Here is a 144,179-nt window from a genome sequence, read left to right as displayed (position 1 = left end):
TGCCTTCTCTGGCCGTTAGAACTGAGGCTTACACGCGGCGCAGATTTGGCAGTGTCCGGTCGTGGACCGGACATCCTCAACAGAGTAGGGGAGGTTCCTTGACCTAATAAAGTGATAGATCCTTGTGACTCCGGGGTGGCACAGACTGTTGTGCAGGACCTAGATATGGTCAAGATGCACACTGACACACGTCCCTTGGGATAGGGTATCCGGGGGATCATGAGCTTACCTGGCCGGTATAAGATGCCATAATTTTAGGTGGATAATGCAATCCTTCACCTAAGAATCTTGTCGTCCTTGATTTTACCCCATTGTTTGGCATGGAACATGAAGGCCACTGCCCTCTGATCAGTCAAAAGGGTAAATCTCTTACCGGCTAGGTAGTTCTGCCAGTGGCACACTGCCTCAACGATCGCCTGCTCCTCCTTCTCGATGGAGGTGTGCCGGAGTTCGGGGCCGTGAAGGGTACGGGAAAAAAATGTTACCGGCCTGCCTGCCTGGTTTAATGTGGCAGCCAGTGCGAAGTCAGAGGCATCGCTTTCCACCTGGAAGGGGATGGACTCATCCACAGCATGCATTGTGGCCTTAGCGAAGTCTCCAAGGATCTGATTAAAAGCAGCTTGGGCCTCCGCTGATAGTGGAAACGTGGTTGACCGAATTAGGGGATGGGCCTTATCGGCGTAGTTGGGCACCCACTGCTCATAGTATGAGAACAGCCCAAGGCAACCATTTCAGCACCTTTAGGATGTTCAGGACAGGGAGTTCTAGAAATGGTCACATGCAGTCAGGGTCAGGAGCAATGACACCATGTGCCACAACGCATGCAAGAAGAGCCAGGCACTCCGTATTGAACACACACTTGTCCTTGTTGTATGTCAAGTTAAGTAACTCGGCCATATGCAAGAACTTTGCAAGGTTTACATCGTGGTCCTGCTGATCATGGCCACAGATGGTGACATTGTCAAGGTCGGGGAACGTTGCCATCAGCCCATGTTCCTCTACCATCCGGTCCATTACTCTCTGGAAAGCAAAAACACTGTTAGTAAAGACGAAGGGTACCCACAGGAAGTGGAAAAGTTTCCTGTCGGCTTTGAATCCGGTATAGATTCAATCGCTCGGACAGAGGGGAAGTTGATAGTAAGCCGACTTGAGGTCAATGGTCAAATGGTCAAAAAAAATGCTATATTTGGTGACCTTATTGACCAAGTCGGCTATACGGGGGAAGCAGGTACGCATCCAGCTGGGTGAAGCGGTTGATGGTTTGACTATAGTCAATGACCATCCGGGGCTTGCCTGCCCCTCTGAGCATGAGGACCTGTGCTCTCCAGGGGCTAGTGCAAGGGGCTATGATCTCCTCTGCCAAGAGTCGCTGAACCTCAGTGCTGACTCTTGGTGGCGATGGGTTTGCAATCCAGGGTGAGATTCGCGTACAGTGACGGAGGGGACACCCTTAAGGTGGTGAGGCCACAGGTTGTAGCCGGGACCGCTGGACATTGCCGAGGACCGAGTGCCCATACCACTGGATGTTGCTGGGGATTGGGTGTTAGGGCCACAGGAAGGTAATGGGAGCCGGCCATTTGGTCTGGGATGGTCACCTGAAAGCCGAGGTCTTCAAACGGTCAACGGTGGTTGGGGGCCTCCGATTGTCATCGTTACGCTCCTAAACTGACTTTGTAAGTCAAGGCCTAGGAGGATCGGCATGACAGAGGCAGGGCATGACTAGTAAAACAAAGTCGTTATAGCATTCACCCCCCCCCCCCCCCCCCACTGTCAGCAATACTACATAATACCCCTGAATACTCATCTACTGGTCCCTGGCCGCCATTGAAACCATCCCGGTCATGAGTTGGAACGGGAGGGAGAGTCTCTGGACCACATCAGGGTGTTCGAAGCTTTCCGTACTGCCGCTATCAAAAAGACAGTTAATTTTATGTCCATTCACCTCGATCTGCATCATTGAGTTTGAGACTGGGTGAGGTCCGGCTTGGTTCAGTCTCACTGAAGTAAGGAGTGGTGTTCCTTCATCGTTGTCGTCAGTGGGGAGGCCCGCCCAAGATGGCGACCTCCATGTTGACCACGCAGCATTGGATGAAGAAGAAGCCGGAAGTGGAGTTGAGGCGGCCAGAAGTGACATCACTATTGCGGTAGGCTGCAGTACCGAGGCTGGGAGCGGTGGCCTGTAAGATGGCGCACCCCTCACCGGGCATGTGGTCAACGCCGGAAACTCTTCGGGAATACACACTGCACTGCTCACTGGCTGCAATTGGGACCTGCAGACCCTTTGATAGTGGCCCCTCTTTCCACAGCCCAAGGACATCACTCCTTTCGTGGAGCAGAGGCGCCTCCTGTGCCTAACCTGCCCGCAGAAGTTGCATCTTGACGATGCGGTCGGCGTGATTGTGGCCGCGGTCAGGTCGCTGATGCCTGACACTGAGTCCCAGACCGATGGCCCTCATGGTGGAATATACATGGATGGCCCGCTTCTGCCCGCGATCAACACCGCCTGGCGCTGAGCCAAGTCCAGAGTTCTGACCAGTTCGATGGCCTTTTGAATGGGAGCCGGATGTAGTCCAACCTCAACCCTGACACATAGGCATCTCTGATCAGCTCTTCCTCGCACTGGTTCAGTGATATCGTGCCCAGGCCCGTGAGATCCCCACACACTGCCAGTGTGACCAGAGATCGGACGAACTCTTCAGCAGACTCACCAGGCTGTTGTTTCCAGGACGCCAGCAAGTAACGAGTAACGAGTAAATCGAGTTCACCTTGGGTTTATAGAGTGCCCGCAGCTCAGCCATCACTTCGGTGTAAGTCGTGCAGCCTAGGATGGTCAGGTAGGCCTCCTGGCCAACTCGTGCTCAAAGGATCTTGAGCTTCTTCTCGTCTGAGTCGACTACCTTCACAGCGGTGTCGAGGAAATTATTAAAACAGTTCACCCACTGCTCGAAGAGTACCAATGCACCCGGGACTTGAGGGTCTACCTCCAGCCTTTCGGGGCGCAGATAGAGTGGGCAGCCAGCACCTTTTTCCCAGGGCTGGAATAGTAAACACCAGGGGACAGCTCTGCAAAGAGAAGGGAGAGAAGTTTAGGGGAGAATTAGGGGTAAGTTTTTTACAGAGAGTTGTGGCTGCCTGGAATGCCTTGCCAATGTTGGTGGTGGAGCTTGAAACATTAGGGACATTTAAGAGACACATGGATGGAAGAAAAATAGAAGGTTTCGAGTTAGGAAGGGTATAGTATCTTTTTAAATTGGTAGGAGTATATGGGTTGGCTCAACATCGAGGGCTGAAGGGCCTGTACTGTGCTGTAATGTACTAGGTCAATGTCTATATCTATCATAATTTTAAATACCTCTATCAAATCTCCCCTCATTCTTCAATGCTCCAGGAAATAAAGTCCTAACCGGTTTAACCTTTCCCTCTAACTCAGTTCCTCAATGCTCGGCAACATCCTAGTTAATCTTCTCTGCACTCTTTCTATCTTATTGATCTCTTTCCTGTAGTTAGGTGACCAAAACTGCACATAATACTCTAAATTTGGCCTCACCAACATCTTATACAAGTTTACCATAACATTCTGACTTGTATGCTCATTACTTTGATTTATGAAGCCAATATACAAGAGGCTCTCTTTACAAACCTATCCACCTGTGATGCCATTTTCAGACAATTATGTATCTGCAATCCCAGATCCCTCTGTTCTACCGCATGACTCAGTGCCCTACCATTTACCATGTATGTCCTATCTTGGTTTATCCCTCCAAAATGCAACACCTCATACTTGTCTCCATTAAATTTCATCTGCCATTTTTCAGCCCATTTTTCCAGCTGGTCCGGATCCCTCTGCAAGCTTTGAAAGCCTTCCTCGTTGTCTACAATGCTACTTGCTGATCCAATTTACCACATTATCATCCAGATCATTGATATAGATGACAAACAACAATGGTCCCAGCACCAATCCCTGAGGCTCACCATGGGTCACAGACTTCGAGTCAGAGAGACACTCCTTGGCTTCTCTGATAAAGCCAATGTCGACTCCAATTCACTATCTCACCATGAATACTGAGCGAATAAACCTTCCTGACTAACCTCCCATGTGGGACCTTGTCAAATGTCTTACTAAAGTCCATGTAGGCAATATCCACAGACTTTCCAGCATCAACTTTCCCGGTAACCTTCTCAAAAAACTCTACAAGTTTTGTTAACATGACTCACCACACACAAACCCACACTGACTATTCCTTATCAGTCTCTGAATATACAAATATTTGTTTATCCGATATCTTAGAAGCCTTCCAATAATTTACCTGCTATTGATATCAGGTTCACTGGCTTCTAATTTCCTGGGTTATATTTGGAGCTTTTTAAAAAAAAACAGATATGAGCTACCCTCCAATCCTCTGGCAAGGACACCTATGGCTAAGGACATTTTAAATATCTGCCTGCAATAGTCTCCCTCAAAGTCTGAGATAATGCCTTGTCAGGCCCTGAGATTTATCCACCTTTATTCGCTTAAAGACAGCCCTTTCGAATCTCTATAGGTTCCATCACCTTACTGCTTGTTTGCCTCACTTCCCTGGTCTCTGTGCCAGTTTCCTGAGTAGATAGAGCTCCAAAATAAAAAAAAATTAAGATCTCCCCCATTTTTTTCTGGCTCCATACATAGCCGACCACTCTGATCTTCAAGTAGACCAATTTTGTCCTTTACTATCCTTTTGCTCCTAAGATACCTGAAGAAACTCTTAGGATTTTCCTTCACCTTGTCCACCAAAGTAACCTCGTGTCTTCTTTTAGCCCAGCTGATTTCCCCATGGTTTTTTCCTGCATTTCTTAACTCATACCTAAGTGAAGATCTGGACCCACTGCCATTCTCCTACCACCACAATCGCTCCACAGTAGAAGCAATCTCCCTGGCTCTCCACTCAGCCCTGGATCACCCAGACAACTGTAACACGTATATGAAGCTACTTTTCATGAAGTACAACTCAGCTTTCAACACCATCATCCCCTCATTGATTGGTTCGTCGAGAGGTCGCCTGCATGCACCATGTGTTTACAAAAAAGATCCCTCGATAACAGGCCTAGTCCCTGCAGGCTGCAACATTGTGCAGATCTCAGACATGCTCCATTTCTCTTGGTGACTAGTGATCACCTGCCCCAACATTCATAACATCCAGCTGTCGTGCTTCCACTGTGTATATTGTATACATCTACTGTATGAGCTGGCCCGCCCCCTGAACCTGTGACTCCTCCCTCCCAGATATCCCCTTACCCAAATCCCTCCCTCAGTACCTGTCTTGGAACCAGGCCAGCAACATGTAAGATATGCTGACATCTAAAGGTAATTAAAGCCTGTTAATTACAGGTCCCTGTCTAATGTGGTTGATTGGTAGCACAATTTAATCCCCTTTAAGTTTTGGGCCATGGACTAGGTAATATGGGCAGATAATCTCAACACCAACCTTGAGGATCTGGACGCCTTGGTCAAATTCGACCAGTGGGTGCACTGCCTCAACACGTTTATCCGGTGCAATGATGTGCGAAGCGAAGAAGACAAATGGGATCTGCTCTTCGCTCAGGTCGGCCACCAGGTCATTCAAACAATAAGAGACAGTCCTACTTACACTAGGCCCTTTCAGGTGGGCCCTCTGCCTTGAGGCTAGTGACAGGAGTGGATTTAAAACTGCTAACTCACCTTTCAGTTTGCAGCCCTAAAAGGCTGCTGCAGTGTTACCTGGTTCTCCTAAAAGGGCCTAAGGCACCTCATAGCACCCTCCAGATCTGAAGGAGGTGGGGCAACTGGCATCATAGCGTCACCCTTCATATTTATGCGGCATAGCAATGGCCATCTTCCTTACCCATAATCCCCCACGTAGGTGGAACCGTTTTGTTTCCCACAACAGTTCCAGCTCTGTGGGGGATTATGGATAGAGAAGACTGCCATGTTTTGAGTCGCAGACAGTGGCTCCAGTGCAGGATCAGCCAGCTGGGCTGCCAGCCGCTGCTGACCCCCGCTGCTATCCCGATGGCCCCCGCAGACTTCCCTGCCCCAACGTCCCCCACCAGCTACCCCTGCCCGACATCCCCCGTTGGCTGCCCCTGCCATGATGTCGCCCAACAGCCACCCCTGCCCCGATGGTCCCCACAAACCTCCCCTCCCAAGTGGGATGGGGGTTGTCAGGTAGCTGGTTGGGGGGCTGTCAGGTAGCAGGGCAAGCATGGGGGCTGTCAGATAGTGGGGCGGGGCTGTCAGGTAGCAGAGAGTTGGGTCGCCAGCTAATAGAGTCATCAGCCTTCCCACAGGCAGCCACTTACAGCAGTTACAGATTCAGGAGCATTGGAGGAGTGCTGCGCTCCACCGATTATCCCTCCCGGAGGAGGGTTGGCATCAGTGCTTCAGAGGCGCTTTGGGTGCATTCAGGTGAGTAGGAATTGAGCCGCAGTGGGGATATTCTGCAGCTTTACACTGGGGTCTTCAAGCCACCTGAAAGGGCCTACTGCTGCGATGGACTTCTGCAGAAACAGTACTAGACCCCAACAAACGCTATCTAAGCCCAATTTCTCCTGGGCAGTCGTAAACAAGCACCCGGTGAGTCCGTTGATGAATACATGTGGGCACTGTGGGACCTGGGGCGAGCCTGCAACTGCCGAGAAATCTCGGCAGCTGCCCACCTCGAAGGCCTGATATGCGACGCATTTATGGCTGGATTCAGGTCTGATTCCATCAGACAGAGACTGCTTGAAAAGGGCAATCGAAGCCTGCAGGAGGTTGTGGAATTGGTGAAATTGCTCACGACAGCACAAAGGAATGCCAAAGTATTCTCCTTGGACAAAGCAGCCGCCACATGGGGAACGCGGGTGCCATCATCTTGGGACATAGGGTTTCATGTCACCGCCACCACCATTGAGCACCCAAAGTGCTACTTCTGCGGACATGGGAAACATCCCTGGAAGAGCTGTCCAGCCCAAAACGCAAGATCCTGAGGTGGAGAATTGAGCTATCCACCTACAACTACGAGACCTTGTACCAGCCCGGGAAGCTCAATGAGCCTCCCAATGCCCTGTCCCAAGGGGACATGTGCCAACGCACAGTTGGACCGCCTCCAAGCCCTTCACATCAACCTCTGCCACCCCGGCATCACCAGGCTCTTCCACTTCGTTAGAGCCTGTAACCTCCCCTACTCTGTCAAATACATCAGGGAGTTGACATGGAGCAGCCCGGTCTGTGCCAAGGGCAAACCCCAGTTCTACGGGCCAGACAAAACCCACCTCCTCAAAGCCATCCGCCCCTTTAACCAGATGAGTATGGATTTTAAGGGACCCCTCCCATCCACAAACAACAATGTGTATTTCCTCAACATCGACCACTGTTGCATCTTCACTCTGTATGGATACCCCTGCTACATTCATAGTGGCCAGGGATCCTCATTCATGAGCGAGGAGCTGCGTCAGTACCTCCAGACCACAATCAATGAAGATTGGCAAGAACATCTCCTCCACAATCTCCATCAGTACCAGAGCTCCACAGAGCTGCGTCCTTAGAGCCACTGTACTTGCTTTACATCTATGACTGTGTGGTTCGGTATGAGAATCACACCATCAACAAATTTGCTGACAATACCACTTTAGGATGTTGTATAAAAAGGGGTGATGACTCCGTATATATGAGGGAGATTGATAACATGGCTGGATACTAACAACAACCTCTCACTCAATCTTACCAAATGGGCAGCATAGCTAGTATAGTGGTTAGCGCAACGCTGTTACAGCACTGGTGACCAGGATGGGGTTCTAATCCCACACTGTCTTTAAGGAGTTTGTTCGTTCTCCCCGTGTCTATATGGGTTTCCTCCAGGTTCTCTGGTTTTCTTCCACTGTTCAAAACGAACTGCGGGTTATAGGTCCATTGGGTATAATTGGGCACCATGGGCTCATGGGCTGAAAGAGCCTGTTACCCTGCTGTATATCTGTATGTATGCTTAAAACCATGGAGATGATTGTGGACTTTCGGAGGAGAAAACCAGAGGTGTACAATCCAGTGATCATTTGGGGACCAAAGGTATAGAGGATGCGCAAATTTAAATTCTTGGGAGACATCATTTTGGAGGACCCCAACACACTAATGTCATTCTCACAAGATCACAAGATAAAGGAACAGAAGTAGGCCATTCATCCCATCGAATCTGCTCCACAAATCCACCCCGAGTTAAACTGTTCTAATTGCTGGCCTTTTCCTCATATCCCTTGATACCCTGACTAATTAGATACCTGTCAATCTCCCCCTTAAACTTCCCCAATGATCTGGCCTCCACAGCTGTATGTGGGAATGAGTCCCACAAATCCACAGCCCTCTGGCTAAAGAAATTTCTCCACATCTCTATTTTAAATGGGTACCTTCTAATTCTAAGACCGTGCCCTTTTGTCCTGGATTCACCCACCAAAAGAAACATCTTATTCATATCTACTCTGTCCATCCTTTCAACATTCAAAATGTTTCTATGAGATTCTCTCTCATTCTACTATACTCCAATGAATACAGTCCAGGAGCTGATAAACGTTCCTCATATGTTACCCTTGTATTCCAGGAACCGTCTTGGTAAATCTTCTCTGTACTCTCTCCCACATCAGTACATCCTGTCAAAGAAAATGGGTCCAAAACTGCCCACAGTACTGCAAATTAGGTCTCACTGGTGCCCCATAGAGCCTCTTTACTCTTATTCACTATTCCTCTTGAAACAAATATCAACATTGCATTCACTTTCTTTACTGCCATTCCAACCTGGCAGTGAACCTTTAGGGTATCCAGCACGAGGACGCCCCCCCCCCCCACCCCCAGTCCCTTTGCACTTCTGAATTTTGAATTTCCCTCCCCCATCCAAATAATAATCTGCCTGTTTATTTCCTCTTCCAAAATGTACATCTGTACATTTCTCAACATTGGATCTCATCTGCCATTTCTTTGCCCTTTCTCCTAAACTGTCCAAGTCTCTCTTTGCAACCTTTTGGTTTCTTCAACACTTTCTACTCCATAACCTATCTTGGTGTCATTTGTAAACATGGCCACAAAACCATTCACTCCATAATCTAAATCATTGATATACATTGTAAAAAGAAGTGGCCCCAACACCGACCCCTGCGGAACACCACTAGTAACCAACAACCAAATAGAACAGGATCCCTTTAAACCCATCCTTTTCTTCCTGCCCATCAACCAATGGTCCACCCAATCTAATATCTTTCCAGAAAATTCCATGGACTCTCATCTTATGAAGGCCTTTTGAAAATCCAAATACACAACATCCACAACCCCTCCCTTGCCCATCCTACTTGCGATTTCCTCAAAATATTCCAGTAGGCTGGTCAGGCAGGATCTTTGCTTCATGAAATCATGTTAGCTTGGACCAATCATTCCATGCACCTCGAAGTATTTCATAACCTTGTCCTTGAGAATTGACTCCAATAACTTTCCAACCACTGACATCAGACGAATGGGTCTATAATTTCATTTTTTTCTGCCCCCCTACTTTCTTAGACAGCAGAACTACATTTGTAACCTTCCAATCCTCCGGAACCAAGTCCCCAGAGTCTATTGATTTCTGGAAAATCCATTCCAATGCCTCCACAATCTCCAGAGTCACCTCCTTCAGAACCAGCATCTTATCCGGTCTATTTTTAGTCCATTCAGTTTACCAAGCACTAGTAATCCTGACTGTATTTACTTCTATTCCCTGATGAAAGCAAATCAGTGTCTCTGCTTTCTCAGGAGTTTGCGGAGGTTTGGTAAAAAATTGAAAATTTCTACAGACGTGCACTGGAAAATGGGTTGACTTGCTGCAACATGGCCTAGTATGGGGCACCTATACCTCTGAGCATAAAGCCCTGCAAGAGATAGTAAATAGAGTCTAGGATTTTCTTTGGCTTGGCTTCGCGGACGAAGATTTATGGAGGGGGTAAAAAGTCCACGTCAGCTGCAGGCTCGTTTGTGGCTGACCAGTCCGATGCGGGACAGGCAGACACGATTGCAGCGGTTGCAAGGGAAAATTGGTTGGTTGGGGTTGGGTGTTGGGTTTTTCCTCCTTTGCCTTTTGTCAGTGAGGTGGGCTCTGCGGTCTTCTTCAAAGGAGGCTGCTGCCCGCCAAACTGTGAGGCGCCAAGATGCACGGTTTGAGGCGTTATCAGCCCACTGGCGGTGGTCAATGTGGCAGGCACCAAGAGATTTCTTTAGGCAGTCCTTGTACCTTTTCTTTGGTGCACCTCTGTCACGGTGGCCAGTGGAGAGCTCGCCATATAATACGATCTTGGGAAGGCGATGGTCCTCCATTCTGGAGACGTGACCCATCCAGCGCAGCTGGATCTTCAGCAGCGTGGACTCGATGCTGTCGACCTCTGCCATCTCGAGTACCTCGACGTTAGGGGTGTGAGCGCTCCAATGGATGTTGAGGATGGAGCGGAGACAACGCTGGTGGAAGCGTTCTAGGAGCCGTAGGTGGTGCCGGTAGAGGACCCATGATTCGGAGCCGAACAGGAGTGTGGGTATGACAGCGGCTCTGTATACGCTTATCTTTGTGAGGTTTTTCAGTTGGTTGTTTTTCCAGACTCTTTTGTGTAGTCTTCCAAAGGCGCTATTTGCCTTGGCGAGTCTGTTGTCTATCTCATTGTCGATCCTTGCATCTGATGAAATGGTGCAGCCGAGATAGGTAAACTGGTTGACCGTTTTGAGTTTTGTGTGCCCGATGGAGATGTGGGGGGGATGGTAGTCATGGTGGGGAGCTGGCTGATGGAGGACCTCAGTTTTCTTCAGGCTGACTTCCAGGCCAAACATTTTGGCAGTTTCCGCAAAGCAGGACGTCAAGCGCTGAAGAGCTGGCTCTGAATGGGCAACTAAAGCGGCATCATCTGCAAAGAGTATCGGATGTCCCCCAAAGTTCCTCAACATGATTATCCAACTGCACGAAAACCAACAAGGTCGGGTCAGATACAGCAATGAGCTCTCTGAACCCTTCTCCATTAACAATGGCGTGAAGCAAGGCTGTGTTCTCGCACCAACCCTCTTTTCAATCTTCTTCAGCATGATGCTGAACCAAGCCATGAAAGACCCCAACAATGAAGACGCTGTTTACATCCGGTACCGCACGGATGGCAGTCTCTTCAATCTGAGGCGCCTGCAAGCTCACACCAAGACACAAGAGAAACTTGTCCGTGAACTACTCTTTGCAGATGAGAGTCTAGGATACCACAGGCAAAACTCTCCCCATCATTATGAACATCTACGTCGGAGAGCAGCAGCAATCATCAAAGACCCACACCACCCAGCACATGCTCTGTTCTTGCTGCTGCCATCAGAAAAGAGGTATCGGTGTCACAAGACATGCACCACCAGGTTCAGGAATAGCTTCTACCCTTTCACTATCAGACTCCTCAATCAGGCACTCATTTTAGGGCTCCTACTTGTTCATTATTTATTGCTCAATATTTATTTGCAGTTAGTATATTTCCATTTCCATTTTGTATACATATCTTTTCCTGAGTACAGCTTTTTAAAAATCTGATCATTCAAAATTGTGCCTGCTCCACAGGAAAAAGAATCTCAAGGATGTATGCAATGTCATGTATATTCGCTGACAATTAATCGGAACTGAATTTTGAAGTGGTGAGTATACATGATGTTGTAGCCTTAGATTACACTGTGTAATATTTATGGGAAGGAGAATTGTGGATGATGAAGGATTCATGGACTCAATGAATGAATGACAGACTCATTCATGGAGTAAAGGTAAAGGTTCCATTATTGTCACATAATACTACATTTAGAATGTAACATACATGAAATTTTTAAACTTTTGTCCACTGTCAGGCAGACAGAGAGCCACCACTTTGTCCAGCACCCCTCATAGAAACCTGGTGTGAAACATGTGTATTTCAGTGTGTGTGTGTATTGGTGAGGGGGTTTGTATGTGTGTGGGTGGGTGGGTGTGTGTGTATATGTATTGGTGTGGGGTGTGTATGTGTGTATGGGTGTTTGTGTGTGGGTGTCTGTGGGGGTGTGTGTGGGGTTGTGTATGTGTGTGTGTATGGGTGTTTGTGTGTGTATGGATGTTTGTGTGTAGGTGTCTGTGGGTGTGTGAGTGTGTGTGGGTGTGTGTATTGGTTTGGGAGTATGTATGTGTGTGTATTGGTGTGGGGATGTGTCTGGGTGTGTGTATTGGTGCGGGATGTGTATGCATTGGTGTGGGAGTGTGTATGTGTGTGGGTGTGTGTGTATTGATGTGGGGGTGTGTAGGTGTGTGTCAACCTTACTTTATTAGAACTGCAGCAGTGCTGGGTCATCTCTGCAGCATTCACCCCACTGGGGAGCAGAGTTATCAGTAAAAACATGGGAACATGCACTACAGGATTTGAATGGCTCACCATCTAACATGCCACTTCAGCAAAGAACTAGGAGGGAAATCTGGCATGTCGTAGCAGAACACTCCAAACATCAAAATTGTGCATTTATTCGAAAGGGGAGTGCCAGCCAGGAAGTGCCCCAACCCCTCCTTAGTTTTCCAACCCACTTACTCATTGATACCCCATTCCTGGTCGTAGTCAATGAAAATCCCCATGAGTTTCTCCTCCAGTAGCCCACTATTGTTACCTAGGTATGTAGTCCTACCCTGGCACCAGTGTGTCTTTCAGTTCAATCACCAGGAAGTCCATTCTAATCTGTCAAAAGCCTTTTCAGCCTCTAACGATAAAACTAATGCTAAATCCGATTGTCTCTGAGAACTATTAATTAGACTAATTAATTTAGCTATATTATCAGCAGAATATCTTTTCTTAATAAATCCAGATTGATCTAAATGAACCAATTCAGGTAAATATTCATTCACTCTATTAGCCAAAACTTTAGCAACAATCTTATAATCAACATTTAATCAACAAAATGGGCCTATAAGACTCAGTTTTTAATAAATCTTTTTCTTTCTTAGACATTACTGTTATTACAGCATTTGAAAAGGTTTCTGGTAATGAACAGGTTACAATCACTTGTTTTATTACTTCCATTAATAAAGGCATCAATGTCTTTAATTTTTTTAAATAAAATTCAGACGTAAACCCATCTTCACCAGGAGATTTACCATTTTGCATAGAATTTAAAGCCTTAATAACTTCTTTCAACATAAATCCTTCCAAGCTTGGCAATTCAAAGATGGAAGTTGAAGCTTCTGTACAAAAATCATTAATTTCTTCCTCATTGTTCAATGATTAAGATGTATATAATTGTATAATACTCTTTAAAAGAATCAATTATATCCTGTAATTTATAAGTAATTTTTGAATTCATCTTGACAGCATTAATAATCCTCGATGCTTGCTCCATTTTCAATTGCCTTATGTGCTTGTTCTCCTAATTCATAATATTTTTGTTTAGTTCTATCAATTAATTTCTCAATCCTATAAGTCTGAATTGAATTATAATGCATTTTTAAAATTTATCCTTTTTTTAACCTTTTTTTCAGATGGTTTTTTTGTAATTTTTATTCCAAAATTACAATTCCCTACTCTAATTTATCTACTTCCTTAAGATACTTTTTCTTAAATTTTAGTCAAATATCTTATTATTTGGCCTCTTAAATAAGCTTTTAATGTATCCCATAAAACAAATTTATTATTATCTGAATTAACATTTGTATCTTAATACATCTGTATTTGACTTCTCTTAAAACCACAACATTCTACATTTTTTAATAATGACGAATTAAATCTCTATCTATAAATTGGTTCATTTCTATCCAAATTTAAGCATGACATCAATAATGGTATATGATCTGATACAATTCTAGGTTTATGTTGTATATACTCAATCCTTCCTTGGAGATGAGCCGAAATTTTAAAAAAAATCTATGCTAGAAAAGGAATCAAACCGATAAGAATAAAATGAATAATCTCTCTCTTTAGGATTCAATTTCCTCCAAGTATCCACCAAATTTAAACCTTCCATTAATGCCAATATTCTTTTACTCAATACTTTCATTTTAATTAAAGATTTTGTAGATTTATCTAAATTTGGGTCCAAACAGCAATTAAAATCTCCACTAATTATTATATTTCTATTTATTTGTGCCAAATTAAGAAAAACATCTTGAATAAATTTTTCATCATCTATATTAGAAGCATACACATTCATAAGAATCCAGGATTCTGAATAAATTTGACAATTTACCAACACAAATCTACCAACAGGATCAATAACTGTTGATTGTAATTTAAATGACAAGTTATTAATTAAAATAGTTACTCATTGTGCTTTAGAATTAAAAACGAAGCTATAATGATCAACCCATTCTCTCTTTAACTTTTGGTGTTCTTTCTCAGTGAGATGAGTTTCCTGCAAAAAAGCAATATCTACTTTCAACTTCTTAAATGAGCTAAAACTCTCTTCCTTTTAATTGGATTATTGAGCTCATTCACGTTAAATGTTGCATAATTCAAACCATATGTTACCATAATATAATTTAGAAAATGCTCAACTCTCCCCTCCACCCTGGCCCAGCTCCACAGCCAATTTTCAAAACATACCATCTCCAAAGATAGAAAGTAAGAAACCCCAAATAATAATAAAATAATAAAAGAAAAAGAAAAAAAACACAACAAGTGCTGATTAGGTCAGCACTAACTCCCTTAATTATGAGAAGTGGCTCTCGCCACTAGTGGTACGAGGCCTCGGAAGAGGAAAGCGGGAAAAAAAAAGAATCTTCCTCCCCCAGACAGAATATCACAATTTAATTTCAATCAGTCAAGTATGATAAGCTTCTTCAAGGTCTCTATTAACTTGACATCAATTTCAACTTGAACCTCAGTTGGCTTTCATCTTCCTGGTGAAGTCCCTCCCTTTGATTTTTCTTGATCCCCTTCCATTTGTTGAAATGAATAACATTGTCTTCCATTCTGCTTAATATTAGGCAACAAATTGGCAAATTCCAAAACTTCAGACTTAGTGCAAAAAAATTGTGCTTGAAATTGTCCATAAAAAACTTTAAGAACTGCTGGGTATCAAAAAGCAAATCTATACCCCTTCTTCCACAAAACTGACTTTGTTGGGTTAAATTCTTTTCTTCTTTTAACTATTTCATTACTCAAATCTGCATAGAAGAATACTCTATCATTCTGAATCATTAAAAGGGCTTTGTTGTTCCCTGGCTTTTTGAACTGCCATTTTCAAAATCATTTCTCTATCTTGGTAACATAAACATTTAATCAAAATAGAGCGTGGAGGTTGTCCCAGATATGGTTTTTTTCTTAGAGCTCTATGTGCTCTATCAAGTTCCAAACCATTTGGAAAATTCTCTGATCCCAAAATTTCAGGGAGCCAATTTTGAAAAAAAAATGTACTGGATTTATGCCCTCAAGAAAGAAATATCCTTCTCCAGGATTGGGAGAAGTGCGGCTGGTGTCCTGCATCTATACCTTTGAGGGATAGTTGAATAGGTCTCAGCTGTGCTGCTGAGTACCAACAGATGCTTACATTTCAATGGGAGCCTTTGACTAACACCCACGGTTTGGAAATTGTGTAATAAAGTGGTGAGATTTCACAAAAACTTTTGAAGGAGAGTTCAGGAGACAAACAATAGTGTTGTAACACCAGAAGGGAGAAACATGATTTTTAAGATGATGCTTTTGTGCGTATTATCTCTCAGGTTATCATAATGAATAAGACACTTGTATTCGCAGCCTTGCATTAGAGAAGACGAACCAACTTTGGTTCCATTGACTTTTCACAGGATAACTACTTAATGGAATAAATACATGAACATCAGCCTGGAAATAAGTGAAGCAGCCCTGTGGGAGAAGGTGCCAGAGTTTGTGTGAGGCCTTCCAGCAGTGGTACCACTGTTATACTGTGATTGGCTACTGCCGGCTAGACACACCTCCCGAGATCGATCCTACCCACAACCCCTTGCATGCTCGCTATTCATTCTGCCAGGATCAGTAGAAGAGGCTGGCTGCTGCTCCAGTTTATAGTTAATAAAAGCCTATCAGTTTCACAATCTCAGTCTTTTGTGCATCAATTTTATTGACTATAGTTTTCAAAGAAAATGGAGCAATACACTTTCACACTCTGTCTACACTGCTTTGAGGACTTCCTGACAGCAACTGCGAATGTTGTTAACACAGACGAGGACAGACTGAAAATCCTCTTCTCATGAATTGGGCCCCTGGTCTTCCCAATGATCAATGGTGCCGAATCATATGCAGAGGCCATGGATACAGTGAAAGTCCAGTATCACAGAAGGGTGAATGAGGTCAATACACGACACCTCCTGGCCACCAGGAAGCAGCAATCCGGTGAGTCGAGCCCCGAGTACCTAAGGACCCTTCGGGCCCTCTGCAGGGCACGCAACTGCAAAGCTGTGACGGCGCCCAGATTCCATAGGACCTTATCCAGGACACCTCTATGACCAGCATCCAGTCTGGATATATAAGATAGCGACTCCTGAACACAAGGTACTCAAGGGGTGGTTGAATTAACAGAGACACTGGAGGTGGCCCTCCAAAACTCGGATGACGACTCGGCCGCCACAGGCACTGCTATCTTGGGATGGGGGACTGATTCGCGTCGTGAGCAAATGGTCACAGACATCATCGCACTCCTCAAGTGACCTGACCTTGGCTGCAGGCAATCCCCCCCCAAATGCTACTTCTGCAGCAAGGCAAGCACCCAAGGAAACACTGCCCTGCCAAGGAGGTGGTATACTCTAGATGCAGGAAAAGAGGACATTACACATGCGGACAGCCATCACTCCAGACAGTGCAATCGGCACCATCTCCTCTGTGGAACAGTGATGCCATGTCCAAGCCACGGGGGCTGCCATTATGGATCGCACAGCTGGCACCATCATCTCGGGCATGCAGCACCACAGGGGAACAACGAAGGCGGCCATCTTGGGAACTCGGGCCCTCATTGGACTCGGACAGTCAGTACATATTGGCCTCCATCACCCTGAACCAAGAGGGGCCACACGAACTTGCCAGCTCCATGATGGACGTCCAGGTAAATGGGTGCGTAAAGAACTGTTTGTTTGATAGCTGGAGTACAGAAATGTTTATTCGCCCCGATACCGCTTAACACCCATCCCTCGAAGTGCAGCAATCAGCCATTAGATCTCACTCACATCCAAATCCCATACAGCAGACGTCCACAGGTCCAGTGTAGTGACTTTGACTGTTGGAAGCACAGTCTACAAACACTTCAGGCTCCTCGCCATGCCGCAGCTCTGCATCCCCTTGTTGCTGGGGCTGGACTTCCACCAGTGACAACAAGAGCGTTACATTGCAGTTCGATAGGCCTTACCACCCCCCCCCCACCCCCTTCACTGTCTGCAATGAATAATGCCTAAATGTCCCTCCACAAATGACCTGTGGGGTCTTGGTCCTCAGGGTCACCCCTTCATTGCCGTTCACGAACCTCACTCCGAGTGCAAGCCTGTGGGCACCAGCAGCAGGTGATACTATGCCACACACAAAGTGTTTATCAAGTCGGAGGTTCAGCGTTTTTTGGGTTAGGGCATCATTGAGGCCAGCAATAGCCATTGGAGGGCCTAAGTGGTCCTAGTGAAAAATGGGGAAAAGAACAGAATTGTTATAGACACACAGCTCAATGCATACCCCCTCCCCCGCATATCCAATATGGTTAACCAGATTGCACAATATTGGCTATTTTCCACAATCGACCTGAAATTGGCCTATCATGAGCTCCCGATCCACCTGGAGGACCATCAGAATACTGCATTCGAGGTGGATGGTCACCTCTACCACTTCTTCCGGGTACCGTTAGGCATCACCAATAGGGTCTCCATTTTCCAGCAGGAGATGGACCACATGGTGGACCACTATAAACTGCAGGCCACCTTCCCATACCTCAATAATGTGACCATCTATGGCCACGACCTGCAGGACCATGATGCCAACCTTCGAAAATTCCTCTGGGCCATGAAACTCTGAACCTTACAAGGAGAAATGTGTGTTCCGGACAACTCGACCAGCCATTCTCAGCTGCGTCATTGGCCCTGACCCTGACCGCTACTGGAGCTACCCTTTCTCCATACCCTCAGAGCCTTGAAGAGATATTTGGGTTTCTTTCTCATACTGCACTCAAAAGGTCCCCAAATATGCGGACAAGACTCGACTACTGGTCAAAGCCACTTCTTACCCCCGTCAGCAGAGGCCCGCGCAGCTTTCGTCCATACCAAGACAACATTGCCAAGGTGGCAATGCATGCTATAGGTGAACTCACACCATTCCAGGTGGAGAGCGATGCATCCGACTTCGCTCTGGTTGCCACACTAAACCAAACAGGCAGATCTCCAGTACACCTGCATAGCCTTCCCCGATGGCTCAGATAGGAGAAAAAAACAATGCTATTTCATGTGTGAGTTCCCACACTGATACTTTTGAGCTGGAGAAGGCCAGTGGAGTTGAAGAAACTTTTTAATGTGAAAATGTCTTCTCACATGTGAGGGTTGGGTTAGGCTCAATGTCCATGGATGAAGACTTGGCCATGGTAAGGGTTGCCTGGCAGTTTTGTGATACAAATGTTACTTGCCATTTATCAACAAGTGTTTGATGTTGTCCGGATCAGCACAGATTAATTCATTATCTGAGGAGTTACAAACAGAATTTGAATTTGTGCTATCATCAGCTAACATTTTCACTTCTGGAAGGGAAGTGTTTGATGAAGTGACTGAAGATAATTGGGCCTCAGACATTACTTTCTTTCATGTTATATATTGTTATTGCTTATACATATCTATAAGTTTTACTTATACATATAATAAGAAATCCTGATAGCAAGATTTTAATCATACTCATGTACTTGGAAAGGACATTGAAAGGTTCAGAACGTCACCCAGTCCTAGCTAAAACGGAAAGAGATTTTGGTGACTCCTATGTAAGATCCAGCACAATATATATTATCTTATCTCTATGAACTACACCAGTGATTCTCAACCTTTATCTTTCCACTCACATGCCACTTTAAGTATTCCCTGTGCCATCGGTCCTCTGTGATTAGTAAGGGATTGCTTAAGATGGGATGTGGGTGGAAAGAAAAAGTTTGAAAACCACTGTTTTGATCGTACCCATTGACTCGTTATGTGCATGGTTTCATAACTCCAAAGGAAATGAGCCAATGACAATTTTTCTCAAGCAAACTATTTCAGTGATTCTCAACCTTCCCTTCCCACTCACATATCAGCTTTCCACCTCCAAATTTTGAATTTTCTCCACATCTAAATAATAGTTCAGATTGTTCAGACACTAGGTATCCATGGAGAGGTTGTACACAACATCCACTGCTCTCCCTGTCTATCCTGATTGTTATCGCCTCAAAAAATTGTAGTAGGTTTGCCAGTGTCTTGGGTAAACTTGTACCTCTCACTTTGTTCGTTTTAGATTGGTCACAGTGTTCAAGCTACCGAAAGAAAATAGACACACACACTGAGAGCAGTTCAGTTTATACAAGTCTTTATTACAAAATCTAAAGCTGAATTCACACTACAATATGCAAGCTCTTCCCAATTATACTTATCAATGCCTGGACTGGTCCCAACTGCCAAAGCGAGGCGATGACTGCACACTTGTAGTAGGTTGTCTGGGCGCCGGTAGCAGCTTCTCCACCTCCCCGGACCGGGATGTCGGTTTGGAATCTTGAAGTTCTTCTTCTTGCTGAGAGATGTTGCCACCTCTTGGAGAGTCTCAAACTTCAGCAGTGGGACCATGGCTTATATTACCAAAAGTTGTTTACTTCAGATCTTATCTCTTTGAACAAATGATTTAGTTATCTTCAAGGTCTCCTGACAGTTTGCGACCAACAAAAGACAACTGCATCTCTTGGCCTCATGGTGGAATTTGGATAATGTCTACTGATTCATATGCATTCCTGGGCCCCATGGTGCAATTTAGATTATATCTTCTGATGCAACTGAATTTCTTGCATAAGCTGGTCTAAATCCTCCATTGCAGCCAGCCTTGATTTTCCTTTAAGGAAACCATGCTGACTTGGACCTATCTTGTGAGGCTCCTTAACCTTATCTTTGATAATTGATTCCAACATCTTCCCAACCACCGACATCAGACTAATTGGTCTATAGTTTCCTTTCTGTTGCCTCCTTCCCTTCTTAAACGGTAGAGCAACGTTCCCAATTCTCAAGTCCTCTGGAACCATGTCAGAATCCATTGATTCCTGGAAGATCATTATCAACACCTCCCCCAATCTCTGCAGCAACCTCTTTCAGAACTAAAGGGTGCACTCCGTTCTGTCCGGAAGACTTATCTACCCTTAGACCATTTTGCTTCCCAAGTACCTTCTCTCTCATGATCTGCTCCATACTCACTTCATCTCCCAGAGACCCTTGAAAGTGTGATAAGCTACTAATGTCTTCTACCATAAAGACTGATCCAAAATATTCATTCAGTTCTTCTGCTATCTCCTTGTCTCCCATTACAAGTTCTCCAGTGTCATTTTCTTATCTTCTTCCACTTTCTATACTTAAAGCTTTTAGAATTCTCTTTGATATTACTTGCTAACCTTTCATAATTTATCATTTCCTTCCTAATCACTTTCTTTGTTGCTTTCTCCAAGTGTTTAAAAGTTCCCTAATCCTCGATCTTTTCACTAATTTTTGCTTGCTCTTTTGTTTTTAGTTTTTAACTTCCCTCATCGACCACAATTGTCTCGTTTTTCCAGTCACAACTTTCTTTCCTTTTGGTCTGTGCCTGTCCTGCACTGTCCTAATTTCTCGCAGAAACTCCAGCCATTGCTGATCTGCTGTCTTCCCCGTTAGTGTGTTTTTCCAAGAGACTTTGGCCAGATCATCTCTTGTGTGAATGTAATTTCCTTGTCACACATTGGACTTTAGCCTCTCCTTTTAAAAATTCACAGTGAACTCTGTCACATTGTGATCACTGCCTCCTAAGGGTCCCTTTACCTTAAGCTCTCGACTTACCTCTGGTGCATGTGATAGTGCCCAATCCAGAACAGCCGATCTCCTGGTGGGCTCATCAACAAGAAGCTCCAAAAAGCCACCCTGTAGGCATTCCTCAAACTCTCCTTCCTGAGATCCTGGACAAACCTGACTTTCCTGATCTTCGTCCATGTTAAAATCCTAGATGATTATTGTAACGTTGTCCTTCTGACATGACTTTTTTAAAATTTCCTGAGACAATTTGTAGTCCACATCCCAGCTGCTGTTAGGGTCCTTTCACTTTTAACATCCCTTGACTCAACCCATGTCACTTCTTTCCAATGATTTGACATGTTGTTTACCAGCAGAGCAACACCACCTCTCTACCTCCTTGCCTATCCTCCGATACACCATACATCCTTGGTCGTGCAGCTCCCAATGACACCCATTCTTTAGCCATGACTCAGTATTGGCCACAACATCGCACCCTCCAATTTGTAGCTGCACTGCAAGATCATCCACCTTGTTTCTAATGCTGCGGGCATTTAAGCAGAATACCTTTAGATCAGGTTTTGAATGCACTGTGTCTCTGTCATGCCTCCAGTGGCAATTTTGTCCCATCACCTGCTTCTCATCCTTGCACACTATCCTTGGTTGATTTCTATTTTGCCCTTCATTAGCCCTGACGCTTTGGGTCCCATCTCCCTGCAAAATTAGTTCAAATTTTCTTTAACAGCCATATTAAAGCTGTCTGCCCCTTTGGGTTCAGGTGTATTCCATCCTTTTTGATTTACTTCACTTGGAAAAGCATGACCTCTTTGAGAAAGGCATCAGATCTTTGTGCAGTGGAAGCCCTCTCTTACAAATTTGAATGATTTTTTTTAAGGATGTGTCAAAGATGAGGAGGGCAGTGAATGGTGTCTGTGGGGTTTAGTAAAGCATTTGTCAATGTTCCTTTTGATAGGCTGATCGAGAAGATAAATTCACATGGGATCCGCCATAACTTATGGTTCAAGGTTCCTTTAATTGTCACACTGTAGTGTTCTCGCTACACAGGCATGGAGAAGAATGACACGCCCGGCAAAGCCTTGAAGTCGAGACTGGTTTATTGCTCTGCCCATTGCGCTTATATGGGCCCCAGGCACTCACATCAGGGACCCCCATTATCGGAGTGCCAGCCTGGGATTAGCTGGCATTCCTGCCGGATTCCCAATTTCCCACCATGCAGGAGGTCACCTGGGATGACAGCAGGTTTCACCCCCAGGTCCGCGCAGTCGCCACGTTCATCAGTCATTTTGTGGGCCACTCCACATCTCCATGTGCGGGTTGCTACAACGTAATCTAATATACAGTTCAATTCCAATTATCCAAAATCAGATTCTCTGAAATCCTCATTTATCTGAAATATTTTCAGAGCCAAACTGACCGCACGTGTATGTAATGTGTGTGTAAGTTCAGAAAAGTTCTTTGCTTCACAGTCCAATTTCACTTCTCACTCCTCCAAGTTCATTGGTTGCAGGTAATTCTTATACTGTGCACAGAATTTAACTTCACCAGCCTTTGGTGCTTAAAAGGTAAATGTTTACCGCTTAGGAAGATATTTGTCGGTTTTCAGAAAGATTCGTTGTTCGCTGACACTTACTTATTTACTTCCATCAGCCACTCCAGTGTCTTGCAGAAGAAACTTTCCCCCTTAGGATTTTCCAGATGATAACCTTTCTTTCAGGTCACCAGAGTGCCTTTTTGTTTCTCTTATTTCAAGTGAAACATAAGATAGCCAGTCCTCTCCCCTTGTATAAACCACAAGGGCTTTGACTAGGCTGAACTAAGAACTCACAACACGTCTGCAAAATGGGGTTTCCACAAGCTTGCTAGCTTGTCCTGTTCCAGTCCCAGTTGCTGCTGCTTACTAAAACTGTAGAACTTATCTCTGTGTCTCTTTCACACAAAGAGAAAAAAAAAACCTGTTTCACTCTCTCTGCTTGCAAAACCACAGGACACTCCTAGAACAGCAAGTTCCACTCCAGATAGAATGCAGCTCCGACAAGCTCTTTCATCTGTTACCTTTTTGTAAACAACAATCCATTAGTGAAGTCTCTTGGGCACTCTCCAAAGCTTTTGCAAAGACTGTTGCCCCCAACATCTTTAGCATGAGGGGAGTTCCGATATTTTAAATAAGATCTGTTTTAAAGTGTTTGTATGTGACCTACACTAAAACCCTTCCCCAATTTATCTCCCGAAACATATCTATATTCTGTCACACCATGTGGCCCTTCTCTTAGGACAACAAACTTCAACCAGACATTTAAAACTCTGGCACCAGTTTAAAAGCAAAAGAGTTCTCAGTTCTTGAGCACTGTTCAAACATGCTGGTCCATTAACATCTACTTGTGAAACTCTGACAAGTAATTCCCATTGACTCTGCAAAACCAACTGTAAACACAAAGTCTACCTTTTGCTATCTCTTGTATGTAAAATGAGATGTTTCTTTGTGAAATATGACCTAATAACTAAACCTCACAATTTTACCATTTTAAGATATATTTTATAATTTTATCAACTTTTCCGTAACACTCTCCCCGACAAAGGAATTTATGCTCTTGAGTTAAAATTCTTTAAAAACCTAATTTCTATCACTACAGTGATAACAATATATAACATGTTACAGAAAAGTATCCTAATAGTGGAAGTTTTTCTTTTACATGGTCATTTTATTATCTACACAAGTAATCTTCTATCACATTATTTGTTCCTTTGATATGATTAATTTGCAGATTATATTCTTACAGGATCAAACTCCAGTTTCATAATCTTCTATATTTATTCTTCATTTTATTAAAAAACACCAGAGGATTGTGGTTAGTAAATATCATTACTTGTTCATGGGTTGTACCCAGATACACATCAAAATTCTGCAGAGTGAGTATTAGAGACAACAGTTCCTGCTCAATAGTGGAATAGTTCCTTTGATGAACATTGAATTTTTTTGAAAAATAGGCAATTGGATGGTCAATTCCATCATCATGTTTTTAATAACAAAACTGCATCCATTTCCTCCACTGGTATCTGCTGCTAAATAAAATATTTGTCAAAATCAGGAGATTTTAAAACAGGGTTATGGCACAGCATCTCCTTTAAATTCTCTAAAGCTCTGACAAGATTTTGTCCACACAAATTTCTCTCCCTTCTTCAAAAGATAGGTAAAAGGAAGAGCAATTTCTGCAAAATTCTTGCAAAACATCCTATATTTTCCTGTCATTCCTAAAAACCTTCTCTCTGCTTCCTTGCCATTGGGAATAGGGAATTGAGAAATTGTCTGCTCTTTTGCTTGAATAGGCACAACTTTGCCCTGACCAACCACGTCCTAAAAATGTCACAGTGGCATGTCCAAATTCACTTTCAGCTAAATTGACAGTTAAGTTTGCTTTGGATAATCTTGCAAATAGTTTTTCCAATTCCATCCGGTCTTCTTCCCATGTGTCACCTGTTTTTGTGATCAAGTCATCAATATAAACATTTGTATGTTTTAAACCTTGGATTTCAGAATTTATCATCCTTTGGAATGTTGCAGAGACATTTTTCATGCCAAAAGGTAGCACATGATATTCGTACAATCCTGATGGTATCTCAAATGCAGAAATATCCCTTCCTCTGTCTGTTAGTGATACGCACTAGTAATCCTTAAACAGATCCACCTTAATAAGAAATTTAGCTTTCCCAAATTTATCAATATAATCATCTATTCTCAGAATAGGATAAGCATCTGTTTTACTGCATTAACCTTCCTGTAATCAGTACAGAATTTAACAGTTTCATCTGTTTTAGGCACCAGAACACAAGGAGAACTTCAATCTAAGTTTGAAAGTCTAATAATATCATTTTCCAACATATTCCACCTCCTGGTCCATTATTTTACTTTTTACAATGTTTATTCAATAAGGGTATTGTTTTATGGGACTCGCTTCTACCACATCCACATCAAGAGAAATTACTGACTTTCTCTTTGGCACATCAGGAAACAAATTTGCATATATCAAATCAGCTGTTTCAACCACTTTTCTCATTGTAGTTTAAGTTGGGCTAACTTTTCCTCCAGATTTTTCAAAATTGTTGAGTTAGACAGGCACATGGGAACTATGATTTTTTTTAAAGGTAACCCTCACAAGATTCTGTTTCCAATACTTATGATCTATAACTCTCTCAGCCTTGTCAACAACTGACACCTCTGATACCGACTGTTCCCCACTACCATTTTTTCATATTAAGGTTTCAACATGGTTGATATGACAAACCTGGGTTTTATTCCTATGATCTGCAGTGTTTATCACAGAATTAACATCATTCAGTTTAGAACAAAATTAACTCTTTACTTCCTGGCATATATCCCTTCCTTTAAAAAAAAGTATTAAACCCTCCCTACCCCATAACCCTGTATTTTTCTTTCATCCATGTGTCTGTCTGAGTCTCTTAAATGCCCTCAATGTTTCAGCTTCCACCACTATCCCTAGCAAGGCATTCCAGGCACCAACAAATCTCTGTGTAAAAAAAAATGTATCCTTGATGTCTCTCCTAAACTTCCCTTCCTTCACTTTGTACATATGTCCTCTGGTGTTTGCTGATCCTGGCCTAGGAAACAGGTGGTGGCTGTCCACCCTATCATTGCACCTCATTATCTTGCAGACCTCGATCAAGTCTCCTCTCATCCTTCTATACTCCAAAGTGAAAAGTCCCAGCTCTGCTAATCTTGCCTCATAAGACTTGTTTCCCAATCCAGCCAACATCCTGGTAAATCTCCTCTGCACCCTCTCTCTAGCATCCACATCATTCCTATAATGAGGTGACCAGAATGGAACACAATATTCTAAATGTGGTCTTACCAGAGATATTTTGAGTTGTAATGTGACCTCTCTACTCCTGAATTCAATCCCTTATTAATGAATCCCAGCATCCCATAGGCCTTCCTAATTAACTATCCTATCAACTTCTGCAACGACCTTGAGGGATGTATTGATTTGCACCTCAAGGTCCCTCTGTTCATCCACTTTTAATTAACCGACCATTAACTGTGTACTCATCCTTCTGGTTTGTCCTTCCAAAATACATCGCCTCACACTTATCTGGATTGTAATCCATCTGCCACTGTCATATGATTTGCTCTTGCACTTACTGTATGTATTTATCCATCATTTATATTTATTATCCCATAATGAATCAACTTAATGAATCCTACTGTGGTTGGTATATCTTGAGTACCTGTTTGACTGCAGCAACTAAAAATTTTGGTGCATTGTACCTAAGTGCATGCCAATAATAAAATTATACTGTATATTTAATGCTATCAGTGGAAACAAGCTTCTTGTGCCAAAATATTGTTTTTAATTCTGTGGTGCAGTGCACAAAAAAATATGCTATGCAATAGAATTTCTGGCATCTATATTTGCTACAAAAGGTGCCTGGGAGCAAGTCAGTGCATCTGGCCCACATGTGACAGCTCTTTGGGTCAGAGGAAATTTGCACCACTATTTTAGCCCCAACGACCCGGGTTTAAATCTGCCGTTGACTGTAGAGATTTTGTACCTTCTTCCTGTAACCGCACAGGTCTTCTCTAGGTGTTCCTGTTTCATTTCATGTTCCAAAGATCCATATGTTAATACTGTAATACTGGGTGTATTTAGGCAGCTAATCTCATGGGCCAGAAGGGCCTGTAACAGTGCTATATGTTAAAACAAATATAAATTTTTTGAAATTAAATTCAAAGATCACTACCTGAATATTTGAAATGTGGAATAAAATTCACTCATGGAAGCATGACTATCACTGATAGAGACTGCTGAAAACAAAAGAAAACATCCTCATTGATCTCACAGGCCTGAGCAAATAGCCATACTCAAAAATGATATTATTTCCAGCGTTCAACATTGCTTATGAAATTAGTCAATGTTAGGAAGTAGTAATGAAAAAATCCACATAGAACAAGTGTGGAGAGATGTTGCTCTTTACCATGGTGAATGAAATGAATTATCAATATTCGAAGTGCATATCTCCTCATTTACCACTGCCTTTACATGACCATAAAACTCCATATTTACTTCAATTGAGGTTACCTGTAAATCCATTCGTTTATTAATTTTTAGCTTGAAATTCCATGAACATTTAAAGTCCACAAAAAGGGCTATTTTGACACCTTAATTCAACTAGCAATGAAAATGATATTTGGTTCTCAACACAATATAACAAAAGTGGCGAGAAAATAAAATTACAATGACTCCAGGAAGTGAATTCTAGAGAAGGATTTCTGTATTAATAGCTTGAAATCCATATATATCAAATACAAGTTTATACCTTCATGTAAAACTGTCAATATTCTGTAACACTGAAAAATATCAGAGTACAGCTTCAGAAGATAATATCAAGACTATATGCTGTTTAATCTTCTTTGAGTTGTGTTATGATTTTTGTTGCATCTTCTGAATCAAATTTATCCTTTCTAAATCTGGCAACGATAAATTCAAGATAACATAATAGTTAGAATATTAATGCGTGGCAAAATGCAGTCATTTAGCCTGAATCATTTGAGGGGTACATTCTGGTTTAACAGTATTCAGTTCAAGTGCTACCAAATATTCAGTAAATAGTGAAGAGTTTAGGAAAAAATTGAGCAGTAAAGATGTCAAGAAATGATAAGGTCATAGCATTGCTGCATAACTTGATAGCAGCACTTCATTTCATTTCAGCATTTATTATGTGATGAAACTTCACAGCTATTACAACTGTACATCTTGTTCATGTAAGAGAGTCCAACTGTGCTTGAATGGTTTCCAACTAAAAGATACAAAAAATACATTTTAGATAAATCTTGAATGCAACAAATGTGGAACAGTGCAAACAAAAAATTTATTTACTTCAATTTGTTCAAGGTCTCCTCAGGAAGGATTTATTATGTTGCTTCAAATTCTAAACCTGAGTTATTTACAGGCTATTTCAAACACAGGTGCAAACAGATTCAATGCCTTGGAACTTAGAAATTAAAGCAAATGATCATTGTTATAATGGAAGAGACCAGACACCAATTTTTGGATTTTGTAAATTTGCAGTCAAATACAGAAATCTAGATTTCCTGTTTAACTCATAAGTTTTCAACCATCTCCATTGTAATCCGCTTTTAACTATTTAACAAAACCACCACTTATCAAACTACCTGACCCCCAAAATTTGCACAGATTGTCGTAATATCAGATAAATCTTTTAGTGATGAAATGTAATTCATTTTTGAAGTTGATGGGATTAATGTAAAATTCAGTGAACATTCCAACTATTATTTTGTTATCTATAGGATATCTAATTAGAAAAACTTAAAAAAAAATCTCTTTGGCCTGTTTAGCAATGACTACACTACTGCTACTGGAGGCCACAGATAACTAAGGACTGATGTCTAACATCAACTGGAATCATGGAAGAGGAGGATATTGCCACAGAAATACTGCAAAATCAACAGTGGGGCCCATCACTTCACCTTAATGTCAAAATGTGATTAGTGCCTCAGATCTTCCACTGAAGAGTACATTCAGCAATCAGGCACATTTACTGTATGTCCTGGGGCCCCAGCCATTTGTAATTTTCATGGACCAAAGCAGCACTTCAGATATCCACTCATTTCTCAGCTCCGGGTAAATCCAGAATCCGAATCAGATATTTTATTGCCATTTGACCTGAGTGGAGGGCTGTCGTTTGGAGAGAAAGTTAATCTCATGAATGGAATTTAATTTTTATGATTGAAAAAAAAGGGACTGACTGTGCAGGCGTGTGACATCAGCGAGGAGAGAGGGAAAACATTTTAGTGGATTAGTGGGGTACTTGAGGTAATTGGCAATTAATTAGAGGGGCAGAGGATGAGCAGCCAATGAGTGAGTGGCCCAGTGAAGGAGTAGGGAGTTCAGGCTTTGGCTCGGGTGGCTTCGGCAAGCAGAGGATAAGGTAGTGCTTCTAGTGAGGCAAGGTTGGTAAGTTCATTTTTATTTAATCTAATTGAAGACTGGGTAATAGAGGCAGTTGGGGTTGTCCAGTGCTCCGACTGCAGGATGTGGGAGGTCAGGGGCAGCACAAATGTTTCTGATGACTACACCTGCAAAAGGTGTAGCCAGATGCACCTCCTGGGAGACCAAGTTAGGGAAGAGGAGTTGCAGTTGGATGAGCTTGGGATCATGAGGGAGACAAGAGGCAATCATAGATAGGAGTTACAGGGAGACAGTCACCTCAAGCAGACAGGAATCAGTTAACTGGGTGACTATGGGGAAAGGGGAGGGGGGGGGTGGTGGAGGCAGACAGTGTAGAGTACCCCTGCGGCCATTCCCCATAATATTAAGTATACTGATTTAGATACTGTTGGGGAAGGAAAACAACCTACTAGGGACAAGTTGAGGTGGTTAGGTCTCTGGCATGGAGACTGGCCCCTCAGCACAGAAGGGAAGGGGGGAAAAGAGGAATGCTCTTGTAATTGGGGACTCATTGGTTAGTGGAGTAAATAGGTTTGCCAGACGAGATCATGGCTCCCGGATGGTAGGCTGCCTCCCGGGTGCCAGGACCAGGAATGTCTCTGATCGAGAATACGGCATATTCTGGAGGGGGAGGGTGAGCAGCCAGATGTTGTGGTCTACGTGGGGATCAATGACTTAGATAGGAGTGGGGATAAGGTCCTGAAGAAAGAACATAGGGAGTTAAGAAAGAAGTTCAAGGGTGATAATCTCAGGATTGCAGCCTGTGCCACATGCAAGAGTGGGTAGGATTAGGAAGATCTGGCAGATGAATGTATGGCTAAAGAGTTGGTGCAGGGGGCAGGGGTTCAGATTTATGCATCATTGTGATCTGATCTGGGGAAGGTCTGACCTGTACGAAAAGGACGGACTGCACCTGAACTAGAAAGGGACCAGTATCCTGGTGGGCAGGTTTGCTAGATCTGCTGAGGAGGGTTTAAACTCGTTTGGCAGGGGGGTGGGAATCAGAATGAGAGTGCGGAAATTAGGTTAGAAGGACAACTAGATTTGAAGGGAGAAAGGACCCAGATTGTTAAAATGAATGAAGGAGAAGGGGTAGAAAAAGTAGATGGTAATCAAAGGCATGTATGTGGGGAACATTCTCTCAAGTGTATATATTTCAATGCAAAATGTAAGTAAGGAGGAAGGTACAGGAGCCTGAAGACACCCATTAAATGTTACAAAAACAGCTTCTTCCCCTCTGCCATCAGATTCCTGAATGGACAATGAACCTATGGACGCTACCTCACTTTTTCTCTTTTTTGCACTCATTTTTTAAAAAAATCTTGTATTTTATAGCAAGTTTTGCACCTTGTTCTGCACCATACTACTGCTGCAAAACAAAAAATTGAATGCCACCTGCTCATGACAATAGCCCTGGTTCTGAATACTGGCCTGTCCAATCAAAATGATAGCAGGACTTTTATCGCCGCATTGGCCAAGATCATGGGCTCAAGTAACAATGACCTATCTTAAGTACAGTGCTCAACTAAGAGTTTCTGAGTAAAATGAAGAGATTTTCAAAGGCAAAGAAAAAATTCTTGCAAATAACTTGAATCCTCAAATAAAATGTAAAATATTTCATAGTAAAAATGGCAAATTTGTTTGCTGCAAAGTCAGAATTAACAAGTGAGCCTTGTCAACTCTGAAATGCCATAAAATGAAAACAAAACACTCACCTTATTGTAAAAATCCAAAAGTTCTCCGTGGTTAAACTCCACAAAAATATTTTCTGTATTCTGTATTAAAAAACAAAAGGATTTTTTTTTCCATTTGGGAAGTGAATGGATTTTATTAGCCACAAAATTGTAACTCATTTTATTACATAAGATAAAAAACATTTGAGTATACATGAAGAACCAATGGAATTAAAGACAAGAATATTCTGACCAAGAAAATCAAATTGCATTCATGAAACTCCCCACATCACTCAGTGCAGAAAAATCAATTATCTTTTCCAGACATCTTTAAACTTTGAAACAGTTGTAATGAATGCCAGTTGCTAAAATCTAAATGATCAAATATCCACGGGATCAACGAATGGAACATCAAATGTTGTGTAAATCTGTTTTGCAGAAAACTAAATCAATTCAGTTACAACTGATCCTTCATCTAAAGATAATAAATGTACTGTGTGCAACTGTCCAGTTCTCAATTACAAAGTAGTTTCCAGTTAAACAAGAAATGCTGGAGATTCTGGGTCTAGGGCAGTGCTAATAAAGTGCTGGAGAGACTCAGCAGGTGTGTTTTTCCAGATTCCTGACAAAGGGCTCAGGCCAGAAAAAAATTAACATAATTACTGCCCATGTGCTTGTTCACACTGGGTGCCTTTTCAGACCGCAAGTACCTGAGTGCAATAGTCCCAGTGGTTGGATGTGCAGTAGAGTGGATGACTGTCAACGAATTTTTCTGGTACAATTTACGCTGTGGGCTTCCTCCAAAAGGTTGCAGGGATCCTGCGGATAAATTCCGGTGTAGGAATTGACTAAAAATGCCTGCACATTCCTTTTAAGACTGCCTGTGTAGAGGCAAAATTCCTTAATTGCGCTGTTACATGCCTGCAGTCTAAAAACCATAAATGATTGACTTTTATTTCCTATGGATGCTGTGTGCCCTGCTGAGTTTCTCTAGCACTTTTGTGCACTGCATAATAGTTTATTTTAGTGATAAAACAGAGCAATGTGTTTGAAAACAAACTAATATCTCAGTTTTACCTTTAATGCAAATAAGAAGCTACACAAAGAATATATTTATACACACATGGAGTGTAACCAGGCATCTTGTTACAGAGAAGATGGAAAATAAAGGTTATAAATTCAAATCATGAAATCTCAGTGTGCACAGCTTTAAAAGACATTCAGCTTTCTCCAATCATCCACTCTCCAGGCAATTTTGGATGTGTAATGCGTTGATTTAAAGTTTTGGAAAACTGCAGTAAAAACATTTATTAGAAATATTTTACAACTATAATGGGAGACAATTAGGTAACCTTTTCCTTAATTGCACAATGATTTAACTGCAAACAGTTGACACTTTTACAGACAGGCAGACTAACCATTTAATCTCTTCTGATGACTTTGCCATCTGCCTAGTCTCAGATGTATGCATAATTCCCATTGTTTCTTATTGCCAGAAGAATCTATATTTTTTATGTGGGGAAACCCTGACCTTCTCCTCCATTCTTACAAACTTGAAGGTATCACTATTTTTTAATAATAAAAGAAGAAAACCTCCCTCTGACAATCTAATTTTGGATTATTTCCTTGATTTAGCTGATGAGAAATTTTTAACATGATCTCATCTGCTTTTTCCTGCACAGAAAGCAAACAGAACAATTTGAATATCTCGCCATCATTGATTGCAATTAAAATACAACTCCGATTATCCAAAATTGGATTCTCCAAAATCCTCAGTTATCCAAAGTTTTTTGTATCCGGAAGTGAAGTCTGTTTGGCTCCGAAATTTTTTTCAAATGATTGAGGATTTCAGAAAAATCAGAAATCCTCATTTATACAAAAAATGTTGAAGCCGAAAGACATCAGTTCACCTCCAAAAAATTTTGGATAAATGAGGATACCTGAAACAATCAGAAATCCTGAGTTATCTGAAATTTTTTGGAGCCGCACTGTCGTCACAGGTTGAAAGATTTTTTGGAATTTTGGAAAAACCTCCAAGTAGAATTTTGAGTTTTCGGTGTTGGATTTATCTTATTTTGTTCAGGTTGTTTTTTGGTGAGAATTAAACTTTATTTTATGCTTTAAAAGCCTTCCCCTGTTGTTTGTTGTTAAACACTGTTTACAGTGATTTGCTGTTGCTACTGGGCGGTTTTTTAAAAATGACCAGTTTTTCGAAAATATCATTAATCAGAAATAGGCCTGGTCCCAACCATTTCAGATAATCGGAGTTGTACTGTAGTTCTTTTTGAATTTGAAGAGAGAAAGACCTGGAATGACAAGGATAATCAGATTAATTTGCGGTGAAACCTGTCCAACCAGAAAATAACCTCATAAACAAACATCAAGAAAGAAGATTAATTACTTCATTCTTGCAGACCTGGGTTTTATTCTAAGATGAAGAGTATAAGCTCTCCATAGTAGAGTATTCCCATGATGTGGTAAGTGAAAGGTTCACCAGTATAATATACAGCACCATTGTGAATAATTAACAATGGGTATAGGGATATTTTATTATTAAGCTGTTCTGCAGAAACAGTTAGACATGCGTCAGTCTCATTCTATCCACTGAGAAATCGGTAAGAGAACACATCAAAAACATAAAATTATAAATTACATTTGTTATAAATTTTAAAACATTGTGAATTTGAATCCAAGATCTACTAGGTACCAACAGGACTTATTTTAATGATTAACTTATTTTTTTGTTCAAATCTACCAATTGTAAAATATTTCTAACCTGATCATTCAAACACCAGTTCATTACCTTCATTACTTTAATCTAAATCTGTGATGTATCTTAATATTCCTGAATCTTGTATCTTGTTCAAGTTCCCTACAACTTTGTTATGGCATGAAAGAATGGGCTGTAATCATCATGGGGAACAGACACAGGGGTGCTCTTTAGTGTTTGCTTTTTCCCCTTCCCTCTCCTATCAGTCACCCAATTACCTGCCTCCTGATTTGTCAGGGAGTCCGTCTCCCTGAAGCTCTTCTCTATCACTGCCTGTGCCTCCTGAATGATCCAGAGTCCATCCAGCTCCAGTTCCCTAACTTGGTTTCCCAGGAGCTGCAGCTGGATGCACCTCTTGCAGGTGTAGACATCAGGAACAATCGTGGTGTACCAGATTTCCCACATCCCGCAATTGGAGCATTCCACTGCCCTAGTGGTCTCCATTAACTCTTCTTAATTTAAATAAATATCTTATCCAGCCTTACCTCACTGGCCTTGCTCGCTGAAGCCTTGTAAACCAAAGCCTTTAAGTTCCACTCCTACACTGGGTCACTCACACACTGTCCACTCTCCACTGGCTGCTCCAGTCACCCCTTATTTTTATTACTCCTCCCACCAGTCACCATTCTGTTTAACCCATTAACGCCCTCCGCTCCCTTTTAAACTGCACTCACTTCCAGCTAGTTCCCGACACTCACAGGTCTCCTGAGTCCTACGCTCCTCCTCTATTAGCAGCGGTCCCAAAATTACAAGCTACAATAGTAGTGGTTAAGAGGTTTCTACATAGATGCATGTATATGCAGAAAATGAGCATGCACAGGCAGCAGGGTTTTAGTTTACAGCACAAAGGTGCTGGAGAACCGCAAGTCATGCAGCAAAAAAAGGAAAGCAAATGGAAGTTAACCCTTTAGACCTGAGACCTTCTTCAGGTCATCTTATGGACTTCCTCAGCAATTTTGTGTGCTGCACTAAACCCCCGGCATCTGCAGACTTCTTGTTTATGAGAGTTTTAGCTTAATTTGGCATCTTGTTTGGCATAGACATCAAGGCTAAAGGGTCTATTCCTGTGCTCTGATGTTCTGTGTTGTAGTAGCTGGCCACTGGAATGTGCGGAAAGAGTAGGTGTTACATGACCTATCTCTGAATGCTGTTACACACTAGTTCTGCCCTGAGATCATGCCTGATACATTTAAACATGGGGATGCTTCCAGTACCATTAGGCTTGCCTGAAAGATAATCCAAAACATCACAGTACAAAGGCAGCCTGGCTACAAATCTGTACATGGAAACATACAGCTCATGTTCAGCGTGATACATCAACCATACAGATGCAACCATGGTGCAGCATATAAAATCAGATATAGCTTTCCCAATGAAAGTTGCACCTTCTCCCTCACCATTACTCGAGCCCCAAACAGACCTTCCAAATGGAGCAATACTTCAATTGTGAATCTGTAGGGGTCATCTACTACATTCAGTGCTCCCAATGTGGCTTCCTCTACATCTGAGAGACTGGATGCAGACTGGGAGATCGTTTTGTTGACCTCCCAGTGGCCAACCATTTTAATTCCACCCACAACTGCCACTCCAACATGTCTGTCCACGGTCTCACGCAATACCAAACTGAACCCAACTGCAAATTGGAGGAACAGCACCTTCTATTCCATCTGAGCCGTCTCCAACCAAATGTCATTAACATTGACTTCTCCAATTTCCATTAACTCTCTCCCTAGTTTCTCTCTTTTCCTACCCCTCTGTTTCCTTTGCTACAGCTCCCCAATCCCTTCCATTCATTCTCGTATCAAAAAGCTACCCTTCTTAGCCCTCTGCCCTCTCACCTTACCACTTCTCAACTTTTTTCTTTTCTACCCTCCCACCTGTTTCCACCTATGACCACTTACTTGTTAGCCTGCCCTTCCTCCCTCCCCACTTTATTCACAGGTGTTTTTTTTTCAAAGGGCTCAAGCCCAAAACGTTTGTGAGCTCTTATTTCCTCTGTATGTTGAGTGGCCTATTGAGTTTCTCCAGCATTGTTCTAGTTTTTCACTGCAATATGGGGAGAAGGCATCCAAATAATGAGTGGACGATCCGAGCTTAGAAACTCAGACAGTGGCCTTCATTGCCCTGGATTTGTGTTGATTCTAAGAGGATGATGCGGTATTGTTATGTGATTCATGTGCCAGCAGATCATTAAAAGTCTGCGTGAAATAGCCCAGAAGTGAGTATGAACCAATTAACATTTTTTCACAATCACAACATTTGTGGTCTTATGGCTGTCATCTGTACAGTACTCCTCCTATTGCCTGGAAGGCAGCTCACCCACACAGCTCCCCACTCCAGGTGAAACAGTCCAAATCTAAACTTGGTGATGGAATAGAGCACAGCTGCCTGCAGATTCCACACTCTACTTGGCAGCTTTCCTCGTCTAACCAGAACATTTAGTTGAGTCGATCAACAATAAACTATTATATCGGTACGCAGTGCCTGCAAAATTAATTAAAATAAATTGCCAATACTTCCTCAACAACACCTGGAAAAGCTGTAACCTCTATCAGCTACAAAGACCAGGTTGCAGAGGAAAAGGGTGACAAATGAAGGCATGCAGGAGAGATGTGCAGAGTGAATGGCTGAGGATGATTTCAGATGTATTGTCAGAGCACATACATGACATCACGTACAACCCTGAGATTCTTTTTCCTGTGGACGAGGCAGAATTACCACTTGTTGGTAGTGCAACAAAAACTGTACACATGTAAACAATTAAAGAACTATAAGCAAATTGGCTGTGCAAATGCAGAGAGAAATAAACAATGAAGAGCAAAAGTAGGAGTCCTTAAATGAATCCCTGATTGAGATTGTTGTTGAGAAGTCCGATGATGGAGGTATTGCAGCTGTTCCTGAACCTGGTGGTGCGAGTCTTGTGGCACTTTTACCTCTTTCTCGATGGCAGCTGTGAGAACAGAGCATTTCCTGATGATACGGATCCTTGATGATCGCTGCTTCACTCTGACGGAGGGTTTTGCCTGTGATGTCCTGGGTTGTGTCCACTACCTTTTGCAGGGCTTTATGATGGCATCCTCATACCAAACCATGATGCAGCCACCAGCACACTTTCAACCACACGTCTGTAGAAATTTGCCAGGCTTTCTGATGTCGTAACAAGCCTCCACAAATTTCTGAGTAAGGAGAGCTGCTGATGTGCTTTAGTCACAATCCCACTATTGTGTTGGGTTCAGGATTGTGACTCCCAAGAACTTAAATTTGCTCACCCTCTCCACCTCTGATTCTCCAGTGAAAAGTGGATCATCCATCTTTGGTTCTCTCTCTTTGTTCATGACATGCTTGAGATAGCCTGGTGTTTCTGGGAATAGGGAAAGGTAACATGGCAAATGTTAAAGCTATTGCTCTTGCTCTTTTTTTTAATTCCTACATGGATTGAAAAGTTGTTGGTAGTGATTATGTGATCATCAGCCCTTCAGAAAGTGTACACCTTGAATCACTGCAGTTCTACTTAGAAGGAACTTCCACAGTGCTGTTGGCTGGGTGCTTCTCCAACAGCAGTATATTCCCAAATAGATAGGACAGATAATTTCAAAACCACACTACTGGTAGTAGAGATATTAAACTACTGCACCCCTTTGTCCTTTCAGCTAATGTAGGTTGCAGTTTCTCCACTGAGGAAGTCTCAGCAAGTTGGTGCAATTCATTCTCAAATTAATTATTGTGAAATTGACGAATCCAATCTGGCTGAGTTATGTTGGCTGCAAAAAAAATTGCTAAAACTAACAAATGTTACTCAATTATTTTTTTTTCCTCTGTAGATTAGCTATCAGGGTAATTATAAAAAATTAATGGTACAGGAAGCAGCCCCATGTCAGTGCTGGCCGAGAAATTTAATTTTGATTATTCCCACTTCCCACATCTCCCTTCACAGCCTTGTAGATTATGGCCCCACATGGGCTCCTCAGTTAATTTTTAAGGACTATATAAACAGAATGTAAGGACCACTGGTACCAAGTAGTCATTCCTCTGTAATATGAAACCTATAAAGTAAATTCTTCACAGCTGCAAAGATATTAGATTTGTTTAGTCTACTTCAAGACATTTAGTCTTCAAAGTACCAGAGATGAAACAGCAATAAATTCATAACCTAAAGCCACAGTCACTCTTTTATTTAAAAAATCTGCAATTTTAGAGGGGACTTATAAAGATGCTGCAAGTTTTAGAACACTGCATTACTGTGATCTAAAGCAGCACTAATTTGGATACGATTCATTTTGTCAGTAGAGCAGGATTCCTGGTGTCGTGCTCCAATACCAAGGAGCCATATTGTCACAGCCACGTTTACAGTCAATTTTAAATCAACTAAATTTATACACAAATGTATGAAATGAATGCAAATTAAGAATCTGGTCTATTTGCAAGCAGGTCTCCAAATTATAATTTAAAAAAGCTTAATTAGGTGAATTATTTACCTAAAATAATCACAAGACCATATATTATTTGCACCTGACATCACAATGCAATCATGTATCAATGTCTGACATTTATCCTGAGTCAAGGGAGATGATATGAATAGGTTAAAAGTTCCCAAAAAGTTATCTCTTGATAGTAAGCAGAAATAAATTTTATGGTGGTGCATTTCAATTTATTTTGGTGTAATATAGGGCACTTAACTGAAAGTTGCCATCTAACCAGGGTACCAGGTCTCACTGCCTGAAGATTTCTGGCCTCCTACAAGTGTTGAGGCCAAGTGCTGGGCTCCTTAAAATCTACCTGGATTCGATGGATACAGCAAGCCATCCAATATTCTGAAGTTTGCTTGGCAAGTCCCTTCTGTTCCTTCAAGTGCTCATGGGTAGTCCATAAGCCGAAGGTACCAGGTATTAAGACAGCCCATCCTTGCTGCATTCACACTACAGGCCCTTTCCCATTTCCATCTCTACAGAATGCAACGTGCGCTATCCACAGAGAAGGGATGCTGCATCCAAGTCTGCAAGGTCTATCGGCCATGAAATCTTGTTGAAAACTGAAATGATCTAGGTTTGTCATCATTTCTGTGCCATAGATCCTCCTCTCCAAATTATGGTGATTGGAGTACACAAACCACTGGTAAATCTGAAAGCAGATATGCAATATATGGATAGGCTACAATAGGATGCCACTTTAAACAATCAAAATGTCTGTTCATAGTTACACTTCAGATGTCTTGATTCCAAGCCTTGAATTCCTTCCCTATTCCCTTTAATTTTGACTCTTTGAAGCATGTTTTTTTTTAAATTTGGAGATACAGCATGGTAACAGGCCCTTCTGGCCCTCCAGCCCATGCCACTCAAATATGCCAATTAACCTACAAACCCTGTGCATTTTTAGAATTTATCTGATCTAATTTTTAACCTTGTGTGACATGGTGCCAAGTTTTATTCCTGTGAAAAGCCCTGGAAGGTTTTATTCTGTCAGAGAAGTTCTATCAATTCAAATTATTGTTGTTTATGAAAGACGTGTAGCAACTGTGTCACAGTGTGAAATGAAGAACGAGAAAATGATCAGACGTAGTCAAGACGAAGTTCAGCAAAAGTCATTCTACTCAAACTGTCACCTGTAGTTTTTTAAAACCCTGCACGCTGCAAATGACATCATCGCATTGTAACATCATGTCATCACTCAGAACCTCCCAAGCCAGTTCGATTAAGCCTCCGGTGAGCTGCTACATGGCCATCCCCCCCTCAGAACTGGCGATAGGAGACTAGACCTCTGGTGCTAGTACTGTCCACTGCTCTTGGGCGGTCATCTGCGCCTTCGCGTCGGGGGTCGTGGCAAGGGCAGATCAAGCTCGAGATGAGCAGGCTTTAGTCGGTCAATCGTAAATGTCTCTGGATGCCCCTCATGTCCAGTACACAAGTGATATGATTCTTTCGTAGCACTCTGAAGGGGCCCTCATATGGCCTCTGTGTACCTCTACGCACAAACACAAACTCACAGTCCCAGGGAGTTCCTTTGGAATGAAAGGTGTCATTGTTTCACACCTTGACATTGGAACTGGAGTCAATTTTCCAACACATTCCCATAGTCTGCCCGACTTCAGTTGGTGGCACCTCCTCTTCATGTGCTGCGGGCACAAACTCCCCAGGTACAATGAGTGGGGCTCCATAAATCAACTCTGCTGAGGAGTTTAGATCCTCCTTGGGTGCTGTTCTTATTCCCAGGAGAATCCAGGGCAGCTCATCTGCCCAATCAGGACCCTGGAGGAGGACTATTAGTGCAGCCTTCATGTGCCTATGGAACCACTCCACCAGGCCATTCGACTCTGGGTGGTAGGCTGTTGTGTGGTGGAGCTGCATTCCCAGCACTGTGTCACAGTGCAAAATGAAGAGAAAATGATCAGACATCAGTAAAAGTTCAGTAAAAGTAGTTTTTAAAACCCTGCACGTTCCAAATGACGTCATCACCTTGTGACGTCACGACGTCGCTCAGAACCTCCCGAGCAGGTTTGATTAAGCCTCCGGTGAGCCGCTATGGACGCAATGATTACTTGAGACAGACAATGAACTGATGCATTGTTAAAACATTTTCCAATCCTATGACCAAGAAAGAAGCAGAATAAATAAGGAAAGCAAATGACAAGAAAGAAATAATAGACATTTTGAATTATGCAGGGCCTAGGGTGATCGTTGCAGATACCATCTATTTTAATTTTACTTTTAATTTAGAGATACAAACAAACCCAGTCCATGAACCCACACTCCCTAAATACTCCCATGTGTCCAATTAACCTAATAAGACAGTATGTCTTTGGAATGTGGGATGAATCCAGAGCACCTGGTGGAATCCCATATAGGCATGAGTAGAATGAACTTACAGACTATGCTGGATTCGATCTTGGGTCGCTGGTGCGAACCATTACTCTAACCGTGTCACCCTATCTTGATTGCAACTTTTATGTCTAAAATCAATACTTTTGAATAGATTGGAAACTATATAAAACAGTGCAAGGAGCAGCTCTTGTGACGAAACAATCAAAATTAGAGTGGAGGCAGATGCAGTGAAGGGCGAATTATAAAAGCAACAATTATACTCAATTTAAATAAATGAGGAAAGATGAAACAGTCCACGATAAAAAATATGGTTACTGTTAATCCACACCAAAAGGTGATTGTTCTCTTGCAAACTAGTTTTGTGGGTTTGTTCCACGAATAATTCACCAATTCAAGTCAAAGGGCCCCGAAGAAGAGCAGTGTGTGGTCCACATAACCGCTAGTGTGAAGCTAGGGAGACTGCATGTTTTAATGCAATCTTCACATACTATAGATAGATTGTCTGCATATCTTTCCAACACTAGCGACAATACTTGTTCATACATGATCACTTTACTGCAAAAGGAACCTGTACACATTTCTGAATTGTATTCATTGGCAACTTAAAAAAACATGAGGGATTCTCCGATCCGAAGTGGTCTTGTATCAAAATATTCCTGTGTGCTTCTTCTCTACAATTGAAAAAATTAAATGGAGGCTGAAAGCACCATGGAGTACAGCAACTATGGAGTCATTTTGCAAACAAGTACTTGTCTAATTCATAACTTAGTAAATATGTCACTCCTTTTAGTAATAAATAACAGCAGTTTCTGGAATCAATCATTTGCAGCATTTCCCTCTGTCAAGGAACTGATGCAAACCAACTTGGGGAGGAAAATATTCTCCCTTTGCAAAGCAATTTTTAAGCAGATAGTTCCTTTTTGTGTAGGTATTCCTTTGATTTATGAGAGGTAACAACCCATCGCATTACAGCTTTTAGGAGAACTTTGGGAATGATGGTTACCTAGACTTTAAATCCCAAATAGCCAGGGTCACCTTTACAGTAAAAACACAATGCTGGAGAAACTCAAAGTACTTAAAGTATGCTGTTTGACCTGCTGAGTTTCTTCAGCATTGTGTTTTTACTTCAATCAAGGCATCTGCAGACTTTAAAACAAATTGTTTTACTCCTCTCGCCTTTGCAGTATTTCTTCCACTCCAGAAATTGGAACATTTCCCTTCCTTTCCACCAACTTTCAAACACCTCTTACGTTAAAACCAAGGGGAAACTTCATTCTTATCGTAAACAGAATTTTACCAGTATCCAAAAAAAAATGCAGATCATGGCAATCTCAAGTAAAAACAGAACTAGAGTTGCAATGGAAGATCATCAACCAGAAATATTTACTGTTTCCACTGTTGTCATATGATCCATTGGGTATTTTGAGTATTATCTAATTTATGTAAGAGATATTATTTGGCCAACATGTAATCCAAAGTTGAAGGTCACAAAATTATAACAATTAAAACCCCTCATTATCCAGTGAGCCCTGATTCCAGAAATCAGTTTAACATATTCAGCTTTAGAGAGCAAAAAAAAACTGAAATGCTGGGTAAAATAGTTCCTGTGATAATTTTAATGACAAGACACAACTTGGAAATAAAAAAAATGCCAAAATCAGTCGGAGGAATGTCAAAACTTTTAAAGTAGCAATAGAAGAGTAATGGAGGCAGATGGTAGGGTGGGAAATGGGAGGACAAATATGCTAAAAGAGGGAAGAGAAGAGGATGGAAATCAGGGAGACGATCAAAAACTGAGACTATACGGGGAAAAAGCAAATGATAGGATAAACACAAAACCTTTTCAAGTCAAAAATATCCATTTTACAGATAAATTTGAAGATGAAGTACAAGCCACTCTGACATCTGAGAATAATATTTCCAAGTGTTTTAGTTTAACAATGATGGGTCTATTGGAAACATTTTTTACTCCAGATCAGTGCTATGATCCACAAGTATTCATCAAGATCAACATTTCTGAAGAAAATACAGTACAACTCCGATTATCCAGGCCCACTTCGGATAAACTTTTTTGTTCGGAGAACCGGTCATTTTTTAAAAACAGCCCAATGGCAACGGCATATCACGCGTAACAGTGTTTAAACAACAACAAACAACAAGGGAAGCCTTTTAAGCATTAAAATAATACTTAATTCTCACCAAAAACAAATGCTGGCCACCACCGATCACTGATACCTCCCCACCAAGGCCCCACTCATGCTGGGAGCCCGAGGGCCCTGCTCCTGTCCGGGAGATTGAGGCTCCCACTGCCTCCAGGAACCTGACGTCCGCTGCTGCCGGAAACCCAAGGTACACTGCTGCCGGGACCCTGAGGTCCACTGCTGCTGGTGCTGGGAACCCAAGGTACCTGGTCATTTAGGCTCTGAGAACATTTTGGATAATTGAGGATTTCAGACAATCCGACTTCAGATAATCAGAGTTGAACTGTAGTTTTTCACTTTTTATCAAACTTATATCCTCTCACAAAGGCTCAAAACAAGTCTCTTTCATGATCCATCAAGTTTAACAACTCAAAAAATGGTTACTGGTAATTTAGGAGAAAGAAAAAAAGGTGATGCCCTCTAGGCTGTCAATTATAAAATGATTTGGGAAACATTTGAAATTTCAGCAGAGCTGAGACCAGTAAAAGTCACTAATAAAATGCTGAAGATACATATTTTTAACAGCTGAAAGCTTTTTACCACCTCATTGCCTACCTATATTCAACAACATTACAATGTACCAGTAACGATACTTCAGTTGTACTGTTACAGATGTACTGGGTACATCAAAGCTAATTCCAATGCCTGAGACTGCTGGTAATATCTTAAAACATTAAATGAGAAGATGTGATTTAACTTAATCACACACTCAAGTTTATATTTTCCATTGCTGATAACTGCAAAAACCATCTGTTCCCTTGAAAATCAAGATTCTCATGATGCACATACATCTACACAAAAAGTAGTTAAGAAAAATAGCAATTTATTCAAAATAATATTTTGGTCTAGAAATTAATCTGCTCAAAAATGAGAGCTGTTGCAGGATTGTACTGGCATTGCTTTTAAACAACTGCAAAAGGATTTTGTTTAATTACGACCCTTTTCCATCAGCAGTTGTGTGACTTCTACCACACCACCCTTCCCCAACCGAAGATACATAACCAGCAAGAAAATAAGCTATGTATCTTCTGAACCAGCCTGATTGTCCAGCTGCAACCATGTATCTAGAGAACTGATGGAACTGCCTCAATCCTTGTCACACCACTGCTGTCACATCTTGTCATTCAAACGGTTGAGAAAAAGGAGAGAAAAGTTGAGAAAAACACTTTCAGACTTGGTCAAATAAATACATGTGAACAAGGATTCCAAAGAAGTCCTTTCTGAGAGGGAGTTGTAGGAATCCATTCAGGGTATCAGCCTATGCAAAACCACAAGGAACAGAGAGATCCCTGTACTGTTGTTACTACTGACGTATTCAGTAGCCAAATGCCATTGATCAAGGGGTGGCACTGTTGGCTTAAGTGTTTAGCGCAATGCCTTTACAGAGCCAGCAATCAGGACTGGATTTCGAATCCCGCGCTGTCTGTAAGGAGTTCGTACATTCTCCCTGTATCTGTGTGGGTTTTCTCCAGGGGTTCTGGTTTCCTCCCACCCTTCAAAACATACCAGGGGTTGTTGGTTAATTGAGATTCATGCCTTATTACTGTGCTGTATGTCTAAATTTCATTTTTAAAAAAAATGATGATCAATGAAGCTTAAAGGCTATGATAAAACCATGATTAATTATTCAGCCAGGACCTCTCCCATACCACAATCGTGATCCAACTACATTCCTCCATTCTACTCACTCAGCCCCAATCACAGACAGAGAAAACATGATCAAGCAAGATAATCATGGGGAGTCTATTTCATTAACCGGCCCCCCAACAAAAGAAAGTAGTCTTCTTCCCCTTCCCACCTGGTTCCTACTGCTCATCATCCACACACCTCGGTTTCTTATCCCTTGACCTACCTTTCTCTCTGCCCGCTGCCTGGTCCAGTTTCACCTGGTTCCACCTATCACCTACCATCCCATCTCACCCTCCCCCTCACCTCTTTATACACGCCAAATTCTCCTGCAAGGTCTTGCCTTCACAGATGCCATTCAATCAAGTTCCTCCAGCAGGTTGCTTTTGGCTAATTGAAAACATTTTTACATAGCAATGGATTGTAAGACCCTGCACCAAGTCAGCAGGGACAAGCAAGGGTAAGCATTTTATAATTTTCCATACTTATTTTAACCCCTTTTGAAATTATTATATTTTATTGTTGTAGTTAGTGGCGTCTGGTTTTTGGTCGCAGAAAGTTAGAATTTCAGTGCATTTGTAGTTTATTTGTAATATATATTAAAATAAACTCTCATTAAACATTTATTCTGAGTCACTTTTCAATGTGTGTTGTACTAATGTTACCGGTTTTGTCCCTATCAATGCAGAAATGAAAAGGAAGACAGGAAGAGCGAGAAAAATACCCTCTGCCCAGCACCAGCTCAGATATAGCCATGGTGAGGGCAGATTTCACAAAAGGAGGACAACACCTGAAATTCAGGCAAGAGATCCACCGTGTCAGCTTGCCATAATGTCTACATAATAGTATTGCACCAGATGAATCAGAGGTTTAAGAGGGAATTTTTAACCTGTCATTCCAAATGCGTGACATGACACCAGCAAAGTTAACATCTCACAGCAGGTGGAGTGAAACAGGAAAGTCTGTAGACACTGTGATTGGAGTAAATACACAAAAATGCTAGAGGCAGTTCCATCAATGCTGTCGATACATGGTTGCAGCTGGACAATCAGGCTGGTTCAGAAGATACATAGCTTATTTTCTTGCTGGTTATGTATCTTCGGTTGGGGAAGGGTGGTGTGGTAGAAGTCACACAACTGCTGATGGAAAAGGGTCGTAATTAAACAAAATCCTTTTGCAGTTGTTTAAAAGCAATGCCAGTACAATCCTGCAACAGCTCTCATTTTTGAGCAGATTAATTTCAGCAGGGCTCACAGAGTCCATAGGAGGGAAAGATACATAACCAATGTTCTGCTCAGGCCTGGAATGTTGGTTATACATCTTTGCTTTCTGTGGACACTGCAGGACCTGCTGAGATTTTCCAGCATTTCTATATATTTATATCACGGGTCATCTGCTCCACCATTTTGAATCTTAAGTTGCTGAAACAAAAAAAGTATCATATTGTCAAACACCACAGCCTGCTTCAACAGATTTGCCTACAGCATATATTGACAGGACATAGAAATCAGCCCACTGAAGTTACTAATGTGGAAGGGTGGAAATGTAAATTCAACAAACCTTAGGTAGAGAAAAAGGAACCCAAACAAAGCAACTTAGATGTGCAAGAGAAGCAAAGGATTTACTTATCAAATATCTTTACAGCACAAGGATGAGGTTATGGTACATCAAATTAGTTTCAAGTCTTCTGTTGATGTCAACAATTGATATTCAACCGATTTCACCCAATTCATAAAGATACCCTTATCTCTTTAAAAGCAATTAGGCGCATCTAAATCATATCCCCGTCGCAAATGTATAATAAATATCATAGCATGCAATATTGCCTTCATGAATTCTATTTTGTGTGCTAGCTGTTGCTAATAAAGTATTTAACACAATTTTCACCACTTAACACTGAAAACTATTTGCTTGTATTGGAGGCAGGTGGGACTACCTCAATTAAAGGATAATTTAAATTTATGCACGATGCAGCATTAAATCAAATTATACAGTGTCCACAGTTATTCAGAATTGGTCAAGGAAATTAATTTTCTCAAAGTATTCAAAGAAGAATGTCAGGAAAAACATTTGGATAAGAGAAAGTCAGCAGAATTTTACCATGGCTTTGATAATTAAATTTGAGTGTGGAAATTAATTGATGCACACAAAATAATTTTCATAGACAGGTTAAACAAGAAACCATTAATCATACCAATAAGTTTTTTTATTCATTCAAGGAATATTGGCCACAGGATGAGCCAGCATACAATTGCTCCTATGTAATTATCCTTCAAAAGTTGGCAGTGAGTCCTAAACCACTGCAGTCCTCAAAGCTTGGATTTACCACAATGCTAAGGATAGAGTTCCAGGATTTTGACCCTGCAGTGGTAAAGGAACAAGAATTTATTTCCAAGTCAGGCTTGGAGGGGAATTTCCAGATGGTGGAGTTTGCATGCACCCCATCACAACACCCCCCCCCAAAAAAACAAGAATTAAATTTAAAAAAATTACTGCCATATATTTGCTTTCTCCTCATTCCTCTTATATATTCCAATAATTTGGTTAATTGCTCCTGATACGGGGTATATTTTATTTTATATTGTATATAAATATATTTTTTAAAAAGATAGATTGTGGAGGCTTAGTGTAGGTCACTTCACAAACAGAGTAACACTTCACAAAACACATCTCATTTAAAATGCAAGAGCTTTGCTGAAAGAAAGACTTCATGTCCACAGAAACTTTGAAGAATGCCTATGGAGACCTCACAAGTTGGCGTTAATTGAACTAATGCTGTGGAGTAAATGCACTATTGTCTTTAAACAACAGATGCCCAGGCAGAAACTGATTCTGGTGCCAAAAATCTGTCTGGTTGCAGTTTGCTGTTCTCAGAGGGGTCATGTGGTTTTGCAAGTAAAGAGAGAAAAAAAGTCCAAACAGGATTTCTCTTAGAGAGAGAGGTCCGAGTTCTTCAATGGCTTTTGGAGGCTTCAAAATGGCAGGCTGGCAAGCTTGTTAAAAACCGCATTTTGAAAATGGGTTGTCAGATCTGAGTTCAGCCTGTTGAAAACCATTGTGGTCCTTACAAGAGGAAATGGCTGGCTAAAGTGTTTCTCATGAAATAAGGGAAACAAGAGGAACTCTGTGGTGGAAGAAGAGGTTATCATTTGAAAAACCCATGATGGGGCAAGTTTCTTCGATAAGACACTAAAGTGACTGATCGTGGGAGATCAGTTTGTGTGTGTCCAAGGAGCAACAAATCTCTAAAACCAACTAGAACCTTCCTGAATGGTAACTAGTGACCTTTAAGCACCAAAGCCTGGTGAAACTTCATAAATGTTAAATTCTGTGCACAGTACAAGAATTGCCTGATCCTGATACCAGTGAACATGGAGGAGTGAGAAGTGAGATTGGACTGTGATTCAAAGAATTTTCCTGAACCTATACACATTACATACACGTTAGAATTAGAAGGGGGTAGGTTAGGTTAATAGTAATATGTTAAAGTTTGATCCTGTCTTTATGTTTAAAGATAATTAAAAGCAACTTTTGTTTAATTAACCATTTGTCTTAGTGAATTTCTATTGCTGTTGGGTTTTGGGGTCCTCTGGACACATAACACTCCAAAGCTAGGCGTGACTGGCATAGCTTTAGTGGATAGATTTTCCAAAATAATTCAGGAAGTTTGTTAAGAAAATTGACCATTGATTGGATCTTTTACTTCTTCATCAGAAGACCACAGTCAGCACAAATCAGAAACAACATCTCCTTCTCACTGACAACACAGGGACACATCAAGGATCCGTTCTTAGCCCACTGTTCTATACGATGTGTGGCTAAGCACAATTCAAATGCCATTTACAAATGTGCTGATGACACCACGATTGTTGGCAGGATCATAGGCAGAAATGAGAAATAAAATGGCGGCACTTCTAGAGCTGCTGTAGCAGCAGCATTGCTGCTGGTGTGGACCCGTGGAGAATGGGGAAGAGATACAGCATTCCCTGCGGGTTTCAACCGCCCAATCCAGTTGCCATCGGAGCTGATGGTCGTTTATTTGAAAATCCTGCAACCGCGGATTCTGGCCCGAAGATGGTAGTGCCAATGATGGGCAGAGTGGACTCGAACCGTTGCAGACTATGGGGAAGCAGAGGACCATAAAATGACGTGACCACACCCTATTTGAGGAGAAGAAGAGGAGATGACCCATGGGATGTGACCACAGCAAACCAGTGAGGATCACCTAAGAACCAGCAGAAGAAGATGCAGGTGGCTGAGTGTTAGTGATTTGAGGTGAGGAACCCAAGCAGGCTGGTGACTGGCTCAACACTGGCTGAAGGAGTACCAGGTATCGGAACCAAAATGAGAGAGAATGCCAAGGGTGCTGAAGGCTTTCTGATCGTGTCAGAGATTTAGATCTGGAACTCTAGTTGCTGATGGTTGGACTGAAGTCTGTGTGGCTGCAGAGGCTGTGGGAGATCTGGAAAAGAATCCATGGACACTCAGTGACTCTGGTAGGACTCGCTTTTGCTTCTCTTTCTGTCTGTAAGGGGCGCTGGGCAATTTCTGCTGATAGCAAATCACATACGGCAGACTAAAGGAAATTTTGTGTAATATTACATTCTCTGTTTTATTAAATGATGATAAAAGAATCTTGAATCTTGGAGTAAGATATATCAGCTGGTTGAGTGGTGTCAACAAACGGACTCAATGTTAGCAAAACTCAGCAACTGAATGTGGACTTCAGCAGGGGGAAATCAGGAGAACACAAACCAATCCTGACTGAGGGGGTCAGCAGTGGAAAGGGTCATGAACCTCAAGTTTCTGGATGTCAACATCTCTGAAGATCTATCCTTGGGCTTCCATGCCAACACAATCACCAAAAAGGCTTGGCAGCATTATACTGAGTGAGGAGATTTGGTATGTCATCAAAGGCTCTTGCAAATTTCTACAGGTTTACTGTGGAGAGCATCCTGACCGTTTGCATCACTGTCTGGTATGGAGGTGCCAATGCACAGGACAGTAAAAAAAAACTACAGAGAGTTGTGAACTCAGCCAATGCCATCATGGGCATTAGCCTTCACTCCATTGAGGACATCTACAAGAGGCAGTGTCTCTGGAAAGCAGACTCCATCTTCAAGGAGCCTTACCGTCCAGGCTATCCCCTCTTCTCATTGCTACCATCAGGAAGTCATGAAGGAGGCACAGAAGATGAACATGCAATGTATTAACAGCTCCCATTTAATTTATTGTGACTAATCACCAGTTGCAACCATTCACAGCTGTGGAGGAACTTGGTGGCAATATCTAGTATAGACTATACCCAAAGTTGATGCTTTGGAGGAAGAGAAAGAACATTTGTTGCTTTATCCAGGAACATAGGTGGTAAGAAAGTCATGCGGGTGAAACACTGGGTGAAGCTGCATTTATTATTGATCACCAGCCATCTCATGGAACACTGAGGTACAGCGACTTTGTGTGACATGGACAATTCAGCTGATTCTCCCTGTCAGTGGAATTATTGAAGCCCACCATAGCCAAAGTAAAGGTCACTTTGACTGACCCGTACCTGGGTTGTGGAAGTATCATGGAAGTCACACATTTCGTTTCCCTTACACAAGGAAAGGGGGAGTTGTGACAAGCGTTCGTCCTAAAGAATAGTTCTCAGCAAGAAACTCGACAAGTTTTTACAAGTTCTCAGCAGTCCAGTCACTCAGTCTCTCCTACCTCCTTTGTGATTACTTTTGGGTATCAGTTTAAGAGTCTGTGATTTGGCACAGGATTTCTAAGACTGAACTTTGGAATGACTTTCCAGAATTGTACCCAAGCTGTAATGGCTTAGGTATGTATATCTCTCTCTCTCACACACACACACAAAGTATATTTGTGCATAGCTGGGGTTAATTTAATTAATGTGTTATATTCTTAGTAGTTATGAATAAATATATTGTTTTAAAACAATAAGATTGCCTTGGTGAATTTCTATTCCTGCTGGTCTGCGATGTAACAAATGGTACAAAAGCAGCTTCTTCTCCTCTGCTGTAAGATTTCTGAATGGACAATAAACCACTGACACCACCTCACTTTTTCTTCTTTTTGTTCTAATTCATTTATTTTAAAATGTCATTTATAGCAATTTTGTACCTACAATTCCACTGCAAAACAATGAATTTCATGACATGTTCAGGACATAAATTCTGATTCTAAATCTGAAATTAATCTATATTCTGTTAAAATGGGCAAGACAGGCCACAAATGCAGAGCTGCATGAGTTTGCTGTTAAAATTAGATATTTGTGTGTTTTTTTAGGTCCCTGTTATCAAGTTAATACAAACAGCTGATGTATTATGTTTGCTGCTGATAAAGGAATTGTCATTTATTGGACGTGAACAATTGTTGCCATTTATTGCCCATTTGTAACTGCCCTTAAAACTGAACAATACACATTTAATCTAGTGACCACAAAGAAACAGGGATACATTTCCAAGTCAGGGCAGTGTGCAACTTGCAGGGGAAACTGCAAGTGGTGACATACCTTGTCCTTCATGAGCAAAGATATTATGCATTTGGGAGCACTGCCGAAAGAGCCTTGGCATTTAGTAGCTACAAAAACGTGTTAAAATGCGCCAGTCATGAAGGGGGTCAACGTTTAGTGTTCTGTAGGTTATCAATTAAGTGGATACATTGTTGTGGATGAAGTCAAATCTTTTAAACAATCTTGGCCAGGCAATTGAAAAATATTCCATCATAGTTTTGACATTTACTCTCAAACTGGTGGAATGATTTGGAGGGGAGAGGTGGATATGGTAATAGTGACTTTGACAGTTTGTCATATTTTAAAGTGTAATGTACAGATGCACCAAAATTTGTATTGCTGAAGGAACTCACAGTAAGGAAACTAGACTACGTTTCAAACCATGCCAGTTATGCTACATAAAAACCCCTTTCACACTTGCGCCCCACTAAATTGGTTGTTCAGTGTCCTGGGATAGGAATGGGGGTTTGGCTTTTCACACTTGACCACTCCTAACTGGGACACTGAACGCTTTCACACTTGCAAGGAGCTGTCCACGGGGTTAGGACTGTTCTACCTTCTACCGGTGACGTCATGACACATTGAGCAAAGGTGGATCTGCACTAAATCCTGATCAATTTGTATTATGATCTTATATTTGAACAATGTTATAATCATGCCTAATTATAACACAATTAAGTTTTATGTACAACACAGAATGAGCCCTTCAGCCCCTGTTGTTGTTTTACTAACCTGTATAAACCTTTATAAGGGACTGTGGGAAATTGCTAGCAATAAATAGCAATAGTGGACAATTTTTAAACAGGGTGGGAAAGATGGTAATGCTCTAGCGCACAATTTATATAGCGTGGGAAAGTTTGTGGCACTATAGCGTACAATTAATAAATACCATGGGAAAAAGTGATGTCAGACCTGCCCTCCCAGAATGTTGTGCAGCAGAGAAAGGACTGTAAGCATGGTCGCATGCATGGAGGGATTTCTCTGTCGCACAGCATTCTGGGAAGTCAGGCCCACCATTGTTTTTCCCCCCAGTCTTTATAAATTGTGCGCCATAGCGCTACCAGCATTCCCATGCACTTTAAAAAATGTCCGCTATTGCTATTTATTCCCCCCCTCCCCCACTGCAACTTTCCCATGGCAAAGTTTATACCTTCATCTCAATATTTTCTTCCTTCACATTCCTACACTCCAGCAAAATCTTGGGTCATTTCACACTTGCATGATTGCAACGCCGGCCGGTGTCTGCAGACATTGGTGATTGTACTAGGGGTCGAGGCTGTCAATCCCCAGCATGAGATGTCATCATCTGACACCGGTGCTGAGGTGATTTTCCTTTCACACTAGACACTTTAGAGAGTGATTGGCTGTTAAATCCTGGGATTACTTGCAAGTGTGAAAGGGGCTAAAGAATGTTTTTTTAAATTTTTTTATTTTTTACACAATAAACCATATTGACCAAAATACATACAGACATTTTTCTCTTGAATATATAGTGTCATTTTCTCCCCTTTTTCCCCCCTCCTTTCCTCTCCCCCCCTTTCCATTTATCCAAAGTTCAATCTATAAGATACATTAAATCCGTTAAACAATGTTGTCACTTAATAAAATAAACAAGAAATTTTTATTTTTTACTTTTATATACTGAGTCAGTTCATTTTGTCATTTTAGGTGGTGGAGGTTCATGGTAGGATTGTTGATGGCAGGTGAATTTGGTGATTGGAATGAGCTGAGAGATTGATGGTTAGGCTTGTTAAAGATGGTTATTCTTTTTCTTAACCAGTCCCCTTAGATCAAGGATGATCTTCTGTTCTGACTTAGTGGGTTTTGATGAGGCACGTTGGGACCAACAGGGCAGGTAGTTTGTTGGGTGTTATAAAAATGATCATCCTGAAGTCCTCTGAAGAAGTCCTAGGTTTTCCACAAAGAAGAACAAAGACTGTTTTGATGAAAACAACCAGGAGATCCAAGAATTGCTGGCAAAGAAGAGATCTGCCCACCAGGCACACCATGCTTAGCTGTCTTGTCTTGATAAGAAAGCAGCCTTCCTCCTTGAATGCAGCAATCTCCAGTGCAAGTTTCGAGAGATTCAGAGCATGTGGTGGACCAACCTTGCAGAGAAAACTCGGCTTTGCGCAAACAACAGTGACTACAGAGGGTTGATGAAGCCCTGAAGATGGTATAAGACACTTAACAACATGTCCAGAATTCCTTGTGCAGTGCAGATGGCCAGGCGCTCTACACAGACAAGTATCATCTTGAACCTATGGTCGGAACATTTCCAGCCTCTTTTTGGTGCTAATTGGATGGTCCAAGAGTCAGCAATTCATCGTATTCCACAACAGCCAGAGAAATCAGAAATGGACAAGATTCCAATCCAAGAAGAGACTATTAAGGCCATACACCAGGTGAAAAGTGGTAAGGCAACAGGAGTCAATAGAATCCCACCAGAGGTTTGCAAACATGGGGGACCAGAGTTACACACCAAATTCCATGAGTTCTTTGTCAGAACAAGGCAAACTACAACAGGACCTCTACGATGCAGTCATCATCACCCTGTTCAAGAACAAGGGAGAAATGTGTGACCGCTCCAATTACCAGGGGATAACTCAGCTCTCCGTCACAGGAAAAAGCCTCGCAAGAGTACTCCTGAACAGACTGGTGCCCATTATTGCAGAAGAACACCTCCCAAAGAGTCAGTGTGGCTTCAGAACCAACAGAAGCACCAATGACATGGTATTAGTTCTCAGGCAGCTCCAAGAAAAGTGTAGGGAATAGAATAAGGGAATGTACATGATGTTTATCAACCTCACTGAAGCGTTTGACACTGAGCAGGAAAGGTTTGTGGCATAACATGGAATGACTGGGTTGCCCCCAAAAGTCATCCAGCTACATGAAGATCAGTGTGGCCAGTCAGACACAACAACAACTTCTCAGAGCCCTTCTCAATAGGCAAAGGTGTAAAGCAAGTCTGTGCCCTCGCCCCAACTCTCTTCACCACCTTCTTCAGCATGATGCTCCAAAGGGTCACAGAAGACCTTGATGACGAGGATGGTGTCTACATCCGATACTGCATTGATGGCAGCCTGTTCAACCTGAGGTGACTACAGTCCCACACCAAGACATTGGAGGCAACTCATTCAAGAACTACTCTTCGACGACGATGCTGCCCTTGTTGCCTATACAGACAGCCTTGCAACGTATAACATCCTGCTTTGCGAAGGCTGCCAAGCTCTTCAGACTGGAAATCAGCTTGAAGAAGTCAGAAGTTCTCCATCAGTCTGCATCTCAGGAAGAGTAGCATCCTCCCGCATTACCATTGATTAGATTGAGCTGAAGACAGTCCACCACTTCAGCTACCTGGGGTTCACCATCTTGTCGGATGCCAAGATCCAAAAAGAAGTTGACAACGGACTGGCAAAGGCAAACAGCACATTCGGCAGGCTGTTCAAAAGTCTGGAACAACAAGCATCTAAAAAAGGCCCAAAGATCAATGTGTATAGAGCCGCTGTACTGACCACCCTCCTGTCACCTATTGTCGCCACTTACAACTCCTTGAGCATTTCCACTAAAGCTGCCTCTTCACCATCCTTAATGTCCACTGGAGAGATTTCATCACCAACATTGAGGTCCTTGAACAGGCGGAGGTTACCAACATCAAGACCCTGATGTTGAAGACACAGCTACGCTGAGCAGGGCACGTCTCTAGGATGGAGGATCATCGCCTACCCAAGATTATGCTGTATGGCGAACTCTCCACTGGCCACCATGACAGAGGGGCTCTGAAAAAGAGGTACAAGGACTCTCTGAAGAAATCCCTTGGTGCCTGTCACATTGACCATTGCTCTGGCCTCCAATCGCATGGCTTGGTGACACACCTGTCTGTCTCCTCCTTCAAGAATTCAAGCAGGGTTGGCCTTGAGGACGAAAGGAGATGGAGGAAGAATCCTGGCACAGCACCATTAAAGCCAGAACAGAATTTTCCTGCACCCGCTGTGACCGGGCCATGTCTATCCCGCATTGGCCTTGTCAGCCACCAGCGAGCTTGCAGCAGTTGTGGACAGCCCCTTTCCTAAATCTTCGTTCGTGAATCCCAGCCATGATGATGATACATTTCCCACATTCTGTGTGTACTGAAGTACTGAGGTTCTCAATCCATTTGAAATGCTCCTTCTCCACTTTGAGCAATCATGGGCCAGTTTCTCCTACCTCAATGGTGACACTTCCAGAAGTCAGTTGCAGGAGTCTTGCACTCAGCATTATGCAAACTAATGATTATTTGGTGCAAGATAGTGATTACTTGGCACTTGAGTGGCATAAAAGTAGCCAAGAGCTGCTTAAAATTTTAGGAGTTGCATGTACAAATGAACATTGTATTATCTTCTACAAACATTCCTACTTTAGACTTTACCATGGACAAATGATTATTTGATGTTTACTGGTTCTTTCCCGAGACGGCATTTTGGCAAGTGGGTTCACCTGGCTATGCTCCTTCTGCCTTCATACAAATAGATTAAAAAGAGAGGCTCAAGAGGTCATGAGAGTCCTAAGGTGTTCACAGGAGACTGAAGAATTGTTACAGGACCTCCTGTGTCAGTGCATTGGGCAGTATTAAAGAACTCATCTGAGGATCTGTATGATTACACTAGGGTTGTTGCAGACTTTATCAGAACAGTTGTGGATGAGTATGTCCCCATCAAATCATTCATGGTTTTCCCCAAAGAGAAGCCCCAGATGAACTATAAAATCCAAAACCTGCTGAAAGCCAGATCACAGGTCTTTAAGTCTAGAGATCCAGAACACTACACAAGGAGCAGGTATGACCTATGAAAAGTCATAACCTGGGCAAAGTGGAGATAACAGACGACAATGGGAACAACGAAGGACACCCAACAGTAGGGGCAGGGCCTAAATGACAGTACCTGCTACAAAACCAAATCTGGTGCAGCCAGAGACCCCAAGCATCACTCAGGGATGAACTCAATGCCTTCTATAGCTGATTTGACCACCAGAACAAAGAGCCACTGCCCTCTCCCCCCATGTCCACTAATGATCCTCTACTGTCAGTATCTGAGGATGGCATGCAGGCTGCCTTAACGAGAGTGACCCAAGGAAAGCATCCAGTAAGGATGCAGTACCTGGCCAAGTACTGAAAAACCTGGGGTAACCAATTTGCCTACGTATTCACAATATCTTCAACATCTTACTCTAGTAGGGCGTGGTACCCACCTGTTTCAAACAGACCTCGAGTAGCGAAACTCTGACCAGTGACACTCACATCCACAGTGATTAAGTGTTTTGAAAGGCTGTTGTTGATGCATATCAGCTCTTATTTGACATGAAGCCATTCCAATTTGCCTACCGCAGCAACAGGTTTATGGCAGATGCCTTCTCAGTGACTCCACACAAAGCCCTGGAATGCTTGGACAACAAAGATCCATATATCAGGATGCTTTTTATCGAATACAGTTCAGCATTCAACACCATTATACTGTTACGGGGTATATTTTATATTATATATTAATATGTCTTTAAAAGAGATAGATTGTGGGGGTTTTGTGTATGTCATTTCACTAACAGAGACTTACAAAACACATCTTACTTAAAAATGCCAGAGCTTTTCTCAAGCCAGACATCCAGGCTCTGAGGGCCTTTGCAGAGACAATTAAATTGTTTTGGAAGGAATTTCAAAGAGCAGGTGCAAATGGAAGATCCAAGCTCAAGTGCTGATAAAGATCTTTCAAGGATTGGGTTAACCCCACAAGTTCTGGTTTTTACAAGCTGACAGAAGGGGGAAAAAACAGTATTTCTCTTAGAGAACTGAATTCTGCATTGGCTGTTGGAGGCTGCAGCATGGCAGGCTTGTTTAAAACCCTATTTTGAAGGCGGGTTGTGAGCTCTGAGTTCAGCCTGTTGGAAAAATCTTTGTACTCCTTACAAGAGGAAATGGCTGGTTAGAATGTTTCTCCTGAAATAAGGGAAACAAGAGGAACTCTGTGGTGGCCTGGAAGAAGAGGGTATCATTTAGAAAATCCTGATGGGGCAAGTTTCTTCAGCAAGATATTGAAGTGACTGATTGCGGGAGATTAGTTTGCATGTGTCCAACGAGCGACAATTCTCTCTCTGAAACCAACTAGAACCTTCCAGAGCGGTAACCTTTAAACATCAAAAAGCCTGGTGAAAATTTATAAATGTTCAATTCTGTGCACAGTCTAAGAATTGCCTGATACCAGTGAACTTGGAGGAGTGAGAAGTGAGATTGGACTGTGAATCAAAGAACTTTCCTGAACATGTGCACATTACATACATGTGCACTTAGAAATAGAAGGGAGTTAAGTTGAGTTAATAGTAATGTTAAAGTTTGATCCTGTTTTTATGTTTAAAGAAAATTCAAAACAACTTTTAAGTACCATTTGTCTTGGTGGGTTTTGGAGTCCTCTGGGCTAGTAACAATACCCTCAAAACTGATCAAAAAACTAAGACCTGGGCCTCAATACCCCGCTGTGTAACTGGATCCTGGATTTCCTCACCACCAGAGCACAATCAGTGAGGAATGGTAAGAACTCTCCTCCACAATCTCCATCAGTACCAGAACACCACAGGACTGCATTCTTAGCCCCCTGCTCTACTCACTTAACATTTATATCTGGTGGCTCGGTATGACTATAACATCATCTACAAATTTGCTGACAATAACATGGTAGTGGGTTGTATAAAAGGGTGCGATGAGTCAGCATGCAGGAGTGAGATTGGGCTGAATACTGTAGTAACAAAAATCTTGCACTCATTGTCACCAAAACCAAGTGGTGGATTTTAGGAGGGGAAAACCAAAGGTGCACAATCCAGTGATTATTGGGGAATCAGAGTTGGAGAGAGTGAGCAAATTAAGTTCTTGGGAGTCACCATCTCAGAGGAACTTTTCTGGACCTAACACATGAATGTCATCGGGAAGAAAGCACGTCAGCACCTCTACTTTCTCAGGAGTTTGCGAAGGTTTGATATGACATCAGAAGTTTTGGCAAAGTCCTAAAGATGTGTCGTTGAAAGTGTGCTGACTGGCTGCATTATGGACTGGTACGAGGGCACCAATACTTCTGAACTGAAAGCTCTGCAAAAAATAGTGGATACAGCCCAGGACATCACAGGCAAACGTCTCCCCACCATTGAGAAAATCTACATGGAACGCTGCTGTCGGAGAGCAGCAGCAATCATCTCAGATTCACAACATCTAGGACATGCTCTGTTCTGGCTGCTGCCATCAGGAAAAAGGTACACGTGTCACAAGAACAGCTTCTACCCCTCCACCATCAGACTCCCAGAATCAGTCAGAGTCATTTAAGGACTCTTTCTCTGTACATTATCTATTATTGAATATTTATTTTCTTAATTGCACAGTTTGCACTTTTCTTTGTTTACCTTGCTCTCTTTTATTTATCTTTTCTTGAGTACAGTTTTTTTCATTACCGATAGTAGAAATTCTCATTGGCCCACAGGAAGAAGAATCTTGGGATTGTGTTCAGTCTGGCAATGTCAGACGTGCCATCTTCAGGATGAGATATTAAACAAAGATCCCATTTGCTGCTTCAAGACAGAAAAATTCACGTGGATCTATTTTGAAAAGCTGAGGTGTTATCCCCATAATGCTTGCCAACAAACGTCTCTCAATTATCACTAAAACAGATTACCCTGTCATTATTGCATTAATGTTATTGAGAGCTTGCTTTATGACTTGGTTCAACACTGACTACAATTCATAAAGCACTTTGCAACAACTTAGCTCTAACCCTAAAGCTGAAGTACAGGTGTTATTGCATTGTGGCCGCTCAGGTAACAGAAATTCGCCATCACAGAATTCACAAATCACTATCCAAAAATTGAGATGTAAAAATTTGCTCTTACAGAATTTTTGTAAATAAATAAATATATATTTTTTTTCCCAACATTCTTGATGCTGGGACTGATCACAAAAAATTCATGTTTCAGAAAAATGAAAATGGACTATTTTCCAGGATGCAACCAACCCACCTCCAACACTGGGGTAACCCGCAGATCAGTATGGTGAAAACACACGGGGCAGATAAAGTTGAAGTGTAGAGGGGCAGTTTCTTTAATGTTGCAAGGTGAGAATGTTTTGTATTAGGTGTGCCCCTGCCTTTAGCATTCCCGAGAGCCAAACAATCTTTGCACATTTGTGTAAGACCTACAAAAGAAATTTATCCTATGAAATTCCACTATTTCTACTGTATTATACTCCAGAAACAACTTTGTACCAAACAAAAGTAAAACAAAGATAAAGAAATATGAGCTTTAAAAATAACTGTACCCATACAGCTGCAGGATGTGAAGATATACCATCCTTCAACTCCCATCCGCATAAATTTTCAGATGGAAACAGCTGGTGACAAACGCCTGCCTTTACAAGATATTGAAATTAGGAATTTAAATACTGTACAAATTTGCACCTGTTTCCTTGTAACTCCACTCAGAACACAATAGAGAGGATAAACATTTCCGTTCGAATTTCCTGTACCTACAGGCATATTAGCATCAATATTAATTTCTTAGTACACTTAAAAGAAAAAAAAGGACCAATTCTACATGGAACACCATGTACTAAAAACAAAAAAAAATTAAAAAGTGTATCTTATACCTTTGAGAAATTTCAGATAATTATACACAAATTGAAACTTTTGTGGCAGGTAATGATGTGCAGTCTACTGTTAATGCATCTGTTATGAAGGTGTTGAAGTATGATCTGCTTTCTGAATCAGTAAAGTACAGGGAGATAACTGGAATTAGCAAAATCCCCCACTAGTGGTAAAGGATGACAGATGCATCTGCCAAACAATTAAGATTCACATTGGTTAAAATCTGGAGCAGCTATGGCATGAGTTTTCTAGTCAGAAAACCCTCTACCAACCAAAACTACATACTCAAATAGATTACTTGGGAATTTAATTTAATTTAGAGATGCAGCATGGTAACAATTCTGTCTGGCTGGCACCACACAAATATACCTATGACCATATAAAAAATATAGCCTAATGACTAATTAACTTGCAAACCCTCGACATCTTTGGAACGTGGGTAGAAACCAGAGCACCCAGAAGAAATCCATGCAGACATTGGGAGTATATACAAACTTTATTTCAAATTAGTACTCTTTGAACATACATTTCAAACCACATTTTCTTTGTCTCTAAATCCACTCACTTGTGTCTAATTTGAGAAGGCCTAGGAATTAATTCAATAAATCTTGATAGCTGCACATTTTGTCATTTTTAAATACAGTTGACAAGATAAAATATAAAACATGTTCTTTGCCAAAAGTACCTGACAACATCTCAAATACATAGGCAAATAACTAAACAAAGAAATTTTAGCCAAAGAATTAATTCCCCATATTTGACAGTAGAACTGGAAAGGTAATTAATTGTTCAAATAAATGAGAGATGGAATACAAACCACAAACTTCGAAAACTGAATGCCTCTTGTGCAGATCTGTATCCAGTACAAGTATACAATACTTTCTATACACATTGAAAATGATATTAGTCAATATTTGATTGTAGGACAGATTTTACAATACTTGTGAAAATAGGAGATCCCATCTCTGGTTATAAATTGTTGCCATTTGTACTTTGACCTGTTCTACTCAATTCAATTTTTTTCTCCAGTTAAGAAGTAGCACTAATGTAATGTCTTATTATTGCCTGGACACCACAACTACCCTTCTGGTATGCAGCTCCTACTAATTCGCACTGAAATACAAGATCAACTGTACAATATTACTGTGGGAACAGAAGTCCAGCAACACAAATATTCACAAAATAGATGATTTAACTCTGAACACAAAGCAGCCAAGAATTCACTACTTTCTGAGCATTATCAATAGGGCAAAGGCTGAGAGATAAATGCTGAACAAGCTCCTTGTGTTCGCGCATTGGACTTCCGTGCATGGCAAAATTCCATGGCTTAATTCAATATTTTAAAAAAATGTATAAACAGCAAAATAACCCTGTGATGAAATGAGTATTCTAGTATTGAGTGCCTTAATAGCTTTACTTCCAGTGTGTGGCTTAAAAACAGGTTTGTGAGCCATACAATGAAAAAAAAACAGACACAGTACTTGCCACAGGCTGTTAATTTCTTTTTTTGGAGCCACCATTAAAAGTTCTGAAACTACACAGCTTCATCTATCATCACTTTCCAATATCTCTCATGAAGAAACACACACAAAAGAAGTGCCAGGAGCCAAGGCTAGGCAGATTTCAAAACCTTTCCTGAACTATGAAGATAACTGTCCTAATTTGAAGCCTTTTAACTTACAGTAAACTACAATCTTTTCAAAAATGTTATAGAATTCCTCAATAATGTAGGCTATGTTTTAATATAGTTTAACAATATAATAGTGGACACATCCAAGGTGTTCTCAGCATAAATGGCCAATATTATGCTTATTGCTTGTGCTTTAATGGCCAGTCTGGGACAGAGCAATGGTTGCACAAATTGAGCAAAGATTAATCCATGGGCTGTGAAAAGCTTCAAGTCAGCTGAAGCCATGAGAATGTTCTATGATTCTATATGTTCGATGGTTCTATATGTTCAATGGTTCTGTTCAGTGGGACAAGGAAGAATAGTTCAGCACAAACCAGAAGGGTCAAAGGGTCTGTTTCTGTGCCGTGGCGTTTATGGTTCCAATGTCATACAAGAGTTACAATTAGCAGAGCCTAGCAATATTTGGATCGCTTCTTCAATGTTCATTTCATTCCATGGAAAACAGGAGGGTATAAAAAAGAAATTAGTTTAGGCCTTTAGCTTCTTGATCGATTGTGATTATTACCACTCTCAGTCTTAAACAATAGGAATCAAACATAACCCTGGTCGATAATATACTGATTAAGCTATTTTAAGCTAAAGCCAAGAAGTGATAACATTTTACTGACATTTAATGAGAGCATATTTGGACTTCCTGGAGAAGTGTACACCCTGCATTACCCGCAGCACAGTGGTAGCTATCTTACTGCTTTGGTGACCTAGGTTTTATTCCCTCATGTGGAGTCTGTGTGGGGTTTTCACCTTCTCTCTATGATCATATAGATCTCCTCTGATCCTCTAGTTTCCTTCCACATCCAAAACATGTGCTGATTGTGTTAATCATGCCTGACAAACCTATTGCAATTTTTTAAAGAGATTACAAGTAGGATAGACAGGGGAGATGTAGTGGATGTTGTGTATAGAACAACTACGATCATCCAGAATCAGATTCTCCGAAATCCTCATTTATCCAAAATTTTTTTGGAGCTGAACTGACTGGGGTCCTCGGTGAGAAGGTGTCAGTGATCAGTGTCGGCCAGCATTTTTTTTGGGGTGAGAGTTAAACATTATTTTCATGCTTAAAAAGTCTTCCCATGTTGTTTGTTGTATTTTAAACACTGTTACAAATGATTTGCTGTAACTACTGGGCTGTTTTTAAAAAAATGATCAGTTCTCCGAAAAAAAAAATGTATATCCGACATAGGCCTGGTCCCAACCATTTTGGATAATCGGAGTTGTACTGTATTTAGGCCTTTCAAAAGGCCTTCATAAATAGGTGCAAGATGAGAGCACATTGAATTACTGGAAGGATACCAGCAGGGTTAGAGCATTGACTGGTCGGCAGGGAACAGAGAGTAGGAATAAAGGGATTCTATTCTGTGGTGTTCCGCAGTGGTCAAGATTGAGGCCACTTCTTTTTACATTGTATTAAAATTATTTGGATTATAGAATAGATGCCTTTGTGCCTTAATTTGCAGATGATATTAAAATAGTTGGAAGGGGAAGTGGTGCTGAGGATACTGAAAGGCTGGATAGATCAGGAAAATGGGCAACGAGGTGGAAGATGAAATACAATGTTGGAAAGTGTATGGTCATGTACTTTGGTAGAAAAAATATACAGGAAGACTATATTTTAGATGGGGAGAAAATTCAAACTTCCGAGTTGCAAAGGGACCTGGGAGTCTTCATGCAGAATACCCTAAAGGTTGACCTCCAGGCTGAATCTGTGGTGAAGAAGGCAAATTTAATGTTGGCATTCATTTCGAGAGGGATAGCATACAAGACCAGCGATGTAATATTGAAACTCTATAAAGTACTTGGAGTACTGTGTACAGTTTTGGGTGTTGTGTTTGGAAAAGACGTGCTGGTGTTGGCGAGAGTTCAGAGAAGGTTTACTGGAATGAAAGGGTTAGTATATGAGGAAAAATTATCAGCTTTTGGAGTACAAAAGGATGAGGGGTTTTCAGAGGCATTTTGAATGCTGAAAGGCCTGGACAGAATAGATGTGGCAACAATGTTTCCCATGGTAGGGGATTCTAGGACAAGAGGGCATCATTTCAGGATAAAACGGCGTCAATGCAGAAAATGTTCTTTAGTCAGAAGGTTATAAGTTTGTGAAACTTGTTGCCACAGGCGGCTGTGGAGGGAGCTCATTGGGTGTATTCAAGGCAGAGATTGACAGGTATTTGATTAGTCAGGGCATCAAGGGTTACAGGGAGAAAGATGGGGAGTGGAGCTGAGTGAGAGGATGGATCAGCTCAATTAGAATGGCGGGGCAGACTTAATGGGCCAATGGGCCCACTCTGATCCTATAATTTGTGATCTTTGTGTTGGTGCCTGGTGGGAGAGAGATTGTGGGATGTGTTTGGGGAGTGAGTTGTGAGATTGTAAGAGAATGGAGTTGACAGGATTGAAATAAGTCAGCATGGACTCAGCAGGCTGAATGTCCCTCTTTTGTGCCACAAGGACATGTGAAAAATCCCAATTTAGTCAATTCATGTTTATAATCATCTGATTGCAAATACAACCTGATGAAGCAGTGTTCTCCAGTCCTCAGAGCAAAACATACAGACACACAACCAGACATAACACACATACAGACAAACAATATAAATGTAGGACAAGTATTCATCATTACAAATAAAATACAGTTTAATGAATATGAGGGTCTTAGATGGTTAGTGTGAGCAGTTCCTTTGGTAGTTCAGCATCTCACTGCCTGTGGAAAGAAGCTGTTCCTCAGCCTGGTGGTGCTGGCTCTAATACTCCTCTATCTCTTTCCTGATGGTAGCAGCTGAAAGATGCTGTGTGCAGGGTGGAAGGGGTCCTCAATAATTTTGCACGCCCTACTCATACCACGATCCCGGTAGATCAGGTCAATGACGGGGAGGGAGACTCCAGTGATCCTCTGCCACTCTTATGGTCCTGTGGATTGAGCTCTGAACCATTTCTCTGCAGCAACTGCACCAAACTGTGATGCAACTGGCCAGAACACTCTCGATCGAACTCCTGACATGACAGTGGCCAGTAGCCTTGCCCACTTCAGTCTTCTCAGGAAATGCAGTCACTATTAAGCATTCCTGACAAGTAAGGAGATGTGTGTCCAGGATAGGTTACTAGTTAAGTGAACTCTCCCTCTCTCTACTACAGAGTGGTTGACATGTCATAGGTGGTCATTCCTGCTCCTCCTGAAGTCTACGATCATCCCCTTCATCTTGCCCACGTGGAGTCTCAGATTGTTTCCTCTCGCACCATATCACAAGACTTTCCAACTCTTCTCTGTAGTGCGACTCATCGTTGCCTGCTGACTGTGGTGTCATCTGGAAACTCGATGACACTGGTAGAGATGGATTTGGTGATACAGTAGACAGTCAAAGTTGAGGATGGAGCAGAGACAACGCTGGTGGAATCGTTCTAGGAGCCGTAGGTGATGCCGGTAGAGGACCCATGATTCGGAGCCAAACAGGAGTGTGGGTATGACAACGGCTCTGTATACGCTAATCTTTGTGAGGTTTTTCAGTTGGTTGTTTTTCCAGACTCTTTTGTGTAGTCTTCCAAAGGCGCTATTTGCCTTGACGAGTCTGTTGTCTAACTCGTTGTCGATCCTTGCATCCGATGAAATGGAGCAGCTGAGATAGGTAAACTGGTTGACCGTTTTGAGTTTTGTGTGCCCGACATTACCCCTCCATAAATCTTCGTCCGCGAAGCCAAGCCAAAGAAGACAGTCAAAAGCATGAATAAGCATGAATAAGTGCAGGCTGAGCACACAGCCCTGAGGTCTGCTAGTGCTCAGTGTGACAAGTACTTGATGTTCTGCTACTGACCCGGACTGACTGTTGTCTTTCCATTAGGAAGTCAAAAATCTAGTTAAAGAGAGGGGTGTTGAGTCCCAGCAACGACAGCTTTTCCATCAGCCTCTGGGAAATTATCATATTAAAAGCCAAGATGAAGACAATGAACAGCACCCTAGTGTATGAGACATCATTCTCCATGTGAGTCAGGACAGAGTTTCTTCTATAGATGAATTGAAATGGGAGGTGTGCTTTGATGCATTCCATCACCAGACACATGAAGTATTTCATAATGGTGGAGGTCAGTGCAACAGGGTGGTAGTCATTGAAGCCTGTTATTGTTGCCCTCTTAGGTACTGAAATGATGAACAATGGACTGCTGCAGTGAGGTGAAGATCTCCGTGAAAACCTCAGTACTCACATTGGGCTTTCAATATTACAAAGACATTATTATACAATAGCAATACATTGCGTGAGTTGATGGAATTTTGTAGATCTTCTAGCCACAAAATTCAAGTGGGAAAGCAAGAAAACCAGCTCTTAATTTTTAGAGGATTATCTCTCTTTGGAACAGCATTCCAGATTTGATCAGGAGGGCCAGTTTTGTGCTTTTCTTTAAAATAGTGACCGGTTTAATTGAGGCAGAAGGAAAGAAAATATGCTGGTAATATCAAATAGGCTTATATCAACATTTCTTTTTCTTTCAAAATGTGAAAGTGTAATATTTGAAAGGATTCATGAATTAATTATATGCTTCTTTCATAGACGAAAATCAAGGATCTGTCTCTCGAGAGATGAGAAGAGACAAGGAAGTGCACTAGTGGAAGTGAAAAGCATGGTGATATTCTTTCCTCATTCTGAATAGATAGAATTCAATAAAGAACCCATCCATTGGGGAGAAAGTTCAAGAGTGTGAAATCGTGCACCAGCAGGCTTCAAGACAGTCTCTTCCCTGCAGCCATCAGGCTTCCAAACAAACCATTCTAATGCTGCCCTTACTATGTATGAAGTGATCTTTATTGATTTTTCTCATTGTAACCCAAGACTCTATTTCTGTTCTCTTGCCCTGCTACTTTGAAGTCAAGATGCCTTCCACACCCAATCTGACCACAAGAACAAGTTAAAACCACCACTACACAACCCCATATCAGAGGATGATGTTCGGACTGCCTTCAGGAGGGGGAATCCATGGAAAGCATCTGGTCTGAACATAGTATCAGGCCAATGTATTCACAGATATCTTCAATATCTCTCTCTGGCACAACATGGTACCCACCTGTTTCAAACAAGTGTCAATCGAGCAGTGTCCAAGAAGAGTGTAGTAACCTGCCTAAATAACTATTGACCAGTGGCACTCACATTAACAGTGATGAAGTGTTTTGAAAGGCTGGTGTTAAAACATAACAGCTCCAGTCTGAACAGAAACATGGATCTGTTCCAATTTGCCTACTATAGCAACATGTCTACAGTGGATGCCATTTCATCATAAAGCATTCAACACCATCATCCTCTCAAAATTAATCAGCAAGCTCCAAGACCTGGGACTCCAATACCCCACTATGTAATTGGATCCTGGATTTCCTCACCTCCAGACCACAATCAGTGAGGATTTGTAAGAGCATCTCCTCCACAGTACCAGAGCACCACAGGACTGCATTCTTAGCCCCTGCTCTCCTTCCTATACAACTATATGGCTATGTGACTTGGTAAGATAAAAATTAGCTGGCATTGCCATGGTGGTGGGTTGTATAAAAGGGGGTGATGAGTCAGCATACTGAAAGGGAGATTGAAAACTTGGCTGAATGGTGCACCAACAAAAACCTCATACTCAATGTCACCACAACCAAGAAGCTGATTGTTGACGAGGAAGGGATAACCAGAAGTGAATAATCCTCTGATCATTGGGGGTATCAGAGGTGGAGAAGGTGAACAAATTTAAGTTTTTGAGAGTCACCAAATTTGAGTCTTTCCTGGACCCAACACACCTATGGCATCATGAAGAAAGCACGTCAGAGCCTCTACTTCCTCAGGAATTTGTGGAGGTTTTGTATGACTGTGGAAACCCTGGCAGATTTCAACAGGTGAGTGCAGGAAAGTGTGCCAACAGGCTGACAAGGTCGGGAACGTGGACACCAATACCCCGAGCATAAAGCACTGCAAAAGGTCGTGGATGGACACAGCCCAGGACATAACTTCCCACCATCGATAACATCTACAGGGAATGCTGCTCTCAGAGACCAACAGCAATCATCAAGGATCCACATTACCCAGCACACGCTCTGTTCTTGCTGCCATCAGGAGAGAGGTCTAGGTGTCACAAGACTCTCCACCACCAGATTCAGGAACAGCTGCTCCCCCTCCACCATCAGACTCCTCAACAACAAACTCAATCAGGGACATATTTAAGGACTCTTACTTGTGCACTTTATTGATTTTTATTTCATTGCTTTATTTGCTTACATGTGTACATTGAGTACAGGTTTTTTTTTGCATTGCCAGTAAGCGATAATTCTGACACGCCCGCAGGAAAAAGAATCTTAGGGTTGTATGTGATTTCTTACATGTACTCTGACAATAAATCTGAAATCTGCACAGCTGCATGAATCTTTGAATTGATCTGATAGGTTCTTCTATGAGCAATCTTTCTCAGTGCATTAGGTATAATGTAACAGTAAACTTGAAACTTAAAAAAACAAAGCAATTTACTCTATTGAATTTTCAGGTTCTAGAAAAATGCTGTATGCTATTGAACAGACATCATTTAGATGAGTAGTATCAAACACAAGCTGATAGTACAATATAGCAAATTAAATGGGAGGATTCCTGAATAATTTTCCTTTTCCAATTCATGCTAGTTTACCAAAGCAAGAAACTGAAAGGCCGTCCGATGTGCCGCCAATACTTTTGGCCGTTAATTACATTTAAAATAAAATGCTCTCAGAAAAATGTATTCTCTCTTTAAAAACTATATTTTCTACCCCATTAGAGTATTTTAATATTAGGTTGGAGGGAAACTGCTCAAGATCACTAACAAGTTGCTCAGGTGGAAGGTCAGATTATTTCATGGGCTCCAGTATTGAACTCTTTTAACTGCGAAGAAGAGTTTAGCCATGATGTTGATTTCAGAAATCCAATATAACCATCTATGCAAAGAAACATTTTGAGGGCTTTACTACAGTCTTATTTGCAAATGTTCTCTTGCCTAATTCTCTTGCGCCAGTTTCAGCGCCATTACAACTATATCTCAGTAGTAAAACCCAATATTCTAAATAACAAATTAAATCATTGACCAATCCCTCTTTTCAAAAATTTCAGCAGATGGGCCTTAAACTGTTAATAATCTGCATAAATTATTATGAAGTCAGATTATTTCTGAGCAACCCAAGACTGCCTTTATGGAAATCTATAATTAGAGGTAGAGTACAGAACTCAGGAGAATTTCAAGTCTCAATGAAAAAAACATTAGAGAAATGCAAAGGGACGAGTTAAGATGAGATTCATTTTCTTCATTAACTGTTCTTTATAAAATGCTTTTCCCCAAAGATAAATGAATGAAATTAAATAAACTTGAACTACTGTCTTTTTACTCATATCGCGTGCACATGCATACAATATGCTGAAAATCTGAAATTATGTAAAAAGGTTCTTGTACACTGTGCACATACATATCACATTCATATAGTATTAGTCAGTCCAGTCTAGCATCTTCATAATATGACCAAAAAAAGATACATGTGCTTATAGCATTATCAGCCTTTAATAGCTATCACCAGTATTCGATCTTGCCTAATCAGCCAAAATTCCTATAAAAGGCCCTCGCATTTTGCACATTTTGAGATCTAGAGTAGTTTTGACAATGCGAGGAACCAAATGCAAATCTCACACTGTTAACTTCAAACTGAATGTAGTTTCGAGAGCAGAAGAAACTGGCAACAGACCAGTAGCAAGAGAGATCAAGGTTGGAGAATCATCCATTTACGAATGGAAGAAAGATAAAGATGAGCTTTAGAATATGAATCCATGAAACCGCACATGTCGTGGCCCCAGTTAGAGTCTGACTTGAAGGAGTGGTTCTTAGTCGAAGAGAACAAAATCAGGCTGCATCTACAGTTGCCATTAAAATTAAAGTGAGGCTATTGGGACATAAAAGAGGCATCCTGGATTTCAAGGCAGGGTTCCCCATGGATATCAAAATTTATGAAGTGAAATGGATGGTAAGAACTAGAACAACTGTTAAGTCAGTGACTTCCAGCCAATTGGGAACAAAAATCCATCGATTTTTGCTGCTTTGTCGCCAATGAAATTTATGAACTTAGAATAACGCCTGCAGACATCATTAACATGGAGTGTTACGGCCCCAGAGGACCCCAAAACCCAGCAGAAATAGTAATTCACCAAGACAAATAGTTACTTAAACAAAAGTTACTTTTAATTTTCTTCAAACATAAAAACAGGATCAAACTTTAACTTATTACTATTAATTTAACTTAACCCCTTTCTAATTCTAAGTGCACGTGTATGTAATGTGTGCATGTTCAGAAAAGTTATTTGATTCACAGTCCAGTCTCACTTCTCACTCCTCCAAGTTCACTGGTATCAGGCAATTCTTATATTGTGCACAGAATTCAACATTTATGAATTTTCACCAGGCTCTGGTGGAAACAGTTAAATGGTTACCACTCAGGAAGGTTCTTGTCAGTTCTCAGAGAAATTTGTTGCTTGTTGGACACACATAAACTGATTTACTTCCATCAGTGTCTTGAAGAAACTTGCCCCATTAGGACTTTCCAAATGATAACCTCTTCTTCCAGGTCACCAGGTTTCCCTTATTTCAGGTGAAACACTCTAGCCAGCCATTTCCTCTTGTATGGACTACAAGGGTTTTCAACAGGCTGAACTCAGAACTCACAACACATCTTCAAAATGGGGTTTTAAACAATCTTCAAGAAGCCACTGCAGAAGTTAGTCTCTCTCTCAGAGAAAGCATGTTCGATCTTTACTCTTTCTCTGCTTGCAAAACCACATGACCTTCCTGCTGGGCTCCAGACCCAGTCTTTTAAAAAATCTTTAGCAGCCCTTGAGCCCTTTTAAGTTCTTTCCCAAAGCAGTTTTTATTGTCTTTTCAAAAGCACTCGGAGCCTGGACTGTCTGGCTTGAACAAAGCGCTTGCATTTTAAATTAGATCTGTTTTGTGAAATGTTTGTTTGTTTATGACCTACACTAAACCCCCACAATCTATCTCCTTTAAAAACACACACACACACACATATACATATATATATATATATATATAATATAAAATATAATATACCTGTCAGAGGAGGAAGTCACAATGGCCTTTGACACCCCCGCCACAAGAATTGAGATTGTTCACTGTTACAAGAAAAGATTGGATGTATGCCAATGTTATGAAACTGTGGGTGAAAAGGTATTACAGAGCAAGACCAGGGTGCTTTTTCTCAAATAAATTGTTACTCATATTTGATTCAATGGCAGCCCTCAAAGAGCATTCAACACAAAAGACTATAAATTCTGTTGGCGTCCACATTGCAGTAATTCTGGGTGGGCTGACATATAAACTGCAGCTACTTGATATTGCCATTAAAAATCCATTCAAAACGTTCATCAGACCAGAACAGCACTCATGAATTCACCCCATCCAGAGGCTTGAAGAAGAACCAGTACTGAAGTTTGCGAATGGATTCCCAGAGCATGGGATAACACCAGAAACTATATGCAGTGGATTCAAAAAGCTAGCATAGTACATACTGATAATGGGATTCCACCACTGATGACGAAAGCAGTAATAGCATTGATGTGTCAATACCGACTACAGTAACGGAAGAACAGTTGCAGGGTATCCTAACATATTTTAATGAAGACAGTGAACAATCTGACTTTCAAGTATTCAAAGGGTTTATGGATGATAATGAAGAAGACAAATAAACGACATCATTATTTTACTTGTTATTTCAGATGTTACATGGCTTTTGACCAGCATTTTTTTTTGATAATTCCATTCAAGCAATTAAAAATAAATTCAACATGTAAAAAAAGGTTTTGGTATAGCGTATTTACGGAGATAAAGCACGGTGAGTTTCCCGGTTTGTAAATAAGCATATAATTCACGTGTTCTACGTGTAAAAATACCATTTCAATGATCCTAACATGAAAAACTCACAACATACTTCCTAAAGTCAATTCCAAAATTGTGATAGTGAAACAATGGCACTATTAATATTTGAATAAGTATTTACAGACAGAGAATGTGCATATGTACAATGTTTACCATAACCTGAGACTGGTTGCTGTTGTAAGTCAGTAAAACTCCATTTCAGATACATACCCTTAAATGTACCCAATCCAAAGGAAGTTGTCTTATGCCATGACAATAGGAATCGCAACAAGTAAATCACAATAATCCTCCCCATTGAGAATAGCTTTCAAAAGCTCTCTAGAGATGTGTTCCTCAATCAAACAGCAATCTATAATGTGGCCTATCATATTTCCCTCTGACAAATTAGCAAGATCATCATCTTGTGCCACCTACTTGGTTGAAACATGGCCAAAGGTCTGAACCCAGACTACTGCCATGACCCTGTTCACAGATTGACCTGAATCAGATGCAGTCAATACTGATACGAATTCTTTAATAAAAATAACAATTTAGGAATAATTCATTAAACCACATTAAAACTTTTATAAATAAATAAAATACACGAGTAATTTCACTCTAACTTTAGAATTCTCATTGAAATGAATGGGACTTCTAATCCTATGCATAATGCTGGGGAATCCTTACAAGACTTGATTGTAAGTAGACCTCATATTGAATCCAATGGCAGAGCAGCAGATGCAGTGACATCTGTAGCTCAGCAAGTAAAGTATGGTGTTCCACATTGCACCAGACATTACTTGAACTGGAATGGCTAAGTGTCTATGGTTCTACCTCATTGTTTGGCAGTGATGAGCGCAATATTTAAAGTGCATATTAACCACAACACCAGCTCCCGATGAGACCAAATCATTAACAAGGGCTGTATCCACTATTGCAAGTCACTTTTTTGTACTAGGAATATTTATTATCTATCGATGTTATGTCTTTGTCTTTTTAAATTTAATTCAAAGTTTACTGTTATGATTTTTCTTTCCAAGTACCTGTTTGGCTGCAGCAAGTACAAATTTTGTTACACTGCACAATTTGTAAGACAATAAACTAATTATTATTATCACATTCCTTGGATATCAATCAGAGTACATTGTTCTTCAAAATTCCACAAGCCATATAATTTAAAATATAAATGATATATTTTTCAAATTTGGCACCCGTATTTACAAATTTCACGGATAAATGTGGAGGTGTCTTCCTCACCCTAGGGACTTGTGTTAACCTTCTGCAAAGAATTAAATTGAATATATATTGGAGATCCATGTAGTGAGTGGCACATTCTTGCCAATCCTTTTTTGCTTTCCTTTCTTCTTCTATTTCCTTTTTTCTGTTCTTGTCTTTTTCTTCTTCTCTTGAGGATTCTAGGGTGGGAGTGGGTTGAGGGGAGTGGGGGATTTGACCATCATGAAGTGTATATTTTTCTAGTTGTATCTTTTCAATTTTGTAACTGAACAAAAATTTTAAATATCCAAAAAAAATTGCAGAAGCCATTTTCTCATCTGTTTCCAAATTGAACAAGAATGGTTCCTTTCAAATCTGAACAGATTGAACCTTCAAGATGGCATTAAACTTTATGAAATGGCAATTCTTTAAAGGGGGTTGGCATTATGTGCACAGCTAAATTACCAGTAATATAGTTCAAAGTAGAAATGGTCTAGATTTTTCTGGCAGCTATTAACGACATTTGCACTGTTCTTGAGCTGATCTTAAAGTGCAGTTTTCTGACAGGAGGTAGCTCCTACATGTCAACAATGCCATACACAGTGTAGTGCCTGTTGGCCATGAATGGTATCAAATGGCAGGGCCTGAAAATGTCACCTTTCACCAGCACTGGGCAAGCCCACATTTTGCCTCTCATTGTTTCTCTCATTGACTGGACTCCATGATGTGGCATTACCTAGCAGCAATGCCTTTTATGTGTAAACACCATCGTACAGGGAGAGGCCACACCACTGAGAAAGGCCGGACAGCCAATGAAGACATGCCCATAGGTTTAACTGGCTGTCAGAACAACGAAAGAGTGTTTGCAAATGTCCATTCCATAATCAAATATTTTGAAAATACTGAAAATGTGAGAAATTGCCAGCCAACATTTGGGATTCCCACATTTGCTCATTTTGGAGGTGGGAGCATAGAGTAATGAGCTTACTGACATACATATTGCGAACTGGAAGGTTTGGCCAAATATGTTAGTGATCTTAAAGAGCTTCATTAAACACAAAACATCACAGTGATACTGGCTAAAATCTAATTTTATTCCATTCCTTACGAAAACTGCCAGCTTAACGAACACAATGAAGCGGAGTTCACAATGCCAGTTATTCTCAGAAAGAAAGGACAGGTACATTTTTAAATTTTATTTGACCTAACCTAAATACTCAGATGTTAAATAATTTACTTAAATGTTGATGACAGAATCTCAAATGTGATAATTCATTCAATTAAAGTAATTAACTGCACCTAATGGTGATGTCAGGGATGAAATGTCAACATAAGCCCCTTTCACACTTTCCAGTGATCCCAGGAATCAAACGCCAATCAGCCTTTAAAGTGGCAAGTGTGAAAGCAAAATCTGCTCAATGCCAGCGTCAGCTGACGTCCTCTCACCCCGGGGATTGACAGCCTCGACTCCCAATATAATCCCTGGCGTCAGGCAAGTGTGAAACGGGCAATTGCATTGCAGGCACTTCCTATTAAAGGTAGAACAGACCAAAAGCCTTGCAAGTGTGAAAGCATTCAATGTCCCGGTTAGGAGTAGTCAAGTGTGAAAAGCCAAACCCCCATTCTTATCCCCGGGATACTGAACTGCCGATTTAGTGGGATACAAGTGCCAACTCCAGCAGTGGAAATAAATCAGCAGAAAATCTAATTTTATGACTGATGTGTTGTAACAGTGAAAATCATTAACTAATTTGAATAAAGTCATAATATAGCTAGACTTTGTTCAATTTAGAAATAAGGTCATTCAAAATCAACATGCTTTAACAGAAAAAAATTCATGTGAAGGTTTAACAATTTTAACACTTAACAGCAAAATTATCAATAATTTATAATAACAGTGGGGTCACAATGAAGAATGTTACATCATTATTCTAATTCAACTAATAATGAAAGGTTTTTATTGATATATACTTTCAAGTACTAAAAATACAAGGACTCCTTGGCTTTTGACCATAATTGGGCCCGAAGGATCGGTCATATCTTGAAATGGTCGTAAGTCAGAATTTTACCTGTGCACGTGGAAAACCGAAGTCTTAAAGCAAAATTTTAATCATTGTAGATTTGACGATAACAACTTAAAGCTTCTTGAATTTCTCGATCAACCTTCCACATCCTTCCGCATTCTAGTCCATCCTTCCCTTCTTAGCCAGCATTGCAGGGTACAGGGGCTGGGCACAGCGATCTTGAATCCTATACACATACGCAAGTCTTCAGTTGGCGTAAGCACAGTGGGTTCGCATATTGGGAATTCAGTTGGTGCACGCGCAAGAGTTAAATGCCCTAACGATACTTAATTTGCTCCTTTAACTCTTGCATATGCACTAACCAAACTCCATACACAAACCCACTGTGGATGCGGCAACCAAAGACTTGTGCATGTGCACAGGAATCAAGATGGCTGTGCCCAGCCTATAGACCCCGGGATACCAAGTAACAAGGTAAGTATGAACATTTTGGCTCTTACATGCCCTGTATCCCTGTTATAGTTTGTCAAATATAACAAACTGCATTAACTGTTCTATCTTTTAAATATATTTTTTAAAATGTTGGTCGTATGTTTGGCTGGTCGCATAGGTCGCAAGTCAGGGAGCCCCTGTAATAGAACATTTATGCACAACTGAGATCCAAGATTGAGGCGGCACGGTTGGCATAGTGGGTAGGGCAATGCCTTTACAGTGCCAGCGATCGGGATCGGAATTCGAATCCCGCATTGTCTGTGAGGAGTTTGTACATTCTCCCTGAGTCTCTGGGGATCTGGTTTCCTCCCACCGTTCGAAATGTATGGGGGTTGTAAGTCAATCTGATATAATTGGGCAGCACGGAAATGGTCTGTTACTGTGCCGTGTGTCTAAATTTAAAAATTTTTAAAAATAATTTAGGTCACAGATGAAAAAGAAATAACATTATAATTCAGATCCTGACCCTACAGAACTCCTTACAAATTCCAGTGGAAGCAAGTGGAATATTCTGGAGATTAAGAAACAAAAATAAACTTCTGCATAAACCCTAAAACATTAGGACCTCCTGAAGTCATGAAACATCCAACAGAAATGCAAATTCAACTTTATTTCATCATCAGCTGGGTGAATTAATTCAATCAAGCTGCTAAGCCGCAGACACTAAGCCAATATGTAAAAAAAAGTCAGGGGCCGAGTTTAATGGCATGCAGAGTGCACAGAGCTCCACTTTAACTCCAGGGACTGCATTATTTGAACTGAATACAGCTGTAAATTATGATGATCTTATAGCAGTGAAATAAGTCTTTGAGTCTCAGTGATGACAAATAAACATGCTCAGGCTCAGGTGTAATCTGATTACAATCTAGAGAAACAGTTTAGTTACTAAACACTTGTGTCTTAAGATTACACAAAGCTATTCACAGCCAGAATGTGCTAATGTTTCTGATTCTTTAAGAGATTATACTTGTGTTACTTCCAATTGCTCACATATTCCATCAACTGTTAATAGAAATCTAAGTTTTCTTTTTTGTTACTTGTCTATCTGGCTGGAATTGAGAGGAAAATATCTAAGATCAGTTGTTCATGTCATTGAAACCTTACAGATCTTGTGCATTTATCATGATTGTAAAGCTACAATGCTTTTCCCACCAAATACCAGTTTAACCCTATTTTAAATTCCAGGTTAAAGTTGTAAATGGACAAATGTGATATTTCCAGTAATCCATTTTCATTCATGACAGAATGCTACAAATGTCAGAAAATGCAAGATATGTACCATTTTACTATTGATTAGTTAATGAGCATTTGTTCTGATTGCATTTTTAAATATTAATTTTTAAAACAAATTTAGATATTTCTCCCCGAGTCCGTGCCGCCAATTTACACAACTTAACCTACATTCCCAGTACGTTTCAAACAGTGGGAGAAAACCGAAGCCCATGGGGACAACCCACGCAGACAAGGGAGAACGTACAAACTCCTTACAGACAGCATGGGATTTGAAATCAATTGCTGGCACTGTAAAGAAGTTGCACTTTTATGCAGACCCACAAGGAGTCACAAAGCCAAATACATTTTGCATTATCTCCTTTCAATGTCAATAAGAATGAGAAAAGCTTATAATTTCCACATCTTCAAAAAGATGGGATTTGTAAAAAGTGCACATAAAAATCTAAAGCATGTATGAAAAGGAGCTTGGAAATTCAGAGAAGTACTGGAAAATATTTATTCTTAAACCAACCTCATTGCTTGCTGATTTCTCTCACTGTGGAACAATATTTGCTAAAGGCAGCATCACATATTCCCAAGTGGAAAAAATGAAATATATGGAAGAAAATATTTGTTGAAAATTAAAAATGCTGAATAGGTTGCAATACCGCATTTTATTATGTATGGGGGAAAAAATCAAAAAATGTCAAAATAAACTTCATAATTGTCAACTATTACACGTGGTTTTCAATACAGAATTAAATTTTTGAATAACGCAGTTTGCATAATTACAGTTTAAAGTAAATTGTTAATATATGGTTAAAAACTTTCAGGCTTCATCCGCAAGTGGCACGGGGTGTGTACATTTTTCTGTCAAAAATTAGGTAAATAATGCTCAAGTCATCAAGATTCAACTACTCTCCAAAATGTCTAACCATGGAGAAAAGTTGCTATACCACTTTATGTCCAGATCCACTTTAACTTGGGTCCTCCATTAAAAATTCACGTTTTTTACAGATAATTGCGTGTTTCATGGTATCACTCACTTTCAGCATCTAAATTTTAAAAGAGTTGATTTGCCTTTTTTATATCCACGAGCACAGCAGCACTACTCAGATACAAGAAACCTTCTTGTGATCTGGAATGCATATTTGTGCCCATTATGTTTCTTTAATTTCTTTCAGAACAATATACTAGATGAAACCACATCGGGTACAAATTAATGCATTGCTTTATTTCACACAATATAAAGAACTGCTTTGTTCCAATTAGTCTACTTCAATTTGAATAATTTATCATAGAAGAATACTGCAAAATAAACCATTTGGTTTAAATAAATAGATTCAACGACTCTCCAACCAAAGAGCAGGATCAGCCTCAGTGAGTAAAAGTGCGGATACTTCAACTTTTGTCAGCCACTAGAAACAAAGAATTGCTATGAGCATTGCCTAGTGCCCCCAACAATAGGAGAAAGACAAGCTAAAAGTGTCCCTTCAGAGACAGAAGGCTCTTCTAAGCTGCAGCACCTGGGTAGCCCTCCTGGGACCCAGGTGCGGTTACTGGGGCGAAGGTGCTTCCAGCAATTTTTAAACTGCAGGGGGAATCTACCCATTAAATTGCCAACCCGACGATTTAAGGGGGAATCCAACACGGCGATTTAAGGGGGATCCCACCCGCGCGATGACATGGTAAGTGACGCATCACGCAAACTATCAGTGGTCAATCTCCCCCGTCCTCCCCACCAGCTATCAGTCTCCCTCCCACCATAATCACATTCCCCCCCCACCCCACGGCAGCCAAACCCTCTGCCTCCGCTAATCATGGCACCTCCCCCTCTGCTCCGGCGATTGTGGCATTCCCCTCTGCCCCCACCATGCCAGCAGCCTCTTCCCCATGTCAGTGACCTCACATCGCCCAATTGTGCGCCCCCCCCCACCGTGGTAGTGACCCCTCTCTCCCCCCAATCACAGCAGACACTTCAACCGGCGTCACAGGAGTAAATGGGTCAGCCATTTTTGTTTTCAAGCCACCAGTGGATGCGACCTAGGTAAGTTTAACTGGCTTTCCTGACTACTTCCGAGGTAGGGCAGGGACCCGGTTGATTTTACAAGGCAGCTTGAAAGTGCCTCGAGTGTCGTGGATTTGCCTCAGCACTCCTGCAGCCTCTGCAATCAACACATACTCCAGTTCAAATCATTGTCAACTTGAGCTCTAGATCAAAACCTGTTACGATCAGGAAGCCTTCAGTGCCTGAGGCACTATGGGAGCACTTATTGCCCTCAGCACCCTCTTGAATCCTAATTCTGATAGGTGGTTCCCATGAGCCTGTCTCCAGCAGACAGCAGCCCCCTGCGTGAGTCCTTCAACCGCGTCGCCAGCGGCCTGCGGCCTGTGTGAGTCCTTCAACCGTTTAGCCCCTTGCTGGTCTTCCGGATGGCCACTGTCCTGTAGAATCGTCTCCTATGCTTCTTCTACTTGGCGGGGGGATGTTCTTCCTGTATCTGGCGCCCTGTACCAGTTCATTGCTCACCCTTGTAGTACGCAGCCCAACACAGGCACTGCCATCTTGGGCACAGATCCAGAAGCTGCAGATTTTTTTTTAAAGTCAACTCCTTTACCAGGCTGCACAGAACAGTTGGCATTACGACAGATGTTAGGATGCTATGGAGTCAATGCTATGTCTCTGCTCCCCACACTCCCGAGTCTGCACCAATGGTAGTGCTCCGTACAGCACCTCTGCCAGCCCTGGAGTTTTTTTTTTAAAAACTGTCATAACTTAGCACAGTCATACTTTGAGATCAGCAAAAAACATGATGGAATGGGAGAGTAAAAAAATGACACAGAATCATCTTTCAGGAGTTAAGCATGACATTTTTTGTGTGTGATGGTGTATTTAAAAATTTGACATCTGGAAAAGCAATACTGTAAGAGATATTTGATCTAATCTTATTCATTCACATTTAAACATTACTATGTACTTTGAGAGTTTTAAGCTGTCAGAAAATATTCTTCAGATCTTCAAAGTTACTTACCCATTCAGTAATTAATAACAGTAAACCTCAACAAGAGTCAAAAGACAGATTTTTTTTAGTTCTTCTGTATCTCCAAGCCACATAAAATGTGACTTAAACTCAATTCAAAGAATTTGAAAATCAAGCCTATATTTCAGCTGTACAATTGTCTAAGTATTTAGCTTTGTGGGAAATCATGGTATCAATCTCCATTTCTTTTTGAACATAGTCTTTGAACAAATCTGAGGGAAAAATTTGTACTTGAGCTTGCGCATTTATATACAAAAATGAAAAGCAAAGTAATTCATCTGTGTGTGTGTGTGTGTGTGTGTGTGTGTGTGTGTGTGTGTGTGTGTGTGTGTGTGTGTGTGTGTTCGTTCAAGGAAGAGAGAGAGAGAAAGGGAACAAAGGGACATGTAAATTTAAATGAGCAGTTTTGTGCAAGCAAGCTACTTCCATTTAATTAAATGGAGCCCTTTATATAAATGTATATAATAAACATTTATATTAGCACAACATTCAAAAGAGAATTGTCAGTAGTTATTTTTGATCACCACACATGGCAGGACTATTCTAATAAAACTAATATTATTTCAATGCAACAGGCCATAAACAAAAAAAATCTTATATATTGCCCAAATCTTTTGTTATCCTTTCTTCAGCACCAACAAATATTGCTTATTTACATTTAATTTCCTTTTTGAATAAAATGCGATTATGCAAAAGAAAACTCAATTTAGCAAAACACAACAATAAACTCAAACATGTACAGATGGGTATTAGCATCAATGATTTCAATTTTGACACCTTCCATTAACATCACAGATTTGAATTTAAATTCAAGCTCTAGAATAAAATATATTTTTCTCTGGAGAGGCCAAGCAAAATTGATGTAAAAACATGTCATTCAGTATCAACATACAAATGCACCATTCTGTATGAAAAAACCTCAAACATGGCAGTCTTACAGAAACTATTAGCCAGCAAAATCAATTCTACACCATGGCTCATTCTGGCACTAGTTGTTTGCTTTTGGAAAAAAAGTGAAATACACGTCTAACAAAAGCTGAAATATTTTATTCAGTTCCAGCTGTCATCAAGTATTTAAAATACATTCAAGGTCAAATGCTACAACAGATACCAAAAATATAGAAGTTACGCTTTAATTCAGTTCTTGAAATTAAGGTAAACACTCAACTCTTGTTTCAGAAACAGAATGGGTCAGATTGGATTTGACTTTCATTATCCTTTTGTGGGAAATCCTCACAGCGACATGAATCTTTTTTGGCCACAATTGCTAATACTGCCACCCAATGGAGCAGGCAGTGAGTAGGCCTCAATCAGTGAATTCCTGTGCTGTCAGAAGAACCTTTTCCATCTTTTTTCAGTATCTTCAAAGAACATTTAAGTAATGAAAATTATAAGATTGGAAAAAAAATATTATTTTTCTACAAATACCAGAGGACACCTGTAATAAGATGAGGGGAGGAAAGTTTAGGGGAGAAGTCAGGGGTAATTTTAATTTTTACACACATAAAGAGTGGTGGGTAACTGGAATGCATTGCCAGTGGTGGTCGTGGTACAATAGGGACTTTAGAAGACTCTTAGACAGGCACATGGATGCAAGAGGTGTGAGGTAGAGAAGGTTCAGATTTTTATATAGGTCGGCGCAAAATTATGGGACGAAGGGCCAAAACGAAGCTGTAATGATCTGTTTATGCAAATTAGTGATATCAATAATCAGAATAAAGGGGGTAAAACAAATACTTTGTCTCACCTTTCCCCTCCAAACAAAGAGAGTCGACATCATCAACTACACCAACACTGACTAACTGACAAACCCAGAAGCCAGATGCAAAGATTATCTGGTCCCCTTCACCACAGTCTGAGTGGGTACAACAACTCAATTCAGGGCAGAATCTGTTGCAGATCAAATTCTGAACTTTTGTGGTACTGTGATGTAGATGCGGACACCTGGTATAGACATAGTCTATATCAGTCTTTTTTTTTTGCAAATATAAACAGTTTATTTAATTACATATTTAATCCTGCCATCTGATTCCACCATCACAGTTAATTGTAGCTGTCACCAATTACAAGGATAATTGACAAGATTCAGTTCTGGTAATGAAGGGCCTGTCTAATCCTAAAATCTTAAGAACTGAAATAGAAAAAGCAGATATCCAAATACAATCAACTTGTTGGACAACATGGATCACTTGTATCTTGTTTACCGTTGTTTATTATCTGTAATTTTAATTTACTGTTACCTGAACTTTATATCATATGTATCTATGTATTTGATATTATTTTCTCAAAAACCCTTAAAAAGATTGAAAAAGAACTTGTTGGGAAATTACAAGTTTAGTCCATGATTGGCACAATGAGGAAGTGAACATGAATATAAAAGAGCATCAGAGGTATATTAGCATGCAAAACACTACCATTAGAATAATGTCTCAGGAGTTGTTTTCCAATAAACGATATTCAAGTAACAAAACTATGAGCACCTAACATTAAGACAATTTTAAGTGAAACATAATAATGAAGTAAATATGCTAAATGAATCATTGGGCTGAATTTACCCCAAACCCTGCTGGTGATTATACCATAATTGCTGGAACTAATCGGCCTCCTTTTCGACAAAGTTGATACACCAACTTTAAGTTAATTTGCCCATTTTCATATTTCACCATCCAGCAGGAACCTTGTCACAAAACAGAGGTCTCCACAAACCTCAGCATCCAGGTGGATATTTTTTCTTTTCAGCTCTGTCGGAGGACTCTTGCTCTAGGCAGTTCAGACTTGGGTCAGTAAACCTGGTCTGCAGAAATGGCAAGTGGTACATCCATACCAATAATGTTAGTTCTCAGACAGGTCAAACTCTAAGCCCATGACCAGCGACGTGCCACAGGAGTTATTGCAGTCCTCAGGTGTTACCTATATTAATGATTCAGATTATAATGTAGTTAATGTGATTAGTAAATCTGGAGGTAAGCACCATAATTGGTGGTGTAGTGGACAGTGAGGAAGGATTCTCAAATTTTCAATAGGATCAGAATCAAGATTGTCATGAACATGCCGCAAAATTTCTTGTTCTGCGGCAGCATCACAGTGCAAACATTAAAATAAATCACCATACAATATAAATAATAGTGCAAGAAAAGTTGAAGTAAACCAGTGTCTTTGGGTCATTCAGGAATCTGATGGCAAAGGGGAAGCTGTCCTTGTGCCGCTGAATGCTTTCTTTAGGCTCCTGTTCCTTTATCCCCCGATTGTAGCAGAGTGAAGAGGAAATGGCCTGGGTGGTGGGGGTCTTTGACGATAGAGGCTGCTTTCTTAAGACACCGCTGCAAGTAGATGTCCTCGATAGAGAGATGTCTGGTATCCATGATGTCGCAGGCTGAGTTAATAACCCTCTGGAGTTTATTCTTGTCTTGAGTGTCAGTACCAGTGATGCAAACAGTCAGAATGTTTTCCACGGTCCACCTGTAGAGGTTCTCGAGAGTCTTCAGTGACATACCGAATCTCTTCAAATGCCTCACAAAGGCTGGCGAGCCTTCTTTGTGATTGCTTTGATATGGAGGCTTCAGGATAGATCCTCAGATATGATGACATCCAGGAATTTGAAGTTTTAGATCCTTTCCACTGCTGAGCCCTTAATGAGGACTGGTTTGTGATCTCCTGACTTCCCCCTGAAGTCTACAATTTATGAACATGATAAAAGCTAAAACTTTCTCCTGGGATGAAGACAGAGGTATATTCAGTTCATGAGAAAAACCAAACAAGGCAATTATATGTTTTGGGAGTGCCCTAATATAGGAAGATTTTGGAAAATATTTTCCAAACTTTAACAATGATTTTTAAGACTGGATGTATTAAAAATCAGTACTCTCATTTCAATATACACTGTTTACTAAATATTACATGCTCTCCTTTCAAGAAGGTTTTGGAATGTGTGATATCTCTAGATGCAGCGAAGGCATTTGATCAGGTAGAATGTAATTATTTATTTAAGACTTTAGAAAAATGTAATTTTGGGGTCGACTTTATTCATTGGATTAAGTTACTATATCTATTTCCTTCAGCCTGTATTCTTAGAATTCTAAACCATTTAAACTTTGGCGTGGAACCAGACAAGGATGCCCTTTAAGTCTTTGCCTTTTGACCTGGCTTTAGAATCCTTAACTAGCTCTTTTCGAGAATCTAATGATATTACTGGTATTTTAAGGAAGGCCACAGCCCACAAAGTTTCACTTTATGCTGATTATATAGTGCTATTTATTTTGAATCTTGAGACTTCATTGCCTTCTATACTTTATTTAGTTTTTCATTTTAGCCAATTTTCAGGTTACAAGTTAAATCTACATAGGAGTAATTTTTTTTCCCTTTTAACTAAACTTCCCTTTAAAATTGTAAGAAATCAATTTACCTATTTGGGTGTAACATTACTAAAAACTATAAAAACTTATTCAAATAAACTTTTCTCACGTTAATCAAACACAGGAGAGGGGCATTATTAAATTGGTCACCCCTTTCTTTATCATTGGTTGGTCGAATCAACTCTATAAGATGGCGGAGCTGCTGTAACGGCAGCGCTGCTGCGGACCTGTGGGGAGCGAGGGAGCAGAGATGTAGTGCTCCCGGGGGTCCAGCCACCCAGTCAACTTTCATTGGCAGTGAACAGGCTTTGAACGGCCTGTTGATGGAGCCAATGGGGGTTTTTATTTGAAATCCCGCAACCATGGGTTGGTGGTGCCTACTAATCGGCGGCAGCCACGAGGGGCTGTAGACTCCAGGGAAGCGGAGGACTTGAGCAGGGCACCAGAGGATGGGAAGACCACCCCACATCCCGTCTGAGAAGGAGAAACTGAGGAGATGACCCATGGGGATGAGGACCAGTGAGGGGCCTCTGTGGCTGAGGGACCAGTGCATACAGCAGGCTGCTGGAGAGTCAAGGCGAGGAACCCGTGGAGGCTGTAGGCTGCTGTCGGGAGACTCATACTAGGCTGCGGACTCCTGAAGACTGGCTCAAACTGGCTGGAGGAGTAACAGGTATAGAATCCGGGATGCGAGGATGTGCCGAGGGCACTAAAGAGTTCCTGACTGTTTCAGAGGTTTGGGTCTAAAGCTCGGGTTGACGATGGTTTGGAATGGACTCTGTGTGACTGCGGGAGCTGCGTGAGTCTGAGGGGGACTCTCTTTTGCGAACCATAAGAGGCGCTTAGACAATTCCTGACGGTGGTGAATCTGTCTGCCTTGCAAGGGGCAAAAAGAAATTTCATGTAATATGACACTGTTTTATTACTATGATAATAAATTAAATCTTGATCTTGAACCTTAAAATGAATATATTACTTAAATTTATATACAGTACTTTTTTCAGGCTTTGGCTGTTTTTATTCCAAAGTCTTTTTTTTTAATTTCCTTGACACAATCTTCTTATGTATGGAAGAATAAACATCCTCACCTAAACATAGTCCCACAATCTATTCTCCCTCCTGCCATCTGGGAATAGGTACCGAAATGTTCGGGGCCCTCACGACCAGATTGCAAAGCAGTTTTTTCCCCAAGCCATAAGGCTTCTGAACTCCAGGAACACAGGGCCAGCATATGTAACATGATATTTATAAGTGATATGTTATTTCAAAAAATGTTTCTAATGTAATTTAGTCATGTAAATAACCAGCTCCATGGTCCGGAGAAATGTTATCTCGTTTCACTGTATGGTATAACGACAAATAAACTTGACTTTACATTTACAAAAACTTAAAAGAATGGAGGTTTAACCTCACCAAACTTTTAGGTTCTATTACTGGTCAGTTAATATACAAAATCATATATTTTGGACATATTATTGGTATATTAACTGTGAAGACTGTCTAATATAGGTCTCTTTGGAATCTAATTCTGTTACAAAATTTTCTATTATTTCCCTTTTCAGATCTTCACTTCCTATATCCTGAAATAAATTCATTAATAATCTGGTGGTTAAAAATACTTTGAGGATATGGATACAATTTAGAAAGCATTTTGGTTAAAGAGATTTTCTCTTTCTAGTCCTATTTTCTTTTAATAATTATTTCTTTAAACCTTCCATAATTGCTTTAACTTTTAAAGAATGGTATAGATTAGGCATTAAATGTTTTAAAGACTTATTTGTCAAGGGAAATCTTGTTTCTTTAGAACAACTTTCAGTTAATTATGGATTACCAAATACTCATTTTTTGTTTTCTACAGATGAGAGATTTTTTGCGATCTCAATAAATTCTGATTCAGTCTTTGCTTTTATTTATGATAGGGCATCATTCAAGTTTGGATTGATAAATGACCAATGTAATCCTGACACTGCTGCTGAACTCATCAGCCATGATCCAGGCATTTCAATCACTTTCCTTTCATTACAAATTCAGAAGCATGGATGTTCACAGTGACTGCATAATATTCAATTCCATTCACAAGTCTTCGGCAGTAAGACAGATCATTCTTGCATGCAGCAAGTCCCAGACAATGCACAGCCATGGGCTGAGAGGCAAGCATCAATCACACCATAAAAATGGCCATTTTCAACAAGAGAAAATCTAATCACCTATCTCTGAAAAATGGCATCATCATCACTGAGTCCCTCACCATCAACATCCTGGTAGGGAGAGGTGATTAGAAACTCAACTAAACTAGGTAGTCAAGTACCGTGGCTACAACAGCTGGGCTCCTTGCAACAATTGACTTCATAAAATCTTTCCACCATTGACACTCCACAAGTCAAGATATCAACAGCAGCATGGTTAGCGCAAAGCTATTACTGAGCCAGAGACCCAGGTTCGAATCTAGCGCTATCTGTAATAAGTTTGCATCTTCTTCCTATGACCTGCATGGGTTTTTCCTGGGTACTCCAGTTTCCTCCCACCCACCAAAACCTATAGGATTGGTCGGTTAATTGAGTGTAATTCGATGGAATGGACGGAATCAGTTTCTACTGTACTGTACTGTTAAATTTAAGTTTAATTTGCCTGGGTGAATGTAGTTCTAACAATAGTCAGGAAGCTCCATGCCCCACGAGATAAAGCAAGCTGCTTATTGGAATCCTATTCACCACACTGAACATTTACTCCCTCTACCACCATGGGAGTGCAGTTTCTTTTACATATAGGGTAGGCAGGTGGGTGGCCAGAAAATTCCTTCAAGTGCTTAGACAATGCTTATACACATTCCCAATGCAGAGACTCGAGGTCCTCAATACCACTTTGAATGCTTCTTGCCAATTTGACCTGTCAAGGACCAGGGACTCCCAGGAGCCTGAATCAAAAAATTTACTCATCATGTACCACGCCTGCTTGCAGTTTGATGTATGGGACCTGTAACTTCAAAGGTACCTCCTGGAACAGAATGCTGGAAGAACTCAGCATGTAAATGAGAAAGGTATTCATCGACATTTAGGGTCATCAGAAATTTTAAAGGTAGCACTGGAGGGAGGTGAATTCTTCAGATACTCTTTCCACAAACCAGAAAGACACCTTTTTAAAAACATCAAAACAGACCTGAGTCCTCTTCTGAGGAGTTGTTTCAATAGTTGGACTATACATCAGTGCCACAAGTGTTAACAATGGGCATTATACACCATCTAGTGGTGCTAAGTGGTTTAGCAGTCTTCATGTAAGAGTGCAAACAACAGTACTGGTCACTGACTTTCAATTCCAATCTGAAAATGGCCCTCTAAGCCCAGATGTTTGAACAACCTTCATTCTAATAAATGAAAAAAACACAGGAAGATTCACAGCCTGCTGAGAGCTAGATCAAGTCCAGTGATCAATAACTCTATAACAGTAAAGAAGCAAATTCTGAGAGAATCAGAATCAGATACATGGCAGCTATGGCAGAACTTGAAGGCCATTTCATTACTCAAGGTGAAACCTAACATCACAAATGGCTATGATGCTTCCCTCACCGGTGAGCTGAACACATTTTATGTTTGCTTTGATAAGAATTCAACTTACCTGTGAGAATGCCGGCAGAAGCTGGCGACCCTGTGATAGAAGTTTCAGAGCCCACTGTCACAACACCTTTCAAGAGGGTGAACCCTTGCAAGGCATCAGACCCTGACAGGGTACTAAAAATCTGTTCCAACCAACTGGCTGGAGTGTTCATGGACATTTTCAATTTCATTGCTGCAGTTGGAGGTTCTCACCTGCCTCAAAGGAGCATCAATCACACTGGTGTCCAAGAAGAGCAGGGTGAGCTGCCTCAATGGTTTTGCCCAATAGCTCTCACATCTACTGTAATGAAAAGCTTGAAGAGGTTAGTCATGGCCAGAATTAACTCATACCTAAGCAAAGATCTGGACCCACTGCAATTTGCCTACTGCCATGATCACTCCACAGCAGAGGCACTCTTATTATGGCTCTCTACTCACCTGAACAACAGCAATACCTACATCAGGGTTCTTTTTATTGATTATAGCTCAGCTTTAACAACCATCATTTCCTCAGTACTGGTCAGCAAGATTCAAAATCTGAGCCTCTGCACCTCCTTCTGCAACTTGATCCTTGACTTCCTCATTGGAAAACTAGTCACTACGGATCAATAACAACATTTCCTCTTCACTGACAATCAACACTGGCACATCACAATGATGTATTCTTAGCCAATTGCTCTACTCTTTGTACGCCCATGATTGAAATGCCATCTACAAATTTGCCGAAGACACCAATTTTTAGCAGAATCAAAGACGGCATTGAGGAAGCGTACAGGAGTGAGACAATAACCTTGCACCCAACATCAGTAAAACTAAAGAACTGATTGTTGACTTCAGGAAGGGGAAGCCAGAATACAAACCAGTCCTCATCAGGGATCAGTAGTGGAGGGGGTAAGAAACTTCAGATTCCTGGGTGTCAACATCTGTGAAGATGTTGGACCATTATGTCAATGCAATTATGAAGAAGGCACACCAACAGCTATATTTCGTTTAGAGTTTGAGGGAATTTGGTATGTCACCAAAGACTTGCAAATTTCTACTGGTGTAGAATGGAGAGCAATTTGACTGTTTGTATCACTGTCTAGTATGGAGATGCCAGTGCACAGGACAGGAACAGGCTACAGAGGGTTTAAACTCAGCCAGTGCCATCATGGGCATCATTCTTTCTTCCATTAATTACATCTTTAAGAGGCAGTGCCTCAAGAAAGCAGCATTTATCATCAAGGATCCTCGCCACCCAGGTCATGCATGTCCTTTTCTCATTGCTACCATCAAGGGGAAGAGACAGGAGCCTGAAGACACACACTCAACGTTACAAAAACAGCTTCTTCCCCTCTGCCATCAGATTTCTGAATGGACAATGAGCCGGTGGACATTACCTCATTTTTTCTCGTTTTTGCACTACTTATTTCTTTTTTTAAATCTTCTATTTATGAAATTTTAAATTTACAGTAAATTTTGCATGATACTATTGCCACAAAACAACAAATTTCATCACACACATTCATAACAATAAACCTGATTCTGGGGTATTGGAGAGGTGAAAATTATTACAGAATACTCATTTTGGACAAGAACAAATAAACATTTGATAATATTTTGAAAATAAGGCAATGCACAACTGCATATATACAAACAATTGCAACTACAAGCAATATTGCAATGAAACAAAAAAGTAATTGAACACATGGAACTTGAAAGAAGAGATCTGGAATAAGCATTTTGGGACATTGAACAATAAACAAGCACGTTATTTTCTCAACCAACAATACCAAGATCTTGCTTCCATAAGCTAAAAAAGAAATACCAAAGCTCCAAGGATATGAATGATCCAGGAGCAGATGTTTTATTTCATTTTTCTACAGAGCCATATGATCTGATATGTGATTGCCAAAAGAAATCAAAGTACAGAATTTAAACGCAAAAAAAACCACTGAAAGTAGAATGTCAGCACAATTGGGAGTAAAACACTCCTACTGGAAAATGATTCATTAAAAGATTTTAAAAAGAAATTAAGTACAACAGAAGTAAACAAAAGATGTGCTAGAGCTAAAAATCTCACTGGCAGACTGCATTTATCAGACAGGACTTATCAGAGCTGAAACATCTGTAATATATTTTTACCTCCTATGGCCTGCTGTGAGTTCCTCCAGCATTTCTGGGTTTTGATTATCAAAGAAACTAAACACCAAAATCAAACGGAACCTTGCATTAGACTGGAAATGCATAAATGAAAGCTATTATACAGGTTAAAATTATGGACCTGGATTTGAATCAACTCCCTCCAGCAGGTTGGTAGAATATGATACAGCCAAGAATAATATGGTACAACTTTTAAAAAGTCAAGAGAAACTAATAAATACAGTTTTTCATATCAATGTTGCATCCTGAGATGCAGTATGTGTGGAGAAAACCATGGTTGCTGAAGCCAATGCAGCCCTTATACTGTTAACTTTGTCCATGACATTCCATACACATGGCACCCATTTAAATTTACAGGAGCAAAGCAAACTGCCTGGTCCTAAGGCCATGATCTCACCCGAAGTGACAACAATTATTTCACACACCTGACAGAAGCTGTTCAACCTGCTTTGTTTCTCCAACAGGAAGACATAAAAACTGCAGATGCTGGATTCTTGAGTAAACGAAGAGAAGCTGGAGGGACACAACAATTCAGGTAGTTTCAATGTTTTCAATTGGGATTCTTTATCGAGGCTCTCCAGCATTTTTGGCTCCAGATTCCAACACCTGCAGTATTCTGTGTCGCCTGCCTGCCTGGATAATCTGGTGATGAAGCCAATTAAATATTTCCTACTTCCGAAATTAATTTGGAGCAAGGAGCAATTTAGTCATCTAAACAGGTAAACATTGCAATAGGCCAATCATTCCCAAATGTCCTGTTCTTTTTATAAAATCCTATTTTCCTCCTGTTTCCCCTTCATATATATATTCTTCTTTGGCTTGGCTTCACGAATGAAGATTTATGGAGGGGTAAAGTCCACGTCAGCTGCAGGCTCGTTTGTGGCTGACAAGTCCGATGCGGGACAGGCAGACACGGTTGCAGCGGAAAATTGGTGGGTTGGGGTTGGGTGTTGGGTTTTTCCTCCTTTGTCTTTTGACAGTGAGGTAGGCTCTGCGGTCTTCTTCAAAGGAGGTTGCTGCCCGCCGAACTGTGAGGCACCAAGATGCACGGTTTGAGGCGATATCAGCCCATTGGCGGTGGTCAATGTGGCGGGCACCAAGAGATTTCTTTAGGCAGTCCTTGTACCTCTTCTTTGGTGCACCTCTGTCTCGGTGGCCAGTGGAGAGCTCGCCATATAACATTATATCTTGGGAAGGCGATGGTCCTCCATTCTGGAGACGTGACCTACCCAGCGCAGTTTGATCTTCAGCAGTGTGGATTCGATGCTGTCGGCCTCTGCCATCTCGAGTACTTCGATGTTGGAGATGAAGTCGCTCCAATGAATGTGTATATATATATATATATATATAGATATATATATTTGATATATATCTATATATATATATAGATATATATATATATATATATATTTATACTTTCCTGAACAAATTATTTTTGATTTAACAATCAACCACAATTTTAATAGGTTGACAATCTAATTCCACATTTCAGATGGCTGAATCCAATTATGGATTTGCTAAGTGATCAACCATAATGATCAGGAACTTGCATTTTGCTACAAAATTACCTTTCATGCTCCCTTTAAACAGTCCACAAAGATTTATTATCAAGGTCAAGAACGTAGCCTTGCCTGGTTAATTTTAGAATTATGTGAGGCGAGGCTCAATGGCTGCAGCAGCAAGAAGCCAGGCTCGGAGAGGTGAGGCCCAGAAGAAGTAGCGGCAAGGAGCCGGACATGACGAGACCCGGCGGAAGGAACAGCAAGAAGTCAGACTCGGTGAGGCCCAGGGGAAGCAGCGGCGAGGAGCCAGAAATGGCAAGGCCCGGCAGGAGTAGCTCTGAAGGGAAGCTCAATTTTTGATATTTATCAATTAGAATTAGAATTGCTGGTAATGTATCACAAATTTCAGTGATCTCCTGGAGCTCTGCTTGATTGCCATTAGGGAGTCAGGGAGGAATTTTCCAATTTTTTTCCTGAAATTGGCTACAAGATTTTTCTTTGGTTTTTCGCCTCCCCCAGGAGCAACACTACCAGCACATTAGGGCAGAGCGAAGGTACAGTAATCCCAAAGGAGCAGTGGCGATAGATAGAGAGAGATAAAGAGAGTTAGAGATAGAGTTATAGAGCGAGAAAGCTAGAGAGTCTAGCCCCTTGTCCACTGACACCCTGTCTCAGCACTTAACTGGGAATTTAGTGGGACAGGATGTTAGTGGAAAAGGAACATTTTCCAAAAGCTGGCGTCAAATGACATCATTTCACACCATACATTAACCACCTCTACAGCTACTCATATCCCTGGCATTTGCAGACGTTGGAGTGCTGATAAAAGCAGTGGAAAAGGGTCAGCAGAAAGTCACCAGCTTCCAGTTGAAGTTCCAATTCCCAGGGTAGAGTTGTGTTCAGTGGAAAAGCAATTGGTGTTCCAGTGGAAATGGCACAAAGGGCTTCCTATCCCAGGGCACTGCACAGCCAATTAACTGGGATGCCAGTGGAAAAGGGGCTAGTAATAATGGATGTGGCAACCAAGACAGGGGAATGTTCCTCCTGCAGGATGTGGGTTGTAGCCAGCAGTATCCCTGACAACTTCATCTGCGAGAAGTGCATCCAGCTGCAGCTCCTGACAAGCTGAGTTAAGGAATTTGAGCTGGCATTGGAACAACTCCAGATCATTCAAGAGGCAGAGGCTGTGATTGACAGGAGTTACAGGGACACTATCACACCTAAGGGGCAAGAGGAGGGTAGATGGGTGACAGTCAGGAGAGGGAAAGGGAACGGGCAGGCAGTGCAGGGCACCCCTGCGGGCGTTCCCAGAATAACAAGTATACCATTTAAAATACCATTGAATGAGACGACCTACCAGGCATAAGCCACTGCAATCGGGTTTCTGGCTGGAGTCTGGTCCTGTGGCTAAGAAGGGAAGGGAGGAAAAGAGGTGAGCTGTAGTGATAGGGTATTCCATAGTTAGGGGGACAGATAAGAGGTTCTGTGGAGATCGAGTATCCCGGATGCTATGTTGCCTCCTTGGTGCCAGGGTCTGAGCTATCTCAGATCGAGTTCACAGCATTCTGATGTAGGGACCAATGATATGAGTAGAAAGGGAAGGAGGTCCTGCAAGGAGAGTTCAGGGAGTTAAGCTAGGTTGAAGGACAGGACCTCTAGGGTTTTGATTGCAGGATTGCAACCTGTGCCACGTGCTGGTGAGGTGAGCAGGATAATCCAGCTTAACGCGTGGCTAAAGACATGGTGTAGGAGGACGAGCTTCAGATTTCTAGATCACCGGGCTCTGTTCCAGGGAAGGTGGGGCCTGTTCTGACAGTACAGTTTGCATCTGAACTGGAGGGGACAAATATCCTTGAGGGCAGGTTTGCTAGTGCTGCTCCAGTGGGTTTGAACTAGATTTGCAAGGGGAAGGGAACCAGAGTATCAGATCAGATAGAGGATTGGAGGTGGAAAAAGACTATGTTAAAATTGCATGCATTGTTAGAAGTCAAAGGGTTGAAAGTGGTGGAAATATTCTCAGGTGCATCTATTTCAATCCAAGGAGTACTGTAGGAAAGGCAGACGAGCTTAGAGCGTGGATTGGCACGTGGAATTATCACATTGTTGCCATTAGTAAAATTTGGTAGCAGGAGATGCAGGACTGGCAGCTCAATGTTCCAGGCTTCCATTGCTTTAGATGCGTAGAATAGGGAGGTTGAATGGGGGAATGGCATTGCTAGCAGGGCAGGACAGACTAGAGGGCTCATCTACAAAGGCTATATGGTGGAGCTGAGAAACAGAAAAAGTATGACAACACTCATGTGGTTATAATATAGACCACCCAATAGTCAGTGAAGATTGGAAGAACAAATCTGTAGAGACAGAACAGACAACTGCAGGAATCAGAAAGTTGTGATAGGAGGAGATTTTAACTTTCCACACATTGACTGGGACTCCCATACTGTAAAAGGGCTGGATGACTTGGAGTTTGTTCATTGCATAAAAGAAAGTTTTCAAAACCCACATATAGAGGCATTAACTAGACAACATGCAATACTGTATCTCCTATTAGGGAGCAAGACAAGACAGGTGACACAGGTATGTGAAGGGGAACATTTTGGGTCCAGCGATCATAATACCATTAGCTTCAAGTTAATTATATATAAAGATAGGTCTGGGCTTCGGGTTGAGATTCTACATTGGAGAAAGACTAAATTTGAGGAAATGAGGAAGGATCTAGAATGCTTGGATTAGGATAAGTTGTTATCCAATAAGGATATGCGAGGTAAGTAGAGGATCTTCAAAGATGAAATTTTGAGACTACGGAATCTATATGTTTCTGTCAGGATCAAAGACAAGGTTAGAAGATAGAGGGAACCTTTGATTTCAAGGGATATTGGGTATCTAGTTCAGAAGAAGAGAGAGGTGTATAACAGGTATAGGCACCATGGAGAAAATGATCCAGCTGAGGAGTATAAAAAATGCAAGAAAAATCTCAAGAAATAAATCACAAGGACTAAAAGAAGACATGAAGTTGCTTTGCAGATAATGTAAAGGAAAATCCTAAGGGTTTCCACAGATATAGTAAGAGCAAAAAGATAGTAAGGGACAAATTTGGTCCCTGTGCAGATCAGAATGGTTGGCTTTGTATAGAGACAAAAGAGATGGGAAAGATCTTAAATTGTTTCTTCCCCCTCAGTATTCACTCAGGAAATGGGCATAGAGTCGTGGAAAGTAAGAAAAACAAGTAGTGAGGTCATGGAACCTATACAGATTAAAAAGGAGGATGTGCTTGCTGTCTTAAAGCAAATAAGGGTGGATAAATCTCCAGGGCCAGACAAGATATTCCCTCGGACCTTGATAGAGGATAGTATAGAAATCGCAGGGGCGTTGACAGAAATAATTAAAATGTCCTTAGCCATGGGATTAGAAGGTACTTCACATTGCTCCGCTGTTTAAAAAAGATTTTGAAAGTAATGCTGGAAATTATAGGCCAGTGAGCCTGATGTCAGTAGTTGGTAAATTATTGGAAAGTGTTCTAAGAGATCGAATATACAATTATTTGGATAGCCATGGACTGATTAGGGATAGTCAATATGGCTTTATGTATGGTATATGGCTTTATGTTGTTTAACCAATCTTATTGAGTTTTTCGAAGTGGTTACCAGGAAAGTTGAAGGAGGAAAGACTGTGAATGTTGCCATCATGGACTTTAGTAAGACCTTTGACAAGGTCCTACATGGGAGATTAGTCAGGAAGATTCAAACACGAGGTAGTCACAGTGAAGTAGTGATCTGGATTCGACAATGGCTGGACAGGAGAAACCAGAGAGTGGTGGTGGATGATTGCTTATCAGATTGGGGGCCTGTGACTAGTGGTGTGCCTCAGGGATCAGTACTGGAACCATTGTTGTTTGTCATCTATATCAATGATCTCGATGATACTGTGGTAAATTGGATTAGTAAGTTTACAGATGATACTAAGATTGGAGGCCTTATGGGTAGAGAAGGTTTTCAAAGCTTGCAGAGGAATCTGGATCAGCTGATAAAGTGGGTTGAAAAATAACAGATGAAATTTAATGCAGACAAGTGTGAGGTGTTGCATTTTGGAAGGACAACCCAAGAAAAGATGTACACAGTAAATGGTTGGGCATTGAGGAATGCAGTAGAACAAAGGGATTTGGGAATACAGATACATAATTCCCTGAAAGGGTGTCACATGTGGCTAGGGTTGTAAAGGGAGCTTTTAGCATAGTGGCCTTCATAAATCAAAGTATTGAGTACAGGAGTTGGGATGTTGTGGTGAAGTTGAATAAGACATTGGTGAGGCTTATTTTGGAGTATTGTGTGCAATTTTGGTCACCTAACTACAGGAAGGATATCAATAAGAAACGTAGAGTGCAGAGAAAATTTGCTAGGATGCTGCCCGAAATTCAAGGACTGAGTTACAGGGAAAGGTTAAACAGGTTAGGACTTTATTCCCTAGAAGAATGAGGGATGATTTGATAGAGGTGTTTAAAATTATGAGGGGGACAGACAGAGTAAATGTAGATAGGCTTTTTTCATTGAGAGTAGGTGAGATTCAAACAAGAGAACATGGGTTAAGGAGGAACATGAGGGGGAACTTCTTCACTCAGAGAGTGATGGGAGTGTGGAACAGGCTTCCTGCTGAAGTGCTGAATTTGGACTCAGTTTTAACCATTTACGGATATATGGATGGGGAGAGTTATGGAGGGCTATGGACTGAGTGAGACTAGGCAAGAAAAAATGATTCAGCACAGACTAGAGTGGCCAAGGTGGCCTGTATCTGTGTTCTGTGATTCTGTATATGGCCAAGGTTCTAAATTTGATTCAAAATCATATAGTCTCCTGCTTCTCTTGAAAATGCAGCATTCATTGAATTACTAATGCAATAACTGTAGTATCTTTGGCTTAGAAAACAATCCTGGACTGGTGACTTCAACTTTTGAAAAAGAGTGTAATTAAGAAATATAGCTCAAGGTTTTGCAAAAAACAGTTGCTTAACAGGTCTTTGATATTTTCTTGACTAAAAGAATAAGAACAAGATATATCAAAGATGGTTTTATATTTTCTTAAACAATTGCATTTAATCCAAAAATATCTTTCTTACAAAACCAGTTGCATAATTGCTGATAGCAATGTGTCCGGCTAAGAAAATTTACAATATGTACAACTTCCAGTTGATCTTTAAATTAAAAAAAAAACTATTGGAGTAGTAAGGCTTTTAAGCAACCCAATCTAAGGCCTTCATGACATTTTACCCCAAACTAATTGGTCATTTGGGAGTAAATTTCATTGCCCAGTGTATTGAATCATTTGCATCTCGCTATTAAAAACTTTGAATTGACCAAGTACCTGAACTATAACCTACATGATCTTCTTTTAGAAAATGGGCTTGGATATATTACAGATTACATGGGGTGTCATCAATTCTGCATTTTTACCATGTTTTATGACTTGAGGGCAAAATTACTGATGCTGGTATTCCCATACACCTGCAACAAGGTTTAAGATGGTGGAAGGTGTGAATTCTTAAGGGAATAGATGCTAATTAAGCAGGCTGCTGTGTTCCACACAACACAGATTTTCCTGGAGCTGCACTTCTTCAAGCCATCATTACACCTATTTTGTACCTTAATCCTACTGGTTTTTCATGCAGAATGCTCCTTTGCTCCCCTGTACAGTATCAAAGGGAAGGATTCTCCATTTATCTTGAACTTTCCCAACTGGCCAGAAGGACGATCCACTGGTTTCATGGATGGACTCCATCAATACAGTAATCCCAAATCCACAATGAAAGATAATTTAAGGATGGCATAAAGACCAACGAGCTTTAACAATGCATGTAATCACTGATAGAGAATAGGGCCATTAGCAAATAAATGGTTCCTGAGACTCTTCAAAACATCTTTGGAAGGATTCCTGAAGGCAGATAAGAACTCAGAATTAGGATTTCCTGTCATGAACAAGTCATGAAATTTGGTGTTTTGCAGCTACATCATAGTGCAAACATACATATTATTTTTACTATAAAAATAAAATAATAATAACTATAATACTGCAGGAAAAGTGAGGCAGTGTCTTTGGTTCATTGATTATTCAGGAATCTGATGACAGCGGGGAAGAAGCTGTCCTTGTGCCGCTGAGTGCTCGTCTTTAGGCTCCTGTACCTTATCCCCGATGGTAGCAGAGTGAAGAGGGCATGGCCTGGGTGGTGGGGTCTTTGAGGATAGAGGCTGCTTTTTTAAGACCCGCCTCATGTAGATGTCCTCAATGGAGTGAAGTCAGTGGCCTGTGATGTCACAGGCCAAATTAACAACTCTCTGGAGTTTACTCATGTCCTGAGAGTTGTCGTCTCCATACCGGGCAGTGATGCAACCAGGCAGGATGCTCTCCACGGTACACCTGTAGAAGTTTACAAGGGTCTTCGGTGACATAATGTATCTCCTTAGACACCTCACAAAGTATAGCTTCTGGTGAGGCTTCTTTGTGATTGCTCTAGGACAGATCCTCAGAGATGTTGACACCCAGGAATTTGAAGATGTTGACCCTCTCCACTACTGAGCCCTCAATGAGAACTGGGTCATGTTCCCTTGACTTCCTCCTGAAGTCTCCTGATTCAGAGCTTTCAGTGACTTTGTTTGATTTTTCATCTCTAGCAATATTATTGATGCCTCATCCTGAATCAACTCTTACCTTTCTAGAAAAGCAATGCATCTGATCAAGCTGACATTCAGTTTTGTCCAGCTTTGAACTTTATCCAATTTGTTGAGATAAGCTTTGAAAAAGAGCTAAACGTTGATATTTGGTTTCATAATTGCTCACCAAGTTATGAAACTAAACAAAGAGAAGACGTTAATTAAATCTTTGAAAAATAGAACAGATGCTCCCAGTCAAACTTAGGATTCCGAGATACCAATGAGTTGGTGTTGAGATAATATTTTGCACAGCTGGAGAGTCCAGAGATAGTGTCATATTCTCTAGATTAAGTGTTACCATTTAGAACATGAGCAAGGAGAAATTTATTTGTTTAGATGCTTGCAATTTTTTAGAACTCTCTGCACTATGGGCTGTGAATACTTGAGGCTGAGATCAATAGGTTTTGGGAAACTGTTGTAATGAAGGAAAATGGGGAATGAGTACAGGGAAAAAGTAGAGGATCTTCCATTTGAGGATGGGAAGAGCAGAATTGCAGGGCCAGATGGCCTTCCAATTGTTGAGTGTATCACTAGGTACTTCAAAACTACTTTTGCAACTTGTGCTGCGATACCTAAACTTGGGAAAAGATAAAATAAAACAAACAGTAATGTTTGAAGTGTTGATTTCAATGCAAGCGCTCTCACCAGAAAAGTTAAGATCATTCCACAAAGACACAAGTGCCCCAGATGTGGCATTTACAGCTTTTGTCCAATATCACTGACTTGCCAAATAATGAGTTTTCATAACATGCAATCGCAACATTACCTTTTTAAGAAACATGGTAGTCATTCAACATCTTAGCATTTTATAGTTTTTCTTGTGCAACAAGAATTTAGTGGACATATATATAGTACCTTCAATAGATACTCACCAATCCCCATATGAACTTCTAGTATATATAAAAGTCATTGGTCATATGTCCAGGTGGATGCAACTCGCATAGGTCAGAAGTCAAAGACTACTTGTATTATCTCTTTAACTGTGCTACAAGTTGACTTTCCTGGATGGAATGCAAAACAAAGCTATTTATTGTATTTCCATACACATGCCAAAAAACAATTCAATTCAGTTTGTTTTTTGACTTCTAGGAAACTTGTTGAAGGCACAATGATGCATCAAGGTGAAAGAGATTTAAAATGAGATTAGGGCACTGACAAGGTCTTGTTTGACATGATCTTCATTGTGTTTGGCCATGTTCACTGTGTGGCCAGGCACAATTCCAATGACACCAGAGCTGTTGGCGGAATCACAAACGGCGAAGAGGAAGCATTCAGGAGGGAGAGAGATCAACTCGTTGAATGGTGCAACAACAACCTTGCATTCAAATGTCAGCAAAACCAAGGACTTCAAGAGGAAGTCAGCGGAACATGACCCAGCCCTCATCGAGGGTTCAGTAGTGGAGAGGGTCAACCACTTCAAATTCCTAGCTGTCAGCATCTCCGAGGATCAGTCCTGGAGTCTCCATGTTGAAGCAATCGCAAAGAAGGCTTGCCAGCATCTATACTTTTTGAGGTGTCTGAGCAGATTTGGTATGTCATCGAAGGTTCTTGTAAACCTCTACAGGTGTACCGTGGAGAGCATTCTGGCTAGTTGCATCACTGCCTGGTATGGAGACGCCAACTCTCAGGACAAGAATAAACTCCAGAGGGTTGTTAACTCAGTCTGCAACATTACAGGCCACTGACTTTACTCCATGGAGGACATCTATATGAGGTGGTGTCTTTAAAAAAAAACAGCCTCTATCCTCAAAGACCCCCCACCACTCTTCACTCTGTTACTATCAGGGAAAAGGTACAGGAGCCCAAAGATGATCACTCAGTGGCACAAGGTCAGCTTCTTCCCCGCTGCCATCAGATTCCTGAAAAATCAATGGACCAAAGGCCCTGCCTTACTTCTCGTGCTCTATTATTGTTCTTTTAATTTTTACTTATTTATTTATAATAATGCCTTAAGATGGTCATAATATGCATGTTTGCACTATAACGCTGCCACAAAACACCAAATTTCATGATTTGTTCATGACAGTAAATCCTGATCAGGATCATATCTCACCACCTAGGGTACACTGAGCATAGAACAAACAGGTTTTCATTATTCCAGCTGATTACCCCCAATGTCAATGCTTCATAAAGGACTTCACTTCTGAGGAACAGTACACCAAGTATCATGGAGATCAACAGCATAAAACATCTGGATTGCTAAATTTTGTTTTCTGTATTTCTTATGCCACCTGCTGTACACTGCAGGTAAATCAAAATAAAATCCACACATATAGTCTGTACTGTAAATGCCAAATACAGTTATCAGGATTTGCACAAAAAGTTCACCAAATCTATTTATTCCCGAGAGAGAGAGAGACGCAGCTGTGTTTATGGAGTCAATCCAGTTTATAATGCAGGACAGATTCCAGAAGGTTTATGTTTCTGGTCAAGTATCCAATGGACAAGGATGCATTGCCGAATTTAGTTTTGGGTAATGAAGTGAAGCAATGGAGCACTTCCACCAGCAGGGAAGCCTTTGGAAATGCTCACAAATCATTAAAAATGATGGAAAAAGGGCAAGGGAAAATTGATATGGAATTATTCAACTGGAAGAGCAATAATTGGATTTGAAGATGAACAATTTGATCAAAAGCAAGGAACAGTAGTTGTTGTGAGCGACTTTAACTTCCATGTAGATTGGTAAGATCAAGTTGGTCGAGGGACTCTGGAGGATGACTTCATAGAATGCATCCGCGACAGCTTTCTTGAGCAGCATGTAAAGGAACCAACAAAGGAGAATATTATTTTAGATTTAGCATTGTGCAATGAGATAGGTAAAATTAACAATCTAGTAGTTAGGGACCCTCTTGGGAAAAGCGATCAGAGTATGATTGAATTTCTCCTACAGATGGAGGGTGCAATAGTTAGATCTAAAACTGGTGTATTATGCTTGAACAGGAGAGACTACAACAGGATGAGAGAGGAATTGGTCAGCATGGACTGGGAGCACAGGCTAGTTGGCAAAACAGTTGAGGAACAGTGGAAGACTTTCAAAAAAATTGTCCACAGTGCTCAACAAAAATATATTCCTGTTAAAAATAAGGGTAGTAAGAGAGGGAAGAGCCAGCCTTGGTTAACTAATGAAATAACGGAAAGTATGCAATTAAAAGCTCATGTGTACAAAATTGCCAAGAGTCGTGGGAAACTGAAGGATTGGCGATATTTAAAAGGAATTGAAGGACAACTAAATGAGAAATAAGGAAAGGGAAGAAGGATTATGAAGGTAAATTAATACAAAGTATAAAAACAGAGAGCAAAAAATTTTATAAATATATAAAACGGAAAAGGGTGGCTAGAATCAACATGTGTCCCTTGGAAGATGAGAAAGGGAAATTGATTGTGAGTAATGAGGAAATTGCCATGGCATTGAACAGATATTTTGTATCAGTCTTCAGAGTGGAAAACATGTCCAGCATGCCAAAGAGTGGTGTTAGGGATGCAAAGGGAGGTGAGGGCCTCGATAAAATAATTGTTACAAAAGAGATAGTAATGAACTAATGGAACTGAAGGTGGACAAATCCCCTAGTCCTGATGGGATGCATCCCATGGTACTGAAGAAAATGGCACATGTTATAGATAATGCATTGGAGTCATTTACCAAAATTCTCTGTATTTTGGGAAGGTCCCAGCAGATTGGAAGACAGCAAATGTCACGCCACTTTTTAAAAAGGGATGCAGGTAGAAGACAGGTAGCTTAACTAGTTAGCTTAACGTCTGTAGTCGGGAAAATGCCTGAAGCTGTCATTAGGGATGAAACAGTGAGACATTTAGAATGAAGGGGTTCCATCAGGCAGACACAGCATGGATCCAGAAAAGGCAGGTCTTGTTTGACAAACGTGCTGGAGTTCTTTGAAGATGTAATGGTAGATGGAGGGGAACAGGTTGATGTTGTATATTTGGATTTCCAGAAGGTGTTTGATAAGGTGCCGCACAAGAGACATCAATAATATACAGATGAATGGAGCTGAGGGAAGTATATTGGGGACTGGTTAACTGACAGAAGGCAGAGAGTTGGGATAAATGGGTGTTTTTCTGATTGGCGGTAAGTGGGATGCTGCAGGGGTTGATGCTGGGCCCAGGCCCACAGCTGTTCACCATTTATATTGATGATTTGGATGAGGGGATACTAGATTGAGTGGAAAAGCAAATTGTACAGAGGATGTGGAGAGCCTGCAGAACGATATAGTTAAGTTAGGTTAATGGGCAAAGGTCTGGCAAATGGAGTACAATGTTAGTTATCGCAAGGTCATCCACTTTGGTAGGAAAAATAGAAGAGTAGATTATTATTTAAATGGTAAAAGACTGCAGAGGGACTTGGGAGTGTTTATGCATGAATCGCAAAAGGTTGGGTTGCAGGTACAACAGGTTATTAAGAATGCAATTGGAATGTTGGCCTTCATCGCTAGAGGAATTGAATTCAACAGCCTGGCAGCTAACGTCATAAAGGTCCGGGGAGTCACAAGCATCATTAGGTTCTGAGGGATTAAAATGCATGCGAGAGTTCTATTAAAGTCAGTTGGTTCAACTCACTTTCGACTCCGTTTGGTCATTTTGCTCACTGCATGCCTAATGCAACTACAGTGGTGACCCCGTCGGTCCAAATGGAATTTGGACCCAATGACGACCAACCAAAGCTTGCAGAATGTAGTTTCACTAAAACTGATGACTTTCTGGACCTCGCAGCCGCTGGTCTGGTTTGAACAGGCTGAAGCCGAACTCTTGGTCAGGGAAATCATCTCGGACACCACAAAGTACTACTATGTTGTCAGTTCACTCAATCAGGAAACAGCAGGCTGCGTCGTCGACTTCCTACTCCAGCCACCGGTTGTGAACAGGTATGAAACACTCCTGATTCGTACTTTAGGCCTCACCTGCTGTGAACATGCAGCATGGTTGCTCCACATGGACAGCCTACACGACATCGGCCTTAATGGATAAGATGCTGGCACTAGCAGATGGCCATAAGCCATGCTTACTGTTCGAACAAGTCTTTCTCGAGCAGATGCCAGAAGATACCCACTTCATCGCTGACAACGATTTTAATGACTCACGCAAAGTAGCGACCTGCACAGATATCCTGTGGCACACCAAGCAGCATGGCAGGGTGCAATCAACCAAGTTGCTGCATCACACCCCAAGGCCCAGGCCTTCCCAAGTCACCAATGAAGCCAGTGATGCCCACAGTCGGGAGCAACCCCAGTTCAGACAGTTGTTTTTAACCATCAAAAGTGGAGTTCAGGAGCCCACCATTGCTGCCCAACCTGTTCTTTTTCAGGAAAGGCTGGGGACCGGCCGTCACTAATGGGACTGACACTTCGGGATACAGGAGCAGAAGTTAGTGTCTTTCTCTCCCTCGAGCCACAATACTCGTACAGGAAAGTCAGAACCAGTGCTCACTGCTGCCAACAACAGTAGTATTCGTGCATACGTCATGCGAACCATCCCACTACAGTTTGGTTCCAGCTGTTTCACCTGGTCATTTATACTAGCAGCAGTGTCACAGCCTTTATTGGGGGCAGATTTCCTCTGGGCACACTGCCTCCTAGTGGACCTCACGGGACAGCGCCTAGTGAATGCCAAGACCTTCTCGCTTGGCAAAGCCAATTTACTGGCCCCACATCTGGACAAAATTAGGCAACGAAATTCCCAGAGTACAAATGGAGTTCTCGACTATCATTACGCTCCATTTCTCCACAGACACTCCTAAGCAAGGACAACTACTACACACCTGGTAATAGAGGCTCCCACCCACGAACTCCACCTCGCCAAGAAGGAGTTAAGGAAAATGCAGGAGATGGAGATGTCTAGCACTCAGACAGCCCATGGGCTTCTCTGCTGGACATGCTGCCCACTTCGGCTGGAGGCCATGTGGTGACTACAGAAGCCTCAACAATGGCACCATGGCCGACCCCACCCAGTGCCCCACATTCAGGACTTTACGGCAAATTTGCATGGGGCACATATCTTCTCCAAGGTCAACCTGGTCCGTGGGAATCATAAGATTCCTGTCCACCCCAGCGATGTCCCAAAGACAGCCCTCATCACCTCTTTCAACCTGCGGATTCCTTTCAGATTCAAGAATGTGGCACAGATGTTCCAGCGGTTCATGGACTCAGTGGGGCATGCCTAGGGTCGCAGTTCATGTCCAGTCTATGGTTGGTGCTGGCACAGCTACTTGGGACCCAGCTGTACCACACCATGCCCTACCATCCGCAGTCCAATGGCCTGGTACAGCATTTCCACTGACACCTGGAATCGGCCCTGATGGCACACCTCCGAGGCCTGGATTGGGTGGACAAGCTTGCATGGGTGCTTTTTGGCATCCATACGGCTCCCAAAGAAGACTCAGCCACGTCTTTGGCAGAGTTGGTATTCAGTACCCCACTGAAAGTTCCAGGTGAATTTGTGCCAGGGGCCCATGGGACAGAGGAGACACCGCAGCAGTGCTCATAAGATTCCAAGAGAAGGTAGGAACACTAGCTCCTGTCCCAACCTTGTACCTTGGCCCGACACCTTCCTTTGTTCCCAACGTCCTCTGGCACTGCGACAATGTATTTGTCCGCAGGGGCATGCTCCAGACTCCACTCCAGCGGACATATGAAGGCCTATATGAGGTGGTGTGTCAGAACGGAACCAGCTGCATCCTGAACGTGAGCAGCCGTGAGAAGAACTTCACCATTGATCACCTCAAGCCGGCGCACCTAGACCTGGAACATCCTGTGTCTGTGCCACCCCCATGCCAACGAGGCCGGCCACCCAAACAGACTAAAGAGGTGTTGGCCGTAGATCCAACACCCCCCTAACACCAGTTCCGTTGGGGGGTGGGGGGGGAAGGTCATCCGGTGGCTCTCCTATGCAACAGGCAAACTGGATCACATAGTCACGGGCAATTTCACGGCAGATCTGACTGTGAGAGCTCCGGTGCAATGCAAGCGCACAGCCTAGCGGCTGAGGTCATAAAGGTCCTGGGAGTGGCATCATCGGGTTCTAATGGATTTAAATTCGAGCGAGAGTTTTATTAGAGTCGGTTGGTTCATTTTCGACTCTGTGTGGTTCTTTCGCTCACTGTGTGCCCTACTGCAACTACACCAGAAGCTTAATCTTTCCTCTCTAAAAAGAATGTAACTGGACCAAAATTAAGACCCATCTATCACACGACCCCATGTTTTACAAATATTAAGCTATCTGTGCATTGTAGTCCAATCATTGACCATTGTGTGAACAGATAAAACCGATCGATCACAATACAAAATTTTTCAACTTGCTGGATGAAAAATAGTTCGTTGATAGTTGCGCAGGGGTATCTACTTTGCAAGAATGAGTATCCATAATTTGGAACCAAAATATTTTTTACATAATTTCCTGACATATAACATTTTCCTTATGGAATGATTTATAAAGTTGTGAAAGGCAGTGTAAGTGGGATAGTTGTTTTGGAAGGCTCCATATTCAGGGGAGACAATCAACATCGATCGTTGAGTATATGGAGGATGTTGGATTGCTTACTTTATTGGTCCTGTAGTATTCCATCTTTACCTATCTATTCAAACCTCCAAGAAAATTGATAGTACACATGGATGCCTTTAGAACTGAGTTTTGTTGGTGGCGCAGAAGGGTTGCCATTTATTTGTCAAAAGAACTCAGATTACACTTAATAAGTTTTAGATGAGTACCTGAAATGACAATGGCAAAGATTCAACATGTATAACACAAAATGTCCTTTAGTCTGCCATAGTATTGCCCAGCACCCTTTACAGTGAAAGGACTCCCTTCAGAGTCAGTGTTCATGGATTTGCCTCCAAGCCTGCAGCCTCTGCAGCTGCTCAGACCTGTTCTATCCATTGGCAAACCAAGCTCCAGGTCCAAATCTCCGACATGATCAGGAAGTCTTCAGCACGAGGACCTTTGGCATTCATTCTTGCTCTCAGCACCCTCTCAAAACCCAGTTCTGATACTGGTCGCTATGATCCAGTCTCTAGCAGCCCCTGTGAGTCCCTCATTAGCTGAGCACCTTGCTGGCCTGCTGCAAAGGTCACCCTCCATAGACTCGTCTCCCATGCCTCTTCTTCTTAAGGCAGTGGCGGGGGGGGGGTTCTCCCTTTTTCTGGGGCCCTGCACTGATTCACTGCTCCCAAGAGTCTGCAACACCCAGAGCGCTGCCAACACAAAGACCTCCATCTTAGGTGCACAGACTTTGCAGTTGCAGGATTTTAAATAAAACACTGTTGGTTCCTTTTAAACTGGCCATTTAATGTCTGTACAAAGCCACTGGATGCTGCGGAGGAGTGCTGTGTGTCTGTTGCAGCACCGTTATGTTACAGCAAATGGTGTATGTGTACACATACACACACCCCCACCCACTTGTCAAATATTGGAAAATAGGATCAGTATAGTTTGTATTTGATGGCCAGCATGGGCAGTACAAGCCAATTGGCCTGTTTCCATGCAGTGAGACTTTATGGCTTTTTATTATGTATCGAAGAAAGTGCATTATACTGGTATACACACAAAAACAAACATTTTCTCCCTCCTGAAATTCAGTTATACCAGTGTACAATTTCACAGTCATCAATCATAATTAAATAATCAGACAACAGTTCACATTTAGGCTTTTAAAAATAAAAGACCTCCATGAATAGAATATGGAAAGAAAATTAATGTCACAGAATCATAATCGAGCAGTATTCTGCCAATTCAAGCACAAGAGAATGAAATAAAGACGCATAGAAAAGAATATCCTACCTGGCTTAAATCAATAAAGCTTACAATAATTTAGGAATGAATGCATAATGATGAATTTTTGCAGTTAACAAGAAGCATTTCAAATAGTGGGACAAGGCAGCTTTTACCTTCATAAACATTCATTTTTATTTACCTCAGAGTCTTCACTGTTGATTCCAAGTTCAAGAATAGTATGAGCCGTCTTCAATTTGGCTTGTGTTGATTGCCCCATTTCAAGGTTAAGACACCATCCAATTTTTTCCAGCTGCAAACATGAAAACATTGAAGAAAGAAATGCATTTTGGATGTGAAAAATTTGAATACATTATCATTATTTTCATTTTTTTTTAATCCACCTCCTCTATCAAATCCTTGCACCCACAGTCTAAAACTGCATAACCTGACACAGCACGTTGACTCAACATGTCATGTTTAACATCATGGGAAATTTATTAGCTGCACGTGTAAATTTATTTCAAGGGATATTTGGCTTTGAAATAATTAAAGCAATCAACAAGACAAAGATACCCATATTGCAACAAAAATAATGCATGATATTTTCAACTTAGAGTTATGAATAAAACATTATGGTTTGGTGTACAAGCTGTTAATTTGCACTCACTCACTGATGCCAAATACATTTTCACATTTCACACTGCAGGAAACAAGTCAAACATTCAAAATTGACACAATAATCATTTAGACCGCATAAATCTGTTTCAACGCACCTGCAACTTAGATGTTTCAATAAGTCAATATCTAATGCACGAGACAACCAATACAACAAAAAACTTTTGCTTTCTTTCTCAAGAGATATCTCTAGTGTTATCCCTGTGAGTTTAAACAAGATTTGCAGGGAGAGAGAACCAGATTGCCAGAACAGATGGAAGAGGGGAGGAGGGAAAGAATGATGTTAAAATTTCATGCATCATTAGAACGGGTTGAACGAGGTGGAAGTGTTCTCAGGTGTATTTATTTCAATGCAAGAGTATTATCAGAAAGGCAGACAAGCTTAGAGCATGGATTGGCATGTGGAATTATGACATTATTGGTATTGGTGAGACTTGGTTGCAGGAGGGGCAGGACTAGCAGCTCACTGTTCCGAGGTTCCAATGTTTCAGACGTGATAGAGGGGGAGGGATGAAAGGGGAAGGAATGGCATTGCTAGTCAGGGAAAATATCACAGCTATGCTTATTCAGGACACCCCAGAGGGCAAGTCTACAGAGGTCATATGGGTGGAGCTGTGGAATGGAAAAGGTGTGACCACACTAATATTGAGTATTGAAGTTGGGATATTATTGTGAGGTTCTACAAGACATGGTTGAGGCCAAATTTGGAGTGTTGTTTGCAGTTCTGGTTATCTAACTAGAGGAAGGATATCAGTAAGATTGAAAAGGTGCAGAGAATATTTACTAGGAAGTTGCCGGATCTTCATGAGTTGAGTTACAGAGAAAGATTAAATAGGTTAGGACTTTATTCCTTAGAGCGTAGAAGAATAAGGGTAGATTTGATGTAGGTTTACAAAATTATGAGGCATATAGACAAAGTAAATGTGTGTAGGCTCTTTCCACTTAGATTAGAAGAGATAAATACGAGAGGTCACGGCTTCATGTGAAAGGGGTAAGGTTTGGGGGAATTTATTCACTCAAGAGAGTGGCGGGAATTTGGAACAAGCTGCCACAAGTGGTAAATGTGGGTTCAATCTTATGTTTTAAGAATAAATTGGATAGATACATGGATGGGAAAGGCATGGAGGGTTGTGGACTGGGTGCAGATCAATGGGACTAGTGGAATAATGTTTTGGCACAGACTAGAAGGGCAGAAGGGCCTAACTTCCCTGCTGTAATGTTCTATACTAAAGTGGTGGGGGCGGGGGGGGGGGCTCACATTGTGTTTTTAAGGCTCATATGGACAAGGCATAGTTGTGTTCTACTCTTTCTCACGACCTTTAGTATGTACAATTAAAATTTCTTTCCATAAGTCATGTGTATTTTGGTTATGATAAAACTACAACACAAACTTCACAATAATTGATTGAACATGAAGTATTTTGGGTTCTTTCTGTAGCATGGAATTTTTAAAAAAAATGAGATTGTCAGTTCTATCAATTTTTACCACGTAGGCTTGCTAATTACCTTTCTCGGAGCAAAAGTGGTTTGCCTCAATTTTTCAATGAAATCTTGGCCCATATTAATCCAGACCTGGGCAAAAGCCTCTGCTTTCTCCCGATTCATGTGAATGTTTTCTAATTGTTGCTGAAGAGCAGCAGGTTTCACATGATAATAGGCTGCCTGATGAGAAATGACACAAACCAAATGAAACAAACATTTAAAAATCTTTCAAATTAAATAAATACACATTTGTATTATTTTATTTGAACTAGGGTGCAATTCCTTAAATTATTGATACACCAACTTTTCATTACAAATTACCCTTTGTTTGATCACAATGATTAGCCCTCAATCTAGTAGTTACATATAACAAATGCAGGAGATGAAGTACATAAAAGGTCTCTATATGCAAATTATCTTTTAGTCTTTTTTTCAGATCCGCAAATTCTATCCCTGCGATGCTCTCTTTACTATCAGATTTTGGGAGTTTTTCTGGATAGAAACTAAATTTTCATAAAAGTGAATTATTCCCAATAAATTCACATGATCCTATTTATGATAATATGTCTTTTAAGATTGTTAGAGTATTTTACTTATTTAGGTATTAAAATCACTAGAAAATTTAAAGATTTGTTTAAATTAAATTTTTCTCCCTTATTAGATTTTGTGAAACAATCTTTCACTAGATGGTCCCAATTGAGTTTGTCTTTGGTTGGTCGTATTAATGCTTTTAAGATGATATTACCTAAATTTTTATACCCATTTCAAGCTGTCCCAATTTTTATTCCAAAATCTTATTTTGACAATACTGATTTTAAGGTTTCATCTTATATTTGGAATGGTAAGGAGGCCAGATTGAATAAGCTTCATTTACAGAAACTTAGGAAGGATGGTGGCATGGCCTTATTGAATTTGAGATTTTAACTTTTGAGCAGTTAATATTCGCTTTGATTTTTTGGATTTTATTACATTGATAAATTTGATCGTCCACTCTGGCTAGATTTGGAATTGAAATCTGTCCAGAATTATTCCTCAGCTTCTTTTTTAGGACCAGCATTACTTTTTAAAGTGTCTAAGATCAGTAACGACTAAAAATTTTGCCTTGGCTAATATTATATATCTTTTTTTAAAAATTTAAATACCATCTACTCTTGACCAAACCTTCCTTATTTGGAAGAGTAAAGGAATTATCTCTTTTGTAGATTTATTCATTGATGGGTGATTTGATTTTTTTGAACAAATCTCTACCAAATATAATTTACCATACATGCATTTTTTAAAGATATTTACAGAAATTTCCTGAATACAGTAATGTCTAATTATCTAACATTACAACAACCAGATTTTTTTGACACTGTTCCAGTGTTACGGAGTCCAGATGACACCAAATACCAGCAGCTATAGATGTGCATCACAACACAGGGTTACTTAAACAAAATTTGTTTTAATTATATTTGAACAACAAACCAGAATTAAACTTTAACTTATTACTATCAACTTACTTAACCTACCTAACCTTCTTAATTCCCCCTCTAATACTAAATGCAGTTGTGTGCAATGTAAATTTAAGATTAGAAAAGATCACAGTCCACTCTCACTGGTTGCAGGCAATTCTTGTTCTGTGCACAGAAGTTAGCATTAGCAAAGTTCACCAGTCTTTGGTACTTAACAGGCAAATGGTTACTACTCAAGAGGGGTCTTGCTGGTTTTCAGAGAGAGATTCCTTTTCCAGGTCATCCACAACTGATTCATTCTCAATCAGTCTTGCTGACAAAACTTGCCCCCTTCAGGGTTCTCCAGATGATCCTCTTTCTTTCAGGTCACCTTTCACACCACCGATCTTCTCCATTGACCAGGCAGCTTTCCAAAGTTTGCCAGCTTTGTCCTTCTGGAAATAATTTCTGTGACTCCCACTCTCCCTCTCTGAGAGCAAAACAGCTCTCCTTTGCCTGCAAAGATCACATGCTCTCCCAGGCAAGTTGTTGTCGATACTTTGTTGCCTCCTGCAAAAAGCATTCAGCAAAAGTCCTGCAAATATTCCGTGTTTTAAAATGTGTGTGTGCAAGCTGCTCTAACAATTCCTCCCAAACCACCTCTAAATACTCTGTCACACCTTCCCCCTTTAAAGGGAATTTTAACTCGAGTTAAAATTCAGTTATAACTAAAATCACTAAAGAGATAACAATATGCAATATATAACATGTTATAATACAATAATTCAAATTTTCAAGTATTTTTATACACGATCATTTTTAACATCTTGACAAACAATCAGCAATCACATTATTTACACCCCTGATATGGTTAATTTGCAGATCATATTCTTGTAATATCAAACTCCAGTTTAATAATCTTCTGTTTTTATTCTTCATTTTATTCAAAAACACCAGAGGATTGTGGTCAGTGAATATAATAGGTTCATAAGAGGTACCAAGATACACATCAAAATTCTGCAGAACAAATATGATACCTAACAGTTCTTTTTCAATAGTGGAATAGTTCTTTTGATGAACATTGAATTCTTTTGAAAAGTAAGCAACTGGATGGTCAATTTCATTATGTTTTTGCAATAAAACTGCACCTGCTGCTCCCTCACTGGCATCCACTGCTACAGAAAATGGTCTGTCAAAATCAGGAAATTTTAAACACAGGGCAATGGCATAGCATCTCCTTTAAATTTTCTAAAGCTGCCTGACAATCTTTATTCCACACAAATTTTTCCCCTTTCTTCAAAAGATTGGTTAATGGAAGAGCAACCTGAGCAAAATTTCAAGAAAATTTCCTGTAATATCCTGCCATTCCTAAAAACCTGCTCACTGCTTTCTTGCCATTGGGAATAGGAAACTCAGAAATTGCATTCACCTTAGCTTGAATAAGTGCAACTTTGCCATGGGTAACTACATAGCCCAAGTATGTTACCGTGGCATTTGCAAATTGATTCTTCGCTAAATTAACAGCTAAGTTTGCTTTGGATAATCTTGCAAACAATTAGTCCAATTGCCTTAGATGTTCTTCCCATGTGTCACTTTTTGTGACCAAGTCGTCAATATAAGCATCTGTTTGAGTTAACCCTTGGATAACTGAATTAATCATCCTCTGGAATGTTGCAGGGGCATTTTTCATGCCAAAAGGTAACACATTATACTCGCATAAACCGCATGGAATTACAAAAGCTGAAATATTCTTTCCGCTCTCAGTTGAGACACACACCAGTAACCCTTCAACAAATCCAGATTAGTAAGAAATTTAGCTTTTCCAATTTTATCAATACAGTCATCTATTCTCAGAATAAGCATCTGTTTTAGTTACTGAATTAACCTTCCTATAATCCATACAGAACCTAACAGTTCCATCTAGTTTTGGTACCAGAATACAAGGAGAACTCCAATCTGAGTTTGAAGGTCTAATAATGTCATTCCTCAACATATATTCCACCTCCTGATCCATGATTTTAATTTTTTGAATGCTTATTATATGTGGGTGCTGTTTTATGGGATTTGCTTCTCCAACATCTCCATCATGGTAAATCACTGATGTCCTCTTTGGAACATCAGGGAACAAATTTGTGTATTTAAAAAGTAATTCTTTCAACTGCATCTGCTCTTGTAACTTAAGATGGCCTAACTTTTCTTCCAAAGTTTCCAAAATTGTTGAGTTAGACGGGCACCCAGGAACCATGGTTTCTTTAAGGTTACCCTTACAAGATTCTGTTTCCATAATTTTACAATCCACCACTTCCTCCACTCTGTCAACAGCCAACACCTCTGATACAGATTGTTCTCCACTACCCTTTATTCTCATAATAAGGTTTCCACAACAATTCACTCTCCAAGTCATATCCATGAGCCATTTCTTTAGTCTCCTGTTCAGTTACTGCTTTCTCCCTTAAGCTTAAAGATCTGCATCTATTTTCTGTTGCTGAAGTAACTTTTTACTTGTCAATAAGAAATCTTTACTCTCACAATGACCCTGCTCTTTCAAAAGTACTTCAGAAGTACTGGGCAAATTTCTATCAACTGGATTTTCTTCAGCTCTCATCATTTCCTTAGTCACAGACCTAGTTACTGCACATGTAGGATATATCTCACCATCCTCTCTAACCACATCCTTACTAGACCCAACTTTATCCTCTGCCAAATCATTCCCCAACAAAAACAAGACATCGTGCATGGGTAACTTTGGAATTACTCCTACTACAACAGTTCCTTTGACTAATTCTGAATCTAGCACAACCTTGTGAAGCAATATTGACTCCACCTCACCTCCAACACCTTTAATCAAAGTTGACTCCCCTGTGTCAGTCCTTTGATCCACAGTTTCTAACAACAATGATTTGAGCAGCCCCAGTATCTCTAAAAATTTTAACTGGAACCTGTGGTTCTCCCTCATCATCTCCCTCTTTTTGGAATGACATATGAGTAAACTACTATTATTGAGTAGGTCACCTTCATCTATTAAAATTATGGATTGGATTAATTCGATTAAAATGAACATTTTACCAAAATTTCTGTATCTCTTTCAAGAGTTACCAATTTTTATTCCCGAATCTTTTTTTTAGTTCACGAGATTTGGTTATTTCTACTTACAAATGGCAGGGGGAAAAAACCACATCAGCAAATACTATCTTCAAAGGACTACAAGGAATGGAGGATTATTACTTTCAGATTTTAAATTTTACTATTGGGCGATTAATGTAAATAATTTACTTCTATTATTAAATTTAGATAAATCATTGAATCCCCTGGGTAGAAATGGAACTGCAATTCTCTTAAAAAAAACTTTTATGTTACAATTTTAGGATGCTTTTTATCATTTTCCTTCTCTACATAATCTGTTAATGAGAAATAGATTGAGAATATAGGCTCAATTTAGGAAATTATTTGGGCTTAAGGACTTTTCCTTGGCTAGTCCATTTTTTTTCAGCCCTCCTTGATGGACACAGGTTTCAAGGAATGGCATAGATTAGGCATCCAGTTTTAACTATTTCTATATTTGAGATAATGTTGCCACTTTTGAACAATTATCAGCCAAATGTAATCTTTCTAAGTCTTTTTTTTAGATAATTACAAATTAGACACTGTCAGTCTAAGTCAGTGGTTCTCAACCTTTTTCTTCTCACTCATATCTTTGGCTCTTTCTTTGGCTTGGCTTCGCGGACGAAGATTTATGGAGGGATATGTCCACGTCTGCTGCAGGCTCGTTGGTGACTGACAAGTCCAATGTGGGACAGGCAGGCACGGTTGCAGCGGTTGCAAGGGAAAATTGGTTGGTTGGGGTTGGGTGTTGGGTTTTTCCTCCTTTGTCTTTTGACAGTGAGGTGGGCTCTGCGGTCTTCTTCAAAGGAGGTTGCTGCCCGCCAAACTGTGAGGCGCCAAGTTGCACGGTTGAAGGTGATATCAGCCCACTGGCGGTGGTCAGTGTGGCAGGCACCAAGAGATTTCTTTAAGTAGTCCTTGTACCTCTTCTTTGGTGCACCTCTGTCTCGGTGGCCAGTGGAGAGCTCGCCATAGAACACGATCTTGGGAAGGCGATTGTCTTCCATTCTGGAGACGTGACCCACCCAGCGCAATTGGGTCTTCAGCAGCATGGATTCGATGCTTGCGGACTCTGCCAGCTCGAGTACTTCGATGTTGGTGATGAAGTCATTCCAATGAATGTTGAGGATGGAGCGGAGACAGCACTGATGGAAGCGTTCTAGGAGCCGTAGGTGATGCCGGTAGAGGACCCATGATTCGGAGTTGAACAGGAGCGTGGGTATGACAACGGCTCTGTACACGCTGACCTTTACGTGTTTCTTCAGGTGGTTGTTTTTCCAGATTCCTTTGTTTAGTCTTCCAAAGGCGCTATTTGCCTTGGCGAGTCTGTTGTCTATCTCTTTGTCGATCCTTGCATCAGATGAAATGGTGCAGCCGAGGTAGGTAAACTGGTTGACTGTTTTGAGTTCTGTGTGCCCGAAGGAGATGTGGGGGGGGTGGGGGGGGGGGGCTGGTGGTCATGGTGGGGAGCTGGCTGATGGAGGACCTCAGTTTTCTTCAGGCTGACTTCCAGGCCAAACATTTTGGCAATTTCCGCAAAACAGGACATCATGCGCTGGCTCTGAATGGGCAACTAAAGCGGCATCGTCTGCAAAGAGTAGTTCACAGACAAGTTGCTCTTGTGTCTTGGTGTGTGAGCTTGCAGGCGCCTCAGATTGAAGAGACTGCCATCCGTGCAGTACCGGATGTAAACAGCGTCTTCATTGTTGAGGTCTTTCATGGCTTGTTTCAGCATCATGCTGAAGAAGATAGTAAAGAGGGTTGGTGTGAAGACGCAGCCTTGCTTCACGCCGTTGTCAATGGAGAAGGGTTCGGAGAGCTCATTGCTGTATCTGACCCGACCTTGTTGGTTTTCGTGCAGTTGGATAACCATGTTGAGGAACTTGGGGGGGCATCCGAGGCGCTCTAGTATTTGCCAAAGCCCTTTCCTGCTCACGGTGTCAAAGGCTTTGGTGAGATCAACAAAGGTGACGTAGAGTCCTTTTTGTTCTCTGCACTTTTCTTGGAGCTGTCTGATGGCAAAGACCATATCAGTAGTTCCTCTGTTTGCGCGAAAGCCACACTGTGATTCTGGGAGGACATTTTCGGCGACACTAGGTATTAGTCTATTAAGGAGAATCCTAGCGAAGATTTTGCCTGCAATGGAGAGCAGCGTGATTCCCCTGTAGTTTGAGCAGCCTGATTTCTCGCCTTTGTTTTTGTACAGGGTGATGATGATGGCATCACGAAGGTCCTGAGGTAGCTTTCCTTGGTCCCAGCAGAGCATGAAAAACTCATGCAGTTTGGTATGCAGAGCTTTGCCGCCAGCCTTCCAGGCCTCTGGGGGGATTCCATCCATACCTGCTGCTTTGCCACTTTTCAGTTGTTCAATTGCCTTATATGTCTCTTCCCGGGAAAGGACCTCATCCAGCTCTAGCCTCAAGGGTTGTTGAGGGAGCTGGAGCAGGGCAGATTCTTGGACTGAGCGGTTGGCACTGAAAAGGGATTGGAAGTGTTCTGACCATCGATTGAAATGGAGATCTTGTTGCTGAGGAGGACGTCGCCTTCTGAGCTGCGCAGAGGGCTTTGGACTTGGGGTGAGGGGCCGTACACAGCATTTAGTGTCTCATAAAAACCCCTGAAGTCGCCAATGTCAGCGCTAAGCTGGATTCGTTTGGCGAGGCTAGTCCACCACTCATTTTGGATCTCCCGGAGTTTGCGCTGAAGGTGGCTGCATACGAGACGGAAGGCTCGTTTTCTCTCTGGCCAGGAAGGCTTTGCAAGGTGAGCCTGGTGGGCAGATCACTTCTTTGCCAGCAGCTCCTGGATTTCCTGGTTGTTTTCGTCAAACCAGTCCTTGTTTTTCCTGGAAGAGAACCCCAGTACCTCTTCAGTGGATTGCAGTATGGCTGTTTTCAGCTGATCTCACTCATATACTACATTAAGTAATCCTTATGCCATCCATGCTCAGTGATTAATAAGGAATTGCTTAAGGTGGTATGTGAGTGGGAAGGGAAGGCTGAGAATTACTGCTCTAGACCCAACTGTTACTGAAATATTTTGCTTGAGAAAAATTGTTATTGGCCCATTTCCTTTGGAGATATGAAACCGTGCACATAATGAGTCAATGAGGTACGATTAAAATAGTGGTTTTCAAACTTTTTCTTTCTATCCACATACCACCTTAAACAATCCCTTACTAATCACAGAGCACCTATGGCAGACAGACTACTTAAAGTGATATGTGAGTGGAAAGAAAAAGATTGAAAACCACTGGTCTAAATTTTCTGATTTCCCGCGAACTTCAAACACCAATATTCTTGATCTATTTTTTAAACTTGAGGTTTAATTTTCATGGTAGATTGTTATCATGTATTTATAATTTATTGAATTTAAAATCAGTTTCCATGGCTAGGATCAAGAGCGACTGGGAATGAGATTTGGAATCACAGACGTAAGTTGTTTACCTACTTCTACAGATCGAGTTGTAGCCTTTTCTGCACTATTAGGCTAGAAGAGTCATTCTACTGAAATGGAAAGAGTGATTCTCCTACATTATTTCAATGGCTTTCTCACGCTGTGTCTTTCTTCAATCTAGAAAAGATCAGACGTCGTCCATCAGATACAACTACTAAATTTGGAGAAACATAGAAAGCATTTATTGATGACTTTCATGGGATATAACTGGCATTACTCTAAGAATGAACTCTTCCTTTCCAGACGTAATATTATTCTTGTCGTTCCACACCTGTAGGTGTGGACCTATATTTTAAACCTTTCGACAGATCCTCGGGATAGGCCGCTCAGTTGGTTGTTTTTTTTTCCAGTCGATTTATATATATAATTATTCCTCTATCTCTGTTTTCTTTGTTCAGTGAATTATTTCTAATATGTCACATTTTCACTCTTTGGAATTTATATATACTTATACTATGTAGACTTTGACATACCAATTTAATTGTGTTATTTCTCTTCTCCTTATGCTGTGTATATGATGAAAAGATAAAAAAGATTTAAAAATAAAAAAATGCAGATTAAAAAAAAAATCTCACCTAACTCAATTTTGTTTTGAAAACTACCACCCACATGAACAAGGATTCTCATCCTGTCACATTTTATCTGAAATGTATGGAACAGTGAACAAAAGCTATAATACATATATACATTTTTTTTTCATATGGGAGCTCAGCACAAATTAAATTTGAATGAAACAGAATGAAAGATTATACTCAATTTATTATTTTAAGCAGTTCTGTCCATAGTTTTCAAAATCTTGCAAATCCACATGTTCTACATCCTCCTTCAAAGTTGTCACAATTAGTTTACAATTGCTCCTCCTCATTCTTCCTTCTAAAATTAATCATTTCATACATTTCTGACAAATTCACCAAATTCTTCTTGCCCATCTGCTATCTGTTATTATCCATCATTTACTATGTACCTTGGTTTCATGTCACCATTAGACTTAAAGTTCCTGGTGATTCCATACATCAGAGGAGCTCTCCCAAAGCCAGCACATCAGGACAACCATGAAGAAGGCACACCAATACCTCTACTTTCTAATAAGTCTGAGAAAATGTGGCATGTTGTCAAATACTCCATCAAACTTCATCAGCTGCACTGTGGGAAGTGCCTTGACTAATTGCCCCAGTCTGGTTTGTGAATTCAAGTGCCCAGGAACACAAAATGTAGCAAACAAACCAAGGTCCATCACAGGCTACGATCTCCCATCCAATGAATACATCTGTGTGAACCACTATAATGAATCACCATCACCTTGGTCACAGTAATTTCTCATTGCTGGTATAAGGTACAAAAGCCTGACCATCTTCTCTACGCTCAAGAATAGTTTCTCTCCAATGGCTATCAGGCTTTTGAACAACCCCTTGATATATTAATCATGGTCTGCTCCAACAATGCAAAGCAAAACCCATCCTAGTCAGATTCCCATATTCTCAGGCTCTGACCCCTGAATCCAAACTGGACTATTCCATAGCTCTATGCCTCCATCTGTTTTTTTTTTCTCTTCTGCAATGTTTTATCCTTGTACCTCTTCTCCCATTCAATTAAAACTTTTCATAACACTGTTAACCTCCCCACAAGGATATTGGGCTCGTCCACTTACCTTAAACCACAGGACTTAAAGGCTCTCCCTCTTGTACCATATCACTTGCTGCATATTAATCTACCTTAACTTTCTGCCTTGATGTGCATGAACACCCAAAAAAGGAAGTTTGCTGGCTCTTGACAATTCAAATCTAACCTCAAATAAATCATTAATTACCATGTGCCAAGGAAGTTTCTAATCTCTTTGTAAGTAACTGTCTGGAATGGTACAGTCCAATGTCAAAAAATTAAAAAAATGAATTTAAATTCTGATTCTCTTACACACTAATCATTTGCTGGCAAGTTACCAAAGAATGCTTTTCATCAGAACTTTTATAAAGGGAGCACAGCTTAATGGCCAAGTTTTAATTAGTCACTGAAAAAGTGACTAATCAAAGGAAAAGAATATGTTGGGTCTAGATAATGTGGTTATTGATGTTTACCTGTTCCAAGATAAAAGATACAGTTTCCAGCATCAAGTGAAGTTCATGTTTTTCCAAGGAGAGAGCAACTTCAAGTTTTTCTTTCTCTTCTTCATTAAATGAATGTTCATCCTAAAACGGTATTTAATTAGTACCGCACCAGAAAGGCTTTATTGAACAATGTTCAGATACTGTATATGCCGTTATATAGGACAATCTTCAAATTAAAAGTTTCACCTTAAAAATCAGGGATCACCGCACTGAAGAACCCCTTCAGTGTTACTGAGTGTCCGTGGATTTGCCTCAACACTACTACCATCTTCCCGCCAGCTCTGACGCAATCTTGTACATTAATTATTTGCAAAGTCTCAGCGCTCTTAAAATATGCCTATAAAATTTCAACATTTAAATGATAGTTTATTAAAATATTGTGATTTGTTTTTAACAGCATCCATTAGTTAGTGGCAAGTACCAAATTTGCAAAGGCTATCAATCAAAACCAACAGTTTAGGTGAAAATTCTGGGGTTGTCCTATATGGCTCTTCTTATACAACGGCATATATGGTAACTTAAAGTTTGAACACAACAATAAATTGTGGAGAAAGTCATTTCTGAGTGACAACTAATATTCCAAACTGCCCTTAAAAAGATATCTTTTCCTCTCCAAAATGCGACTTTACAAGTTAATTTGAACCTTTAGCAGCCCTCGCACTGTCCAAAAAATGGCAGACGAACACGGCAACCGAGCAGACCTGGGGTGACATCGGCCGTCATCCCAGATGAACTCCCACACCGTGGGAAGACAGCCAGCTGTGGCGGGAATGCCGACCAATTCCAGGCTGGCGCTCTGATGATGCAGTGCCCTGACGTCAGTGCCAGGGGCTCCACGCCCATGTAGCACAAACGCTACATTGGTGTCCCCGACAGTTCCAACCAGCAGTTGGACATGAAAATGATGGACCAGACAGAGCCAGCGACCATCCATGCAATCTCATTCAGGCTCCCAAAGTTTTGGGTATCGCAGCCACACGTGGTTCAGACCGAGGCTCAGTTCCAGCTTCGACATATTGCCACCGACGACACCCACTACTTCTACATTGCGAGCACATGATCTAGACACAATGGCAAGGATTGTAGACTTCCTCTGCTAGCTTCTGTAGCAAGGCAAATATGCGGCACTCAAAGAGCCGTTATCCTGCACTTTTGAGATCTCCCGGCACGAGTGCGCCACCTGATTGCTGCACATAGATGAATTGGGGGACAGGACCCCGTCTGCCCTAATGAGCAAGGTGCTCGCTTTGACCAAGGGCCACAAGCCTTGTCTGCTCTTCGAGCAGATCTTTCTGGACCAGCTGCCCGAGGATATCTGACTTTTGCTCAGAGATGAGGACTTCAACCCAGGTGGACATGCTCTGGAGAGTGAAGAGGGATATCAGTGCCATCGTAGATCACATCAGCAAGCCCCACAAACAGCCGACTATAAAGCAAAGACCAGCAGAGGGACAAGTTAATACCCCAGGACAATTCTGCTATTATCACCTGCTACGGGGTGCAGAGGCCCTTCGATGCCATCCACCCTGCGGATTTCCGGGAAATGCTGAGGCAGTTGATCCACGTGATAGCCTCCTCTACATTTGGGACTCCTAGTTGGGCAGGTGTTTCCTGGTCGACACCGGCACCGAGATAAGCATCCTGCCCCCCGCAGGCCTCAACACCTGCAGGGCCCAGCGATGAGGGCAGCTAACAGCTCCTCTATTTGAACTTTTGGTACCCGCACCATCCCTCTTTGGTTTAGCAACAGTCAGTTTACATGGACTTGCACCCTCGCGGCAGTGGCACAAACGGTCCTGGGGGCCGACTTCCTTCGTGCCCACTGTCTGCTCATAGACCTCAAGGGACGGCGCTTGATGCATGCTAGAAATTTTCAAACTCTACCTGTGGTGGAAGCCAAACTACCCGCCCCCCACCTTGAGTCTACACTTTCTGACAACGTTTGCCCACATTCTGGCGGAGTTCCCTTCTACAGTAGTGCCACAGTTCTCCATGGCTGAACCAAAGCATGGAGTAAGGCACCACATTCTGACTGAGACCCCTCCACTCCAAGCCAGGACACCCCAGCTCCCTCCCGAAAAGCTCAGCCTCGCAAAGAAGTTATTCAAGAAAATGGAGGAGCCAGGGATTGTTCAGCATTCCAATAGTTCCTGGGTCTACCCCTCCATATGGTGACCAAAAAAACAGCGGGGGAGGGGGTGGTTGGAGGCCATGTGGCAACTACTGCCACCTCAACAAGGCCACCATGCCTGACATGTCCCAAGACATACAAGACTTCACCACCAAACTGCATGGAGCACGTGGGTTTTCCAAGATGGACCTCATCCAGGGTGGATACCACCAAATCCCAGTTCACCCCAAGGATGTCCCCAAGGCCACAATTATAACTCCCTTTGGCCTGTTCAAATTCCTATGCATGCCCTTTGGGCTGAAAAAAGCGGCACAAACTTTCCAGTGGCTGATGGATGCAGTGAACAGGGACCTCCCATTTGTGTTCATCTTTTTGGATGATATCTTCATTGTTAGCCACAGCCGCAAAGACCACGTCACCCACCTGAGACAATTGTGCACCCAGGTGAGCAAATTCAACTTAACAATTTGGCCTGGAAACTATTGATTGCCTGGGGCAACACCCCTCCTCATAAAGGTCGAGATGGTCCAGCACTTCATCAAGCCACAAAGAGTAAATGGGCTACAGGAATACACTAGTATGATAAACTTTTACCAGAGATTGATACCGGCAGCAGCCTGCATCATGCTCTAATGGCGGGTAAGTCAAAGGACATTACCTGGGACAGGTCCTAGATAGATCTACAAGATCAATAACAAGGATAAAAGTGGCTAAAGCTACATTGTTGCTAATGAATGATTTAAATTTAATAGATGCTTGGAGAAGAATTCATCCAAGAGAAACAGATTACTCTTTTTATTCAAATAGGCATGATTCTTACTCTAGGATTGATATTTTAATACTGCGCAACTTCAAGATAGAATTGAACAAGTGGAGTACAAGGCAAGAATTTTATCTGATCATTCTCCTTTATTAGCAAGTCCCGTCTGCGCGTCAGAAGAGATGTCGTGCCGCAGCCCCATGCACATGCGGACCCGACCAGCGGAAAAGACGCTCCTGGCAGCGCCATCTTGACACTGCTGCTGCGGCTGTGACATGCAGAGCCAATTTGCCTGCCCTCGTGAATCTGCACCGCCACACAACACCCCAGAACTGGCACTAGCATGTTGTTCACCCCCCCACCCCAAATCCAGTGTTGGTCGCCCTTTGGGGTTCTTGGCCAGCGGCAGCACGACCAGCCGGCTGAGGTCGAGGTGTGCAGGCTTCAGGTGATCAGCCGTGAACAGTTCTTCCCTGCCCCCACGTCCAGTATGAAAGTCTTACCCTTTCTGTTGAGGACTCTAAAGGGGCCCTCTTAGGGTCTTTGGAGTGGGGCTGGGTCGGCTCCTTGTCAGACAAACACAAAGTCGGCTTTCAGCAAGTCAAGGGGCATGGAAGTGGGCTGGTGTGAGGGGGGGGTGGCGGCACCGCCAGGGAAGCTAATCTGTCTCTCAGTTTTTGTAGTGCCGCCCCTCCTTCTGTGTCCAAGTCTTTGGTGGCAGGAAGGAATTCACCTGGTAGAGTTAAAGGGGCCCCGTAGACCAACTCTGCCAAAGAAGCCTGCAGGTCCTCCTTGAGTGCAGTGCGGATGCCTAGGAGCACCCATGGGAGCTTGCCACACAGTTGGGTCCATTCAGGCAGGCCGTGATTGCCGACTTCAGGTGGCAGTGGAAGTGTTCAATTAGACCATTGGACTGAGGGTGGTAGGCGGTGGAGTTTTGCGCCGAGGTGTGACACGAGCTGTGTCCATAAGGCCGAGGTGAACATAGCACCCTGTCTGTGGTGATGGCAACAGTGGCTAAGCTTTGGTTTCGAGCACTAGCTGCTGTGAGCTGGACGGTCTAAACATCTGAGCATGGACCAGGCATTTCACTATCAGGTCCAGCAGCAGGCTGTGGGCTCAGAGAAGTTGACGCCGAAGAGTGGTTTCTCCACAGTGGTGAGAGTGGTTCCACTGATAAGTCTCCCCACCAAGGCGTATCGGTATGCACCACATGCCAAATGTCCTAATGGCAGTGTTGTTAGCCGCACAGAGTTGGTCCATGTGGGCGTGTTCAGGCCTCCAAAGGCACTGGTGGGATGACGCTGAGTTTGGCGCCTATGTCAATGAGGAATTGCCTGCCTGTTGTTTTATCAGTGACATGCAATAGGCTATTGGTGTGGCCAGCCACCATAGCTATCAGCGACAGCTGGCCAGGGCATTTCCCGGAAATGCACAGGACTGCTTGCATTTACGTGCTTCTGCCCCCCAGCATTGGTGATAGAACCACTACGGTGCTTCTGGTGTTTCCATTGGGGGCATGGTTGTTCCCTACTCCTTTAGGGTTTAACCAGATGCTCGCTCTGGGGGCCCATCAGCTGATTCACGGCGGATTCGTTTTCTTGTTTAGTACACCATAGAATGTCCGCTCTCACTGTGACCTTGCGAGGGTCACTGAAATCCGTGTCTGCTAACAGCAGCTGGATGTCTTCTGGCACCTTTTCTAAAAACATCTGCTCAAACATGAGGCAAGGCTTGTGGCCTTCTGTCAGCGTGAGCATTTCATCCATTAGGACGGATGGCATTTCGTCCCCAAGGCCACCCAGGTGTATAAGCCTAGTAGCTCTCTGCTGTCTGGAGAAGCCGTAGATACTGATGAGCAGTGCCTTTAACGCGGCGTATTTACCTTCCTCCGGTAGGTTTTGCACAAAGTCATCCACTCTGGCCACGGTTTCCTGGTCCAGGGAGCAGACGACATGGCAGCACTTGGTGGAGTCTAAGGTCATTTGTTTTATATGGAACTGTGCTTCAGCTGGCTGGAAGCAAGTGCGTGGGCAAAGCTGGAGGGCGACTGCACTGACTGCTGCAGCACTAATGTTGTCGAGTCCAGAGTCGTCTGAACCCATCGGGATCACTAATTGTAGAGGTCACTACATGGAGTGGAAAGAACAAGATTGGTATACAGTGAGTTCGTCTGCATTCCAGTTGTTTATTTTAACTTCCCGCACTGCCTTACAAGACCGCCTACAAGTCCTGCCTGCACGTCAAAAGTGATGTCGTGCCGCAGCTCCATCCACACGCGGTCCCAACCCAAGCAGCAGAAAAGATGCTCCCAACGGTGCCATCTTGACGCGGCTGCTCCCCTGCCACAGCCATAATATGCGGAGCCAGTTCGCCTGCCGTCATGATGTGCGCCACCACACAGGTATTGTCTTCAGGAAGATTCAATACAGTAGAAATGTTTTATCAATGTCGCAAGAGCTGCGATACATTCGGTGACATTTGTGGTGAGTATACACTTAAGGCTCAAAGACACAGCGTGACTGCACTGATTAAGAAAACCTGAGCTTTACTTTGGTTATAAAATTGGTGACCAAGACAAACCTTGCTCCTCACATTTGTGGTGCAACATATACAGTCAACCTTAGGGCTAGGCTCAAAAGTACATTATGCAATTAAACATTCTAAATTCAATAAAAGTTAATTTAATGTTTCTCCAACTTCCTACATTATACAGAAAATCTGAAATTATCTTTGTGTTCAGCTTGACGTTGTCTAACATAATATCAGATATTTCATGAAGCAAACCTTTGAAAATGTGGTTGCCCCAGTGTAATTGAACTTGAACATTCTTGTCAACTTTAGATTTCACCACTCTTAGACCCTAAAAGCAATTTACAATCGCCAATTAAATTCAGAACTCGCATCTTTGGGACATTGAGAGAAACCAGAGCTCCCAAAGGAAACCTACATGGTCACAGGGAAAACGTGCAACCTACACGCAGACAGCAATCAAAGCCGAGGGTTGAACTCAAGTCTCTGGCACTGTGAGGCTGTGGTTCTACTATCTGCACCACTGTGCCATCTTAATCTATTAAGATGTGTCCAGATTAACAAAGGGTCTTTATTTAACTAAGCAGTATAAAAAAAATTAACTCATTTGTAAAAGGATTCAATATTTCTCAGAATATCATAGAATATCATGACTGCTATAAAAGTTTCATAACCTGCTGTCGTAAAGAAAATCAAGACTTTTATGGACTCTATCACGTACCTTCAAGTGAAGCTTCTGAAGAATGCGAGACAGTAGCCGTGGAAATTTACCAGTGTCAAGTCCATTTACCAAGACTACAGCTTGTTTTATGCTGTTTAAAGAGAAAATGAGCCAGATTAGTAATTTATGTCAATTTCTGTTTATAAAATTATAGTACAGTCGTTTAATGGAGGCCCAAAACTTTGGTTTTGATGCATAAGAACGATGCATGACCAGATGAATTTTACCAGTTTTGTGTATGAACCACAATCGCAGACTTTAACTTTACTGTGTACTTAGGGAAAGGATTTGCACGCATTTGGAAAGACGTGGCTAAATTGGGTCAGACAGCATGGTTTCGTGCATGGCAGGTCACATTTTGATTGAGTCTTTTTGAGGTAGTGATGGTGGTTGATGTGGATAGGGCAATGGATGGTCCCTCAAGGTAGGCTGATCCAGAAGATAAAGATGTATGGAATCCACAGATTGGATTGAGATTTGGATTTACCCATTGAAGACAAGGTAGTGGTGGAAGTGTGTTATTTGGGCTGGAGAATTGTGAACAGTGAGGCTCCACAGGGATTAGTGTTGGCATCCCTGTTTGTGAGATACATAAATGACCTGAATAAAAAAGTAAATGGGTGGGTTAGTAAGTCTGTGGATGACAAGGATTGATGGATTTGTGAACAGCATAGAGGGTGAACAATGAGCACAGCAGCATATAGAGCAGTTACAGATGTGGGCAGAGAAATGTCAGGTAGAGTTTAATTCAATAATGTGAGGTGTTGCCCTTTAGGAGGTCAAATGTCAGGAGAAAGTATACATGGATGTACAGAGAATATTGGTCATGAAAAATATTGGGTATCAAGTGCAACATTAAGGAAGTCACATTGCTATTATAGAAAACTTTGTAGGTCACACTTGGTACACCAGTGCAATTCTGATCACCCCATTACAAAGGATGTGGAGACTTTAGGAAAATTACAGAAGAGATTTACTAGACTGCTGTCTAGATTACATGATATGATTTGAAATTTGGCTTCTTTTCTCTGGAGCACCAGAGGCTGAAACGAGACCTGATAGAAGCTTAGAAACACACAAGGGCCATTAAGAGGTAAGACAGTCAGAATCTTGAAAAAATGGTTAAAAATGTCAATTATGAGAGGTCGTGTATTTAAAATGAAGGAGCAAATTTTAAAGAGTGTGCAGGTCCAGTGTAGGTGACTGGAAGGGGCTGCCAAGGATAATGGTGGAGCCAGACATGATAGCACTGCGTACAAAGCTTCTGGATAGACACATGAAAATGCAGGGAATGGAAGGATAAGTGCAAGGAGATTTCATTTAATCGGGTATCAAGTGCAAATATATTGGGCCAGAGGCCTTTTGCTCTGTTGTCCTATTTAATGTTCTACATTATAAAGTGTATTTTTAAACAGTCCTTGTGTTCAATGCTTGCAACAAAAATTAATTTAATTTGTTATTAAACTTGTTTAAAAACATGGCATTCCACTTCATACTCAAGGGATAGAATTTAAATTTTCTGGTTAAATGTGTGAAAGACTCAAGATTCATCAAATTAGTGGGCATATCCCCATATCACTATGTTAATTATCAAGGTCTCCTTGATAAACACAATAAACTGTTTTTATCCTTTTAAATTTAATTCTACCGATTTTCATCAAATCCATCGAGAAATAATTACGCAAATACACCATTTTGCATATAAACAAAACATTGGTGCCAAAAGTAAATCATAAAATTTTGTAGACACCGTGATGAATTAAAAACACAAAATGCTGGAGAAGCTCATCAGATCAGTGTCCTTTAGGTACCAAAGGTAAAGATACAGAACCGACATTCAGGCTTGAGCCCTTCATCAAGGTATGCCAGCAAACATCTGAGCAAATAGCAGCAGTGGGGGGGGGGGGGGGGAGATGGGGTGGCAAAGGCAGATGGAGAAAGGAGGGCGGGGACAGCAGCAATGGGGGGAGGGTTGAAATGGGTTGATGAAAAAACTGGAAAGACAGGAAAGAAAAGGGGTAAAAAAAAGGCAAGAAGGTTTCATGGAAAACAGTAAAGTCAATGTTCATGCAATGTGGCTGGAGGGTGCCCAGATAGAAAATAGGGTGTTGTTCCTCCAATCTGTGCATGGTCAGGATGGAACAGTACATAAGGCATGTGAGCGTGGGAGTGTGATCCGGAATTTAAGTGGTTGAAGAGGTCGCTGTGGTTGCGAATTGAAAGGAGGTGCTGAATGAAACGATCTCCCAATCTGTAACCGGTCTCTCCAATGTAGAGAATGCCACAAAGAGAGCACCTGGATGTAGAAGAGAAGTGTTGCTTTACATGAAAAGCCTGTTTGGGGCCCTGGACAGTAGTGAGGGAGGAGGTTTGGGCACGTGCTGCACCTCCTGCAGGCACAAGGGAAGGTGCCAGGGTGCGATGGATGGGAAGGGATAAGTGCACGAGGGAACGGCAGAGGGAGCGGACCCTGCAAAAGGCCGAGAGGGGAGAAGAGGGAATAACGTGTCTGGTGGTGGGGATCCTGTAGTAAGTGCTGGAAATTCCAGTGGACGATGTGTTGGATGCGGAGGCTGGTGGGGTGAAGGTTTCTATGTTTGTTGCATCTGGATGCGATGGGGGGGGAGGGGGTGGAACCAGGGCAGATGAGTGGGAAATGGAAGAAATATAGTGGTGGAGGGCAAGCCATGTCTGTGGAAGAAGGCACGACATTTCAAAAGCTCTGAACTAGAAAACCTCATCTTGGGAACAGATGTGGTGGAGATGGAGAAAATGAGAGAAGGGGGATGAAATCCTTGCAGTGTAGTCCAGGTAGTTGTGGGTGTTGGAGGGTTTGTTGCAGAGATTGATGCCATCGTTTTTTGTTTAACCTCTCACATTGATCTAGGACTGTCAGTCACAAAGATACATCGACAATTTCATTAATTGGGTTTTTTTTTAAACTCAATCTCAGTGACACAATCACCGAGACACAAGAATCACCACTTTTCTTTTAGCACCACTTCTGTGGACTCCTTCAATTCCCACAACACCCAACATTTAAAGGCCAATGCGAGGGCTCGACCACCAGCAAATCAAATCTTGTCAGAACGTGTTCCCATCCCGCATTTACAGCCTCATTTATTCAGATTCTTTTCAGCCCCCTCCCCCGTTCAGACCTGGTTAGTCTGCAGGTGGACAGTTCTGTGCCTAACCAGTTCTCCGCCCCGACCTTCCAGTCCAATGGCCGGAGTTTTCTGAACGGACATGCTCAGGTGTGGGACCCCGAGCCCCTAGACAGGCCTCCCAGGGGCCTGGCCGCCTCAGCGCACCCATACCAGCACCCGCGAAATGGGGGGGAGAGCAAACCGGAACCGCTGCAAATGATGGCGAACCTCGGGGTCTCCCTGACCATCGCTGCCATGTCGCGGCCGCCGGTCACTCCCACGCTGATGAGCCGGCCCGCCTCCTCCTCCTCTTCGCGCACCGGGCGGCCGGGACCAGCGCGGCGACGGAAGCCGACACGCATAGGAAGAACGCGGAGCGCCCCCACGCGCCACGCGATTGAATCCTGATGGCGGCTGGTCCGGAATCTTCCTGCTGAAGCACGTGACGCTGCATTCAGAGGAAAGTGGAGGGAGGCCAGCGTTTGGGGCCTGCGCCCTTTCTCAGGAGCCTGTCTCCCTCTGCTGTGCCACAGGCCCGACTGCACGGTCAGTACTATTGAACTACAAGAAGCACTAGTCAGCCCTGGGTCACACGAGGCCATCCATTTACCATGAGGAATTTGTTGCCACAGGCAGGGGTGGAGGCCAGGTCAGTGGGTTTTTAAGGCAGATCAAGGGGGCAATCTGCAGGCATTGCCCTCCCCCCCTCAAACAAGGTGCTGTGACCTCTCCCCCCCCCCCCCCCCCAAATATGGTCACAGCCATCCCTGGCCATCAGACCCGCGCCACTCCCATATTGGTAGCATCTAGGTTGGCGCACACGAGCAACTCTCCACCTGCCCTCGGCTGCATGACTAGCGTGCATCGGGCATCAGTAGTGTCAATGAAAGGCGACCTCATGCCCCACGTCGGGTGGATGGCATTAACGGCAGGTGCCAGCAACCCCTCCGGGTCCCCTGGCAGGGACTGCCAGCATTCCCCCTCCCCTCCCCTTTTGACAGGTCCCCGCCAGCATCCCTACCCCTCCCTTCATCGACAGATCCCTGAACAAGGCTCCCTCAAAATCACTAATGCCTCCCCCCCCCCTCCAACATGCATTCTGGCACCAACCCAATGATAGGTTCTTGTTTAGCCAGGGTATCAAAGGTATGGGCAGGGGGAATGAATGGGAGAATGGATCAGCTCATGATTGACTGGCAGGGCAGACTTGATGGGCTCAATAACCTATTTCTGCTCACACAATTTTCCTCAAGCAAAGAATGAGAAGCTGGAAAGACTCAGCAAGCCAGACAGCATCCAAGGAGGGAAATGGACATTTGATCTTTAGGATCGGGATCCTCCAACTTCCCTCAAGTCTAGTTTCCCATCCTACCACACGACTCCCCAAAATCCTGATTCCTTTGCTTTATATTATATCTTTTTTTAAATTTATTTATTTCGTTATAAGCATCTTAGCTTGGAATAAATATAAGGATTCAACTTCCACATCTTAACAGGCAAGGAAGTCCTCTTCCTCTAAATCTAAAATGAGTGCTGCCATATTCTGAATCATTCAGAACAGGCCCTACAATCCAACCTGTCCATGCTGACCAAGTTGGCATTCTTGCCTAAGTCTTATTTGTCTGCATTTGGTCTGTATCCTTCCTATCAATATATCTTTGCAAAAGTCTTTTGAATGTAAAAATTGTCCCTGCTTTTAGCTCCCTTTGTGCTAGATGCAGACCAACCTCTAGTGAAAAAGTTGCCCTTGGGTTCTTTTTAAATCTCTCCCCTCTCATCTTAAACCTATGCCCTCTGGTTCTAGATTTTCTGTAAGATCACCTACAATATCCTTTGCCCTAGGGATAAAGACCCTATTACACAAGCCCTCCATTACCAGCAAAATCCTGATGAATTATCACTGCATCCCTTATAATTTATTAATATCTTACCAATAGGTTGGCACCAGAACTGCACGCAGTAATCCGTGTGGGTCTAAACAATACCTTTCACCAACTGAATCATGAGATTGTGGCAGCCCTTCGCAGCTCCCCCTCGGGGCCTCACAAAATGAAGGTCGAACGCGACGATCCAGCAGGCTGCACGAGGCCCGCAGCGCTGCCCTCCACTTGGCCACAAGCAAAAGAGCTTAACTGGCCTATCAGGGAAAGCAGATCACAAACACACCAATCAGTGCTGAGAGGGTTTTGACCACGCCCCTCATCTTGAGAATAAAAGCAGGGTTGTGAGCCCAATAAAGCTCAGTGTTAACGTCATTCTTTCTGGTAACAGTGTGTTCTTTCTGAGCTAACCTCTCCTGTGCTATGGGCTTTGCAGAGCCATAGCTTGTAATGGCTAGCTACAAAATCTCTGCTTTTGCTATCAGACCCCTGCCCGATGCCTCCTTCACCATCTTGGCCTTCCTGAGTTGCCACTTTCAAGATACATTGTCATGTAATAATATACAACATTTGTAAACTTTTGCCCACTGTAAAGGCAGGCAAGGAGTGCCACACTCCTGGATCTCCACCAGCGTCATCACTGCCATGGTTCAAGGAACTGTGCATCCACATCCTGAGGTCTTTCTGATCCTGTTCTACTACAATCTCCAGAGCCATGTTGTTCACTCTCAGTAAAACTCAGCAAAGCTAGAGGAACTCAGCAGGTCTCGGAGATAAAGATATATTATCGATGTTTCAGGTCTCAACTCTTCCTCGAGATAGCAAAAAAGCAGACAGGGGCCTATATTAAAAAAACACTGGTGAAAAGGGAAGAATGAGGACAGGGAGGAGTACAGACCAACAGACAAAAGGATATAATAAAAGGACAGGTGAGGGGAAAGCTGAGAATTGATGGGGGAAGGAGACAGAGAAAAGGAAAAAGAGACATAGCTGGAGGAAAGGAGACTTCAAGGTCAAGAAGCCATTATTTGTCACTAAAACCATAGCACTGTAGCTAGCTGGTACAAGCTGTGGCTCTGCTGAGCCTACAGCGAAGGAGAGGTTATAGCTGCATGTAGGTTAGCTCAGAAAGATTGACACAAACCCAGATGAGTGTTGTTGAAGGACGTGGTCAAAGACCCCTCAGCGCTGATTGGCGCATTTGTGATTCACTTTCCTTGAGAAGCCAATTAGGCTCCTTTAGTTGTGGCCAATTGGAAGGCAGCGCTGTGGGCCTCATGTAGCCTGCTGGATTGTCGCGTTCATCCTTAATTTTGTGAGGCACCCTGAGGGGCCATCACAGCACAGTAAAAAAAAGAGACAATGTGCTCCGAGACCAAGGTGTTACATAAAGAACATACAGGACTGCAACACAGCGAGGTACAATAGCACCGTATCCAAGAGACCGGTGCAAGCGACTGCCGCACCACCATCTTGAAACCATGGCCGCTATCATATTCTCACAGGAATTAAAAATCATAAATTAAATTGGTTTCTTACATTTATAAATACAGTTACACAAACTACTTAGAAAATATTAAAAAGTGTTTCAATATATCAATAGAGAATAGGCAGTGGGCACAATAAGATAGGTTGCAGTTCGACTTCTAGATCTTAAAATGTCTTCTAGCTCATTTTAATTAACAATTGCCCTGATCCAAAGAGGTCGCTGCAGCCTACTGCCACGCCGCTGTCCTAAGGCCAGGATTCCTGGCATCTCCTGGACCGCAGATGTTAAGAGTCTTCCAGCCTGTAATGAAACCACCGCCCAATTCGCAGTCGCTTCATAGTCTTTAAGTCTTGGCACTGTCCGCCCTTAGGCCCTACGATCGAGGCCACTATGGCCTGCTGCTCCATTTGCCTCAGAATACCTCCTCCAGCGCCTCGCCAACTTCTTGACTACTGGCAGCTGCACTGCCGACTCCAACACTGCAGACTGCAGGCGACCCTACTGCCGACTCCAGTGCTGAAGGCTGCAGTCCCCGCTGACTCTGTTGCTGAAGACTGTAGGCAACTGCCGACTCCGACGCTGAAGACCTCGAAGCCGCACCGTTAACTTCAACACTGAAGACTTCAAGGTCAGAGTCATATGATGTCGAGGAGAGAGTAGAAGCAGAAAACTAGAGCTTCAAGGAAAACCAAGTAAATTTGTTTAAAAATCAGCCAGAAAGGACTTTAGAATTAAAATAAAGTGTAAAAATAAGGAAATAATAGCTGAAGTGGTGGGGAAGAAGGACAAGAAGATGAATGGTAAAGAAAGCACAACCCTAATATCCCATGACGATCCTGAGCGGCGGTCTTGTGGTGGCAAAAATGGCAGAGCCTACCCGAAGCACCCAGGAGGGGAGAAGAAGATGATGGAGTCGTGACCCGTTCCGCAAGCGAATGGGCTACTGAAATCACACTTTCACCACCCCCCCCGAGATCCTGAGGCGGTAGAGCCAAGTGGGCTGATAGGTCCAGAGGAAAACGTGGGCACCACCACAGAGGAAGCGATGCCCACAAGCCCCACACACAGAGGGAGAAGAAAGCTGAGGATGGCATCGGCACGGGGAGTGACAGAGGAGTGAGGGGAGGCATGAGCATTCAAGACCCAATGCCAAAAGAATGAAAGGAACAAAGAAAATGTGCAAAAAGTACCACAAATATCCTAACCTGCAGAGGGGGTAAGTTCCCAGTGCAGCAGCGATGGTCCAGCAATGGTGAGGATGATTCCGATCCAGTGGCAAAGGTGTTGGGAAGCAGCAGCCGGATGAAATGCACAACCCGACTTCCACAGGCAGGCAGGAGGGAAAATTAAAAAAGTTTTAAAGGATTTGTCAATGGAGTTGAAAGGAGTTAGGAAACCATGGGAGAATTATCAGGAAGGGTGACTATAATAAATGAAAGGGTGGAAGACAGTATGGAAAAATTGGAAAGTGACAGGGATACCTGGCAATAGAGAAAGAAAAACTATGGGAAAAATTAGACACCCTTGAGAATCTTAGCAAAATAAATAATATCAAAATTGTGGGGGTGAAAAAGGAGGTAGAAGGGAGGGACCCGATAGTGTTTTTTTGGAGATGGATCCCAAAGATATTGGGGATATTGGGAAGAGAAAGAATGGGGTGGGGGGGGGGGAACCTTTAGATAGAAAGGGCTCATCGCTCTCCCCTTCCAAAACCAGATCCGGGACAGAAGCCTCATTCTGTCCAAATCAGACTGGCTACATTCCAATGTGTGAACATTTTACATTTTATGAGCAGCAGCTCTGGGGGCACAAGAGAGGGGTGGCCCAGCAGAATATAGTGATGGGGGGAAAGTCATTTTCTAACCAGACGTTATTACAGCACTCCTTAAAAAATGTAAAGAATTTGATCTAGTAAAGAAAATGTTAAGAAACAAAGGAATTGGTTCCACTTTATTATACCCAGCAACCCTGAAAATATTCCTGTTTGCGGGAGGGAGGAATTTTTTTTTACTGAGGCCTAAGAGGCATTAAAATATGTAAATAGTTTGTCTTCTACTCCACAAAAAACCCCAAGGGAGATGAAGAAAGAAAGCATTGCAGGCTAAAGGCCTTGTATATAGTTGGCTATAAATAATGTATATATAATTGAAGCAAGCACTATACTTGGTTGAACTAAAAATTTCTGGGGGGAAAAAAGGAGAGAAAATGTTCACCGTGAGCCAAGAAGGTAGCGAGCCGAGAAGATGGGTGCAATGTGCAAGCTCCAGGATGAGAAGGGTAGTGGCACCAAGAGATTTAGGGTTGGTGCCAAGGGGAAAGGGAAAGTTGGGTTGGGGGGGGGGGGGTGCAGGTGTAAGGGTTATATGCTATTTGTTTGAGGGTTTCTTACTTTTTTTGGTTTTCAGGACTTACTTTGTGCATGGCCGGCAGGACAAAAAGGAAAAGCATTATGGACTGGGTGAAAAGAAAGGTAAAGGGAAGGAATCAAGAGAAAGAGCACTTCTTGTGCTATCTTCAATTAAGATATTTTGTTGAGAGACAAATTAGGTCCATCTATGGCCCTGCTGCTATGTAGTGACATGGAGGTTCTAATTCGAAAAGTGATCACATGTATGTTCATCTCGGGTATGTGTCTCCTCTTCCAAAATGAGAACACAAAACCGGGTCTCTATAAATCGAGACAAAGATGGGAGTCAGATCTAGGAACAACAATTCATGAATGTTGCTGGTCCGATATATGTTAGGACAACATGATGGTAGTTATTAATGCCAGATACAGGTCGGTGCAACATAATTTCTGCACCAGCTGTATCTTACACCGCAAATATGAAATCTCCAAGTTGTAGTGCAGAGACAGGAACCTTTGTGCATTTAACATACCTATGCACCAAGGTGAGACCCTTCTGGGTAGAACTAGGGGACATTGTGGAAAAAAATTACAAGGGTGGAGTATCCACAGGATCCAGCGCTGTTCCTGTTGGGGGATATTATGAATGTGAGTCTGAGATTGTCCTAACACCAAATTCAATTTATGGTGGTGGCCAGGAAATGCATAATTGTACCTGGAAATCTGAGAAGAAGGGAAGATGTGTCTGGTTGTGGAATCATGTAGAAGGTGGCGGAAATGGGCTATTCTCAACTGGAAAATATTTCCTTGAACCTAACTCAAAGAAGAATTGTAGCTTTTATCTCGTTGATAGCCAGATGAGCAATTTTGATTAAATGGAAAGATAGTCTACCACCGACACACATGTGATGGATACAAGATACAACTTCCAAACTAGGTGGTGATGCAGTTGCACAGGACGCTCTCAATACATCCTCTGTAGAATGAGGTGAGGATGGAAGGTGGGAGATGAACTTTCCTCAGCCTTTGCAGGAAGTAGAGGTGCTACTGGGCTTTCTTGGCTTTGGATCTCGTGTTAAGAGACCATATGAGATTCTTCGCCAGGTGCACCCTGAGGAACTTGATACTCCTGATGACCTCAACAGTCAAGCCGTCAGTGGTCAAGGGAGTGTAGTTCCCCCACTCTCTCCTGAAGTCTACAACTATCTCTTTCATTTTATTAACATTCAGATACAGGTTATTGGCTCTGCACTGATCCATTAGCGACTGCACCTCATCTCTGTACGGTGACTCCTTATTCTTACTAATAAGGCCCACAATGGTCGTGTCGTCAGTGAACATTTATGTGATTCAAGCTGTATTTAGCTGCACAGTCATGGATCAGCAGAATGAACAGCACGCAACCCTCAGTGTGTGTGGTGGGGGGTGGGGGGGGAGGTGGGAACATAGGAACATAGAAACAGCAAGTAGGAACAGGAGTAGGCCAAAAATGGCCCATCGAGCCTGCTCCGCCATTCAATACAATCATGGCTGATCTAATTTATGACCTAACTCCACCTACCTGCCTTCTCCCCATATCCCCTAATTCCTCTATCATGTTGGGGGGGGGGGGTAGTGTGGAGGCGTGCTCAGTGTGATGGTCTTGGAGGTGCTGTTTCAGAACCAGACTGCTTGACAGAAAGTCAAGAATCCAATTGCAGAGCTAGGTGTTTAGACCCAGCAGGCTCAACTTCTTTATCGTGTACTGAGGTTCAGATCATATCCACAACTCCTGTTACTTCAGGTAAGAAAGAGGCTTCTGATGCCCTTACAATTTCCCAAGGCCCATATTTTGCTGAAATTATCCACTTTTGACATCATTATCCTTTTTGTTATTTAGTCATTCATCCCTTTCACTTGGTCACCAAACTTTTTTAACTCTCTGCTTGAAAAAATACCTTGTTTACTAGTTATGTTGTGAAGTCATCCACCTAAAATATTATTTCTTCCTTTCTTCATTGCTCAGAGTCTGAATCAGGACTTATTGTCACGAACAAGTCATGAAATTCGGTGTTTGGCTGCAGGATCATAGTGTAAACATTCATATTATAACCATCTTACACTATAAAAAATAAAAATAGTCGTGCACAAAAAGTAAGGCAGGGTCTTTGGTTCATTGATTATTCAGGAATCTGATGGCAGTGGGGAAGAAGCTGTCCTTGTGCCACTAAGTTATCATCTTTAGGCTCCTGTACCTTTTTCCTGATGGTAGCAGAGTGAAGAGGGCATGAACTGGGTGGTGGGGGTCTTTGAGGCTGCTTTTTTAAGACACCGCTCATGCTGATGTCGATGTCCTCAATGGAGTGAGGTCTGGTGCCTGTGATGTTGCAGGCTGAGTTAACAACTCTCTGGACTTTATTCTTATCCTGAGAGCTGGCGCCTTTGTACCAGGCAGTGATGCGACCATTCAGAATGTTCTCCACAGAACACCTGGAGAAATTTGTGAGAATTTTCAGTGACATACCGAATCTACTCAGACACTTCACAAAGTATAGCCAATGGTGAGCTTTCTTTGTGATTGCATCAACGTGGAGGCTCCAGGAGAGATCCTCGGAGATGCTGACACCCAGAAATTTGAAGTTGTTGACCTTCTCCACTTCCGAGCCCTCAACGAGGACTGGGTTGTGTTCCCCTGACTTCCTCCTGAAGTCCACAATTATCTCCTTGGTTTTGCTGATGTTGAGCGCAAGGTTGTTGTCGTTACACCATTCAACAATCTGATCTGATCTATCTCCCTCCTGTAAGTTAAAGCCCCCAAAGCACACAGTTAACCTACCAGAAAGCCTTTGGGATGTGACATGTGGGGAAACTCTAGAGTCATTTGCAAATTCCATGCAGTTGACACTCAAGGTCAGGATTGAACTCAGGTTGCAGTTACAGAATCATCTGTGGCACCACCACCACCAGCATGTTATAGCAATACGTCAGATTTATTTGTACCGAGGAGTCACGTGATTGAATAGTGGCCGGTCAGGGAACTCCAGCCCTCTCCGGAAAAGTTGAAAAAAAACACACAAAACACAAAGGTACAAGAATAAAAATTAAAACAAAGTAAAAGTAAAGGTGAGAAGAAAATGGCAGCGAAGAGAGAAAAGTCGAAAGCAACGGGAAGAAAAGAAGAAGAAAGAATGTCAGAAGAAGAAGGTGAAGGCCTTACCTGTCCGAGGAGGCCCACCGCGGAGAGATAAACCCGCTCCCTAAGGTCCCGAGCTCGGGACTACAAAAATGGCTCGTGGAGCCGAGCAAAAGTGCGCAACCACGCATGCGCGAGGAGTCACGCATGCGCGATGCGCATGAAAAAAAACACACTGACGGGAGGGAGGAACAGCTGAGGAGTCGATCTCCACAGCTGAGAGTGACAGCTGCAACACAGCAACAGGAAGAGAACACAGAAAACAACGAGAACAAGAAAGAAGAGTGCAAAAAGAAAATAAGGAAACAACAGATGGCCAACCCAGAGGAAGAAGAAGAAGAAGAACATAGAGAAATGGAAGAAGAAGGGAAAGGCTTGACAATGGATTTTTTTTTAAAGAATATATGGAATCAGTAAAAGAATGGCAATTACAAGAATTTAATGAAATAAAAAGAAGAATTAAGAGTGCAGAAGAAAAAATGAATCAAATAGAAATGGTCATATCAGAGATAGGAAAAAGAGTGGATAATGTGGAAGAATGAGAAATAATCGTAGAAATGGAAGTAGAGGACTTAAAAGAGAAATTAGAAGAATCTAATAAAAAAGTTAAAGAGGCACATGAGCTGTTAGCTCAGAAGATAGATATAATGGAAAACTATAATAGAAGAAATAATATAAAGGTAGTGGGCCTTAAGGAAGATGAAGAAGGCAAGAATATGAGAGAATTTATAAAAGATTGGATCCCCAGGGTCCAAGGAAGACCAGAATTACAGGAAGAAATGGAAATAGAGAGGGCACATAGAACATTAGCCCCGAAACCACAACCGCAGCAAAAACCAAGATCCATTTTAGTAAAATTCTTAAGATATACAACAAGAGAAAATATATTGGAGAAAGCAATGAAGAAAATAAGAGAAGACAAAAAGTCATTGGAATACAAAGGTCAAAATTTTTTTTTCTATCCAGACGTAAGTTTTGAGCTCCTGAAGAAGAGGAAGGAGTTCAATACAGCAAAAACGATCCTATGGAAAAAAGGATATAAATTTATGTTAAAGTACCCAGCGGTACTTAAAATAGTTATTCCAGGGCAACAAAACAGACTATTCTCGGATCCGGAGGAAGCACGAAAATTTGCAGAACTACAAAACAAGCAGAGAGATGAAGACATGTAGTGAGAGTAAAAATGACCACGAACTATATGTATGCGTGTATATGGGTATATACATATATATATATATATATATATATATATATATACCAAAATTACAAATAGAGGAACAAAATAAATTAACAGAACCATATGAAATAGTAGAAATACAAGAGATAATAAAAAAACTACCAAATAATAAAACACCAGGAGAGGATGGATTCCCAATAGAATTCTATAAAACATTTAAAGATTTATTAATTCCTCCCCTCCTGGAAGTAATCAACCAGATTGACAAAACACAAAGCTTACTAGATTCATGCAAAACAGCAATAATTACAGTAATACCAAAGACAGGGAAAGATCCACTCGCACCAGCGTCATATAGAACAATATCATTACTTAACACAGATTATAAGATAATAGCTAAACTATTAGCAAACAGATTAGCAGAGTATGTACCGAAAATGGTAAATCTAGACCAAACTGGATTTATTAAAAAAAGACGCACAACAGACAATATTTGTAAATTTATTAACTTAATTCATGCAGTAGAAGGGAGTAAAGCGCCAACAGTAGCAGTTGCTTTAGACACAGAGAAGGCCTTTGACAGAGTAGAATGGAATTATTTATTCAAAGTATTGCAAAAATTCAGTTTACCAGAGAAGTATATTAATTGGATTAAAGCATTATATAAGGGGCCATTGGCGAAAGTGACAGTAAATGGATATATATCAAAGCAATTTAATTTAAGCAGATCAACAAGGCAGGGATGCCCACTATCACCCTTATTGTTCACGTTAGCTATAGAACCACTAGCAGAATTGATAAGAACAGAAAATAAAATAAAAGGGATAAAAATAAAAGACAAGGAATATAAAATCAGTTTATAAGCAGAATTATCAATAAAAGAAGTACATAAGAAATTGAAGGAATATGGAGAAGTGTCGGGTTACAAGATTAACGCAAATAAAAGTGAAGCAATGCCAATGAATAATGCGGATTTCTCAAAATTTAAGAAGGAATCACCATTCAGATGGTAAATGCAAGCAATAAGATACCTAGGTATACAAATAAATAAAAACCTCGGCCATCTATATAAACTCAATTATTATCCACTAATGAAAAAATTACAGGACAATTTAGAGCATTGGAAAGATTTACCACTAACACTAATAGGAAGGATAAACTGTATTAAAATGAACATTTTCCCAAGGATACAATACCTATTTCAGGCATTGCCAATACACTTGACAGAGAAATTCTTCAAGGAGTTAAAGAAAGTAATAAGGAAATTTTTATGGAAAGGGGGGAAACTGAGGATAGCACTAGATAAATTAACAGAATGGTATAAACAAGGAGGCTTACAACTGCCAAACTTTAAAAATTATTATAGAGCCGCACAATTAAGATACCTATCAGATTTTTATCAAACAAGGGAAAAGCCAGATTGGACTAGATTAGAACTAGATAAAATAGGGGAGAAGATACCTGAACATATATTATATAAATGGGATGAAAAATTGGTACAACGTAGGAGTTCTCCAGTATTACATCATCTGCTCAATATTTGGAAGAAGATTCATGTAGAAAGGAATAAAACAAATTACCAATTACCAAAACTAATACTGACGCAAAATCAGTTAATCCCTTTTACAATAGATAACCTTTCCTTTAGAGAATGGGAGAAAAAAGGGATCAAAAGAATAGAAAATTGTTTTTCAGGTAATAAATTACTATCCTTTGAACAAATGAAGGATAAATATAATATAACTCAAGATACAATGTTGGCATACTACCAACTGAGATCCTACTTGAAGGACAAATTGGGAAGCAGTCTGAGGTTGCCAGAGGGAAGTAATTTTGAATATGTGATTACAGATACAATGATAATCAAAAGATTTATAACAAATATGTATATTAAACTGCAAGAAAAGGAGAATGAGGAAACAAATGGTAAAACTAAAGAAAAATGGGAACAAGATTTAAACATAAAGATAAAGAAGGAAACATGGGAGAAGTTATGCTCTGGAACTATGAGAAATACATTAAACACGAGGTTACATATGATACAATATAACTGGATACACAGGCTATACATTACTCCTCAAAAGTTAAATAAATGGGACCCAACAGTTCTGACAGATGTTTTTGTTGTAAAAAAGAAGTGGGAACAACAATTCATGCAATCTGGACATGTGAGAAAGTGGAAAAATTTTGGGAAGATCTAAACCAGATATTAAATAAAATTACAGAAAACAATATACCAAAAAACCCAGAGATCTTCCTCCTAAGTAACATAAAAAACAAAGAATTTGGACTTGATTTGGATGGTGCACAAAAAAGATTTGTTATGATAGCTCTAGCTATAGCAAAAAAATGTATTATGTCAACTTGGAAATTAGAAGATAACTTGAGAATACAACAATGGTATATAGAAATGAATAAATGTATTCCATTAGAAAAAATAACATATAATTTAAGAAATAATATTGAAATATTTGAACAAATATGGGAGCCATACATGAAACACAGTAGAGAAAACCTACCGGGGACATCTACCACCTAAAATAACGAAAGGAGAAGGAAATGAAAAGAATTGACTCAGTGGAATTTCTTGTTTATTTTTATTGAATGACAACATTGTTTGACTGGTTTAATGTATCTTAGATTCTGTACTTTAAATGAATGGAGGGGGAGGTAGGGAGGGTGGGATGGGAGGAGGGAGGGGGGGAGAAAATGACACTATATATTTGAAAAGGAAAATGTATGTATCTTGGTCAATGTGGTTTATGGTGTGAAAAATAAAAAATTTACAAAAAATGTTTATTTGTACCTTCTGAAAACTAAATATCTAATTTGAACAAGGCTGAAAAAAGTACAATTTCATTGTTCTTAAATGCTCATGTTCTTAAATTGTTAGTTATTATGAAATGTAGTTGAATACTCAGCAGAAAGTTCAGAAAATCAACCAAAGAAACCAACATTTAACTGTCCTGAATTGATGATAGATCTAACAAGCATGGCTTACTAGAAAAGATATTGAGGGCATTGAGATGCAGGGCAAAACTGAGAGCAAAGCTTGTATTCACTTAGGCTTCTGTTCAACTATACAAAGTGTTTTTAAAAATCAAACTATTTGTTGAATAAGGATTAAAACTGTCTAATTAAGGAATCCAAAAAAAAAATAGCCACCAAGGTATGATGGCACCTCCAGCAGAACTGCTGCCACATGGCTCCAGTGACCCAGGTTCAATCCTGATTTACTGTAGCAAAGAAACTGTGAAACAATTTAGTAAGAGTATAATGGCTGTGAAATTAGTCAATTTGGATTCTACACAATAGGGTACATAGCTGGATCCTTTAACTGAGATTTTCATTATTTTCCCCTGAGTACAATGCTGTTAGCCTCTGCTACTGGGAGCCACAAAGACTCAAACAGAGCAGTTCGAGAGCAGCAAGTACAGACTTCAACTGTGGGTGGGAGTGAAAACCAATTGGCTCATTAAGCCCTGAACATTAGTATATTTGTACAGGTGTCTTTCAGCTGTTTCCAGAGGGAGGTGGTCTGATTCCGATGCTGGAATCACCAACAGAAAACAGAAGGCAGGGGAGATGTCTGGGCCCTTATTCCCAGTGGGCAAAATCTAAGCCAGTTCATTCTCTTGTCATCAAACAAAATAAATACTAACTAACTATCAGTCGTTAAAAGTACAAGCAGTCACTGTGGGAATGGTGAGGTCATGGACTCCCTTTCATTTAATGTCTAAGGCTGGGACAAAACAAAGAAAAGGTGTCTGAGGTCAAGCCAAATCAAGATGTTTTCCCAGTCAATTGATCACTTCTATAATTTTGTAAAATGTTTTATAAAGTAATCCATTGGAGTTTCCACACACACTGGCCCTCACTGGGGTACAGGTTCCACACACACTCACTCTCAGGGGTGTACATGTTCCACATACACTGACCCTCATTGGGGTACAGTTTCCACACAAACTGACTCTCACTGGGGTACAGGTTCCACACACACTCACTCTCAGGGGGGTACATGTTCCACATACACTGACCCTCATTGGGGTACAGTTTCCACACAAACTGACTCTCACTGGGGTACAGGTTCCATACACACTGACTTTCACTACGGTACAGGTTACACACACACTGACCCTCACTGGGGTACAGGTTCCATACACACTTGCCCTCACTGGGGTACAGGTTGTGCACACACACTGACCCTCACTGGGGTACGCGTTCCACATACACTGACCCTCAATGGAGTGGAATAAGGGTGTTCTATGAATGCAACATTCATGGGTAACACTGTGCTAAACAGGAAATAATTGTTTGTTTTTACCCATCATGGAATGGAATGGGTTCTTTGTCAATAAAGCAGCATTGTTTTAATCTTTTTCAGTGCAATAAATGTTATAAAATTGTCACAGCTACACTTATGGCTTGATGCATCAGTTGTGCACGATGAGTTTCAGCCTTGCTGAGCCCAAGGTCAGGTCATAATCAGATGTTTGGATTCAACAAAGCAAGCTACAAAGTGCAGATACTGCAAGATAAGACTGAACTACTTTAGCGACATGATGTTCATGGACAACCTTAAACAGCAGACTATCTATGAAGCCTCTCTTCATCATTGCAGTAAAAACTATCACAGCATCTGCAGACTTTTGTGTTCACTTCCTTCACCACTGTGACTGCCTCCACAGAAGAGTTTGTTGCTGGACGATGTATTGAGTTCCACACATAGGCAAGGGTTCAGGTTCCACCCTGTGCTGTTAACCACAGTTCTGCTGTGTGTCCATTATCTCCAGATCTTCATTTTTGTCAGGAAAAGCAGTTCTGTGCATAGGTGTGGTCAAATAGCTTTCTACCTGTAGTGTGACTGAGAGCACTCAAGACCAGAGCAGTACAACACGGTTTTATTCAATAAGAATGGCACACATGGTCTGTGGACTGAACTGGGGTTTTGACGGGGGTCCAGGTTTATATCAGTATATGTGGGGGGCGGATTCAGGGAAGGAGCCAGTCCTTAGAGCATTGCACCAGTAGTGAATTCCCAGTTCACTACATTCACCCCTTCCTTTTGAATGAAGCCTGCGGGTGAAAGCAGAGAACATTGGATAGTCAAAAAAATATTTACAAGTTCAACCTGTCAGGAGGTCTGGAAATGTGGGCAGAGCGCACAGTGTCAGCTGGCCCTGAGCATCCTGACCCTCCTGTGGCTCCGGGGCCTCGCAGAGTGGGTGATCTGGCTCTGGTTGAGGGGTGGCTGGAGCCACTTCCCGTGACAGCTCACCTGAGCCCCCTGGCATTTCTCTGGAAACCCTGAGTAGGTCAGGGTCCTTGCCCCCTTGAGGTGGTGGACTCTCAATTCTGTTGGGTGCCAGATCCCTGATCGAGATAGTGTCCTCCCTGCCAACCAGGTATGCCACATAGGCATAAGAGGGGTTGGCATAGAGTAGGTGCACCTTCTCAACCAGAGGGTCAGATTCACTCCTCCTCACATGCTTTCAGTACAGCACTGGACCTCCTGTTGCTGTAAACCAATCCCGGAGGGTTGTTCCTGATGTTTACTTGAAAGAAAGCATCAGCTCGAGAGGAGTTGCTTTGGTCACAGTGCAAAGTAGCAACCTAATGGAGTGGAGCGCCATGGGTAGAATGTCCCGCCAGCGTGAGCCTGGACATCCTTTGATCCAGAGGGCTAATTTTATGGCCTTTCAAACCGTAGCATTCTCCTTCTCAACCTGTCCATTCCCCCGGGGGTTATAGCTAGTCGTCTTATTGGATGTAATGCCTCTCACCGGCAGAAATTGGCGTAGCTCTTCGCTGATAAATGATGAGCCCAGGTCACTATGGATATAGCCGGGATACCCAATCAGAGCGAAAATAGAGTCTAGGGCCCTAGTGATGGACAGCATGGATGTCTCTGGGCAGAGAATGGCGAACGTGAAATGAGAGTGAGAAAGTACACGTTCCCGTTCGTGGAAGGGAGGGTCCTTTCAAATCGACACTAAGCCTTTCGAAAGGCCTGGATGCCTTTATCAGGTGCACTTTTCGGGGAAGGTAGAAGTGCAGCTTGCGCTCCGCGCAGGCCTGGCATGACCTGGTCATTTCCCTGACATCCTCAATTGAGTAGGGTAAATTGCATGCCTTGAGCCATGAGAGTGATGCCTGGATGGCAAAGCTCATTGTTCAGTGATCGCAGCTGGCCAGTGTGTGCAGAGGCACAGCTTCCCCTGGATGCTCATTGAGGGAACCAGGTCAGCAGACTGTGTTGTAGTTGTAGGTGGAGAGTTCGATCCTCCACCTAGCAATTTTGTCATTTTAATTTTACCTCATTTTGTGTTGTTGAACATGAAAGCCACTGGTCACTGGAGGGTGAATTTCTTACCCACCAGGTAATGCCTCCAGTGCTTGTTGGCTTCCACAATGATTTATGCCTCTTTCTCCACTGATGGATTCTGAGTTCATGGCCTTGTAGGGTCCTGGAAAAAAAATGCAACCGACCTAACCGCCTGATTAAGGGTTGCAGCCAGGGTTAAGTCTGAAGCGTTGCTTTCCAGCTGGAAAGGTACACTTTCATCCACTGCATGCACGGTGGCCTTTACAATGTGGCTTCTGACGTAGCTGAAAGCTGTATGAACTTCAGCTGTCAGTGGAAAAGATGTTGTTTTTAGGAGGGGGCAGACCTTGTCAGCATATTGAGAGACCCATTGGGCGTAATATGAGAAGAAGCCCAGGCACCTCCTCAAGCCTTCATGGTCCTCGGGATCAGGAGTTCCAATGGGGGCGCATCCTGTTGGGGTCAGGGCCAATAATGCCATTTTCCACCACATAGCCCAAGATGAT

At 41.7% G+C, this 144,179-nt stretch overlaps 1 protein-coding gene across 2 annotated transcripts; it reads right to left on the bottom strand.

The window, feature by feature from the left end:
- Nucleotides 1-27,036: 27,036 nt before the first annotated feature.
- On the bottom strand, nt 27,037-127,900 carry commd10 (COMM domain containing 10). Of its 2 annotated transcripts, XR_011341790.1 has the most exons (8): nt 127,512-127,900; nt 124,138-124,228; nt 117,964-118,074; nt 107,925-108,080; nt 105,943-106,053; nt 36,649-36,740; nt 30,652-30,711; nt 27,666-27,764 (listed from the first exon to the last, which is right to left on the bottom strand). XR_011341790.1 is itself a non-coding variant. In XM_069889846.1 (7 exons), exons 1-7 carry the CDS (start codon nt 127,883-127,885, stop codon nt 27,726-27,728), a joined length of 942 nt encoding a protein of 313 aa, XP_069745947.1. In that variant the 5' UTR covers nt 127,886-127,900; the 3' UTR covers nt 27,037-27,725. The 2 variants fall into 2 exon arrangements, 1 of the variants encoding a protein (XP_069745947.1); XM_069889846.1 differs by lacking the exon at nt 36,649-36,740 and having other exon boundaries at nt 27,037-27,764.
- Nucleotides 127,901-144,179: the final 16,279 nt, after the last annotated feature.

This window comes from Narcine bancroftii, chromosome 1 (assembly GCF_036971445.1).
Source record: "Narcine bancroftii isolate sNarBan1 chromosome 1, sNarBan1.hap1, whole genome shotgun sequence".
Taxonomy (NCBI): domain Eukaryota; kingdom Metazoa; phylum Chordata; class Chondrichthyes; order Torpediniformes; family Narcinidae; genus Narcine; species Narcine bancroftii.
The sequence above is the reverse complement of the archived record's forward strand: the minus strand, read 5'-3'. Positions and strand labels throughout refer to the sequence as shown.

Coding starts and splice junctions, on each gene's coding strand:
- commd10 (XM_069889846.1), bottom strand. CDS start 127,885: ATGGCCTCGTGTGACCCAGGGCTGACTAGTGCTTCTTGTAGTTCAATA. Junction 124,229..127,511: donor ATGGTCAGGGAGACCCCGAG/GTTCGCCATCAT, acceptor CTCTTTAAACAG/CATAAAACAAGCTGTAGTCT. Junction 106,054..107,924: donor CCACTTTTGCTCCGAGAAAG/GTAATTAGCAAG, acceptor TCATGTTTGCAG/CTGGAAAAAATTGGATGGTG.